At 31.8% G+C, this 134,252-nt stretch overlaps 11 protein-coding genes and 2 pseudogenes across 21 annotated transcripts; 8 read left to right on the top strand and 5 right to left on the bottom strand.

The window, feature by feature from the left end:
* Positions 1-5,689: 5,689 nt before the first annotated feature.
* LOC114381081 (protein ALP1-like) lies at positions 5,690-7,249 on the bottom strand. Its single transcript, XM_028340258.1, has one exon. It carries the CDS (start codon positions 7,200-7,202, stop codon positions 5,913-5,915), a length of 1,290 nt encoding a protein of 429 aa, XP_028196059.1. The 5' UTR covers positions 7,203-7,249; the 3' UTR covers positions 5,690-5,912.
* A 6,432-nt stretch (positions 7,250-13,681) lies between these two features.
* LOC114380971 lies at positions 13,682-16,177 on the top strand. Its single transcript, XM_028340130.1, has 5 exons — positions 13,682-13,899; positions 14,854-15,019; positions 15,124-15,207; positions 15,303-15,506; positions 15,630-16,177. Exons 1-5 carry the CDS (start codon positions 13,825-13,827, stop codon positions 15,722-15,724), a joined length of 624 nt encoding a protein of 207 aa, XP_028195931.1. The 5' UTR covers positions 13,682-13,824; the 3' UTR covers positions 15,725-16,177.
* Positions 16,178-16,527: 350 nt separating this feature from the next.
* Positions 16,528-22,968, bottom strand: LOC114381410 (annotated as a pseudogene). The gene is made up of 7 exons (XR_003660038.1): positions 22,351-22,968; positions 19,997-20,124; positions 19,528-19,823; positions 19,288-19,389; positions 18,345-18,772; positions 17,148-17,826; positions 16,528-17,035 (listed from the first exon to the last, which is right to left on the bottom strand). The product of XR_003660038.1 is annotated as a U-box domain-containing protein 34-like (transcript).
* Positions 22,969-29,674: 6,706 nt separating this feature from the next.
* Positions 29,675-32,641, top strand: LOC114382453 (peroxidase N-like). The gene is made up of 4 exons (XM_028341881.1): positions 29,675-29,988; positions 30,858-31,043; positions 31,259-31,424; positions 31,915-32,641. Exons 1-4 carry the CDS (start codon positions 29,770-29,772, stop codon positions 32,334-32,336), a joined length of 993 nt encoding a protein of 330 aa, XP_028197682.1. The 5' UTR covers positions 29,675-29,769; the 3' UTR covers positions 32,337-32,641.
* A 406-nt stretch (positions 32,642-33,047) lies between these two features.
* Positions 33,048-44,816, top strand: LOC114381704 (eukaryotic initiation factor 4A-15-like). Its single transcript, XM_028340931.1, has 18 exons — positions 33,048-33,404; positions 33,594-33,625; positions 33,716-33,811; positions 34,372-34,448; positions 35,411-35,456; positions 36,910-36,970; positions 37,060-37,113; positions 37,217-37,297; positions 37,953-37,992; positions 38,146-38,258; positions 39,261-39,371; positions 39,856-39,972; positions 40,113-40,196; positions 41,855-41,915; positions 42,330-42,399; positions 42,562-42,668; positions 43,174-43,604; positions 43,934-44,816. The coding sequence occupies exons 1-18, from the start codon at positions 33,198-33,200 to the stop codon at positions 44,567-44,569; spliced, it is 2,424 nt and encodes an 807-aa protein (XP_028196732.1). The 5' UTR covers positions 33,048-33,197; the 3' UTR covers positions 44,570-44,816.
* Positions 44,817-50,059: 5,243 nt separating this feature from the next.
* On the top strand, positions 50,060-58,290 carry LOC114382302 (diacylglycerol O-acyltransferase 1A). 2 transcript variants are annotated; one of them, XM_028341619.1, is made up of 16 exons: positions 50,060-50,436; positions 50,789-50,869; positions 50,998-51,071; positions 51,170-51,245; positions 51,401-51,468; positions 51,863-51,986; positions 52,488-52,586; positions 53,762-53,863; positions 53,999-54,135; positions 54,798-54,879; positions 54,999-55,019; positions 55,341-55,403; positions 55,998-56,045; positions 57,310-57,372; positions 57,663-57,716; positions 57,802-58,290. In XM_028341619.1, exons 1-16 carry the CDS (start codon positions 50,134-50,136, stop codon positions 57,904-57,906), a joined length of 1,500 nt encoding a protein of 499 aa, XP_028197420.1. In that variant the 5' UTR covers positions 50,060-50,133; the 3' UTR covers positions 57,907-58,290. The 2 variants fall into 2 exon arrangements, with proteins under 2 accessions (XP_028197420.1, XP_028197419.1); XM_028341618.1 differs by having other exon boundaries at positions 50,783-50,869.
* Positions 58,291-59,100: 810 nt separating this feature from the next.
* On the top strand, positions 59,101-59,965 carry LOC114380928. Its single transcript, XM_028340059.1, has one exon. The coding sequence runs from the start codon at positions 59,390-59,392 to the stop codon at positions 59,738-59,740; it is 351 nt and encodes a 116-aa protein (XP_028195860.1). The 5' UTR covers positions 59,101-59,389; the 3' UTR covers positions 59,741-59,965.
* A 3,048-nt stretch (positions 59,966-63,013) lies between these two features.
* LOC114382199 (casein kinase 1-like protein 1) lies at positions 63,014-69,174 on the bottom strand. The gene is made up of 14 exons (XM_028341459.1): positions 68,784-69,174; positions 68,658-68,698; positions 67,351-67,420; positions 67,065-67,213; positions 66,849-66,944; positions 66,693-66,763; positions 65,422-65,483; positions 65,246-65,309; positions 65,085-65,169; positions 64,876-65,002; positions 64,645-64,727; positions 64,503-64,566; positions 64,018-64,097; positions 63,014-63,821 (listed from the first exon to the last, which is right to left on the bottom strand). Exons 1-14 carry the CDS (start codon positions 68,857-68,859, stop codon positions 63,525-63,527), a joined length of 1,365 nt encoding a protein of 454 aa, XP_028197260.1. The 5' UTR covers positions 68,860-69,174; the 3' UTR covers positions 63,014-63,524.
* Positions 69,175-77,707: 8,533 nt separating this feature from the next.
* On the bottom strand, positions 77,708-80,046 carry LOC114381961 (heat stress transcription factor A-2-like). Its single transcript, XM_028341188.1, has 3 exons — positions 79,518-80,046; positions 78,146-79,008; positions 77,708-78,060 (listed from the first exon to the last, which is right to left on the bottom strand). The coding sequence occupies exons 1-2, from the start codon at positions 79,914-79,916 to the stop codon at positions 78,181-78,183; spliced, it is 1,227 nt and encodes a 408-aa protein (XP_028196989.1). The 5' UTR covers positions 79,917-80,046; the 3' UTR covers positions 77,708-78,060; positions 78,146-78,180.
* A 7,723-nt stretch (positions 80,047-87,769) lies between these two features.
* LOC114382205 (nucleosome assembly protein 1;3-like) lies at positions 87,770-91,015 on the top strand. The gene is made up of 12 exons (XM_028341468.1): positions 87,770-87,988; positions 88,084-88,127; positions 88,251-88,346; positions 88,650-88,742; positions 88,951-89,032; positions 89,109-89,170; positions 89,268-89,452; positions 89,590-89,767; positions 89,893-89,936; positions 90,094-90,292; positions 90,423-90,437; positions 90,639-91,015. The coding sequence occupies exons 1-12, from the start codon at positions 87,943-87,945 to the stop codon at positions 90,705-90,707; spliced, it is 1,113 nt and encodes a 370-aa protein (XP_028197269.1). The 5' UTR covers positions 87,770-87,942; the 3' UTR covers positions 90,708-91,015.
* A 1,483-nt stretch (positions 91,016-92,498) lies between these two features.
* On the top strand, positions 92,499-100,223 carry LOC114380964 (annotated as a pseudogene).
* Positions 100,224-109,348: 9,125 nt separating this feature from the next.
* Positions 109,349-113,250, bottom strand: LOC114381202 (putative transcription factor bHLH041). The gene is made up of 7 exons (XM_028340399.1): positions 113,061-113,250; positions 112,835-112,954; positions 112,562-112,667; positions 112,451-112,465; positions 111,672-112,358; positions 110,970-111,386; positions 109,349-109,656 (listed from the first exon to the last, which is right to left on the bottom strand). Exons 1-7 carry the CDS (start codon positions 113,174-113,176, stop codon positions 109,570-109,572), a joined length of 1,548 nt encoding a protein of 515 aa, XP_028196200.1. The 5' UTR covers positions 113,177-113,250; the 3' UTR covers positions 109,349-109,569.
* Positions 113,251-123,643: 10,393 nt separating this feature from the next.
* LOC114380912 lies at positions 123,644-133,820 on the top strand. Of its 9 annotated transcripts, none has more exons than XM_028340038.1 (10): positions 123,645-123,809; positions 123,844-123,866; positions 123,992-124,070; positions 124,167-124,285; positions 124,370-124,452; positions 125,140-125,261; positions 125,930-126,091; positions 129,484-129,577; positions 129,889-130,090; positions 130,171-130,728. In XM_028340038.1, the coding sequence occupies exons 3-9, from the start codon at positions 124,055-124,057 to the stop codon at positions 130,088-130,090; spliced, it is 798 nt and encodes a 265-aa protein (XP_028195839.1). In that variant the 5' UTR covers positions 123,645-123,809; positions 123,844-123,866; positions 123,992-124,054; the 3' UTR covers positions 130,171-130,728. The 9 variants fall into 9 exon arrangements, 7 of the variants coding, with proteins under 7 accessions (XP_028195833.1, XP_028195839.1, XP_028195838.1 ...); XM_028340036.1 differs by having other exon boundaries at positions 123,646-123,809; positions 124,155-124,285; XM_028340037.1 differs by having other exon boundaries at positions 123,645-123,866.
* The last annotated feature ends 432 nt before the right edge of the window (positions 133,821-134,252 follow it).

The raw sequence follows: 134,252 nt of genomic DNA, 5'->3' as shown, positions 1-134,252 counted from the left end.
TCTTTTTCTAATCATCTTTATGATTTAAACTTTAATGTTTGTTTTGGATGTCAAGGACCAATGAAATGGTATTTTATTTTAGCTTTTAGTTTTATAAAGCTATGATGTTATATTTATGTAATAATATTCTATGTATTACTATAATTATTTTATTAATATTGATTCGACCGAATCATTAAATCATGAATAAGTGCATTGACTAACTTAATTACCAATTTGATTTTAAAAATATTTATTAAATACTACTATCAAAACTTACATGGAAATTAATATTAAATTATTTCTTTAATATTTTGGAATTTCACATCATATTACTTATTAAAAAATTTAGGATATCACATAAGTCATTCAAATGACAAAAATAATCAATCTTCTTTCGAGTAATTATAAATAACATAGACTAATTTTTTTTTGTATTTTAATGTTTTTAAAAATTAACATCCCAAATGCTTAAAGGACTAAAATAATGATAAGTAAATTTTGTTTTTTTTACCGTAATGGTTATTCCCTTGTTCTCAGTTGGGTTCCTCATCGTGGACAATCACAGCATAACCCTATTCGTTGCTATCGTGAGCGAGATCTCCTTTATCCTCGTTTGCAAGACCACGACAAATATATCATCTCTTAAATGTCGAGCCTTTCATTGGGGATACCAAGGAAGCTTTCCCACCCTACATCGTCTGTTTAATTAAACAATTTTGTCACCATTGTAGAAACGACGAAGACGGTGGAAGGGAGAAAGAGAGTTTAGGAGTTTGTTTAGGGTTTTGAGGATTTGATCTTTGGAGAGTAAGAGGGAGAGTGAAAGGGAGAGGAAGAGTGAGCACGAGACAATAGCTAGAGGGACACATATTCAAATATTAAAAATAGTGAAAAGTTTTTTAAAAAGATATCATCTTAAAATGACAGTCTTTTAAAATGATTTTTGAAAAACCACGATAGAATGATTAATTTTATTTACAAAAATGTCATCGCGTTTTTTCTAAGATGATTTTTTATCAACCGATATTAAATCAGCGTCATAAAAACTCTTTTTTCTAATAGTGGATAAGAAAATTTTGAAAAACTAAATTAGTAGTTTGATGTAGATAAGATTAAAGTATTCAAATTTTCAAATATACTACGGTCCGAAATATTAGTATATTGATAATTTATTATTTAACTGGTTTTAAATTACAAAATAATAGCTTCTAGTAGCAGTACAAACGTAGATATAATTTTATTTTATTAGTATATTTTATTCTTTACAAACAAAGAATCTCCTCTATGGGCGCACTGTAAAAAAAAAATAGAATCTCCTGTATGCGGATAAAAAAAAACTCCCATATCACCAAATTAAAGTTTAAAGTTTAAACTAGTTAATAATGAACAAAATTACATCATTTAAAGCTTCCATATAGGTTCTATGCAGTCTGCATACACGTTGGAAATCGTTTTCATGGCAGGCATTGACACTCATACTCTGATCTGATGCATTATGTTATGGATGCCTCTTTCTTGTATAGGCAAGCAAAGATCATGTACGGCATAATTTAGAAAAGTGCAACCAAAGCAAAGCACCATGAGACACGATCCAGTCAAGACGAAGCACGTGTGTATAAACTGGAATCAAAAAATGAGTCAACGACAACAAATCACAATCCGTACAATTACAAAGTTGCAATTGACATTTTATCACTCAACAGTTAACTAACACTGAAAAGCTTACTATTTCGTTAGCATTCCACTAGCCAACAACTATGGTAACATCATAGATCTTCGGTTTCAACTTTAATGCAGTTCAAACTGACCAAAGGGCCCTCAATATGGACTATTATCAACGAATGTTCAAAAATTATTAATTAATTTTTTTGGTAAAATTAGAAGTACACTCACTGATAATATTGAATAGTATTAAACTTTTTTATATATATTTTTCCACTTTTATTCGTTAACAAATACCTATAAAATAGTATTGATTAACAATCTATATTGTTGACAAAGTACTATAAAGGAAATTATCAAATGAAGATAAATGTTAACTATATTTCATTATTTTTTTTTCATCTCCATACAACATTTTGTACAAAAGAGGAAAGAAATAAAAATGTATAATAAAATGAAATTAAAAAAATATTATAAAAGCATCTAAAATATATTGTACAAATAATTTAATTTGGAAACTAATAGCTTGCCTCACTACAAAAAGGCGAAATGATGACAGATGATTCAAAATTTACCACGTGTGATGGCATGTATCTTTGGTCATGACCCTGTGACAAGGGACAACTTTACAAACTTGTACTTTATCTAGTTATCTTCAAAACTTCCAAATTATATATATACTCCTGCTTTAGCTGAGCTCTACTGAACCCAGTGCTTCAGCTATGAGTTTGAGTATGACACTATGACGATATCTCTGTACACTTGTGTTGATATGTCAACTCGAAAGAAGGGCAAACCTTACTTTACATTATTAATTTGTTGTTTCCTTTAGACGGGAAATGGATTATTTTTTTTTGGTATTGAAGGGAAATGAATCTTTATTACCTTAAATAACCAGTTAAAGATCTATCTGATTTGATGGTGAAATTACTATCATGCATCTTTATTAATTTATTTCCTTAAATGACAGTTGAGGTTGTCATTATCAGTTAATCATCAGCATGGGCCCTAGGCATGGGAGTAATAGTGAAATACAGGAGGAGACTGAACATAAATAAATAAACAATTGCAATACAATTATTATCATCAAGAACCAATTTTCCCAAAAGCTTAAATTATTATTGGATGAATGTTCATGGCTAGTTTTATGTCTAGCACGCACACCACACAAAAGCAGTTTTAGAGTACAGACCCACCTTAAATTATACATAAATTTAAATTTTATTTTAAAATAAACGGTGTCAAAGATTCAATTTTACACTGCTTGATCATTAATTGAATCTATGAATACCACCATATCAAGAACTGCCTCTTCCAAAAAGTAGCTTAAATTATTAGGAAAAGGCTAATGAATGGCTTTAAGTTTAACCCCTACAAAGTGTGAGTTTTACCGATTGATTGCATGTGATGATGTGAAGATTTAGTAATTAGTACAGTATATTAGGAATACAGATAAAGACATTAGGCGCTTGACTAAGTTTTGTTGACATAAATGGTCGAATGATGCCTAGTTTTGGATTATTCAGGGACACAAATTGCAGAGACACATATTGTAAAACGTACAAATAGATATTATGTCAAGCTTCTAATTAGGACTCACAATTGACTTTAGCCTTTATTTTCTCCATTTCAAGCGACAGAAGCTTAACACAAGTTTGGATTTGTCTGGAGCAAAATAAACAGTTATTCAGGAATCATCAAGGGAAGAAATAGCAATAATATGAATCTTGGGTAAAGTATTATGCATGTGACAACTGTTGTTGGCTTTAATTACACCTACCTCTGGCGTTAAGAACAACCTGCGTCACATAAATCTTGGATATGACACTCACCAGTTACCAGGGCTGCAGGTAATTAAGGAAAGATTTATTTTTTTTAAGAAAAAGGAAAGATTTCATGAATAGTAGCATCTTAGGATGAAAAATCATTAATTGTTATAAGTCTTATTTTTTAATGGTTCTGAGAGAATAACTCGGATAATTGTTAGATTAATCCAATGGCTGAGATCCTATTATAGATAGAAAGACTGCTACAGACTACAGGGGTGAGAGGACTCGACTTGATAAGTTTTTAGTCCTTCATTTTTTTTAAAGTTTGATTAAAGTTCTTCAATTTTTTTATTAAGAATTTTAATGTCTAAACTTTTGTTTAACAAATCAAGATTCTTAAATTTTTAGAAATTTCAGTTTTTAATCTTTAAATAAAATTTTAAACTCGATCATTCTTATTATTTATTTAATGAGATTTTAGAAATTAAAAATTATTTTTTTTAATATTAGAAACTAAAACCTTTAATGAAAAAAATTAAGAAACCTTGATCAATCAAATTTTTGCTTAAAAATTAAAAGACCTTGATCAATCACTAAAAAATAAATTTCAAAAAGAGTACTAACTAAAAATTTAGTTAATCCTAACTGATAATAATGTGATGAATGAAAAAAAAAACAAAAATCAACATTCAGGTGTGTGAATAGTATTAATATATTGCAACAAATCAACAACATGTTCTCATAGGATACGGAATAAATACATCTGAAAGAAAAAGAAAGGAACTTTGGAAACATTATTCACGACATAAAATAAGCACTAAAACATGTAGAAGCTACCAACAAAATCTCAGTGAAAAATTACAATGTCTTGCTCGGGATAGAAAGAAAAGAAAAAATGCTGTCATGTCAGGTTCGAACCTGCAACTCCATTCTCCTTCACCACCCTATCCATGTGATTCTCCGTGTCTAAAACCTTTTTTCTCCCGAAGAAAACAAAAGAGAGGGTAGAAGGGAACATCTGAGATATTTTTATTTATTAATTTTACTCCATCATATCGTTCTCTAACGTCATTTTCCGTCACACAGGTGCTCAGTGGTTGTTAACATTTACGAAAGTGCATGCGTGTAGTTTGAACCTGGAACATGTCGAGGCAGAAGGAAACATCTATTAACATAAGAAACCGTGACTTGTATACGTGTCTTCAAAAATCAAAATAGTCTTAACTCTCGAATGTGAAAAGGGTGAAGGTAGTAGTTGGGGGGTGGGGTTGCAGGGTACTGTGAAGCAGAAAAAGAAAAAGAGTAAAATTTTAACGCGAAAACGGACAAATTAACAACTCAGCTGCCACAATTTTTTAAGAGTGGCCATTCATAAACCATTCTGATGAGACCAGCAGCGTTCCAAATGGAAAAATACAACCAAAATGTTTCGCCGTTATTCTCTGTAACCATAATCTTGGGAGCAATACCTACGAGAGGGAAAAATTAGACATGACAAGACATGACTGGACTTTTAGTATACTCGATTTAAATTAGAAAAATAATTTTTTATAAAAAAATTTAATTTTAGAAAAAATATAAATTAATTGTTGAACATTTATTTTTTAATTATTTATATATTAATAAATTTATTATAGTACATATATTTACAAAAATCATTAAAAAAATAATATTAAATTATATAAAAATTCTAAAATAAAATTAACTAATAATAAAAATTTTAGATCTTTTGATTAAATTATACAAAAATTTTAAAAATTTTAAATAGCGAGACAGATTCAGGTTAGGACGGATCTAATAATCTCATGCTGTACCCGTACATTACTATTGGTTATGGAAAAAAATCTAAACTCAAACTCATACTCAATCAATTTGAGTATTATTATAAAATACTAGAATCGAATAAGGAAAAACAAGTTAACTGCTATAAATAGAATATGAGAAATTCTAACCATATATTTTTTAACACATTCATTTAAATTCCTTTTTTTTTATAAAAAATCATAAATTTTTATAAATCTCACTTCTCATTTAATCATTAATCATTGTTTTGCTTAATTTTTATAATTTATAATAAGTTTTAAGGAAAGAGTGTGTTGCTTGTAAGTCTCATAAAAAGAAACATGCCACAGAATCAAAGCTTACATTGATTGAGGAGTTTTTAACGACCATCGCAACTCGAACCCCAGCAAGTTGTTTTGTTTTTCAACAAAAAACAGGAACAACTAAACAGAAAATCTCTGAAACCTTACGGACATGGCCAAAAAGCTTTCTAATTGAGAAAATAAAAAAATAAATATTCATTCATTTCCTTTTTTAGTTGGGCAAATTAAAGATATCTATACAAATTGATACATACCAATACCCATTAACATCAAAATCTTATTATAATGTGACTATAATAATAAAGCCATAGCCAAAAGAATTAATGAGAAACTCTGATACCCCAAGTACAACAACACATGACTATGACCATGGCACAAAATCGAAACTAGAAGTCTACAAAAAATTAGTCCCTGCACGACCATGGTGCAACAAATAGTGCGCTATCTGATCTCTGGCTTGCTCTGCAGCATTAGAGCGAACGTTATTCTCCGCCACCATCTCATCATCGAAGATCTCAAACTTCCAGTGAGGATCCATTTCCTCATCTCTCATCTCACAAATATTATGCAAAACACAGCACGCCCCAAGAAGCACGGGCAAGTCCTCAAGCTTCACTTCGGTCCTCTTCTGCAAGCAGGACCACCTCCCTTTGAGCCTCGCGAAAGCGTCCTTAGCAATGCTCTGAATCTCCCCAACCTTCTGATTAAACGCGTGCTGCGTCCAAGTAAGATTCTGATGCGTGTAAGGAACCAAAACACCGTCCATAAGAGGGTGTCCAGAGTTTCCCACCACCCAAACGTCCTTCAAAGTCCCCATAGTCGCTCTCTGATACAGCGCGCTTTTCTCCAACACTTGATCGTCGGAGAGAGAACCAGGCCAACCGATACAAACATCACTAAAGACACCTTTGGAATCAACCACGCCCTGAACGGTTATAGAGTAACTAGTCTTCTGGTTTCGTTCTGTGTGGTGCTTGTTGAAGTAAGCGTTGACGTTGGACTTGGGTGCAATGATGGGAATGTGAGTGGTGTACATTGAGCCTCCCACGTTGGGGATTCCGGAGAGAGATTCGAATTTTTGGGTGATGTGTTTCATTTCGGCTTCGTTTGGCCAGTGGAGGAACTTGGGCATCAGAACGGTTTTTATGGCGGAGCAGACCTCCAGCACGAGCTTGTGACACGTGGAGATTCCCAAGCCGAAGCGTTTGGAAACCTCGCGGAGGGGGTCGCCGGTGGCGAGGCGCCAAATGCACACCGCCACGCGCTGCCGCACCGGGATCGCCTGGCGGAGCATCGTGTTTTTCTTGGTGACGGCGGAGTCCAGATGCTGGCAGATCATGTCGAAGGTGGCCTTGCTCATGCGGAAGTAGCGCCGGAATTCCTCTTCAGGGAAGTCCGGCTGGTTGCAGCGGTCCCACCAGTCCTTGGAGCGATCCTTGACCCACAGGCGGCGTTGTTGTTGTTGGACCGTGACATTGTGGATGTCTTCAATGGCACGACGAGGTCTCTTGGTTGGGGGGGAGGAGTCGAATTGGAATTGAGTAGGATCCATGAGGGTTTGTTTGTTGTCTAAGTGGATGAGGGAATTGGGGAGGTCGTTGAAAGCGGTGTCGTTTCCACGACGCTTGGGATCCATATCAGGGAAGAAGAAGGAAGAATAGTCTTCGAGGGAGCTGATTTCCATGTGAAATGAAGAAAGGTGTGAAAAGGTTGTGTGAACGCTCAAGAGAAGGAGAGGGGTTCTGCTTTTATATGTGCTGCAATGGGAACGCGATAGCTTTGACCCCCTCGTGCGTGGAAAAGAAAACGTGGCTTTTTCTTCAACGCGTTCCCAAATGAAAAACGTTGGAATTTTTTAGGAAACTTGTCAGAAGTGTCGGATCATCCTTCAAGCCCAAAAGCCAACAGGGATTGGGAAATCAGCTTTTTCTCGCCACAATAATATATTTACCATTAGATTAAATTGTATTTTTCTCATATTATATTTGTTATCTTTCCTTTTTTCTTTTATAAAATATTCTTTAAGTTCATATTAGATTCGACTCTCATCCTTCTTAAACACTTTTTAATTATTTTAAAAAAAATAAACATATGTTTTTCACAATATTTTTAATAAAAATTTATATTTAAAATATTCTCTTTTTTTTCTTAACTTCTTAAAGACATCATTCTCTTTCTGAAAATATTTTAACATTTAAATCCAACTCTTTGTTAGACATGAACCTATCTTATTGATAGGCATGTATTAACACTCTTTATTATTTTTTTTTAGTATCTGTTGAGTCGTTTAATTGTTGATTTTTGTTGGACGTGTTTCAAGTAATGTCTATTGATTAAATATGATTTTTTGTTTCAAATTTTAGTGGTTTGCTCTTGCATTAATGTTTATATCTCCTTAATTTAAAATATTTTTTTTTATAACTAGGTGTTTGATATAATTAATATTTCAATTACAAGTTGCATCTTCTTCAAATGTTAACAACAATAAAATAAGAGTTAAATATTAAAAAAAATTTGTTATTGTCTTAAGAGATGTTCATTCACATGACCAATTATTAATTTGTTTTTAAATATTTAATAAATATTTTAGAACAATTTCTTCTATTCATATATTTCAATTGACGTTAGTTAACTATACTAATAAAATAGAGATAAAAGTAATGTAAAAAAGGGGGAGTATCAATTGCAACAAGAAAAAACATAGAAGGTGTGAACAAAAATATTAGAACAATTTCATCTTTTTATATATTTTAATTGATGTTAGATAAGGACGTTAACAAAAAAGATGAAAGTAATATAAAAAAAAAGAAATATCAAGTATAATTTGAGAAAAATACATGGGATACAAATATAATTTACTCTTGTCTTTAATACCTTCAATAATTTTACTCTCATCGGACTATTTTATTTTTTCATACTACTCTTACCAATTAAGAAAAATATAAAATAGAAGGAGTTATAAAAAATAAAAGTAATAAATTTTACAATAAAATACGGTAAAAATTATTATAAGTCGGTTCTTACTTATTAACTTTACCGTAGTTTGAATGTTTGATTTTTAGGGTCCGGCTAAAAGTGTGAAAATACTATTATTGGCTTAGATTAATGAAATCCTAAAAAAAAATTGGATTATTAAAATAATGTAATTAATGCCATGATGATATTAGTATTAAGAAAATTAAATTAAAAACACTTCACTGTGACGTGATTAATCAAAATATTTACCTATATAATATAAGGGATATAATAATAATTAAATACTTATTTTATTAAATAATTTTCTTATATGGATCAAACAACACGAGCATCACTCAATATACTAAGTTAGAAACTAATCTTATTCATAATACGTACTTGTTATTCACTTAAGGAAACTTTATAAGCAATGAATAATAAATATATCTTTTTTTATTAAATAGATTGTTCTCACATATATAATTATGAACCAAATTTTACATCATTGTATCAATTATTTAGATTATTTTATTAAATAATTAAGAATACTTCATACTGATGTATTTAATGTATCTCAACATTCTCGCTCGCTGAGATCTTTAATAAAATTTTAATTTAAAGGCAAATGTGTACTAATCTTTAAGAATATTGGTTAAAGAATTTAAAATAAAAATAATTTTATTGGGAGACAAAAAAATTACGATGTCCATGATAGTTTTTAGGCTCTCTCATAATTTACAGTAATTTTTTTTCTTTTTAGTTTCTTAATCAATGAAGTAAATATATAATTTGTGAACTCAAATTTTATTTTCCGTGTCCTGAGCATTTGATTCTATTAATTTGTTTTATTTTTTAAAACGAATAAATTGGATGAATTTATTTATTTTTTGGTAAAAATTGAATGAATTTATTGTAAATAAATTGAATAGCCAGTGAATAAATGGATTCATTTGCCACCCATTTTTACCGGCCATTTAGGAACTTACAGGATATTAGGAACTTCGTTTCTTAGGAAACTTCCAGGGTTTGGTTTCCCCCAACCCCGATATATTTCATGCGTATAATAAATGAGTTAATTGAAGGAGACTCCTTTAACCTCAATGGTCTGAACATTAATTGGCCACTGTTATAAAAATGGTATTTCCGATTTCGATTATAAGAAAGAAAAAATACATATTTTATATTTATTAAAAATTAATTAATTTCATTAAATTATATAATTTTCAATTAAAAATGTATTTTTTTAAAACTATCATTCATTTAAACTTAATATCAAACATAAAAAAATTTTGACCTTAATAAATAAAAAATATTTTAAGAATAATTTCATTAAATAAGACATAAGTAATTCAAATTTATTTATATTTAAAACAAAAAATAAGAGAGTTTTGTTGTTTATATTTAAAATGAATTATGTTAATCTCATTTATTAAGCGTGTTTGTTATTAATCTAGATCAATTTTACATATCAAGAAAATCAAACATAAATTTTCTTATTAAATAAATTATTTTTTTTTCTCTCGTGTAAACGCAACAAAAATCTACATCATTGTGTCAATCCTATATAACATAATATATTGAAATTAACTTTTATAATAAATCTTTTTTTATTCACATTATTTATTGAAAAGCCTTTTAGGAAAAAAAGTTTATTTTCTAAATATAATTAATATAAGTAAATTACATTAACCAACTTTCATAATCAACTTAAAATTAATCATCTTTACTTATGTTTAGGTTCGGGCAGTACTAGTTAAATTTTTTTGTGTGTTGTGCTTGATTTAGAAGAGAGAAATGAAGATAAAAATAGGAGAAAAATAATTTGAAAAGAAATAGTGTAGAAATAAAATAATATGTTTTGTTATTGATTTAAGAGAAATATGTAAAAAATAAAGTGAAAATAATTGAATGAACTATTTAAAATATAATATTGTCCTCAACAGTTGCATGATACTTAAAAAAAAAAAATCAAAAGAAGATAATTCATAAGGGTAAAATAGTATATTTATTATTAGAAGACAAAAGTTATCATAATGGAGCCGATCAAATTTAAACTAAACTTTTTTACTTATCTCATGTGTAAACCAACAATTGTTATTTTTCTCTTCTCAATCATATCCCCGTCTTTACTGAACACAACCTTAGTTTTTGGTATATTGGTTATTATAAAGATGCTCAATAAATAGTAAAAAGAAAATTGTTCAATTACTCTAAAACTTTAAAAATTATTCTTAAGTATTTAATGATGGATGAAATAAGGTGAAGTTAAAGTTTTATTTAGATGTTTTTATAATAGAATCAGGAAAAAAAAAAGTATGATTCCATTTCATATCTTTAAAGTTCGAGGAATGGAAATAAGAGATGCACATGAAATGTATTTGAATTTGTCTAATTTTATTTTATTTATTGTCGTTTTAAATTATTCAGATAATAAAATATTATATACAAGTTTAATTTTTGGTAAAAATAATTTTTATCAAATTTTATTTACTATCGATTGAATCTCATCATATATATCATTTCATTTTGGTATTTTTCATATTTTCCATCATTTTAAATATAGCAAAAGGTTGATTAAAACTATCATGTTTAATTATAAATTTATAATTATGTAAATAAGTTGAAAAGCGATAGTTAATAAATTGCTACAGTTATTATGTGATCCGTATAAAAATGAATTAGACAAGTAAATTTCAAGAGTATGTTGTCCAATCATAAAATTATCTCACCATGTCATTTTCTTTCCAAAAGCCAAATATAAATATTAAACTTAAATTTTAAATTAATATATTAAATTTAACTTATATATATAACACTAAAAGATTTATAATAAATGACCATTTATTACCATTTATTATAAAGAGTGACATTTATATAAATTAAATACATGGGGATTTTTAATTTAACGGTAGATTTTAAAATCAAATTATGATTAAAATTATCCAATAGTGTAATAATTAATATAAATTTAAGTCTTATAAAGCTTGACATTTTTAATTAAATAGAATTCTTTAAAAAAATTAAGTCTAACAATAAGTTAGGCCAATCCAGGCCGTTTAGGCTATGTTTGATTTTTCCTTTAGGATGTTGCAAACTCATTTAGAGAGTAAATTAAATTTTTGATAATCTTAAAAAAAATTGTACAGTCAACTTTTTATTAAAACTCAATTTTGTAGAAATAAGAGTTAGATTGTTTTTGCAAATTAAAAATTTGCAGACTTATGTTTAATCTAAACTTAAATATATAGACTTTAAATATTGGCAATACAAAAATCTCATATGAATTACTCGGGGTTCCAACCTAATATTTATTTAGTTGTGAAAACATTTGACTTTGGCAAAACAGCTTACATCAATTGAAGTATTTATAAATGAATAAATCATATTTAACTTTCAGATCTATTTCCTTTTGGTATTATACTAGCCACTAGGAATCAAATTTAACATTCTGTGCATATGTTTCAATCAAAGTTAATGTTCATCGCAACCAAATAGTTTTAAGCATCAACAAAATCAAATTAGAAACGAAAGATAATAATAAAAAATACTAGGTCAACTGCTGTAATTAATATCATGCGTAACACGTGAAGATATCATTATATTTAAAAAACGTACATATAATTTATTCAATTTTTACTCCTAAATCATTAAAAAAAAATGAAACCATATTTCAAATCATTTCCAATTTTAAGCATCTCGTGGAGCCACATGCATTTTTTATTTTTTTTGTATACGTGTGGTTGACCATTATGCCGGGCCTTAAGCTTACTCGTCTTTTTCGTCAACACAAATTTCTATCCTAGCCCTCGGTTGCTTGAGTATTTTCAGGTGTAGGTTATGTTAGATAAAATTAGGTAAAAATTAGTTAGTGGTTCAAAGTTAAAAAATAATTGTTGAAAGTTTAAAAATTAATTTATTAAATTATAAATATTTAATAAAATTAACTGTTTAAATAACTAAAAGTATAAAATGATAGAAAATAATAAAATAATAATTTATTTTAAAAAATAATTAAAAATAAAATAGATATATTTAAGATAAAAATAAAAAATATAAAAAACTAAAAACTAATATTTTAAAAAATGTTACTGATATTTTTTAAAATTAATAAAAAAAAACAACCAAATAAACTTTTTAAATCAATAAAAAAACTAAAAATTAATTAAAATATCTCGATAAATATAACCTTAACATCACATATTGAATATTTTTTAATTATATAAGTGATTAATCATATTAATTAGACATATAAGTAATTAACTAATCGAAAATAATTACAGCATCTCCCGAGAGTTTGGTCAGGGGAGTTTCATTGTTATCATAATTGCAATGCTAGAGCAACTTCTACAACTGTCGTATGATTGGATTCTTAAATTTTGGGTTGTTAAATTTAAGAATCAAACCCTTACATAATTTTGGGTTGCTTTTACAAGCAATAATTATTGCTTGAGAATAAAGTACAAGGAAAATGCAAATAAAATTGTTCACAAGCAATATTTTAAATCCAAAAAAGTTCTCAACAACAAAGTCCCACAAAACACGCCCAACGTCCAAGCTTTATAAACAAAGCAATCAATCAATATAATATCCAAAGAGAGAAAAGAAGAAGTCAGGAAGGGTCGGTTTAAATTTATTTTAATAAAATACGTTTTTTTTAAAATTCTTTTAGTGTGTTTATCTAAATTGTTTTTATTTTAAAAAAATATATTTTTTTTCTTATTTTAAGAAATCATTCTTATATATTTCTTAAAAAAATGTTTATATAAAAAATATTTATTTTAATTTTTTTAAAGTTTAAATAAACTCACCCATTTTTTATTATATAAGTGCTTATATTATAAAGTATTTGAATGCATTTGTACATCAACACTTATAATATATTAGCTTATTTTAAAAAATTATGATTGAAAATAAATTAAAAAATTCAAAAACTATTTAATAATTAAAATTGTTCTATTCGTATGAATGAATTCAAATAATAGCAAAATTGTATAAACTCAAATATATTGTTAAACCCACAATTAATTTTATAATCGGTGCAAAGAATGAAGTCTGTGGAAATACTCCTTGATTCACTGGGAAATCAAGGATCCTGGTCAATGGTAAAAAAAAATATACATACTGCAATTGTATTAAGAAAAACTGAAAATCAATATTCTTGCAAAATGTGAATGCTCTCCATAGTCTATCATATTCACAGATCGGTCTCTATTATGTTGGGATTTTATAATAGTGCGCTGTACCAAATTAGTGGCCAGTGTTTAGTGTTTACTCTGAAATTTGAGGAGCACCAGAAGCTGGTAAGGGTGCTGCGTCCACTCATTATTACTCATTCGGGGTTTCCAAATTAGATGAGTTGTTGTTCTTGCTCTGCCATGGCCTTCCTTCTCAAAGCACCTTCCTTTCTCCCTCCTCTTAACCAAAAGGTGATTTTGCAGCAATCTCTTGTCACTTGTATTCTGGGCTTTTCTGTTTTGCTTACAAGATGCCAAATTGGGTGTCCTATAATAATCACCAGGGATTTTAATTTGTGTTTCTACTGTGGGGGAGGGGGGGCGGTTAGGATTGGTGACTTTGGTGGATGTGTTTGCCAAATTTTTTCTACATGTTGTGCAAACTCATGGTGCTTTATTGCATGGTGCAAAATCCATGCATTTCTAATGCATGAGCTACTCATGTTGTTGGGATGTTTTAATAACTAACTAGGAGTGTAAAAATGTTCAGGAAATAAGTTACTGTGTTATCACTTGTTTCTGATACTGCCCTTCTCTTCCTTACCCTTGATGTTTTGATATGTTTTGTACCACTTGTCCTCTGGTCGTTGGTGGTAAACATGGTCATTGTCCATCGATAAGTGTTATCCACTGAAGGGCTAGGAGGGAGGAAAGTGAATTTTCTTGGGCATTTTGATGCCTTTTCAGATTGTAAAAAAATCATCACTGATTGGGATTTTGGTACCATCTGACTCCTTCTTGCCTCTGATTGTTTTGACATGTTTCTGTCTCTTTAGTGTTTTTTTTTTTTTTTTTTGTGTTGGCAGTAAACATAGTTGTTTTCGTCTTTTTGATTTGAATAACTTGATTTGATACAATTTGGCAAGCTCACAATTTGTATCATGTGATAAATCACAAATGCCTTTGAATCTTATGATACATGGATGAATAGCTATGATTCCACATCACACAATTTAGTAATTAGCAATCCACTATTTTTTATTTTTAACTTTTCTTTCAATTAGCAATTAGCATATGTTGATATTTCTCAATCATATTGGGGAAAAAGAGGATTAATTAATGGATTTTGAAAGTGTGTAACTTCAATTATTTCAAACTGAATTTCCACAATTTCTGACACTTCACCTCAACCCTTTTTTGTTGCAGTTGAATTATATCAGCTTTTCTCCCATAAACCTGCAATCCAAATTTTACCATGCTAGTGTCAGAAATGGGAGATGGAACGTTCCTAGCATGACAATAAAAGCTCAGGCAGCTGTTGAAGGGGATGTACTACTTGACGAAGAATCCATCTGTGTCAATGAAGAAAGTGGTATGCAGTTGGTTATTGTCCATTGTCTGCTTTATTCATGTGTTTCATAGTTGCTTTTGATCCATCATTTTTATTTTGATTTTGATGTTGCTGATATTTTTCAGATTACGGGGTCGTTTGTATGCACCATGTTGGAATTTTATGTGAAAACCTAGAAAGATCACTTGACTTTTATCAAAATGTTCTAGGTATGGCAGCTTGTCAAACTAATATTTTCTGGTACATTGTGTTTAGTGTTTACAATGAAGCAAGTATATGAATAACTAAATTGAATGGAATTTAGGCCTCAAGATAAATGAAGCAAGGCCACATAATAAGCTTCCATACAGGGGTGCTTGGTTGTGGGTAGGCTCTGAGATGATTCATTTGATGGAGCTTCCAAACCCTGACCCTTTAACTGGACGACCTCAACACGGTGGTCGAGATCGTCACACGTGTATTGCAATTCGTGATGTTTCTAAGCTGAAAGCAATCTTTGATAAAGCTGGTACAACTTCTTTCCTTCTTTAAACAACATAACTTGTGGTTCACCATGATTTACAGCATTTTAAATGACGTATGCTCTAGGATCTATTTTATGTTACTTTCTCTTTGGTCTTCTACTTTCTAGGTATCGCTTACACACTTAGTCATTCTGGAAGACCAGCAATCTTTACACGTGATCCCGATGCAAATGCTCTAGAGTTTACACAAGTAGATGATTGATATCTATGGATGTTACCTGCTAGGCCACACCCCTTTGCTGCTATAAGTCACCAGAAGGTAGAAATAAATGTACGAATGATTACATGTATGTAAAGGCTGAAGGGATTGTAACTAGTACACCATAGTAAAGTAGTCTGCTACTCTGCTATGCAGTGGCACTAGCAGCAATAGAATACTGGCTCATCTTATATATAGCACATTTGTAAGGATTAACGGAACGTGAATACTGAGAAATAAGATTGAAAGAAATTAGATTATGGAAAGTGATGTTTTCAGTCAAAGTGCTAGAGGCTCCACGAAGGGAAGCATACAAGTAGGGCGTAAAATTGAAGATATTCAGAAGCCAAGACTTTCATTGTTTGAACGAATGGGATATCGTGTACAATTATTTTTATCTTACTTTTTCCTTTATACACAAGTAATTAGTAATTTAGTATGTTCTATCTGTTCTGATCTCACAAGTGTAAATAACTACCACCCGAGTAACATCATTACATCATAAAGCCTTAAATTTCATTATGAATTACAAAATACCCTCAATGACATTAATTAACTTCGGAACAATTATTGATGTTTAGCTCAGTTAGTTAAATAGGATGTGAATTATTGTAAATTCTTAGGTACTTGTCTTCAATTTCTAGGATCAAAAACGAAAAAATTAACTTTGGCACAAACAAAGCAAATAAAATGTCCATTATATTATGATCGTTAGATTTATAACGTGTCAATACTAATGGAACAATGTTACGATATACATGAATTAGTATTTCATCCGCAAAAAACTTTCATTTTTGTTTAACAAGTTCGTAAGAAAAGTCTGCACGTTGGCACGTTGCTAACATTTCTCTTTGTGCTAAATACAATGGCTAAAGAAAGTTTATATACAACCTTAAATGAAAAAAAAAATTAGGAGCACGCGCTGCTAAATTCTCAAATAGTTATACTTTTCATACAACAATTTCTTACTATACTTTTTACAATATTTTTTTTTTTTTCTCTATCTCTCTCCATCCCATCACCTATCTTACAAACCTTTTGTACAATTCAAATTGTGACTGGTTTTATGCTGCAAGTAAAAGTGGGTTGTGATGAGCAGTAACTAGTAAGATATTCACTGCTTACTAATCAAAAGGTCACTCCAGACTTCCACTCCTGAATGGCTGAACGTAAAGTATGGTTTGGAGTCAGCACAGAATACTGAAGTTTAAGCTTTGTCATGGGTGACACATTGTGTTTGCTGAGCCATGCCTTGATTGCTATGTACTCATAAGTGAACCCATCCGCAGCAATATATGGATCATCCATGATTTCCTGCAGTACTCACAAATCAACCAAGAATTAACAAATAACTGAAAATGATATGCATCACTAAGATATCAAAACACAATAATCAAATGTTCATCAGATAAGTGCAGGTTTATACCTGAAGGATTGGACAATAATACTGGCTTGGCACACTTACACTATTTATTCCCATCCTTGTACTAGAATTTGCCGCATCAGAAAATCTTTCAAGCACTGGAAGAACTTCAGTATCAATTTCTGGTCTATCTCTGCATCTAAGTGCAGAGCATTTAAGGGCTACTTGAGCCAATTCCACTGTCACGATGAGTCCACGTGCATGGCGACCAGTTATCAATTGGAGAGTTATGACTCCAAAAGCATATACATCTGATTTTGGTCTGACAGTGCCAGTTCTCTGATACTCTGGGTCCATGTAATGCAGAGTACCGGCAAGAATTGATTCTCTGTACTCAGTGACATTGTCAGGCACTACTTCTACAAGGAGTTTAGCCAGCCCAATATCTGCAATTTTGCTCACATAATTTCTGTCTAACAAGACATTGCCAGGTTTTATATCTCGATGGACAATAGGCTCTGGCTTTGAATTATGCAAGAATGAGAGCCCACAAGCCATTTCAAAAACTATACAAAATCGAAAAAACCACGGAAGTGGGGGTTTTCCATTTTTTTTTTTTTTTGAGAAGATAGTCTTCTAGACTTCCATTTTCCTTGTATTCATAAACAAGACAACCACTCTCAGGACAGGCTCCAAATAACAATACCATATTAGGATGATGTAGTTGACTAAGAATCTCAACCTGCAACATATGGGAGACTACAGAAACTCAGAAAGGAATGCTTTCTCTTGTTATTGCAGCTTTCAGATATTGAATTGAATTCATTTAATATATTTAAAAGGCACCTAACATTAGGAAGCATTGGAAAATGAGATGCAAGGGAGTAAAGTTTGAAAATTCAATAAACTTTTAAATCAGCAAATTTCATATGAGAACTATTGCAGCACACAAAAAATGAACAAAGAGTAAATCCTAAGGAAGCTTGATCTGTCAAGGATTAGTTTATTAGTAATTTTTTATCAGTCTGCTTTTCCTGCAGTAGAGGTAGTGGGATAGCCAATTTTTAAATTTTCCAAGGCACTTGGATACTTGAGCTTACATTAGTAAGTTTTATAAATCAGTTCATGCTTTAGATTCTTAGATCATTTAAAATATGATATGAAGAACCATACTAGAAGGACACGACAAAGAGTTAGTCTCAGAATCTCACTCTCATATAAACAATTTCAAAGGGAAGAAAATTCAAGCACAAGAAGGACCTCTTTTAGAAACTCATCTTTCTTGTTGATTGCGTCTTGATGCAGAACCTTTACAGCTACTGGTGAGTGATCAAGATTACACTTGTAAACTTTCCCATATCCTCCTTCACCAATTATCAAGTCCTCAGCAAAAAAGTTCGTTGCTAGCTTGATTTCATCCATGGTGTACTTTCTGTATCTCCTGTCATTTGAGAGCAATGTATCCACAATTCTCTGTTTTTCTATTGATTCTTTAAGGACATCAAGTTCAGCCATCTGTCTTTCATATGACTCTTTGGAAAACTTATTTTGGCCTCCTCAAGCTCCTTCATGACTTTTAAATACTTTGTTTTCTCTTCAGCAGGCAACTTTCTCAAAATCTCCTCTCTTTTTAGGGAAGCATTGACTATTTTAGTTTCTTCAAGAGATTCAGAAGAAAGTAAAAGGGCCTGCAAGTAAAAAGGGCTAACTCGTAAAGACATAAATTTCTCTGGTTGGAGCATAATTACTGTGAAGTGCCAAACTCGAAACTAAAGATTTAATTCAAGTCCAATTTGAGCAACTGTGCCACAATGAAGCAGACATGGCTGTGATTTTTAAAAAACTAAATTTTGAATTAAAAAATTGTTGAAATTAAAGAGTGCATAAGCTATATGTTTGAATATAATTGAAACCAATTATTTTTCATTTTGTTGACTTCAAGGCTCTTGATCAGGTTTTAGTCATCCAAAATTTTATGTTTAAAAGTAATTGATAAGCAGCATTATATGCTCGCAGGGAAAATGATTTGCCTTTTCTTTTAACAAATAATTTGAGTTGATACCTTTCATAGGCATTGACTTAGGCATTGAGAACGTGGGGGGAGGGAGGGGGATAAAAAGAAAGTAGCTTAGCTGAATTAGAGATCCAAACATGTATTTCCTTTTACAAACAAAAGAGAACTCAAATATTATCCAACTCTCACCTCGTTTTGAGCTTGAACCAGCTCTCCACAGACCTGTTTATACATGGTGATAGTATTTTGCAACTCCAGCTGCAGCCGTTCCACTTCTTCTTGCATGACTAACTGCATCAGACATATAAGTACACATCATATGAACACCACAGCCATGTTGGAGAATAAAAAGAGTACCGCTTTCACAAGAATTTATTCATATGTGACACCCCCCCAATAATTCCTTTTGACTAAAAAGAAGAAAGTTACCTGTTCACGTTGTGCAGAAGGAATGAAATCAAATTAATGGAGGCTGATAGTTTCAATATCATCTCCGCAGTTTTCTGGATTTTCTTCTTCATTTTTGGTAGTATTTTCAAAAGAATCCCTACGACTAGATGATTGCAGACCAATGTAACTACGCTCTGATATTGATAAAAACCGGAAATTCCTTAGAATTTTAGGTTCAGTCGAGAATGAACTAATTCCAGACATTTCTCTGCCAATGCCAGCACGATTGTCCGCTTTGTTTACTTTAGTGGACACGAAGTTCCTTGGGCTAGTTTCTGTCGGAGGGAAAATAAAAAAACTCAGAAATTATACAACTTCTTCCATAAAGATTTAATTCAAGACCCCTAATTCTATGAAAGCATCATCCAAAACCAATATAAGATGGTCGTGTGTATCAGGGCATAGGTGCAGACATCAAAATCCTGAAATGCAAGATCTTCAATCATACCACAAGAACGGGAAGATGAAAAATCAGCCAACTTGGATATAATTCTATCTCTAGCTACAATATATACAACACAACTGTCAGGAGCACATCTTAGAATGGTAGTTGGTATCCCAGGTCCTTTTAGCTTCCTGGAAGAAGAAAACTGGAATTTAGAAGACAGTAACTAGTAAAGAAGCATTGTTGTAAATTACTTTATGATCCATTCTCTCTTAGATGAACTGTTTGTAAAAAAAACTGAAAATTAATTTCGTTGTACTTCCAATGATAGTTTTCAGTTGAGGTGACAGGTTTAGCATGCAAGTGCCAAACTCCTAATTGGAAAAATCTAATTAGATAAAAGATGCCTACAGAAAGTTAACATCTTTCCGTGGAATTTCAAATTCTCAATTTTAACAAAGATTAAAATTCCGACAGATATTCAATTCCCTTTAAATTATTATCTAAATATTAGATTTAAAATGACAAATATTTAATATTTCATTTAAAATAAATTACTCTATAAAAAATATTCATCTAAACACGAACACAACATAAGAGAATTTAGAGAGAGATAATAACAAACAAGAGATTTGTATTAAGAAATTCAATTTAACTAAAAACAATTTACAATTCTTTTAGATTTAACTAACCTAAGTTATTCAGTGACAAGTATAATACAATTGTCCTAACTAACAAATAAGAGTCTGTCTACTAATTATTGTTAGATTTATTGTTTAATTAAAAAAAGATCGAGTGTTAAGTGAGTGTGCAATATAAATTTTTTTACACAATCATTTAATCATAAATTATTATGTATGATATAATTTTGTTGACTTGTAAAATAATTATCTTAAAATAATTCAAATAATAATTTGTGATTGAATGATACGCTAATACATGAACATTAAACTCATAATGAAAATGTATAAATATAAACATTTAAAACTTTTAATTTAGAAAAAAAAGTAGATTAATTAAAAAATTATTTTGATGAAGGCAAGCAAGTCGTTATTTAAAATTAATTGAAAAAAGTATTGACTAACATCTTTAACAAATATACAGTGTGCTAGATAAGTATTTTCATATAACTTTCGTTTTTTTTTTAAAAAAATTTGTTTGAGATAAACAATTTTTTTAAAATAATTTATAGTGTTTTGCATATGCAACTTCAAGTAGTTAGTGTTTTTTGAGATGTTAGTTTCTAACTTATTTTTATTTTTATTTTATTTTTTTGTCATTCTTAAAATATTTATTAAGTTTATCTTTTATCTTTTTAGTTTACATAATAGAGTTTTTATTTTATTTTTTTGGTTTTTTATATTATACTATTTTTAAATATTATTTATTTTATTATTTTAGGATTGTACTTCAAAATATTGATAATCGATCCACATGACAATACTTATATGGAGTGTTATTAAAAGTACGCAACGATATTATTACGCTAATCAATATAATGAAAGTATGGCCACTATTTAAGCATATAGTATCTGTCAAAAAAAGTTAAGCATATGATATTTTTATTTTATTTTAAACTTAGTTTAAAATATTTAAAAATTAATATAAAATTAATAGTAAAATAAATAAAATAAAAATAATACAATAACTGAAACTAAAAGTGTAATTAAAATAATTAATATTTAAATAAAAATTATAGAAGTTTAAAATTAATTAAAACTAAAACTAAAATTATTTTTATGCATAAAATAATATTAAAATTTATGTAAAAATATCATATAAACATCTTTATTTATGTCATTGTATATTATTATCATTTCAACAAATAATTTTATTAAACACTTATATTTAATTATCAGATTAATAACTTTCAATTATTAAACAACTTTTCAACTTTGAACTATAACTTTAAAATTTTTAACTGATTTTTCTACTACTTTTTTCAAACATAACTATAATGACATTTTCAATTTTCAAAAGAACTAAAATAAGGTTCATTTAATAAATTCTGTACCTTGGGTGTTTTGAAACAAGACATTCTTATGTCTTATATATATATATATATATATATATAAAAAGATATTCTTATGCAAAATGAGTTTTCATTTAAAATTCCTTTAAGTAAATGATTTATTTGAAACCTTATTTAAACAAAGACTTTATTTATAAGCTTAACTACTATGGAACTTACTGACATTATTTTTTTACAATAATTAATTAAAGAGTTATCATCGATTCAAGGTTCAACATATTTGCTAGCCTGGTTTTAAACTTCAATTCCGTACACTTGGCTCATTAGATATATGCGCAGGGGTAAGAAAGAAATTTAGCTGCTTCTGAAGTTCTAATCTTTGACTACATACATACATGCAATATTGTAGATGAATATGTACAGAGCAGAAATTCGAGTCCCATACATTGCAAGTTTTGCATCATCTAGTTTGGGATATCTAATGAGCTGCTGCTGCATGAGATCACCAGTGCCAGCATACAAACAGTCTCCATGGCAATCCTCACAATATATATAAACATCTTCATATAGTTGGCATTAATGAAGAAAAAAATTTAACACATTAACAGTCACATAGGAACAGGTATCCATGATCATTATAATTTGATTCTTTTTCTTTATATTCCTAATATTACCTGTTATTTTATAATTGGCAACTGAAATATGCATATGATGAGTGATGACTTGCACTTGAATATATCATGCAATTGAAGTACTAATATAGAACTTTCAAGTTTATATATATGCTACAGGCAAAAGATCCTAGCTAGTAAGAAATGAAGAGGGGAGGGAATTAAAGGAGGTGGTGACAGATAGAGAGAGAGCACACGGCTTTTGGCGTGAACTTAGATCCATGCTAGGAAAGAGCCAAGTGCTCACTCTCTTCTGTCACCTCCACAAATTAACAAACCTGAAGCATGCATATATAGACGATTCGATCTGTTTGATTCACTTCTTTGTTAATTATCAATCCAATGGCAGAAGAAGATATATTATGTGTTCTTCTTAATTAGACTATATCTTCTGTAAGTAATTTATAGGATTAGGAGGAACTGGTGATGAGAAGGTATCTACCTCCCAATAATGAAATATGCCCGCAAACGAAGATAAATTCTCTTTCATTTCATCTAATGATTCTAATTGGTTATTTTTTATGGCAAACTAATAACCATACAATACATTCAAAAGAAAGATATGGTGCAATGATATACTTTGTAAAGAATGTACTTTGCCACATAGTTGTTGCAAGTAAGCAGCTTTGCCAGCTATTCGATCGGTTGTAGTCAGCTGAGAATAAGTTAATGTACAACAGGTGTCTACTTTGTTTAATTTCTTGATTTTATTTCTAGGTTATTTCATGTAAAAGTAACTGAGAAGTTAGTTAAAAGCTGTAGAACTAATCGATGGCTAAAAGCTGAAAGCTAATAATTGAAAAATTAATTTATTAGATTATAAGTGTTGTATAAAACTAATGGTTGAATTAGTTAAAAAAAAGTGTGAATTAACAGAAAAAAATGAAATCATAATTTATTTAAAAAAAATAACTAGATAATTAGATAGATATATTGAGAATAAAAAATGAAAAAAAATATAAAAATTTAGAAGTTAGTATATTAAAAAATGTTGCTTCAAGTAATGTGTTAAAAAATACTAGAAGTTATTCAAAAAACATGTTTATCAAATAGTCAAACAAATTTTTTAGTCATTAAAAAAAAGTTAAAAATTAGCTGAAATGCCTTACTAAAATAATCTTAATTAATATTTTTTTTATTAGAATTTCATTAAGGCTATGTTAGGTAAAATTAGGTAAAAGATAGAAAGTTAGTTGGCAACTAGAAAATGAAAAATTATCTTATTAAATTAACTATTAAAACAGCCGAAAAGTGTAAAATGACAGAAAAATAATAAAATTGTAATTTATTTAAAAAAGATAACTAGAAAATTGAATAAATATATTGAGGATAAAAAAAAATATAAAAAATTAGAAACTAACATTTTAAAAAAAGCTACTTCAAGTAGCATTTCAAAAAATATTAGAAATAACTAAAAAAACTTGTTTACTGAACTGTTAAACAAGCTTTTCAATTAGTAAAAATTAAAAACTAACTGAAATGTCTTATTAAACATAGTCTAAATATAATGTAGTGTAAAAAGTTTTATAGTCACTCAAATAATGTGGGATGTCACATTATTTAGGAAATTTAACATTTCAATAAATTGAAAATTTTGTATATTATTAAATTTATTAAATAATACTTAATGAAGATAAGCAGTTGACAATACAAGTTGAACCTCTAAGAAAGGATCAAACACATCCTTAAATAGAGGTGATAAATTTTTAAGTGTAATCAAGTCTCATATCAAAGATTAATCTTATAATCAAACAAATAAATCAACTTATAAAGATATTTTAGGATCTCGTGTACCGGAATGGAGAGCTAAATGATCTATCAATGGTAGTTATTTTTTTTTTGTAATAAGTCAATATATCATTAAATGCTAGAATAATTCTTTTTGTACTAGTATTACACATAATTTTTTTTATAAAGAGTCTAGCCAACAATTACCTTCAGCATTTATAGAAAGCAAGTTTTTTTATTATTTATAAAATTTGAAAAACAAGAAAAAATAAAAAACAAGATGATATATTCTTTAAGATAAACACATATTAACTAAAAATTAAAATTAGAATTGGATCACAATCAAAATCCTATATTTTTGCATAGACAAATACATTGAGTTTATGTATGTATAGGGACGTGTCAAGTGTTTGAAGATAAAAAGGGACGTGTGCCAAGTGAGAATATTTTTTATTGTTGAGAAATGAAAACTATGAATATAAATTATTAAATTATATTTGAATGGTGGAGATCGATTAAAAAGTTAGTTAATACTCACATGACACTTAACAAATTATGTGTATTTTTTTTTAATCTTGACCATTTAAAATGTATGACTTCCTTTAAAAAAAATGTATGCTTGTCTTGGAAGCTATTAGAGATTTCCCATTTTATACATGGCCGGTGATTTTTCATATGAAATAAAAGTAAGAATAAATAGTCATTTTTGTTCACGAATATATAGAGTGTTAGTAAATTCGTTCTCGAAATATGAAAATTCAAATTTTAGTACTTGAAGTGAAAAAAATACGATAAATTCACTTTTGCGACAAATTTGTCAAATCCAAAATTTCATTTTATTTAAGAATAAAATATAATTTAATCTCAATCTTTTTCTTTTTTATCGTTGGAAGAATAGCATTACAACAAATACTTAAAAAATAGAAAAAAAAACATAAATTAGAACAAACATAATATTGATTAATAAACATAATTTATGTGTTGCTCTGAAATTTTTATTATAACAACATTAGACAATGACAAAATTAAATTGGGTTTCATTTTTTGCAAGAATTAACTTAATAGTTGTACATTTTTGTTTGAGTCTCATATTTTGGAGTCACGTTAATAATTTGTTGACCAATAGTATCTCGACCCTTACCTATCATAGCATTGTAAATATTAGGCATCTTTCCTGGAAAAAGCTACATCTAGTATTAGACCAATTATTTGGGGCAATACGTCCCAGATTTTTTTTTTCAAGTGCAGAAACCCCAGGACCAGAAGTAGTAAGATTGATTCGCATATAAAAATATATCCAATTTTTTTTTTGAAAAATTTTTGAAATAAAAAAAGAAATTTTCACATTAGAAATTTCAGAACAATAAACAGATTATGTATATTAATCAATATTATGTATATTATTACGTTTGTTCTAACTTATGTTTGCTTCATTATTTTTTAAGTGTTTATTATAATGTTATGCTTGCAATAATAAAAAAGGGGAAAAATGAAGATTAAATTATATTTCATCCTTAAATGAAACGAAATTTGCGATCTGACAAATTAATCCAATGGAAATTTACTAACATTTTGGTCTAATTTACTCAGGAGTCATGTTGGCAATCATTTTTATGACATTTTCATCCCTATGTGTCACGTAGGCTCTTTCATTAACGGTAACAAATAGAAGTTAATTGATGAATGAATTTATCACACTTTTTTCACTTTTGGGAATTAAAATTTGAATTTTCATCTTTCAGGAGTGAAGTTGTTAATGCTCTATCTAGTCAGCGACAAAAATAACTATTTATCCTAAAAATAATATAATCTTTCCTTACCTTCAAATTTTTCTTAAAGGAATGTTGAATATCTCACTATTTGTAGCCTACTTTTTGATAACCATTGTAATCAGGGTATTTAATATATTTGGCAGGCATTAAATCCATATCATTTTTCATAAACTCAGTTTATTTATCAATTGAGTTACACGTTCTAACCTATCTTACTCTATGTTCATTTGTATATTGCATTTTGTGGCCCTATCTTAAGTCATCCAAGCTTATGCTATTGAAGTTTATTTGCAAAGTGCATGTTCTAGAAGATGATAAGCATTTAGGTGAAGATTTATATAATTATTTCACCATTGGCCAATTGTGGAGAGTGGGGCCTGGTGGGTTAAGTTGACCATGTGTATAATTTCTGACATGTGGTTAACATTACAAGCCTTTACACGCTGATGGAAGCTTATTGATAAATAAAGGTTGAGGATATCAATGCTAATTTTACGTGGCCATCCTTATCAAGTAAATTTTAATAAGGAAGGAATAAAGAAGGGGACCGATATCTATCTAGTGAAAACATAATTTATCCTTCAAGTAGGAAAATTAAGCCACTTGAAACTTAGAAAATCAAATGCACAGCATTGTAAGAAAGGGATGTTTTGTTGTGCACATACAAAAAAATCTATATTGGCATAAGTGGCTTATTATGCATAAAGTATATATTCGTTCATCAATTAAACAAACACAACTGAGGCAAGAATCATTAAATGTTATTATTTCATAAGGAAATTTGCACAAACTAATGTGTACAGAGATTTTAGACGTGTCGATCTGCCAATGAGACGTTCCCTGTTGAGTGCTAAACTAACAAATAATTTATTGTACGTGATGCTCAAGGAAGGCCATTCTATTTGCTTAAAAAAAAGGTTTAAAGCAACGATTTAAGTTTACCAAGCACTATTTATTCTACAAATCAAGACCTAGTAATTAAGAATAGCCACTAATTACCCAGGGCTTATGCATGGAGCTGTCAGTTTCGATTCCAATTGCATTTGTCAAATTCAGTGCGTGTTCAAACATGAAAATAACAAAGGACAAGGAAAAATGCCAGAGGTATTTGTCTGTGTAGAGGAATATATGAATTTTTGTCTGTAGCAATTGACAGTTTCCTTATTAATTTATGTTTGAGTTGTCTCAGTGGGGCGAAGGAAATGGCATTTTTGTGTATGTAATGGGTGTTGCTACACACACCATGCAAATTGCTGGTACACCCAGCATAACTTGCATAATTCCTATTTTGTCCTTTCATATAACTGATACAGATTAGGGTTTAAAGGACAATAAAAATAAGATTTTAGATAGAATTTAAAGAACACTAATGATAGGTTGAAAATAAGACTAACAAACATAAATATTAGATAAACTTTTATCATTTTTTTAATTTCTTATCAACCATCTTAATTCTTAAGTGATATTTTATTGAAAAATATATGTTTATTTCATAAGTATATCTCTGGAACTATGAATCATAGTTCTGAAGATACATTTCTAGAATAGATATATATATAATTCTAGAAATACATTTTTAGAAAGCAAAAGGGACGTGCTTCTTTAAGAAACAAGATATAATTGTAGAAAGGGGATAAATGGGTGTACTTAGGGAAAATGGAGGTGTAAATAGGAAGAGCCTAAATAAGAGTTTGAAGGAGTTCTCTTTAAAGTTTTATTTCACACAGACACATTTGTATTTCTCTCACCCTAGCTAAATATAAATTCTCGAGGATGTGAAATCATATTTTTGATAACTTTATGGGACAAACTCGTCCATTTGAGTCCAGATATGGTGTAAACCAGGGCGTGAGAAAAGGGAATACATGCAGTGTCAAATTAATTAAAATTACTTATTGTTATTTGTAGTAAGCCACCCCCCAATCCCATGTGGCGATGGCTTCATTTTTACCAATTATTCCGTTGCAATCTGCTGCTTAGTGCTGGCGGCTGCAATATTGTGCTCAAAATAAATTTTTATATGAGCCCAACCTAAAGGTTCAATATCATCGAATAAACATACTCAATTTGAAAGTGTGGTATGTTGATGAAACTTGTCAAATTTTGAGCAATATTGTAATTAAACTAGGATCCTATTGAAACCAGAGAATAAAGACAACCCAAAGCACTGTCTGTTATAAAGAAATATACGTGCATATCAACTTCGACCTTTTTGATATTGTTAGGAGGACCTTTTTAATATTGTTATTGGTGGATATATATATTGTGGTTTGTAGGATCTAATTAATTCTTCATGGTTACGTGGAGTACTGTCAAACAATAAAAAAGAAAATACAGCAGTTTAGTAACAAAGACTGGTTGAAAAGTTTGGCGTAAAAATGTTATTTTTCAACCATAGCCTTCTGATTATTGTTACAGACAGTTTCAGATACATGCCGATCTCATCCTTTTTGAGGCCATCTGATTCAATTAGGATGAACAATGTCCTGCATTACTTTACAAGCACAAGCACGCCCACTATAATTAAAAAAAAGGTGTCATTAACAAAAAAATGTTAATAATTAGGCAGCTGCATTGATATAGTTTTTGTCTAACAAAAATTTAATTTGTTAAAAAACACAAATTGTATTTGCTATGTTAATCATGTGATGCAATATAATCATATTAATAAATAATTTCATTGTATAAGAAATGGATATATACTATTAAATGTTAATACATTACAAGTAGGATGCACATTCTGGCGTACATTACATAATTATTATATAAAATACATATCCGTTGTAATGGATTTCCTATCTGTCTTAAAAAGCTGTCAATTAATTAACCTGAAGATAGTTGTAGAGAAGTGATCTTCTCCTTCTGTAAGTGGTGGTGTGTCAAATAGGGAGGGAATGGCTAACAGAAAAAGAAAAAAAAATGAACATCATATTGAATATTGATAATAAAGACAAATTTTCAGCATAAAGTTTCTCACATGCACAGCTATGTCTCGAGGAATTAATGAATCTAATCGTCATATCCACAGCCAGTCCATCAAGAAGAACTCTGAATGGACTGTGCTATTAAGTTATCAAAGTAAACTTAGTTAATGGAAGAGGCACCCCATGCATGAGTCCACATATTAATCAAGTTTGGGTTATTAAAATACAGAACGCGTGAAAAACTGGAAAATCTGGCAAGTTGGAGGTTTATATTATATATTTTGGTGCGTCTTAATTCATGAACTCGAAGTTGAAACCTGGCCATTACATAGAATTTGATGACTATTGCATCATGCATGCCAGCGTAACATCACACTAGCATGTGACGTGAGGTTGATAATATACTACTAATTTGAAGGTTGTCATTCTGGATCACTTATGTACATAATTCTAAAGAGAATAGGTGTTTATAAATTTGGAAGATTGATTTAATTATGTATGCAAATCAAATTATAATATTAAACAGCCTAAAGGATATATTAAGCACACAAATGTTGAATTCAGTCAAACACGAGGCCACTGAGCAGCAAATTAAGTCACAAGTGGTGTGGTGTTTTTATGTGAATATATAAATGTGACATCTCTGGTATCATTGTCTATAAATTAAGCATATACGTTTCCACATTCATAGTTGTCTGGCCTCTTTTTATAATTTGCATCCTTCCTTTGGTCTTATAGTTATTAGTTAGACCTTGCACAGTAAATAACAATGAAGCGGCCATTTAGTTCGAGCGGTTATCACTTTTGTCTAATGAATATGTTCCTGTTGCTTTTGGCAGTAAGGTCCCAACTGACAACAGACTTTTATAAATCATCATGTCCTAACGTTTCCAAAATAGTAAGGAGAGAGGTTCAAAAAGCTCTAATGAATGAGATTCGAATGGCTGCTTCTTTGCTTCGCCTTCACTTTCATGATTGTTTTGTGAATGTAAGTTTAATGGTTGTTTTGTTATATGCACACTTCATGATCAGTCAAATTGTTAGGGATATTGTTATCATTCTTATCCTTGTAACCTACAGAAAATGTTAACAACATACTATCTCTGATACACTTTTTAAAACTAAGTCTTTATTATTAACTGATATTGGAAATCCCATAATTTATTGAGTCCGACTTCATATTTAATGAGTCATACTAATGATTTTATAGTTTCTAATCAACTTTAACGAATGATAGAAAATGTGTTGGAGAATATGTTACTAACACATATCTAACCTCAAAGTCCCAAATAATATTGGTAGTAAAGGATTGCAATTTATTCAAAGTTTTAAATTGTAGTCAACAAGTGGTTGCTATATTAAGGGCACATTGCATCAGCTGCATTTGCATGCAATTGTCCACAATATTAAATTTTTATTGGTCTCTGCAATCACGCGCAAACACAATTTGAAACTTTGATTTGTACTAAAAATATTTTATTGGTGCAATTAAAGGGTAGTAAATTGCATGCTTAGATAGATTATGAGTTCTTGTATCAACACAAAGTTGTCAGTAAACTGCACTAAAGAATTTTTTTTTAAAATTATCCAAAGAGAAATTATCGTGTTATATCGAAATACTGTTACTAGGTATTCCATATTTCCCATTAATTATGTGACACAGAATCAATAAGTTAGAGCATAACTCAAGCGATTAAGGTATAGGGTGGGGCAGAGATCTTAAGTTCCACTCTCATATAAAACATGGAGTAGTCACTGAAACTGAAATGCTTATTCTTCCTTCCATCATGGTATAATTATAATCTGATACACCTAATTTTCATTTATATCAATTTGTTTTTGGTCGAACATCATCAGGGTTGTGATGGATCAATACTACTAGATGGTGGTGATGATGGAGAGAAATCTGCTGCTCCTAACCTGAACTCTGCTAGAGGATATGAAGTGGTAGATACAATCAAAAGTTCAGTGGAGAGTGCATGTAGTGGGGTTGTCTCCTGTGCTGATATATTAGCCATCGCTGCCAGAGATTCTGTTTTCCTAGTAATTCTATTCAAATCCCATTATTCTCTATATTAATTTTACTTATTTCGTTTTCAAGTCGAGGAACATGCACGTGAATGAAATATAACTTACCCAAACAAGTTGTAGAAGTGGTTAACTAGATCTGTCATATTTTTTATGTACTTCTTCTTAGACAACCAATTTGGGTTTAGCATAATTACATATATCACTCATAAAGTCACAATGTTTCGTAGAGTGGTGGTCCTTCTTGGAAGGTTCTGCTAGGACGAAGAGATGGAACAGCCTCAAACGGAACACTAGCAAATGAGGCGCTTCCTTCGCCATTTGATCCATTAGATACCATCATTTCAAAGTTTACTAATATGGGCCTTAATCTCACAGATGTTGTTTCTTTATCAGGTAACATATATAGAACTTCACAATCTATTCAAGCTAGCTAGCTCGTAAACAATTAATCAAGAAAATTATATATAGTTTTTTAGGTGTTGTTCTCCAATTAGAGTTGAAGTTTCACCTTAGTAATCTATATAATAAAGGTATGCATTAAAGGATTGTGCAGATTATGAAAGTAAAACTTCAGTTCGGATTGGAGAGCAGCACCCAGAGGGAACTGTATCTAAGTAAAAAGCTTAGATACAGTTTCTCAGGTGTTGCTGGTGTTGTTCTTCAATTAAAATTGAAGTTTCATCTTAGTAATCTGTGTAATGAAGGTATGCATTAAAGATTTACATAGATTGTCAACATGGAACTTCAATACTGATTAGAGAATTACACCAACAACTCTTAAGAAACTGTATCTAAGTTTTTTTCTTAATTTGTTAGCTTAATTGCTTCAATATATATTTATATATATGGTAACTAACATTTACTAATCCAATTATTTGTGAAGGTGCCCATACTATTGGCCGAGCAAGGTGTACACTGTTTGGCAATAGATTATTCAACTTCTCAGGAACAGGTGCACCAGACAGTACTCTAGACACAGACATGCTCTCTGACCTGCAAAGTTTGTGTCCTCAAAATGGAGATGGAAACGTTACAACAGTCCTTGATCGGAATTCCTCGGATCTATTTGACAGTCACTACTTCAAGAACTTGCTCAGTGGAATGGGCCTTCTCAGTTCTGACCAGATTCTATTTTCTAGTGATGAAGCTAATTCAACTACTAAATCTTTAGTCCAGAGCTATAGCAACGATAGTGGACTCTTCTTTGGGGACTTTGCCAACTCTATGATCAAGATGGGGAATATCAATATTAAGACTGGGACTAATGGAGAGATTAGGAAGAACTGCAGAGTGATAAATTCTTAGTAATATGAAATTGGCTTTGCAAGACATTAAATAAGCAGAATATTGGACATCTTCCAGTTATATTAGGTAATTGAGATGGTGGTTGTTATGTTATGTTTCTCGAAATGGAATTTGTAGGTTGAATGTGCTTTTCAGGTCCCACATTGTGGATGTGAGAACCTAACCCAGCAAAAGACAAAATATAAATAGGATAGTCTGAGGTATTTCCCTTGTTGTTCTACGGGGACCAGCTTATTCTATTCAGATTATTGTAATAAATATATATTAAAATGGATAATAACATAAGCCACTAAGATACCTTTGGATTTGGACCTTTCCATAAAAAGAAGATAACTTTGGACCTTTGATAGTGATAGAAAAGAGATAAATAACAGGTGAATGAAAATAGTAAAAAAAGAAATAAAATGAAAATGTTTTGTTTAATGGTGGCAGTTAAATCCGAGGGAGGTGAAAGTAGGGTGAATTAAAATAGGAAAAGGGAAAGAAAACAGGTAAAAAAAAGAGAGATGAAAATAAACGTTTTTGTTTAGTGGTTTGTTTGGTAGCAGTTAAATCCAAGGGAGGTGAGAGAAGGGAATTGAGGATGAATTGGTGAATATTTTCAGTTTGGTAAAAAAGCTCAATTTTTGTGCAATTGGAAACTAAGGACTCAATATCACAATTGCAATAATTAGTAGAGCAAAAGTACAACAGGGATTGGAAATAACAATTGTGATGAGAAATATTCACTTGGAAAATTGTAAAAAGAGGCGGGGTCAACCAGTTTATCCCGGTCGCGGCCCGAATCCAAGGGTCATCATCCTCTTTAAAACGACGTCTTTGACTGCACTTCTTTGCTGAAAAAGCGAGCGGCGAGTAACAATGTGCGGCGACGCCACGAACTGGGACGAAGACGCATACAGAGAAACCGTAGTCAGGGAGAGGGAAATCCAAACCCGAACCGTTTTCCGAACCGCTTGGGCCCCACCCTACACCTCTAACCTCGACACTCTCCTTGTCGCCTCTAGCGACGGTTCCGTCGCATCCTACTCCATCTCTTCCTCCGTCGCCGCCTCTAAGCTCAAAAATGTTCTCATCGTCTCAATTCCTTCTTTCTTTCTTTTTTTTTAGTTCAATTCAAGTGCATACCCAACCAATTTTGTTTGCTTTCAACTATCATTTCACTTCACGCGCCGTTAGCAGTTTATTTCTTTCCAATTTTGATGGTGAAACTAGCTTTTCTTATTTCGTTGTTTTTGCATTTCTTATTTGTTGCAGCCATTCGGTTTTGTCAATGCCGATACAGATGAGTACGTCTGCCTTCACAGAATTTATGCTTAATCAATTATTTATTGGTCTTAGGGCTTAACCGTGTTTCGTGTGCAATGCTACTGGTTTAGGTTATTGGCTGAACCAAATTGCTTCGTTCAAGCGCACGCTGGACCTGCTTACGATGTCAAGTTTTATGGTGACGGCGAAGATGCTCTGTTGCTGAGGTTCAAATTACTACTGAATACTGATACCTCTGTTTGTCTCGTCTTACTGTCTTCTCACGATGTACCGCGTTAGGATACTTTTTCCGCGTGTGTGTAGTTTATGCATGAAGAGGCAGACTCAAATGTAGGGCTATAAGAGCATGATTTGTGCTAGCTGCATGAATGCTTCTATTGTTTCTTATTTTCTACTTAGAAAAATTTCTTTTCAGCCATTTAAATTTTAAAATGAGAACCAAATAACAAGTTCACTATTGAAGATGCTCTTGAAGTTTTTTCCCCCATCATGCCCTCCTAGTCCTATGTTATGCATTTGTGCCTTTTAATGTGTATTTGCATTTACTATCATGGTCTTGAAGGAATTAATTAATTGCATGATGAGCTAGTTGTGAACCTGCTAGATGCTTTATAAGGGTTTTGTTTAGGGAGTTATGTGTTGGCAGACGTTATAGTTCTTTTTAATATAATTCATATGCACGCTGAAATGATTTTTCATGACTAGATGCAAGAATGAAACATATTAACCATTTGGCACAACTCCTGACAGCAGTTTTATCTTGCAGCTGTGGTGATGATGGTCAGATTCGAGGATGGAGATGGAAGGAATTTTCAAGCTCAAATTATTCTGTTTCTTCCCAAGGTGATATTGCTTGTTTGGGAATGATTAATTTTTGGGAAATTATTTATTTTTGCAAAAGCTGGTAAAAATAAGCAAATATTTCCTCAAAATAAACTGAGCCAAACACGCACTACTGTTGAAATCGAATATTAAATTAGCCTGAGCATTAGTGCATCCATTTTTATCTTTTTCGTCTCTGAAGCAACTTTCATCATTGTTTTCTTTGTTTTTCCTCAATTATTTTGTTTCTGAATCTATGAATCTTAGTGTTTTATTTTTACTTGCAAGTGTTTCTTTTTTATATTGAAAGTGCCCCTTGGATTTGTTCCTTTGTAAAGCATGATAAAACTAAATCTGATTGATTTGTTTGATTGCTCTTTTACATATTTTATATCAAAAAACTGCAAAGTGTTAATAAGAATTGAGATTTTTTCCACTTGAAATTTTAGGGTAAAGATGGAATTATGGAAAATACAGAAGAGAGAAACACAACTCAAATGATATTAGAAAAAGCTTTGATGTATATATATGATATAATACACTAATCTATTACTTTATTTTATTTTATTTTTAACATATAGGTTAAGTACTAGTATTGTAAAACTAGTACAAAACACAGATCAATAACACTTCATGATAAGACCCATAAAAGGATATGTCAGTGAGAATCCTAATACTCTAACAGTTCCATCTATCATTTTCATTTTCTTTAAGAATTTAGAATTCTAAATGAGAAACATCAAAATGATTGATGTGATGCGGCAAATTTATGGTTCTGCTAAATTTCTTTGGTTGGCTAAAGCTCAATATGATATTGTTCTTTATCCTCTACAATACCTCTCCCTTATCATGCATTTGATTTGATTGGGAGTTGTGTCATTCCCCTTCAGTCCTTCACTTACTTCTACGCCACTTATTTTCTTATTTTTACTGTTGAATTAATGATTTCTATGTGTTATGTATGTCATCCCTTAATATTTCAGGAAATGATATCAAGCCTGTACTTGATGTGGTGAATCCTCAACACAAGTGAGTTTTTAAAGAATTGATGCTTTTTTTTTTTGCTCAGCAAAAATAATATGATATATTAATTGAGTACCAGGGGTACTAGTAATACATATTACAGTTCAAATTTGGCCCCATAACAATGCATTAGACCAAAGATATGAACTATATATAGAATATTACAGAAATCCTTAGTACTAGAAAATGCTGTAATAATCTATCCTACTCTATTGAGAAGCCCTGCTCTAACATTGGAAGACCAGTAGTTATAGTGAGTGTTGAAATCCTTTTCCAAGTTTGTAAGCCACGTCCATAATGTGAAAAGTGCATCATCTGGGATTCTGTTGGCATTTAGTGAACCATTGGAGAAGATAATGTCATTTCTTTGCTTCCAAATGGTCCAAGTCAGCGCCAACCACCACCATTTCCATCTGGTAGATCTCATTCCCTCTGTCACCCCATGTATGTGTTGGAGGAAATGTTGCCTTGGGTGATTTGGGAAGGCCCCGGACAGATCTACCCAAGACAAGGATTCCCACCATACTGGAATTATCTTGTGACAGTGAAAAAATAAGTGACCTGCGCTTTCCTCCACCTCGCTGCAGAATGGGCAAGTTGCATCTTCAACCTGAATCTGTTGAGTCCGCAAATTTGCTCTAGTTGAAAGTCTATCTCTAATTAGCCTCCACGCAAATATAACAAACTTAGGCGGCAGCTTAAGCTTCCATAGCTCCTTGAATGCTCCATCCTGTTGGTGTTCAGCTATTTCCCCCCTCAACACAAAATAAGCAGATTTTGACGTGTATTCCCCACTCGGATCTGCCTTCCACACCCATTTATCACCTGTGCGGCTGAATTGGGTGACGTGCAACCTCCGATAAGAATGAAACCGCCATCTCTATTTCATTATCAAACAATGGTCTTCTCCACCTAAAATCCCATTCCCACCCCGCATCTTTGAAGGCCCCCATGTGTTGGTAGCATGTCCTCATCACCCATCCATCTATCCTCCCAAAATTTAAACTTGTCCCCACTTCCAACCCTCCATGATGTTGTAGAATTGATGCATGTTTCAGCTTGTTTGCTATAAGCACTGCAGATCTACAGGATGCTTTATGCTTCTTGATTTCACTGTTGTTTGGCTCATGTTTCATGTATATTCTCTGAATATACTATTGTAGATTTCAACATTTGGCATTATTGTCTATTGCACTAAAAAATCATTTAAAATGATTTGGAAATAATCTTGGATATTTAAAATTCTTCTTTATCTGATTTGCTTTTACAATTGTCATAGTTAATCTTTATGGTATTTGCCTGAGTTGGAACCTGTCAGAAAAGATTCTTCTCACAATCAGGGCATGTGTAGAAAATTTGTACCTTATTATAATTTAGCATCGGGCTATCAGCAGTTCCTTTGTACCTCTGTTTTTGGTTCTGATTGTCCTCTATATGTCCACTCACTATTGTCTTTCAGAGGTCCTTGGGGTGCACTTTCACCCGTCCCAGAGAATAATGCTATTGCTGTCAATACTCAGGTTTGCAATTGTTTTTGAGTGTTTGTCACAATAATTTGTTTGTTATTTCAAGATTCAGTTTGTGTCGATATTTTTTTGTTTAATTGTAGGGGGGATCTGTTTTTGCCGCATCTGGTGATTCTTGTGCATATTGTTGGGATGTGGTATGTAATTATGTATTCACGGAAGGTGAATATAATTCTTGGATAACTTGATTTATAACTATATTTGTGTTGATACTGGACTAACTTGTGTTAATGTTTCTAGGAAACTGGTAAAGTGAAAATGGTATTCAAGGGGCACATGGACTATTTGCATTGTATAGTTGCTCGCAACTCATCAAATCAGGTCTTGATTCTTGACCTTATTATCATTTGAACTTGATGATAATTATTAACTGAGAAATAAACCCAAAGGTGGAGAATGGAGTTTGCATCTTGTTTAGACATTGGTCTGAACTTTATTAAATAAAGGGGAGCATTTTACAAGCTTTTACAAGACATAGTGGTCCTAGTGGAGATAATGATATTATTATAAAATAAGGAGAGTGGAGAGATTACCTGGAGTTTTATTATTTAAAATAAATTTATTTGGTTTTTTATTTTTGCACTATATATGATGTCTTTATTAGTCGTAAAGTTATATTTAATACTTTTTGGAACATATACAAGACATAGACAGGGCAATAGTTATATGTACCATATAAAAAGGTATTGAAGGGGGAGATGAGAAAAAGGAGAGATGTATACTGTTGAAGCAACTAGAGATCTTTTCTGCAGAAATAATTTATAGTTTCTACACAAAATGTTAAAATTTTAAACTAGTAATAGAATTTAAAGTTCCATTACTGTTCTTGTGCTAGAGAATATGTGGGTTAGTATTTTAAAATCCTGACTGTTAAAGTATCTTCTCTGTTGCTATTTCTCTTTTGCTTAGTGATCTTGTTGTCGTTCCACATTATTTCTAGGTTTTTAACTGTTGATTCTTTCTGATCAATGTTTAGATCATAACAGGTTCGGAGGATGGGACAACACGAATTTGGGGTATTATTCATTTTTCAGCTCAAGTTACTAAAGTTGAACAAACTACATTAATCATATTACTTTTTTTAATGTAAATTAATTGGTTATTGAAATATATTGGTATAGATTTATTGGGTACTTACGTTTTCTAGGCTTATTTACCATATTTACTAGATTGCAAAAGTGGAAAGTGTACGCAAGTGATTGATCCAGCAAGAGATTTGAAATTAAAGGGATCTGCTTCATGGGTTGGTTGTGTTGCTTTAGATGCAAGTGAGAGCTGGTTGGTAAGAGCATAAATCTTATTTTATAATTTCCTTGCCACTTCCCTTCATGTTTTCGCTTTACACATCCTAATTTGGTAAAAGAAATACAAATGTTCAGACAAAATGTTGATCGCTTCTGGGCATAACTACAGATGCAGTTGATGTGATGTTATGAGAACAGATATTAGACAATGTTTTGTTCTTTGGAAACCAAAATAAATTACGCATGCAATGCCTTGTTATTGATATATGGTTCATTAACTATTAAAACTTGGATAACTGATATTTCTCAGGATTGAGAATAGTGTGCTATAGCACCATGGTGGAGTGGGCCCTGGCCGCAACCGGGGCCTCCATAACGGCACAGTTCAATGTCGTGGCTGTAGTGGCAGGGACAGCGCTGCTATTCTGTTTTACTGAAAATGCTCTCCAAAAACGTGTCACCTATCTCTGCCATTTGACCCTTCTCTTGCTTGTCTCTCCGTCACACCACTTCTGACCATCTCTGGCGGAGTGTGCAGCCCGTTTTGCTGTTTTTTAGCTTCCCTGTTCTGTGACTTTTGCCCTTGTTTCCCCTTTGTTCTGCTGATCTTCCCTAGTTTAGAGTTGCAAATATACATTGTATAATGCAATATAATAGAGACAAATATATAAAATATAATAATTAAATAAAATATACATAAATATGAAAAAAAAATTAGAATAGCAGTCATCCTGCTTTAGTGTTTTTGGGGTCAGCCGCTAACTGGGATTTAAAACATTGTTATATCTAATTATGATTTATTTTCTTGTCCTGTGCAATTATAAGCATTATGTGATAAAGCTATTTTTGCTAATAATTTTTTTATTTCATCTATAAAAAACACATGTTTCTTGCAAGAATAATCTTCACATTTTAAGGTAGTCCTTTCTCTGTAGGCAAACTGGTAAAATGAACACATGCATGGGAAATTATGGTGTATATGTTATTGAATTGTTGGTTGGTTTTATAATAGTTAAGGGACTATTGTCACTTTTATTCAGGCTTGCAGTAGTGGACGTAATATATCACTTTGGAACCTTCCTGCTTCAGAATGCGTATCAAAGATTCCAACTCGTGCTTGTGTACAAGACATGTCATTTGACAATAATCAAGTGAGTCAGTTATCTCTCTATTTTTTCTTCAGTTGTTTCAAATGTCACTAGTAATATTAACTTTCTAATAATATTTGATATTGGTGATATGTATCTGATGGACTGGTATGGTGACACTGTCAAAATTGATTAGGTCATTTGTAATCTTCTAAATGCAAAAATATATGCTCTGGTAAAAAGATGAAGTATCCACTCTGGTAAAAAGAATACAGTGCTTTAGATTCACAGTTCAGCACCTAGGGTCTGTCCTTATATTTTTGTTTGTTAGCTTAGCTCCTAGATTTTTCTGGTGCAAAATTGCCTGCATATTTTTCTCCTTTCAAATGTAAGTAATGCAATTATCATTCAGTATCTATCACATGGAAATTGTTGTTCACTTGTTCTCTTCTGAATATTGAGTGACTCATTTGTTCTTATGATATCAATAGTTCTCACTATAATTTTAGCTCTCATAATTTTTGTTAATTGTTTGTATTTTACTCAGATTTTGACAGTTGGTACAGATCCTCTACTCAATCGCTTTGACATGAATGGCACTATCCTTTCACAAATACAGTGTGCTCCTTCGTCATCTTTTTCTATCTCCTTACATCCTGCAGGGGTATGTTCTGATTCAAAATCATTGCTATTTAGTTGCTTTTAGTACCTTTTGGGTTTAGATCAGCTCAAAGATGCGGATGGACTCCTTGTTGCTCTGCTTTATTTGATATATTGGGGGCATTACCGCGTTATTCATTTCAGGTTATGGCAGTTGGAGGTTATGGATGTCTTGTTGATGTTATCTCACAATTTGGCAGCCACATGTGCACATTTCGTTGCCAGTGTGTCTAAGCGAAGATCTCATATAGTTTGACAATTTTGATACCTCAAGGCCACCCAAAACAATTTCGAAGTCAACGAATGACAAGCTTTGGGATTTAGTACAGAATTGCAAGCTCTTCCAAAATTAAGTTTGAAATTTGATTGAGTGAATTGTGGATATCTTATAATTATGTGAATTGCCTGAAAATAAAAAAGATATTATTTTTTCTAGGACTGTATTTAGGCTTCTAGTGCGAGGTTTTTTAAAAAAAAAATAAAAATGGGAGTGGTGGCTGAAATATTAAAGTAGGAAAAGCTTGGATCACTTCGGAAGTTTTTGCTTCCTGTGTTAAGTGTTAACATCTAAAGCCCTTATGCTGAATGAGCAACACATGGCCTGTCTGTACTCTGGATTCCATTCTTCTCTACATATGCCACTCAGCTTATTTACCAAAATACAAAGACTCCTCAGCTGCATCATTTGTATGTTTCTGAAGTTCATATCGTCAAAATGAGTGTATCATGAAGGTAAAAGTACAATAGTGTTTGATTTGTCTTTCCAAGTAGGAAAAATGCTACTATGTATGAATTCCTAGTGGCAGGAAAAACTTTATAACCTCCAACTGCTTTTTGATTTCTGTGAAAGGTTTTAACTTTAAATTTCTAATTTAACATTCAGCAAATGTTTTCCCAAAGTATTTTTGCAATTGATTCGAACTATAAGTATATAACATTGCTGTTCTAAGGAATTATTTCACTTGGTTTTAGTAATGAGTACAAAATTTCACATTATTATTATTATAGTATTTTGTTTTCTAAAATTATATGAAAGAAAATGTGAAAATAAACAGAAATTAAACGACGGGGCCCTAAGGCCCAAAGGGAAAAATAAACAGAAATTAAACGGGGAGTTTGAACTCCCATAACATCAGCTCGCAGTAGAGAACTAAGAAACAAAGGTTGCTGCTCAAAAATCACCAGATCTCCCTCCATGCTACACGCATACTCAGCTAGCTCATCTGCACAAGAATTAGCCTCCCAATAAACATGATGAATATTGAAATGGGAAAATTTCTGTTTGATAGCTCTTATATTTTGCACTAACCTCCATCCTGAGGCACAACCAATCCTCTCCCCTCTAATAGCATTGACAACTGACAGGGAATCCACTTGAATAATCAGTTTACACACCCTTTATCTTGAGCCATTTGCATGCCCCTCAACACCTCCCACAACTCCGCTATAAACGCATTTGACCTACCAATACGTTTGCTGAAACCACCCAACCATCTGCCATGGCATTCCCTTAACAGCCCTTCACAAGTCCATTGATTTTGCACACTCAGCCAAGGACGAAAAAGAGGCCAACTCCAACCCATTCCAAACAAGAGGGTAGTCAGGTTCTCACAGCTTCTAGAGCACCTTACAAGCATGTTTAAATTTTTTTTATCATGTTCATAGTTCAGAGTGACAAATGCAACAAACTCGTTCACAAACAAGTTTACATAATAATTTTTTTTAATATAATTAAAACTTGTTTCCATTTTTTTATTATAACTTGACAAATCCAGCCAGTGTGTTAAGTTCATAACAAAAAAGAAATCAAAGTTAGGAGTGGGAAAATTAAAGTGTGAGGTGTGAAAATGAAGGCCCATCCGGTGCTGTGTATATGATTGGACCAGAAACCCAATGGAAAGGTAGGATCAAATGTTTCGCGGGAGTTTGACCGTGGGCGTAGACCGGGTACAGAGGGGCAAAATAGGAAGCACAGAAAAGAATAGAGTCTGGTAGTAACCCTGGTTTTTATTTATCTCTTCATACACTCACTTCCCTCTCTAAGTTCGGCACCAGCGAAACGCTCTTCGTTATCTTTTCTCAGACTCCGCGGCGTAGATCCGAGGAGTTCGGGAAATCCTAACTCATCATCTCAACTCAAGGTCCTTCTTCTCTCTCTCTTGTTTTCTCTCACAACACAATACTTTCATGTTTTTCTTTTTCTGTGCGCTGTTTATTGTTCTTAAACTGCGTTTTATTTTGTTGGGTACCATATAGTTTGTGTTTTGCTCTTCGATTTTACAGTTAGAAACCACAATTTTACTCGTGCCGATTTTGTCGATGGATTGCACGGCTTAACAATTTATTATGCTCGTTTTGCAGTCATGGCTGGACTTGCACCTGAGGGATCACAGTTCGATGCTCGTCAATATGATTCTAAAATGAGTGACTTGTAAGATTTTTTGTTTTTGTTTTTATCTTTCTTCTGAGCAATCTGGTTTTATTATTACTGAAACGTTCTTGTTTTGTGTCGAATATGATTGCAACAGGATGATGTTAATGTTATCTGTTAAATTTTAATTAATGGCCTTATCTTCTTTTTTTTCCCTTTCAGACTTTCATCTGATGGACAGGACTTCTTCACATCCTATGACGAGGTTTATGATAGTTTTGACGCTATGGGTTTGCAGGAAAATCTTCTCAGGGGAATTTACGCATATGGTATTTTAAATATTCTTCCTATGGATTGCCATTGGTGTTTCATTGTTTTTTAATGAATAAACCACCAATTTTGTCCTCAAATTATTGAACAGTCTCTAACGCAATAAAATTATTTATTGTTATCCCTGATGTATTGAATATCTATCAGTTTAGTTCCCAAGTTGTATCATTAAAGTTCAGGTACTAATTTGAAGGATTTTTTTTTAATATTTAAGGGACTACTTAGCATGATTTCTAATATTTATGGGACTACTTAGCATGATTTCTAATATTTATGGGACTACGTTGGTTTTTTGCCTTACTTTAAGAACATTTAAGAGAGAAGGTAATACTTTAAGGATCAAATTGGTGGTTTACTCAATCTTGGTATCAACATAACACTAGACAAGGGGTTAGTCTTACTATGCTGTATTATTTTAATAAACCATGGTGTTTTTATTGTCGAGCTACGGTTTCTGCTTTGTGGTATGTTCCAATCCTTAAACTAGAATTAATTGTGCTTTAGGTTTTGAGAAGCCATCTGCCATTCAGCAAAGGGGGATAGTTCCCTTCTGCAAGGGACTTGATGTTATTCAGCAGGCTCAGTCTGGAACTGGGAAGACGGCTACTTTCTGCTCTGGTATTCTGCAGCAACTTGACTATAGCTTGACGCAATGCCAGGCCTTGGTTTTAGCACCAACTCGTGAGCTTGCTCAGCAGATTGAGAAGGTTATGCGAGCACTTGGAGATTATCTAGGTGTGAAGGTTCATGCTTGTGTGGGAGGTACCAGTGTGCGTGAAGACCAACGCATTCTATCTAGCGGTGTTCATGTTGTGGTTGGTACCCCTGGTCGTGTGTTTGATATGCTGCGCAGACAGTCACTTCTGCCAGATCACATCAAGATGTTTGTATTGGATGAGGCTGATGAAATGCTTTCCCGAGGTTTTAAGGATCAGGTACTTTTCACTTTAATTATTACTAAATTTTTTTGTTGTTTTTTACAAGTAATACCTACACTTGTCTACGGATTTTTTTAAATTGATGTGTAAACGTTCGTGTATAAACTCTGTTGTACTTTCTTTATGTTATCATTATAATATTTATATTTTCAACTTGGTTCAGATGCATGTTTCTATTGTCTGAAATTTCTTGTATAGTAGTAACATGTAATAAAATATGAACACAAGTGCCTTTGAATTGAATTTTTTCTGAGCCTATTGGGTTTGTAGTGCTAAAAGAATTGATTTATGTATAAATACTCTAACCTTGGCTTTATTGTTATCAGATCTACGATATATTTCAGCTGCTGCCATCTAAGATTCAAGTGGGAGTTTTCTCTGCTACAATGCCTCCTGAGGCCCTTGAGATCACTAGGAAGTTTATGAACAAACCTGTTAGGATCCTTGTGAAGCGTGATGAGCTCACCTTGGAGGGTATTAAGCAATTTTATGTCAATGTTGAGAGGGAGGATTGGAAGCTGGACACACTCTGCGATCTTTACGAGACATTAGCTATCACTCAGAGTGTCATTTTTGTTAATACCAGAAGGAAAGTTGATTGGTTGACTGACAAGATGAGAAGCCGTGACCACACAGTCTCAGCAACCCACGGAGACATGGACCAGAATACCAGGGACATTATTATGCGTGAATTCCGTTCTGGGTCTTCCCGTGTCTTGATAACCACTGATCTTTTGGCTCGTGGTATTGATGTGCAACAAGTGTCTCTAGTTATAAACTTTGATCTCCCTACACAGCCTGAGAACTATCTCCACCGTATTGGTCGTAGTGGGAGGTTCGGAAGGAAAGGTGTTGCGATCAATTTTGTCACAAAGGATGACGAGAAAATGCTGTTTGACATCCAGAAGTTTTACAACGTGCAAGTTGAGGAGCTGCCTTCAAATGTTGCTGAGCTCCTTTGATCAGATTTTGTCCTCCGTCGTAGTAGATGAAATTAGTTTGCGTTTGGAAACTGTTATGTAATGTTTCTCACTCTAACCTGTCTCCCCCCCCTTTCGTTTCTTTGGTTGTACTTCCGCTCTTAAACTTTGTTTAATAGGCTTAGTAATTTAATTTAAACTGCGAGTTTGTCTGAATATCCAAGTAGTTATTACTTGCTATGTGGAAACCCATTATTATTGCCCCAATTGGTGTATGACTTTCGTTGCACATTTCTAGCGTACGTTTTAATTTTTACATAATCGAAGAATTGCATATTCGATTCTTATGCAACCAACTTGGTTCGGTTGTAATTTGGTCACTAATGGACCTGAATTGGTGCTATAATATGTCTCCTCTGCTCCAACAAATGGCAGCCACATAACACTTCCACATACATACACTGCCCTATCCATGATTAGGACAGGAAATTGCACGAAATTTCCTACCATCCTAGTCATGCTGCCCTTGGAATTTAGGGGACTTAGTTGTGCTTGTTATTAGGATGAGTTAGAGCATTTCCAACCCAGTAACTCACTTGGTGTGCTTAATGGGACCCACATATATATATCACTCACTTTTACTCTTTTCAATACAAATATCTTTAAGCACTTAATTTTCATAATAGAGTAACTTTCTTTGAGTGCTTCTAATGAGGTCCACAAAAAATTATTTTATTAACTTATTTCATATAAGAGTCACTTTCAACGGGTGCTTAAAGAGAAAAGTATCTAATGCGAATGCAATGAAGAGTGTTTATTAGGCACCGTTGGTTGCCGAGTTCAAATGCTTAAAGTTGCTCTTAGGGCTTAGTTTATGGTGATTTTGACCTTGTTTGACTAAATTAGTCCCGGGTTAGTCTGTTAAACCAAACCTTAGTAATTGTATTCACAATTTAGAGAGTAATTAGTAATTTTCTAAATTTAAGTAGGTCAAAGTATAAATTTATAAAAATTTAATTACTAATAATAAATAGAGAGTTTTTATATGCATTTAATATCATAAACAACTTGTCCTCAAATTCAAGAAATTACACATTTTACTTAGAAAAGAATATATAATTTTATCCTTAAAATGCATTACTTTAGTTTTTAAAAGTTTGTGCGTATATAAATTTTTTATATATATACCGCAAATATTTTTTGAGACAATTTTGCTTTAATCTTGTAGGATTACTATTAATGGTAAACATTTGCTTCTAAAATTTAACTTAACTACATATTCATAACTTAATTTTAAAATCATTGATTAAGTTAAAATAATTCTGTCTCATTTGACCAATACACTCCAGTGATTTATTTGTATTTACTTCTGTCTATGAATTTATTAATTTTCATAACAAAATTAATCCTTTTTACGATAAACTCAACTAAGTTTGAGAGTTAAATTTATCATAAAATGGACGAATTCAATAACTAAATTGCCAATCTAGCTAGAGATTAAGAGATAAAGACAAATTTCTCATGAATTAAATAGATTTGAAGACTAAACAATATATATGTAAACTTTTAAGAGTTAAATCAATACAAATTATTTTCGAAGCCCAAAATATATATTTACTTGAAAATATATAATTAAATTAAATATTTTCCCATCCTTCTATAATGTTATAAAATAAAATTGAAGTATATTCATTATTACAATTTTTTTATCCTTAATTACTCTTCAAATGGAGAGAAGTTAAGGGTATGCTTGGAAGAGTATATTCATACTTATCTAATCAAATAACTAGTGAGTATTTTTATAAGTGTTTGAAAGAAATTATGAAAATAATTTATAATACATCCAAAAACGGTTCGATTTATTTCAATAAATTTTATAGAATAACTTGTATAAAAATAGTTTTACTCTTTCTTTTTTGATTATAGGAATAACTAGTACATAATAAGTGTTTATATAATAAATACTTAATTAAGTTATTTATCTAAACTGTCATAAAATTACAGTGGATTTATATTTTTTTTCTATTTATCTTTTCACCCAGTTAAAGTAGCTAGAGACCTTTTGTTAAATGTTTTTTTCTTGGTTAATTCATTCCAAAGTGAGTGGAATCAATTAAGTGTAAATCTCATTTCAGTAATTGTGGTATCACAACTAATGTCATTTCATGTTATTGTGCTTTATTTTTCAACGATTTGGATCAATGCAAATCTGATTTTGTATTATTTCGTCAATTTGAAAATGGTTCTAGTAAAATGAAAAATAGTTATTTATAGCATTGTTTTCTGATTTATGTTCAATGGATGAAGATGCAGACAATAAATATTGCAAGCCAAGAGATTCCCTCCATCACCTTTCTACGCTTCCATTTTTTTTTTTCATTTTTAATAACGAATTAGCTTCTGTCATATGAAAAACAATAATGCTTGGTCTTTGTTCAATTTTGTGTACTCGTTAAATCATCAGTTTTTAGAAAATTTGATTGAATTATCGTCAATTTCCATTTTGGTAGCAGTTATTTCCGTTGCATTATCTTTTTGGCAAAAGCCAAGTTTGAATACACGTAAAGCTTTGTTAGATTTGCGTGAACACGAACAGAAAGAGAAATTCCAAAAAGAAATAGCAAAAGAAAGAATATTGTTAATTTCCATTTTGGTAAGTTTTATTTCCGTGGCTATGATCTGTTGTTAAAAGCTAGTAAGTTTGAAGGAATGTGCTTTGCTAGATTTAGGTGAACATGAGTAGAGAAAAAATGGGCAAAAGAAGTGGTAAAAAAGAAGTTATATTTTACACGATTTGGTTAATGGAATAAACGAATAGAGAAGTAAAACATTTATTTGAAGCTCAAAAAAAAAACTTTGGATAAAGGAAAAGAAAAAAGATGAGAAATTATTGGTTTTTCTCATTTCTTGAATTAAATAAGAGAAAAAATAATAATTTTTCCTTTGTTTCTTTTCCTCATCTAAATACTAAAAGAAAAACTTCATTTCATTTTCTCACTGCACTTAAAGCAATAAAGTGATAATAGCACAGAAAAAGGGATGACAAAATAGCAATAAAAAAAAGCAGCGATTTTTAAAATGTTTACATATATTTTTCAACGAATATTTATAAAAAAAATAAGAAGAGAAATTAATTTTCTCTTATAAGTCCAAATTAGTTTATGTGTAAATTAAAATCATATTAAATTCAAATTATCATTCTAATAAAAAAATTAATAGATACTTCACATCAATAATATAATTTTAAAAAAATTTAAATAAAAATATTTTGTACAAATTAACTTATGTATTATAAACTAATTTAAATAAAAATATTTTGTACAAATTAACTCATGGACCTAAACCGATAACCAAAGAAATGATAAGTTAAAAGATGTAAATTCTGCATAATTTATGCATTCTAAAAGAAATTATTAATAAAATTATTTAATATTATTTTAACATTTTTTAATTATTTATTGATCATTTTTAACAATATATTACTAGTTCAACCATTTAAAAGCCATTTTGATTAATAATATACAAATAAGTTTCATATCATATATTAAAGTACTTTTGAGTAAAGAAATATTCAATATGAATTATGTTGCGTAAACTATTTTTTTAACAAACTTAAGTTTTTAACATAATTTTGATTTAAGCTTAAGTTCATAAACTTTGATCGAAAGATGCACTTTTATTTAGCAAACTTTTGTGTTACGGAAAGTATATCTCCGCTGTTTTAACGTTCGGGCTAAGGTAACTGGTAATGCAAGTGTTAAACTTGATTAAGCATATATAGACGTATCATTATATTTATCAAGCTATATAATTAGCAGTTATTACAATTAAGCTTTAAAAAATTATAAAGTTAAGACCACATGAAAATAAAAAAAATAAAAAGTCAATAAAAAGAAAACAACTCTAATGATTCGAAAACTATTATAGTTTGAAACAGTTGTTATTTATATAATAATTAACTAGATTTATTTCTCTTAAATAAAGTTTTAAATTTAAGTTTTATCAATAAAAAATATAATTAGAAAGAAAAAAATCTATTATAAATAAGTAAATTGGAATTTTCAAAAAAAATAATTATCGATAAAATTAATAAATATTTGATATCAATAATAAAAAATATAGAGTAATTTAATCATGACTTCTAAATTTTGATCGGTTATTGGAGATATGAGTAGAGAAGAGACAACAAGTTTTGCATGGAATGAAACAAAATAAAAGTGACTCGTGTGAGGGAGTGAGAATTGGAAGACGAAGACGTGTCGAAGAACTTACTAGGTCGTGCTCGTACGTGTCAACTTCAACAATATCATTTCACCAAATTGCAAACACAAACACTACACAACATCCTTTATTCTTTCTTTTGTTCTATTTAACACTTTGGATTCACATTAACTTTTAAAATATATTTTTCCTTTTCATTTTATATTTTTTCATCCAAACTCATCCTTATAAAAGGAAAGAAAAAAGAGAAAAAAATGTAAGTATAATAAAATTTAATATTTGATAGAAAGATAAATAAAAAAAATTAAGTGGTAAAAAAAAAATTTTGAATAATAAGATATTTGGGTAATCTAAAATCTCATGCATTTATCATAATTCTCAGTTAGACGGATCATAATGAATTATTTTGTTGCTTAATATGTTGACACTTCTTTGATTATTTCTTTCAATAAAAATCCAAACACTGTTTGGGCATATTATGAAAGATTAGTCCTTTATAAACCCGTCTTAGATTTCCAATCCTCACCACCGCTTTGCTTAATTTATTCGAATCAGATTCCTTTTTATCTTTGCGTATCAACACGACAAAACAAACAACACCCACTATCTTCTTCTTCTTTTTTCCTCTTTCCCTCTTCCTCCCTACTCTCAATAAATTAATAAATATATATTATTATTAGTTAGGCTTCCTTTATCATAGACGATTTCTTTGCATCTAAAATTTTAATTTTTCCAATTACTTTATAAAAAAAAAGTAAATACACTTAATTCAATGTCTTACAAATATAAAATGCATTGAGCACTTATTGCATACAAGAAGTTAGGAGATTTGGAATTATTTTATTATATAATGTGAGTAATAATTATATAAAAAACAATTACCTTATTACTATAATGAAAGGTATCTAACAATTTCCAAATTATCATAAATAAATATTTATTTTATATAACTAAATTTCTTAATAATAAATATATTTTAATATATAAACTAAATTATAATTATTTTTTAGACAAAAAATAATTAGAATTTATAATAAATAAATATCTTTATATATATAATTTATATTTTAAATTTATGAAAATAATTTATATTGTTATATAAGATTAATTTTAGTTATTGGTATTTTTTTTTAATATTGATAATTTTAAATAAAATTATTTAAATAATTATTATAATTAGTAATATATATATATATACTAGCCAGTATTTTAGTAGCATGTACACAGGTAAATTCTATTTTTTTTTTAGGTAAAGGGTAAATTCTAATTTATATGTAGAAATATAAATAGATTATTATTATTAAAGAACAATAGAAATCTGTTGTTTATTTTTTGGTGAAGAGAAGACTGAGTTAGTAAACACGCTCGCTCGGTCTTCTTTTCCAATGGCGATTTCCGATGAGCCTGAAACTGTAGCCACTGCTCTCAACCACTCTTCCCTGCGCCGCCGTCCCACCGCCGCTGGCCTCTTCAATTCGTCCGAGACGACCACCGACAGTTCCGGTGATGACTTGGCCAAGGATTCCGGTTCCGACGACTCCATCAGCAGCGACGCCGCCGCCAATTCGCAACCGCAACAAAAACAAGACACTGATTTCTCCGTCCTCAAATTCGCCTACCGTCCTTCCGTCCCCGCTCACCGCAAAGTGAAGGAAAGTCCGCTCAGCTCCGACACCATTTTCCGTCAGGTTCTAGCCGTTAACTTCTACTTTACAATTATTACAATTCCGTAACTATTTCAAACTCAACCAGAACGGTACCGTTTCGTTCCCGTTCTGCATTAATAAACTACTCAATCTCAATGCATGACTCATGAATGCAAGCGACTCGTAGTCTTTTAGGTGCTTAAAATAGTGTATGCTACTGCTAGTTAGTTAATTTGTGTGTACGGGAAACTAGTTATCAATTTATGATTTGAATTTAATACAATTGAATTGGTGGATCAGGTTTTTGTACCTGCTATTGTGTTTGGTTTATAATTAGGTGTGATGAGTCTGATATGTAATTATATTTCTTTACTAATTATTCAATCAGTTGCAGAGTCACGCGGGCCTCTTCAACCTCTGTATAGTAGTCCTTGTTGCTGTGAATAGCCGACTCATCATTGAGAATTTAATGAAGGTTTTGCCTCTTCCATGTTTAATTGTGCATTCACCTGCAACAATTTTCTGTTCTTTTTATTTATGACCTTGATTTTGACGGTTCGGGTTTTGTTGTCTGCTTTAATGAGTGTTTTATTTGTTCTGCAGTATGGTTGGTTGATCAAATCTGGCTTTTGGTTTAGCTCAAAGTCATTGAGAGACTGGCCCCTCTTCATGTGTTGGTAATGAGTGTAATGAATTCCCTAAAGAATTAACTATGTACTATGTAATTATTCTGAAATGTTGTTCAACAGTATGTGGTTGTGCACTTGGTTTGCAGTCTTTCTCTTGTGGTATTTCCTTTTGCTGCATTTATAGTGGAGAAGTTGGCACAGCAGAAGTGTATACCCGAACCAGTTAAGTGATCAGGCCATATGAGCTTTTATTAGATTTCATTCGTTTTATAACCTAAAATATTTTTGGGATATGGTTAGTTGTGATGTGCTATTCTTAACTGTTCAATCTTTAATATTTGCATACATGAGAATATTATATTACTTTAATATTGCAGGTTGTTGTTGTACTTCATATAATCATTACCTCAGCTTCACTTTTCTATCCAGTTTTAGTAATTCTCAGGTCAGTTAAGTTCTTTTGTATATATTCTGGGGCTGCAGTTGAGGCACCTTTTGTTTTGACATGGGTGGTTACACAATGTGTCCATTTTGAAAGAATTTGGTAATAGAATATGGTTTTAAGTTGATAGTGGTGTTAAGTAACAAACTTTGTCACTATCCTGCACAGGAATTTAAAATTTTTTATTATATTTTAAAATTACTTGAGAAAAAATTTAAAGCAGTTGGGTGAACCTTAGTTTAATGTTTGGTTCTTATCATGTTGGAATTGAATTATGTTGCAAAATATGAAGATGAATGCTGAGGGATGAAATAATTATACAGTTGTGCATTCTTAGTCATTTCATAGATAAGGATATCCCAGAAAGATGATTACTGACTTGTAACATTCTTTGCAGGTGTGATTCTGCTTTTCTATCAGGTGTTACGTTAATGCTATTTGCTTGTGTTGTATGGTTAAAATTGGTGTCTTATGCACATACAAACTATGATATGAGAGCACTTACCAAATCAGTTGAAAAGGTAATAAATACTCTCTGTTTAAATGGAGAGAAAATTTTGAATTTTTTTTTCTTAAAAGTCAACTTTTCTCTCTTCTCTTCAACTAAACAAAAGAAAATCTATCTTTACGTGTTTTTTTCTTTCATCTAATTTTTTCCTTAACCAAACATATTCTTAAATTCTACTTGGCACTTGTAAGTGGGTAGATAACTATCACAAAATATCATCGTCACTTATTTGTATACTTTAAAGATGACCATATGTTGTACAATGTTTGTGATGATTAGTTTTTGAACCTGAACATCCTGCTTGACTTAGCAGTAGCTTATGGATCATGTACTCTTAAAACTTCATTATATGCTGAAGTACAGTTTTATTTCATCTTCATTTGAATTACTTCCATCCTGTGTTCCGCTTTATTGCTTCCTTCTATCTAGATGGTTAGCTCTTCAAACGTGTGAATGTGTGATAGATAAACCATCTGCTTTCCCTCCTTATTCAAACATGTTTCATGTGTTATAGGGAGAAGCTCTGCCCGATACTCTGAACATGGACTATCCTTACAATGTAAGCTTCAAGAGCTTAGCATATTTCCTGGTTGCCCCTACATTATGTTACCAGGTAGCAGTACTTTCAAGTGATTTAGTTAATTTTTGGAAGCAATTTTTTTTAATTGTTGTGGTGTTACCTCATTTAGATTCGCCTATTTTACATTCACTTTTCTAGTCTTAGATTGCTTATAGGCACAACCATGTGGAGTTGCATACTCATATATCTTTGGTGTGGAATATGTCTGAGGTTTTTAGTCAGTGTCTAATTGGACATGCTGTTGGGAACCCAGAAACAGAGTATGAGAAAAGAATGCTTCTTGTACTAATTACAGAATATTGAATGACAACAAAGAAAAGGGGAAAATTTTGCTCAAAGAGTTTCTCCTTTCACAACACAGATGCTTAATTGAATGACTCCCCCCCCCAAAAAAAAAAAAATCTTCCTATATGTTTCTCACTAACCCCCTCTAACTAAGAATCAAACTAATTGCTCTAACCATCCCAACTAATTTCACTGCTAGGAATTAAGTTCCCATCTAACAAGTATAATTGATCCAGAATGTTGAGTTGGCTACATAGTAGGATTTCTCTGAATGACTCTTTAATCATTGTCTTCAATACATTCTATACCTTTCAGCAAATTTCTCCATTTATTATCCTTTCTTTCCTTTCCATCTTCTAATTTTGGCCATTTGACCTCGTTCATCTCACATTCAATACTCCTTTCTATTTTGTAGCATAGAATATTGTGTAATGAAATCTATAGCAGGAATCCCCCAAACCCTTCTCATGCCCCCCCTTTACTTCCTTCGTACAAAATTCCCATTGCAATCTGCTAGTTTCTAGACACAACCTGCTAGTCAATGCACGGTGTAGGAGCCACAATCTGTTAGTCTATGTGTTCCTCAATCTGCATATAATACTTCTTGCTTCTTGCTTTTATATGAAGCTAAGAATAAGATTTTAAGGGAATGAGTATTACATGACTCCCCGGCATAAAATGTAGCATGCATTTCTAATGCTTTGTGAGAATACTGGATTGGCTTTGGCATCTTCAGTGTTTACCTACGTTGCAGAAATTTTGCTTGGGGTTCTTTAAGTAGGTTTCTGCAGTTCATTTGTCTTTGCATTTTCCTGCATAAATGTATCTCCATGTGAATTACATTTGTTATTTTTTTTATTCTGAGAGCAAGGTCTTTCACATTTTTATTTGCATGTATTTTGTTTTATGAACTGCTCTTTTAGCCAAGCTATCCTCGCACACCTTATATTCGAAAGGGTTGGCTGTTTCGCCAACTTGTCAAGCTGATAATATTTACAGGAGTTATGGGATTTATAATAGAACAAGTAAGTAGTTCCTGTTAATAAATTGTGTTCATTTCTACCTTTTTTTCATTTCTTTTTTTATGTACATTTTTTTCTTGAGGTCTATTTCACCAATTCTACTGGTATTCTGACATTATTTTGACTGTAATTTTGCAGTACATTAATCCCATTGTACAAAATTCACAGCATCCTCTCAAGGGAAACCTTCTTTACGCCATCGAGAGAGTTCTGAAGCTTTCTGTTCCAAATTTATATGTGTGGCTCTGCATGTTCTATTGCTTTTTCCACCTTTGGTATTCCATCTCTTGTTTGGTTCAACATGTGTGTATGTGTGTGCATTTTCCTTACAAGATATTAGTATGAAGTTATCTTCACCTGCCATAAATTGAATAATTATAGTTCTAGTTTATTTTGTTTGATGCCTTGACTTTTGTACCCTGGCAATTTTCTGATGATGATGATGTTATAAGTTAGTAATTGATTAATCTTTCAAATCATCCTTGAAGTGATATCCACCTTCCTAAACACCTTAAAATAGTAATTACATCATCAATGGGAAGATCTAGCTGATCTAAAGGTGTGCATGTAGAGACTATTGGTGTCTTGAGTGTACACTTCTAAAGATATAAAATAAACTTTATAGCCTGTTTGGTGTGCCACCAATGATTAATTCAAGTGACACTCTGACGGATATGTGAAAGGATTTGAGAGCCTTATTTTATTGATGGATTTGAATATTTTTCCTTTGGCCAGTGAGGATATATTATTCTTCATTTATGCTCTTTTTTCTCCTCTTTAAGAACTACTCTTAGAAAAAAACTAGATCTTTTTTTGCAAGCATAAATGCTGATCTGCTTGTCTCATTTGTAGATATTAGAAAAGGTTCACCTTTGATTTTTTAAGATTTAGTTAATATTTGAGGAAGCTTATCATTGGAGTGACTGTCGTAATGTAGGTTAAATATATTGGCAGAGCTTCTTCGATTTGGTGATCGTGAATTCTACCAGGATTGGTGGAATGCCAAAACTGTTGAAGATGTAAGTTATTTGTCCTGATATTTTGTCGTTTACTTACAGTATTTTCAGTCTTCATAAAGAGAAATTGTGACTTTTTGTTTTTGTTTCTGTATTTGTGCTGTTGTTGCTGCTTCCATCAGTATTGGAGGATGTGGAATATGGTATGTCTCTTTTTCAGACTTAATTTTGATGATCAAATTGATTTTCTTGTGTTCAGCAAAATGATTTTCAGGTCTCCTGTTGGGATGAAATTCATGTGAACACACGTACATATATTTGATATAACTATCCCTTTAAATGTATAATGAGGGTTGACAACTCTCCAAGACTATTTTAACAAAGGAAGAAAGAGAAGTTACAACTTTTTTCCATCTTACTGACTAAATGGTTTTAAAACTGTCTTTCAGAACATATCATTAATTATTTATCACGTAAAGTTCCAAACCATTAGTATAATCTGAGCGGAATCTTTTACATTGCAGCCTGTTCACAAATGGATGATCCGCCACCTATATTTTCCATGTTTAAGGCACGGTATACCAAAGGTAATCAAGCATCCTTCTGCGTTGCTGAATGAATCCTGAACTTATTTGGTACTGTAAAACATTTTTAGGATTTGTCAGCCTCTGTTTACCATCTCGGGTTGCTACTAAGATCATCACATTTAACATAGTTGAATTAAAATGAACATGTTACTTTTATCCTAATAATCACACTTATGTAAAAACTTATCAATAAACCTATTACATAAGTTTTTTTTCAAAAATTAAGTATTTGCACTAATTGTATGGTTTGATATGTTTGGTGCACTGGGGGAGCTATATGTAGAAAGTTTGCAATTGGTAGACAGTAATTTAGCTTCATCTTCTGTTCTGTCATTTCAGATAAATTACTTTGGAGTGCATAAACATGACTAAAACAAGAATTGCAAAGGAACTCCATTAAAAAAAAAAAATCTTATGTAATCATGTTCAATAGCTTTGTGATTTTTTTCCTTGGTCTTTGCCATCAACAATTTCCTATTAACATATAGTTGTTTCTCATTGGTTAATATTTGGATTGGCTCTTTTTTTGTCAAGCATTATTGGTATTTCAATTTTTAGTTCTAGATAAAATTTTGATTTTTCATCATTGTACAGGCCGTTGCTCTTTTAATTGCCTTCCTGGTTTCTGCTTTATTCCATGAGGTGTGTTGCTCATCTCTCTGTACAGCCTTCTCTCTTCTTTTTTTGGTATTATGTCATTATGGTTGTTCTGCTTGAGTGTTTGTCTGCATCCTACACTGATTGAAGTCAAACTGTATCTTGCAATTAATATATTTTTGGAGTATCCTTTCCTCCTTTTCCTTGGGCTGTTTGGACTTTGCTAGGAGTTAGATAGAAGGGAAGGGAAAATTAGTTACAGATGGTTAGAGTAGTTGATTAGTCAGTTATAGGATTTGGTTAGATATTAATTACGGGGATTAAGAGGAAAGGATCCATTCTATCTAGTTGATTAGTCAGTTATAGGATCCATTCTATCTAGTATCATTTGAGAATTGAGCTTGGCTCTTTTGAAAGGAGAAATCCTTTGTGAGGGGGAAACCCTTGGAGGAGAATTATCTCTTCTTTTTTCTGTTCTAGATGATAAAACTGCTCTTTTATTTCTTTCTTTGCTTTGGGTTCGTAACAGACTGGGAGAGGACTGAAAATTAGATACTAAGTTGTGGCTGATTTGTTAAAAATTGGTATAGGACCCATGCTACTTGTCTTTGAACTATCTACAACCCACTATGGCCCCAGAAACCTTAGGCAGCTAGCTACCAAAATCTGTAGTAACTTGCAGCCTGTCTGTCTGTACCTTGGCAGGTGTAGATGTTACAGCTTCCATATCTTAAATATAGACTGACATAACAATTATGACAAACTGTTATATTTTCTAGTTGCTAGTTCTTGCAATATTAATTTTGGCACCAAAATTTCCCTACATGTACTCAAGGATGCTTACTTTAGCCATGAATAATTTTTTTTTTCACGTGTTGTAATTATATTTTCAATTTATCCTGTCATTTTTTCCTGAAAAAGGTACATACACAGAATAATTTGATAACTTAAGGTGGCGCTTGGTTTGAGTGTTTTGTGTTTTCATTTTCAAAGAAAATAGAAAATAAGAGTGAAAATATGTTTGTCTAAAATTTAGAAAATATTTTCTCTGAAAATATTTCAAAAACAAGCCCAAAACTGAAAACAACCAATAAACTTTTTCAGCCTTTTTCTGAAGTGAAAACACGATGTCACTTTAGAGTACTTTCTTCTCAAAACACGTTTTCTAAATCTTGAAAATCTGAAAATGAAAATAAAAATTATTTTGAGAAAATGAAAACAGAAAATAAACATTCAAACCAAACGCCACCTTAATTGTCATAGACAGTTGTGCAATTTTTCTCACGATATCTCTTTCGTCTGAGTGCAGCTGTGCATTGCTGTTCCTTGCCACATATTCAAGTTGTGGGCTTTCGGTGGAATTATGTTTCAGGTAAAATCAAATTACCGCACTAAACTTTTGTTTTCCCATCTTCTATTATTAAACTAAAGCATTTTAATTCAGAGTAAGAGTAACACGAATTTTCCAAGAAACCAAACTTCTCCCCTCTTCCCTCACGAAGGTGAAGGATTGCCGAGAATTTTTTTTCCTGTTCTTTTATGGCCAAACGATAGAAAGTATTCTCTGGAATAATGAATTTGTGCCATGTTTGCAAGTTGATGATTATGATATCATCCATCTTTTTGGTTCAATTAACATGATAAGGAATGACTTTTTTCTAGGTTCCTTTGGTCTTCATCACTAATTATCTGCAAAATAAATTCAGAAACTCGATGGTACGTCTGCTATTTAAGATCTTATTACTCCATCATCTTGAATTTGATTCATTGGTTTTTTAATTTGTTTTTGTCTTCATGCCAGGTTGGAAATATGATTTTTTGGTTCATATTCAGTATTCTTGGTCAACCTATGTGCGTACTGCTATATTACCATGACTTAATGAATAGGAAAGGCAAACTTGACTGAAGGTGCACGTGGATAAGCTTTTCTGTTTTTGGAGTGTATAATTGATGTCGATATGTTGATCAATATTGTTTTCCACGAGTACTTTCATCTACCATGGCAGTGGCTGCTCTGAAGGATTTCCACCTGATATACCAGGTCGCGAGGCTAATTCATCTTGATCTATGTACTTATCAACTCTCCTCTGGCAATTGTATCGATATATGCAATTTTGAGAGCCATACACTGGCATTGATAACTGCCAAGGAACAGTGTAGCTGTTTTCTGTTAAATGTTAATTAGTAGAGAGCTAGATGTAAATAATTTATGCTCAATATATTTATTTCTGCCTAGTCTTCAAGTTCCACGGATGAATGATGATGTCTTTTTATATAGCTGTTTCTTTCTGCTACAAAACTTACATAACACTTTATAGGTGCTGTTTATGTTGTTTGCTAATTAGAATTGAAGTTTCAATTCGATAATCTTCATAATGAAGGTTAACATTTAAAAATTATGTAAATTATCAAAATAAAACTATAATTCTGATTAAAGAAGACTACAAACAACACTTAAAGAATTGTAAAGTTTTCCCCTATACCCTTAGGATACTTGGAATGTTTAAAAGAGTGCTTTGCAGAAAACTTTAGTAACTGCAAGAACTATGTCCAATTTTCATTGACTAAAAATAGTTTGATAGTTTATGCTTGATCTAAATCTCTCAATCAAAAAGGTGGCACGTGTTGAAGGTTACTATTATCATTTTTCGTTTAAACTTTATACCTTGTTATTGATTACTTTATTAATGATTAATAAATATTTACAATATCGTTAACTGATTAATGACATTTTTAACAATAAAGGTTAGTTATATATAATTAATTAATAATTAACTCTTGAATAGCTAAATTAAATATAACACTGGAACGTGTTTAGTCAATACTTTTTACTAGAACCAACAAGATCTAGTACAATTGGTAAATAATTGAATTTTTGAAGTATGATGACAGACATTCAATTTTAGGATGGTAAAAAAGATTTTATTGGAAGAAACAAAATCTATTTTAATGATATCTATGCTTAGACGGTTGATCTCATAATTTAGATTTTAATGATTTCTATGCTTAGATGGTTGATCTCATAATTTTTTGCTAGCAGGATACCTTACTTTAAGGAGAAAAAAGAAAACTAAAAAAAAGTGAGGTTTGAATGGCAGGTTAAGTGGCAATAAAATGAAGTAGCAGGAGCACCTGATCCAATTAACACAGACGGCGTGCTTATCACGTGACACTAATGACGTGGCACGTTTCAATTGGCACCTTGATCCACGCTCTAACAAAACCAAAGCCCTTTATTTTTAGCACCGACGCGACGCCAAAAAGGCATAGTAGTCAGCGCCCCCCATCAGTACCAGTCGATTAAGAAAACGCGAAAATCATCGCTGAAAAACAAACATGGTCTGCCTCTGTTAGCAGCAAATCTTAGGTTGTTTGTTCCGAACCCAACCATGGAAGAGTTCAGATCCAAATCGTACGGTGACGGAAGGATGCAGATTGAGGCCTACCGTGGAACCAACATGCAAGATCTCCGGTGCTACAGCGCCTCCTACGCCTCTTCGGTGCACCCAACAACAACACAGCAAACCCAGATGGGAAATAACGATGCCAAGTTCAAGAAGGGAAAGTCAACGAATGGGTCCACATCCAAAAGTTGGAGCTTTAGTGACCCTGAGTTGCAGAGGAAAAAGAGGGTCGCTAGTTACAAGGTCTATGCTGTTGAAGGAAAACTCAAAGGCTCTCTCAGGAAGAGTTTCAAGTGGTTCAAGGACAGGTGCAACAGAGTTGTCTATGGCTGGTAGTTATTACAACAACAACAACAACTATGGGTGTTTTATATAATGTAAGAATAATAATTTTATAATTTATTTGGCTTTGTTTATCTATTTGCTGCACTTAGTGTTTCTTTTCTGTGGCTGCTAAAGTACCACATAAAGGGTGTAATATGGAAGAGAAATTGTGATTCTTGTGTTCATTTTGGTCCATGTAAAGAGTGCAATCACCTTGCTTGCTTGCTGTTTTCCTCACTCTTGTTGGTTCTAGGCTGAAATTTTTAATAATTGATTATAATTTTGGACAAAATTAGTGCATGCATGTTCAATACTTTAAGTTATAACTTTCAATAGGTGCCCCCTCATTTTTCATGCTTGATGTGTCGAGTGAATCTCTAATAGTGAATGTGGTTCACTGGTTTTCTCAGTTGGTATTCTTCTTTTTTTTTCCCTCATCGGAAAATTGATGAAAATTTGAATTGATTGAGTAGTCGAGATTCGGGGTCCACAAGGACCTTTTCTGAGTGATAATAGTGATATGGCTCAGGAAGAAACATTTGGATGCTGCATGCTGCTTTTAGAGTTTGTCAAGACTTCTCAAAGAAGGCTTCAGTACAGGGGGGAATTCATCTCTGTTAATTGAAACGATGCATATTAAGGGCAGTAATTGAATTTGTTATAGCATGTTACTAACAACCCTGTAGATCACAGAGAAATTTTGGCAGGTGAATATGATTTGGTATTTAAGTGAGTTTTATGCATGTTAGAGTCTTCCATTACAATTTTTTCAAAAACAATTAATATTCCTTGCCAATTCTTGAATGATTCTTCCATTTTAGCAAAATTGTTTCTTATGTATACTTCTTTCTCTCTTGACAAGTAAATCCTATCTGGGTATCATCATGATTTGCTAAGCAGCTAGTGTATTTAACCAAGTTATAGGACTTACATAATTCTAGATTGCATTACGTATATGGCAAATACTATCATAACTTGCCTTGCGTTAGGACTTTCACCAATGAAACCAACTTATTTAGTCGTTCTGACCAACCTTTAAGGACAGAGATGTGTTAGACTCTATTTTTCAATCTGACATTGGGTAGAAATTCAACATGCACACTGCCAGCATGTTCCTTAACAATCCTCGGCTAAATATTATTCATAGTTAAACAAACGTCTGAGTGACAGAGTCCTCCCTTTGCAAATAGCAGAAGGATTGTTCAGCAACAATCCTTTGATTTGCAGGCTTCCATCGCTAGCTGTCTGTGGTTGTCTTCCTGGGTTTCACATCATGAATGATTCCTCATGCAGTGGCAGTGCCAAGAAGATTCTCGAGTAAGGAGAGTCAGAAGAGTGATGTACTGTGATATTTAGGCAGAACAAGTATTAAATATGTATTTTAGGCCGATAGATAATATCAACAAAATCAGTTTTGAACGGTTGATTATATGGTCGACATTTGCCGACCCCCTATATCTACAAGAGATCACATTCAAGATGTCTGTATTTCTCAAATTCAACCTTTGATTATATCTACAATCCAGTGAGGCCAAGAATAGCGATTCAAAAGTCAGAAGGAAGCAATTAAAGTTTAAGACGGCAATTTACATGTAAAAATAGCCAGATGCTGAAAAAACGTGAGGCTTCCAAAAAGGTATATATATATATATATAGTCCCTTGCTTTTTACCCAAAGTATTAGATTTTAGATCAGATACAATTGGCTACTGTCACTACTGCCAAGGCCAAGAATTCATCATAGATTTGCATCTGACTTACCATTAACGAACCGACTAATGGACAAGTTACCTCAAGTCAATCAACATATACACTATTTTTCGCGAGTAAATCTTCTTAAGAATTCCTAGATAACAGGGTCATACAGATAACATATTCCCATTGCAAATTAATATCAGCTTATTAATTTCGTACGTCAGATTTTAAATCAGATACAATTGCATATATAAACATTGTTGTCAAACTGAGTTAAGGACTTACTTGTCAAACTTCTTTCTAGATAAACTTGGATATATCATATGCTTATGCAAACTCACATAAACCCTCTAGTAAACAAGTTAGTGAGTCTCAAGTATAATTTTTGCCTCCAATTGACAGGACTGTGTTTTATGCCACCACCACTGCGAGAAGCCAACATAAATGTAACATTTTACTCTGGCTTAATTACACAAATTGATCAAACCCTCACCATTTTAAAATTTCTGCGAACCAATCAAAGCTCAATCGTAGCATAAATTTTTGTCAATATCAAACTTCATGTTGTCAACTTGTGATCCTTCCTCTGTCACAAGAGAATGCCTATCAACTCAACATTCATTGTGAACCCAACATCAAAAGAACCCGGTGTTGTCAACTCATCGTCAAGAATCAAGGATATGTGCTAAATAAAGGGCATTGCACAAACAATGATAAAGCATTGCACATACAATGACAATAACTTATCAATTATATCCTTCTAAGTTCTAACATGCTACGATGCGAAATGTAATGTGACCATAGTTTGTAACATTTTAACAATGTAGATGGACCATAATTTCAGAGTAAAATCAAATGATAACCAAATCGTATGTACAAGCATGCAAGTCTATGTGTCTATTATGACTTGTGATAGATTTTTCTTATAACTGAATATTATCATAATTTTTAGGCTTAATATTTTTGTGGTTGTTCTTATTTCTTACAAAATAAAATGTTTTAATTAGTCCATGTCGTTGGATTTTTTTATTTTATTTTGGTCTGTCATTAGTCACCTATCAAGTGTTGACATGACGCCAGAATGGTTCATGTAAAATATAAATAGATTGTTTTTTGTTTTATCCTTTTTTTTCAAAATAGTCCCAATAATTTATTTTTTTTCATTTTGGTCTTTGACATGGTACTGTTGCTATTGACAATCCTACATGACATCCCATGAGTCACAAGCACTTAACGGAAGGTAACGACAAGAATCAAAACAAAAAAAATCCGGCATTACAAAAGACTATTTTGAAACAAAAAAAAAGTTACAACTAGGAAAAACTAAATTATATTTTAAAGGAACTAAAATGTTGATTAAGCCTAATTTTTAAATTCAGTAAACCTTGTTTCCAGGTCTAAGAAAGCATTTGAAAGCTTGAGTTTTCTCAAGCTCGAGTTTGCAATCATGCAAACAAGGATATTGAATTTGCTAAGCAAGTCTTGTTTCATCAACGAGCATATAAAAGGAGTACATGAATTCCAGACATGATGGGTACAGCGGACAATACAATTTATATTTTAATAATGAAAACCTTTTCACAGATCAACATAAAATGCATACGAGTTCATTGTGATAGATCTAATAAAAACTACAGAGATGCATTTAAGCTTTTGAAGGAACCTCACAAATACGAACATTCAAGTTCCTAATACCAAAATATTTGCCAGACAATTACATCGTGTAAACCAAGGGAATCTTATCCAACAAGAGTACAATGGCTAATTACATTTTTGCTGGTATTTGATAGTTTTTGACATTTGCAGTCCACGTGAAACTGTAAACATCTGGTAAACCAATATAATAACTCAGAAAAATGTTATAAAACTTAGGAGTTCCAGCTAGAAGAACCAATTAAAACTGAGCTTTACAGCAAGCACAATCCCTGGTTTGGCTCAAATTATTTCAGCTTCACAGCTTCATCGGTTTGACCAGATGGGTTAACAATACAAAGCCAGAATTTCAAGTTCAGATCCGAATTTTCTCACAGCTCAACTTAGCAACACAAGCAACGTTGGCAGTGCCTATCAACTCACAAATTAATAGGAGAGAAGTTGTGAAATTAATAATGGGTCCTCTCATCATTTTCTAATTGCAAACCTTCCATGCCCCTAAGTGCAGTGTCATAATTTTTCACATGAGAAGCATTTCTCCCTGATGATACAACTCTCTTAGGATCAGAAGATCCAATTGGAGAACTTCTTTGCCCACTCAAAGCTCGATGTGCTGCTCCAGGGCTAGCCTCAGCAGTGCGAGTACGGATATCTGACTCAGCACCAACAAATGCATCACGGCTACTAGAGACAGCAACCCTCCTAGATGATCCACTTGACTGACCCAAGGCATTGGCACTTGATAACTGCATGTTCATAGATGAGGAAATTATTGAGTCAGAAAAAGTAAAGCTAACTTTGATTGCACATACAATATACAGATCAGTAACAATGATCTTATTTTGCAAAAGGAACCACATGTAAACCATGTCCTCTAAAAAACTCAGAACAGCATCCTTAATAACAGTTGGTGATCAATTTTTTTGGCTTTGAGAAACTTACAGTATTTAAAATGGGCCCTGACATTCTGCGCCTCGAGGAATCCACTGAAACCAAAGCAGGAGGTCTACCTTCTTCCCCTCCTGTGAGAGATGGGAAATATAGAAAAACACCAGACAGATCAAAAGCCAATTAGAAACCCTTTAAACTCGAGTAACAAATTCCAAGAGGCATGCTATTGCAAAACCTAAATCACAGGATCATTGAAAAACAAACAGAAAGTAATAATAAAGCAACATTGAAGAAAAGAAGATGGCAAAAAATCAATATTTTCTGTAGAATGAATAAAAAGAATATTGTTTAAATCAAGAAAATATCAAACGAAAGATTGATCATTTCTGACACTACTAGAAAAGCATGGTTACATGAATATAGAGGAAAACATACACTTGACAAATAAATTTACTTAACTACAATGTGATAAAGGAACATGCAGATAAACATATGAGAGGCCTATCACACTCTACAAGAGAACTTGAATTAACTACCTGTATGCCTATCAGCATTAGTAACAGCCGGGGGCATTCCAGAACTGGTTCCAGCACTAGGACCCTAAATAAAACATCAGGAAGTTTCATCAGTTGCAGACAACAAAATAACCCCAAAAGGGGAAATAAGAAAAACACTTACAATGGCCCGTGTTGGAGGAGTGGCTAGCTGTGATTGCTGATACTTCAAAATGGTCCAGTCAAAGACATAATCAAACTGGAATCCTGTTCAAATGCTAACTTGATAAGAAAAGCAAATTCAAAACATGATCCTACATATATTGAAATGCAGAAATATACAAGGAAGTATACAAATGATAAACTTAAGAAGTGGGGAAAAAGGGGCACTTTTTATATGAAAAAAATTGCATACCTTCACGAATAAACAGGTCACGAAATATCCTTTTGAGGTACGCATAATCTGGCTTATCATCAAACCTCAATGATCGGCAGTAATGGAAGTAAGATGCAAATTCTGTTGGATAACCTCGACACAAGGCCTGCAATAAGCAATAAATTCTCAGTGTAATTCATGAAAAAGCACATCTTATATGCATTAGAAAAAACTTATAATTAACTTACTTCAATCGAGGTAGAAACCTTTTTTTCACTGATTTTCTCATACTTCTGTTTCTTCGTTCCCGCTTTAAGACCCTGCCAAGGAAGACTACAAAGAAAAAAGGAAATCAGACAAAGTTTACAGTTGTGGTAGACACTGGAGTAGGGTAGGTTGCAACAATTACCTTCCTCTCAAGAAGTACATCAAAACATAACCAAGAGACTCAAGATCATCTCTTCTGCTTTGTTCTAAGCATCAATCACAGAGAAGTAGAAGCAACATGTATCTATTAGTATTAGATAACAAAATTTAACCATTTATCATACAAATGTTTGTAAAGAATCATGAAATAACACATACCAATGCCAAGGTGAGTGTTCATGCTGGCATACCTTGCAGTTCCAGTCAAATTCTTATTTTCCCTGCAGTATTAATGATTGAATAGATTACACATTACAAATAAATTGATATTCAAACTGCAGCTGTCTACCCTTCTAAAATATTTGCTCAAATATTGGTGATATTAATTTTAACAATCACAATGTAAGCCTAGACACCAGAAACTAGAATAAACAGAAGACAAAATTAGTAAGCATAATTAATACACTTCTCACCACCCCAAATCATCAGGTGAATAAATTGTTTCATAAAAGAATCAAGCAATGATATCAACGCAAAATGAGAAGTCATCTACAGAAAAGAGGGATTCAAGGAGACGGTGTGTGTGTGTGTGTGTAACTTTTTAGGATATGGGGAGGATTTGTATGCAGGAGCAGGATCATAATTGCAGGAATGTATTAGGATAATCTAAGACTAGAACTAAACAAGGTATTCTTTCATTCAACAAGTTTACTATTTAAGTGCTTCCTTCCTCATGGCTTACAATTTTTAGCAGCCAGGCTGGCCCAGTTCTTGTACAGCAGAGACAGGAACCCTCCCAAGAATATATGAATTCATAATTTTAAAGTCAATAGTCTATCTCCTTACATTCTTCTGATTTTCCTTATTTTTTTTTATAATTACTGTTTACAGTCTGTTTGCAGCATTAAACAAAATCAACCAAACAATATCTGGCATTAAGCTAGTTAAACGCCAAATTATTGATAAAACTCGGAGACATTGAAATCAATTCAAATTTAGATAGATTTGTGACAATAAGTTTAAATTCAAACAGCACAGAACTTGTTTTAATCATGCAAGCTAAAACCCTAGAACTTTGGTAATCCCCAATTTAGCTACAGCCAGAAGTTACAAATTCCACCTAGAATACAGTATATGGAATTATAAATAGATAGGCATTTGAAGCCTTCGTTATCTAATGTCCAGAAAAGCAGCAAGTAGCAACAATAGATTACTGGTATATCTACTCTCTGAAAAGGTATGCTACTGCAAATTTTGTTTGATATAAATATTATATTCTCAATAAAGCCATAACTGCATATACCATCCCAAATCAATAAAGCCATTTTCATATGGTAGTTGTTTAATATATAACAACTTGACAAGATACAACTACACCACCAGGTAAATGTAGTTCAAATTAAGTTATGATAATTTTACTATGCCATCAAGGCCTCACAACAGCAATAACCTAGACAAGTATAAATTTAATGCACACCAACTATTTGTACCTGTAAGGAATGTGTTGATGTGTTGAACTATCTCTGTATTTCTTAGCCAAACCAAAATCAATAGCATAAACCTACATGCACATCAGTGCAATAAATACCTCCATATGTAAGAACCTACAAGATATTCAAAATCCACATTTTAACAAGATTAGTCACCTGGTTTGCACGCCTTCCTAATCCCATTAGAAAATTATCCGGTTTGATATCCCGATGCAGAAACGATTTTGAATGAATGAACTCAACACGGTTGATCTGGGTAATTTATAAAAAAAAAAAAAAGTTATTTTAAATTTACATGAAAAAGAAAGGAAAAAGTTTGTGTGTGTAACTGGTTGTGTATACTGAAAGTTTACAAAATTGACCACAGCCTACCATTTGATCAGCAAGCATGAGAACTGTCTTTAGTGATAGCTTTCTACTGCAGAAGTTAAAAAGATCTTCAAGACTCGGTCCAAGCAGATCCATCACTAAAACATTGTAATCTCCCTCCACTCCAAACCATCTGACATTTGGAATTCCAGCTGCCAAAAACAAACTTGGGTTATGGCTAGATATAAATTATAAATGAGATAACTTTACAGGGGAGGCACTACTATGCTCCTTGCAGGGAATGCAAACAAAAGAAGGATAAAACAATTAATATAAGAATGGTCCTTACTTCCTCCCTGGAGAATTCTGTACAACTTGGACTCATACAGCAATTGAGGATGTTTTGTCTTGACATTTTCCTAATTTAAAAAGTAGCAAGGAACAGAAAGTTCAAGTAAATCAGCTCTAGTGCACTTGAAGATATCAAGGATCCAGTGACTACTTAAGAAAAACAAATTCTAAAATTAGCATGAAATATCAGCTTAACGAGTTAAAAAAAAGGTTCCCAAGACATAATGTTAAGCCATATTAGTATGACATTGCTTCCAAATTCAAATCCAATCTCCAATCCAAAACCATCAAAATAATGTATCACAAGTCTTGAATAGGCAGGGAAATGTCAATATTATGCTGAGGAGCGAGGGGATTTTATTGAATAAACAATAAATGTTTCATTCTTGTTTATCCCCCCTCCTCCATTCTTTTGAGCTAACTCCTTTACCAGTATCTATCAAAGAATATGTGAGAACCATCGTTTATTTTTGCACTACATCCAAGCATCTATATAGCAGCTCTAGCTCATTAAACATTGCACTTGATCCACAGAGCATATTACTTATGGGATCCAAGTACAACCTACCCTTTACCATAACTATATCTCTGATTCATATGATAAAATTTCACAGTTTTCTGATGGCTAAAGATTCCCTATCACAACCCAACTTTTATTCACAATATCACTCAGAGCATGTTTGGCAATCAGTTGCAAGATTACGTTTGAGGCAAAAGTAATTTTACCAATGGATCAGGACCCTAGCTTCTGCGTTCGTTTTACATTTAACCATTGGATTTTCCAATTACTTTTATCCGTTGGAATTGAATTGGAACGCTCGTCACAGCATTTCCAACTGCAAACCATACATGCACTTACAGCCTAGTGTCTCTTTAAAGCTTTAAAATGCAAAGAATCGTTTCTATACGTCAAATGCCTTTCACAGGCACTCTCTTAAGAGGGAACTTCATCACCTTCCAAGAAATAAGACGCAGGAATAAGCTCAGAAATGATACTAGACATCTAGAATACAAACATACACCAATGCCATTAAGAATTCTCGATAAAACTACAACTCCGACCCGAATTTCACAACCCCTTGCAGATAATTCAAAGCATGAACCAAATCCACAGGAAACCATCTTTCCCAAAAACCAATTTCAAAATTCAGATTAATTCATAACATAAATTAACACGCATAAACAAAAATGACAATTTACCCTCCATTTCAGACTCCAAAGACCCAAAAAAGGCAAAAAAAAATAATCAGAAAAAAATGCTAAAATTTGAAAAAATCCGAAACCCAATTGGTGAAGAAGACTCACAAGCTTAATTGCAACCTCTTCATTTGTCTGAATATTAGTGCCTGCACGAGAAACAACAAAACTCATCAAAACATAGCCAAATTACGAAAAAGATAGCAAAAATCAGCGCGAGAAAAAGAAAAGAACCTAAATAGATCTCCCCAAAGGAGCCACTTCCGATCTTCCGACCCAGGCGAAACTTATTCCCAACGCGAGGTTCCATTCAAAACAACAAACTTTGGAACCCTAAGCGAGACACAACCCACCCACCCCTAATCTTCAAAAAGGGAAAATACTAAGTGCCATACATGGCAGCCACCCTGAACCAGAATTCACGAAGGAAGAAGAGATCGATCTACGCTAGGGTGAGGAATTTGGGGTAATTGCGATTTGTGTTAATGGGGCATGATTGTAGGGTTAGGTTAGAAGAAAGAGAGAATTTGGAAGAAAAAAAGAAAGAAAGCGTAAGAGTGATGGGATTTGGATATGATACGGTGCGGTGTGGTGCGGTGTTTGTGTTTCTCTCTCTGTCTTGCAACCGTCGGTTATTTTTTGTTTGTCCACGCGTGTTGTTTACGCGTGGCGCAATTCCTTCCTCGCTGTAGCTGGTGGGACCCACTGTCACGTGAGTTATCCATCATCCGCTATCATTGGCCGTAATACACACGTGATCCGATTGCGCGTAAGTAATTACTCTTTAATAATACTCAATCATTTTCCTCTTGTCCATTCACCATTTGGAGTTTTGGAACAAAATATGAATTCCGGATTTGGAGGCAGATTTTCTAAGTAACTTTTCACAGAAAAAAAAATAGTCCCTTTTTTTTTTAGAAATAATGTTATTACTTTCATGATACTTTAAACAGTTTTTATGTGTCATTTTGACTACGTAGCAAAAGAATTGTTGCCTACAATGAAAAAAAAAAGAGTCTAAGTTTGAATAATAATAAAAAATCTATGAATAAGTATGGGTGATTTGTGAACTTTATTTGATACAAATTTTAAATTTTTTTGACATGGAGAAAATTTGCTTAAATTGTTTATAAATTAAAAAAAAAAAAAGCATAGTGCGTTGTAACGAAACATATTAAGCAACTTTGATGAGCATTATATATGCTTAAAGATACTTCTTAAAAATTGGTTGTCATCGCCCTTCTTGGCTCGTCTAAACATACAACTTGTGATGCAATCATTACTTAAATTTATAATAGTTGCCAATGCGGCAATGCCTCTATGGTAATCCCATTGCAAACTGATACTATTGGACAGCGATATTACCATCAAACAATTATTTTTGTACTACACCTTAAGATGGGGTGAAATAAAAAATAAAAAAAAAGTGTTAGTGTGATTATCAATATGAAAAAATATATTAAAAAAAGATAGGAAAACTATGAAATTAAGATATAGAACAATTAAAGTGGTTATGTTATTAGATTAAATGTTTCACTCCGAGCATTTCTACTTTGAAGTGAAATTTAATATATTTTGGAATTGATTTTACAATCTTATGTGTAGGGAAAAACATAGACAGATTAAGTCATCAGTTGTAATGTAATGTTTAATTGTATTTTTAGAATTTATTCATTAGATAAACTTTATAAAATAAATTATTTCATTAAAATAGTTGTGTAAGGTAATAAATGAAATTAAGTAGAAGCCTCGTCTCATTAAGAAAAGTTAACTATATGAATATTTCAAAAAAATTAACACTATATATCTTAACAGGATGATGGGTTTTATTTCTAAAAAAATTATTTTAAAATATTACCATAACTAGCACATCATTCGTCCAAGATTGAATTATTTTATAGGATGCGACACTTCGAATAAATTAATTTTATATCAAGATAAAATAAATGAATGAATAAAAGTTGTAAAAATTAGGTTCCCGGTTAGCAATCAAATCCTAAATTATGTGATCACGGATAAGTATATGTTTCTTGAAAATAAGAAAAAAAATAATATATATATATATATATATATATATATATATATATATATATAAATGTGTTAGAAATGTCTTACGTACATAAATTTCTTGTTTCTTGTAAAAATATTTCCATATGATGTAAATAAAATAATTGACAACACTAGTTAATAAGAACACGTGATTCAATAACAAAATGCACTTTCATTACATAATCAAGGGCATTCATATATCACCTACAATTAGCCTTTTTTTTAAGTTTATTTTTTAAAAATACATCAAACTATCTTGGATAACTCTAGGGGTCACAGAAAGTTGACCGATTCACGTTTTTTTTTTATTTTAAAAAAAGTCAAAGACAAAGATCAAATTAACTTAAATATTAAGTCATGAGATATTCAATTTGACTAGTTGGAATGGTTCATGTCATGCAACTGAAAAATATGTTTTTCCTATACCGTGAGTTTATAATATATTAATTATACGTGTTTATCGACCTTATTATTAATTATATGACATTAAAAGTACAAGCAAGGTATCAAACAATATTTTTCACATAATTAGGCTCATCATCCATAGTTAGTTGAGATTTCTGGTATTGAGAGCTAAACAGTTGTAGGTGGCTCGTATTAATGCATTGGCCAATTTAATGCACACCCAAACAAAATTATTTTAAACATTTTTTTAAACTTTCTTAAATATCTTCAAAAAATATTGATTCGTATCTCACAATTAAGTGAGTTTGAATTTTGCTACTAATGTGAAAAATCTTATTAATATACCTTTGTAATAATTATTTAAGATTTTTGGATCTAACTCACCCAAACTTTTAATCAACAAAAAAAAACTTAAAATATTATTTATTTCTGGCAAAAAAATAAAAAAAACATTGTCTTGTAACTCATGTAAAACAACTATAAATTAAAAGTCATATCTATATGCTCACATGTAACCCAACATGACTTGTTATAAAAACAACTTACATTTTCAAGTATGATTTTGTTATTTATTTTTGCCATAAATATATTTTTTCCTTCCCTTTATCCTCTTCCTCTTCTGCTTTGTCCTTTAAATTTGGTCCATTTTCTTTTTTATCCTGCCAAATTGAAAATTATTTTTTTAATCCTTACAATTAAAAGAATTGAAATCCCCTAGTTTTGTGGACAGTTTTTTTAACCCAACACGCGTAGGCCGAAACACTAAGTGGTGTGAAGTTGGACCAGTTCGGTATTCTCACTTTCCGTGTAAGTTCCAATGGGACTTTCCCTTGGCTAATATACTGTTAAAAATTGTAAGAAAAAAACGAAAAGAGAAAATAAATAAGCTAAAGACAAAATATGAGATTATTATGTTTTATAATCTGTACTCAGCTTACAGTTTTAAAAAATGAATATTTCTGCCTTCCCGAAAAAGAAAGAGGCAGAACAATAATGAAGGGTCCAATTTGCCTTGAAATCCAAATTCCTGAAAAAGAATGAAATAAAAGTGTGTTTGGACGAGGGAATTTAAAATTTTGAAAAATTTTAAATTTCTCAAAATTTTAAATTCTTCAATTGAAATTCTTTTATTTTCAAAATTATGTTGGGATAAAAAAATTAAAATTATGAGGGTGAAAAAAAATGAATGAAAAAAGAAAAGATATAATTGATGGGCTAGTTATACATGTTTTTCTACGCTCACGCCCGACGATATTCCACGAGCTCAGACGGTATTTCTTGAAGAAAACTATAAGAAGAGACTTTCAAGTTCTCAACTTTTAGAAGGAAATTGAAATTTTAAATTTGTAATTATTTAAAATTCTGTTTTAAAATTTCAAAAATTTTAAATTCTTCACAAAAAACATCCAAACAATGAATTATAGATTACAAAAATTCAAATTCTCTGATAAATTATTTTTCTCAATTAAAATTTTCTATCCAAACACACTTTAAATGAATTTTAAATTTAAACAATAAAAAAAAAGTCCTCTGATCTCATCATTTACTAGTTGCCACCCCCAATAAGTGCCCCTCTACTTTGACCATAGTAATTTTTGTCAACCTTAGTCCTAATTCCCTACTATACTATGCATCTTTAACTTACAGCTGGAATTGGGTTTCTTGGACTGGGCAAGCCCATGTAAGCAAGCCTGGGGGGCATCCTCACTTTTGGACTGGGCCTGGGTGAAGGAATTGGGCCATAGCTGCTCAAGCGTGCAGAAGTGGGCCTTGGAAACAAATTGACCTGCTCCAACGCTCTCGACTGCAAGTGTCCAGCATAGTCACGGACACTCCCAATACGAGGTCCAGCCCCAGTGAACCACTTGCAAGGCAACCTCTTAGACAGGTTAAATGTTGCTGCATCATCCTTTTTGTGCATGTTGCTATCATTGGCATTGATTGCACTTGCTGGGCCTGTGTGAGAATTTAGAGTAGGGTCCATATTTTGTTGTGATTCATTAGTGGCAGTAAATGAATTAGTCCCAATAAGTGATGGAGTATCATCATCTATAGCACATCTCTGCATGTAACAACCAAATTCATACAACCATTATTAGGTGTTTATATATATAATTTGCTTCAATAAGTTGTGTAATTTTGGAGAGGGCCAAACACTTAACTTTACATTGGTGAGGTCTACACTGTGCTCCTCAAGAAAGCTTATAAATTCTTTGAAGTTCTCTTCCGTGGGGTGGTAGTGACCACTATATGGCCAAATATATAGCCTGCATTATTGTGCATGTAACAAAATTTAATAATCATAATAATGACTTTGGTTATGATGATGTTGTGACATGAAGTGTTGTTAAATGTTCCGTACCTGAAGGGCACCTTGATGGGCCAGTAATCTACCAGCTGCTGCTGTGGTTGCACCGCCAGAAAGAAAGCTTGAGTGTTGAAACGTACCCTTTTGTTTTCGCCCCACATACAAGGTCCTTGTGGTGCTAAGAACAAATATCCATTTGGATTTCTCATCAGTGTCCACTAGCCTACCGTCCTTTTTGTAAACTAGCTAGCTTTCCATATTCAACTATTACTTCATATTCTTCCCTCTGTTTCTGCAATGGTAACAATTAAGAGAGATAAACAATATTATTAAGCGTTTATGTGAAACCGAACGTGGGATTGTTCTGAGATAGATAACTTACCGGTCCAAGATATTTAATGCATTGGCTTAATTTGTAGAGTGCTCCTTGGACATTTCTTAAGATTTATTTCTTTGCTATCCCCAACATCCAACCTAAGTATCTCCTTACATTTTAACGTGAATTGCTCTCTTGCTCAACATGATCCTTCTAATTGTAGATGCGTTGATGAATTTCACAGACCACCTAAATGTCACTTCTAGCTCATATACTCTTATATACTATATGTCACTTCCTAGGTACATACATTCTCTCTCTATATATACCATCTAATTATTGTTACTTTGCTGATTTTTGAATTGGGCATTGAAGTTTTTATGTGGCCATCTATGAGAAACTGAGAATGTTCTCCATGCCACCCCCTAGCCTTGATGACCACAGTGCGCGCTCCCCCGTTGTTCAGCTGTAGATGCGCCTCTAATCGTCATTTTGTTAGTCTCCTAGACCCATATGTTTGAGCAAAACAAATATCTTAGCAAAATATCTTAAAATAAACAAAAAACAACAATTTATTTTAATATACACTAAATGAATGAGAATTTGACTCAATAAATAAAAAGGTATATATTAGTATTTTTTTGTAAGAAACACGTTGATAGCCTTCATTTATATCCTTAATTAGTACTACTATTTTAGTAAACGGGTGTATTGTGTTTCATTTATGATGGTCAACGAACTCACTGTCTGGGGTAACAGTCAGCTGAGATCCCACCCTCATAACCCGTTATATCAAAATGATTATAATCACAACTCACAAATAGTTGACAGAATAGTTGATGAAAAAAGAGATAAGAGGCACGAGAGCTATGACTATAAATTTTACATTATATATTTACATTATCTTATTATAATTAAGCAAAGGGTTCACGTATGCATGGATCATACTATTTTTTAATTTATTTTCTTCAAACGTGTAGATACACACGATACATCCTAACATTTGAGAAGAATAATTGATAGTGCCAGTTTGTATAATAATAGAATCAAAGGAATATATATATATATATATATATATATATATATATATATATATATATATATATATATAAGTAATTTACTATCGATCGAAGATCATCAGTACCCATATTTTGCTTGTTCTTTAAGAAATCAACTTGCTTACTTCAAGAGAAAATTCTTCGTTTCTTTCTGTCTATGTTGGTTTTAGAAGCTTACCATATTCAAATGTTAGACCAGAAAACAGCAAGTGAACAAGTCCTAAAAATATTATAAACTCCAATAATGAAAACTGTGACAGTTGGCCCTCTTTTTAACTATTAGCCGCGCCTCAAAATCAGACGTCAAAATCTCTTATACAGCTAGCAGTTAGTGATCACCACGTACTTGATTTTACGACTAAGTAACATTTTAATGTCCATGCAAGTTATAATTGCACCATAGAAAATTCGATAATGTTGTTAAGACGAAACACAAACTCAATGGTGTACGTTTCTATTTTGAAGGATTGCTGTTCATTTTTCCTTTGTTTATAGTAAAGAATATTTCAGAAGACTTTTTTTTAAGAACCAAAATGGCAAGCATCGACTCACATGTGAAAGCTACTGGGATAATTTAGAGTAGATAGGACATAAACGACACTCACGTGATAAGAAGGAAGCTAATATGTTCTCGTTACTAACACCATCTTTAGTGTTAAATCTTAAATTAAAATCTTAGATCATATTTAAGTGGATCTCACATGTCACATAGAATTGAAAATTTCTTAAAATTTATCTCATTTTTTCTTCTAGTGGTAGATCATATTTTAAAATCTTAATAATTTTTAATAAGTTTCACATGGACCTACTTTTAATTTTTTTTCTCTCCTAATACACATCTATTTTCTTTCTTTTTCTTCTCCCAAAGTTCACTTCCTTTTTCTTTTTCTTTTTTCTTTCTTCTCCTCCCTCTCTGGTGACCTTTCTTCTTTTCCTCTCCTTCACCTTTCCTTCTTCCTTCTCCTTCCTCCCTCCACTTCACGCTACCCCCTCCTCCGGCCATGACCTCCTTCCCCCTTTCCCTCTACCACGAATGCAACCTCCCTCTGCAACAAAGGTATTTTTTTTTATTTTTCTCTTTTGTTCTTCCATTTTCATGCTTTTTTTTCTTTCATTGTTTTTTTGTTGTTTCCACAAGTTGATTGTTAGTTTGTTGGTTCTATTGGTAATTTTTAATTTTTTTAAACATTATGCAAAGATCTTTAGGATCCTTCTACAAAAACTCATTCTCTATCCTAGAGATCATTACACTATCTTTATTGTAAGATCTTTCCAAGACCATATCTTGAATACAAGATTTTTGTTCAAGATGTGATATTAAAAATGTTCTAAGTGAACCAATGGAAACTGCACTACGTAACAACATCACATTACAATATACATTATTAATGGGCCAATGGCCTATCATGGTGCAATAACCTAACCTACTCGGGCAACAGATGTAAATAGACTCCGACAACGGACCAGAAAATGAAACAAGTTTTTGTATGTTCTTTAGTTAGATGGTAAGTGCTTTATGCACCCATTTTTACTCGGTGCATCCCCAAAACTTTTAATATCGCCATCTTACCCTTATCCCCTCTCCCACCTTTTTCTACTCTCCATCTTCCTCTTCACCGCATCACACCATCTCGTGGTGGCGGCAGGTCTAAGCCTGAGGCCGACGTAGTGTGGGAGCTTGGTGAAAGTCCAATGGGGTGCGACGTGGGAGAAGTTAGAGGAAGGGAGATGCACGATGGCAAAGGAATCAAAGAGGTGACCATCGTGAAATGAAAGCAAAAATCAAATTCGAGAATCATAATTTCAAATTGAAAAATATGAAATACATTTGTATTACTCAATTCGTAATATATTTGTATGTATTGTGGATCAATTTCTATAATACATACAAATGCGTTACATATTAAGTAATTTAGAATATATTTGTCTTTGAAACTTTAATAAATTTAATAAACAAAAATAATGAAGTTCAAAATTTTATTAAAAACTAAAAATCTTGAACAATTCAAATTAAGACTACAAATTTAACAAAAAAAAGTCGAGGGACTTGACAATCAAATTTTTGTTCAGACATTAAAAATTGAATTTTAAAAAGGTTTAAAACTAAAAAACTTACTTAACCCTGAAAAAATGTTATCTTATGTTATCTTTTTAATGCTTATTTCTTCCTCTCTCTTTTTTAACATTCATACAAAGTGTTGGTGTCGACTTTTGACAAACTTTCTAATTCTGTTTTAATATGCTATTCAATAAAGTATTATTCTTTAATAAAAAATTTACATATAATTTATATTTATAATTTTTTAGTGAATATTTTTAAAATTACCCCTTGTCGTAAATCTTTACTATAAAATTTATATTTAATGCTTTACTGTACATCTATCATCTCTTTTCAAATCATTATTATCCTTTTGAATAAAAAAAACTTTGTCAACGACGACTTCGTTGCATCTTAACTCACTGCAATCAAGTCCTACCTAAAGAGAATACAAGTGGTGAATCTCAGAACGCACAATGTTTGCAATGTGTGAAGTTACTAGTGAAAAATCCAAACTGTGTTGATCTAATTAATAATGATAATCTATTATATTATTAATTATATACAGGAAATTATCCACCAAACTCTTGGATGTTAAATGTTAGGGAGCGGAATTAAAACGTAAGCTATGTTAGTTTATTCCATACTGAGCCAGAATAGTTAAGACAAAGAAAGTTGCAATGGAGTGTTCGGTTTGTGTTGCTTTACGATGAGAATGCTGGTTTCTGATCTCTGACTCGGGCCATTTGTATGGCACACTAATGCTCCTCTAATAACTGACTTGGGCAATTCAGGAATTAAGTTGATACGAACTCATGCAATATGGAGAACTATCATAAGAATTTGTTAATATCTTATGTTAAGAATTCTTCGGAATGTGCCTGTCAATTAAATCTAGTGTTTATACTAAAGAAAGAAGTGATTTTATTTCTGACTGATAAAAAAAAGTGATTTGATTTCACGGGAAAGACAAAGGGAAGCAGGGAACTGAAAAGCATTTTCTGTATTACAAATTTACAGCTTAATTACATAGTTAATTACTACATCACAAGAGGCTTAGCTATGACTATATATGCTGATATAGGACTTGAGATCCTAAGTTAACAAAAGGATCACAAAGAGGAGAGGGCTATATATACAACATAAGAACAATTTGGACCCGGCCAAAAACACAAACATGAAAAGTCTCGCACTCTCGCCTGATCATATAAAAAGCTGGGGCGAGCATCTACGTCCTACACTTTCAAAGCTGGTAAGTGGTAATTGAAGAGCCTTATAATATTAAGCTCTTCATCTTGTGTTGCAGCAGAGCATCTACACAAACACACACATGCAACCTGCACACAATTTCAAATGCAACAATAAGGGCCACCAGATTATTCAAAACTATTGAGATTTATAAAGTTGGAGAGGAACATTTACCAATTGCAAGGCACTATTCCACTAGTGAGATTAATTCAACTGGTTTGTTCCACCAATCCACTTGCAGATCCAACAGACCAATCTGTTGGCTTAGTAATCAAATCCTCTAATTCGAGATAGATATTTGAGTCATTCACATCTAGTTCTTCATCAACTATAGAATTTTCTCTCATTAGTTTTTCTGACATAACATGATAGGCAGAAGAAGATGCATCTTGCGCACTTGCTCTAGAAATACCATGAGCCCTTAACCCTTGCAAAGAGCTGCATAATTCATCTTCCAAAGGAGATGGAGTTGGGTGCTCCATCCTACCAGTGTTCACAGTTTCAGACAGAAGTCCATTGAGTTCAGATTGCAATGTAGCAAATTGTTTATGACCTTGTTGGTGTCTATGATCAAAATCAGGTGTTGTTTCCATGGTCTTGGGGAAGGGTACATGGCACGGGGTTCCCATCAATCTAGGCCTCTTAACCATTTCATTACCATCAATCTCTCTTTTTCGCCTAATCTTATGGACTAACTGCTCAACAAACGCAGGCCTTCTAGCCATTCTGGTGAGGAAATACATCATCTGATACTGTTTTACCTCTGCACACCGAATTCTCTCCTGAACATTTGTGAGCTGAACATGCGAATTCTCCTGCTGCTGCCTCAGCTTCAGAATCTCCACCTTCAAAATGTTCTGGTCCTTCTTCAGCTTCTCCACTTCAGAATCCACACATGGCTTCATCATATTGAATGCTCCCTGATGCAGCTTGTTGTACTTACACCTCCTCCTTATGTTCTTCAGCAAATGCTTCTTCCCTCCTTGGAATCCTTCATTCGCAAACTCCCAACGGTCCGAATCAACCTTCCTAAAGCCCTGTACCCACAGAACAGAAAACATCATTGCCATCACAATAATTATATTGTATAAATTCAGATGAATACAATCCCTCAATCACTTCTCATGGGATCTTTTCATTATGCATACAATTAGACCAAAAAATAAAATATTATTAGATCACAAGATTATACGTTACAAATATTATGAAGATCTAATCAGAACCTTTACATTTTAATCCCTACATATAGGAACTACTCCTTCTTAACTTATTTTAGCTCCTTTTCATACATTTTTAATTTGTTTTAGTCCCTTCAATTTTAGAAGGCATGGATTAAAAGTATACATGTAGAAACTAAGATGGATAGTTTTTAAAAATGTAAAAATTGTGCAAGGATAGAGACTAAATAAGTAAGTAAAGAGGTAATTAGGGCTAATTTGATGTATTAGTATAAGTATAATTTTCCAGAAAGAAGAGGACATAGAAAATTTAGAGAAAATTAATGAGACATAGAAGAAAAGCTAAGGAAGTGGAAAATTTGACTGACATAGGTGTTGAGCTGGCGAACGAAGCTGGAGAAATTACTGTGCTTGAAGTACTTAGGGAGAAGTGATTTGGAGAATTCGTGAGAGTCCCAAACGATGAAACTGTCGCGAGTTTGGCTCCACGACACAATGGGGTCGGTGTGAGGGTCCTCCACCATTTCGAACGTCTTCTTCAGGAACGGTGGGGGACCCACCTCGTGCAACCCTTCCATCGGTTTCGGCGACGACGACCCGTTAACGGCGCCGTCATCTATCTCTTCTTTAACTACGTGAGTCGTCATCGTAACTTCTTCCGTCGTCACTCCCGAGTCCTTGCTTTCGCTCAAAACGTCGTCGTGGGGATCTCCTTCGCTGTCTTGGAACAACTCTGCTTTCACTCTTGTTACTTCTTCTTCTCCCATGGTGCTGTGCTGCTTTTTATTTATTCACCGCTTTTAACTTTCTGTGCAAATGTTGAATAGTTGCCACTTGCGAGTGTGAGAAACAGAGAAAGTGTTTGTTTCCTTCACACGGATCTTCTATGTTTTTGCATTTATAGACGATAATAAACATTTTAAATGAATACACGACATGAGAGAGGAGAGTGGCGTATCTTTGAGACTGTCCATTTCAGGAAACTCCGTTCGACAGCCACGTTTTCACGCCTCTTACTTTCTTTTTCTTGCCACTTGTACGGATATAATCAAGCTAAGGTACAAATCTATTTTTGGAACATCAATTCACCTTATCCCTTTACTATTTCTTGAATAAAACATAAACAATACTACATCAACGAAAAGAATTATTAATTAAGCAAGAAAATGTTGGAGTATATTTTAAAGAGAGAAAAGTTAATTATAAAAAAGACAAGAAGAAAGCCACTTTAGTTAATTGGCAAATTATTATTATTAATAACATATGTGCTGAATTGTTTAGGCAATTGAGATAGTTTAAGATTGAAATATATATATTTTAAGTTTGAAATTTAAAATATTATAGCATACATAATGTTATTAACTTAATATAATATATATATATACACGGAATTGGTATGGATGGACTCAGCAGATATGCAACATCCACATGCCACGCGTCCAAAAGACTGAAATAAAAGTGGCCTTTGTCAAAACTAATGGTTCAAAAAAAGTTCATGTTATCGGACCAATAGTATGGTGAGCCGAAACTTTTTAGCCTATCCTTACTCTCACTTGAAAACAAAATTAAGTCAATTTAAGAATATATTTTCAGGCGTATGGTATTCTTGAGAATGTAATTTTTGGAAATCCAATATTATACCTTAAAACAAACTTTCCTTTAATGAATTGAATGTTACAAATATATAACTCGTTAACTGGTTTTTCTTTTAATTTTAAATGTCTAGTTTAATAAATAAATTTAACTTGAAATAATAAATTAAATTTTTTAAAAAATAAGCCGATACTTTTGGATTAACTGATATTCAAACTGAGTTAAATTGAACTAGAATTTTATTAAATTTAACTTTTTAACATAACAAACGAAACATAACCTTGACATAAATTTTTATAGTAAACTTTAGTCTTTTAAATTAACTATCTTGGTGTATAACTTAATTAGTAACACTAAAAATTCTTAGTTATTTTTCAATGATGTACTATTTTGAAAAAAACAAACACAAGTCCTCAACATAAATAAAGCATGTGTTGTGAGTTGTGAAGCAGTAATGTTGGGGAAAAAAGAAATACCAAAGGGTGGCAGACAGATAAACTCGTTGCAGAAAAGACTTAACGGTTACGGTCCATGTGGTTCGGTTACTGCGCCATCGTTGTCGGTGATCACTTGCATGCATGACAAGTGTAGCGGTCCGTTTCTCTCGGTTGAATGTTGTAACAGCTTTATCAAGTTGTACTACATTGATTCATTGAAATGTAAAATAACATTTTTAAATAATAGTTATTTTTTATAATAAAAAAATTGGAATATAAATAGCTAGAGAGAAAGAATTGAATGCATGTTAAAAAGTGTATGGAATTGGTATTGGCTTATGGGTTAGCATTTCTCTTTTTGACTTTGTAATAAAATTTTGAAATATATATCTCTAGTAAACTTGATCTTTTGAGCTTGTTATCTCTCTTATAAATGTATTTATCAAATTTGTGTTTCGGGATATTATATGTTAGTTTGTGTCGAAGCAAAATGGGTTAACATTTATTGCCTTCAAAAGGATTTTTTTTCATCAAATTAGACATCCTTTCTCATCTCTTTCAATTTTAATGCGAACTTTTTATCAAACTATATACCCTATCTCTTATAAATTTCAAAATACACATCTTTCTATTTTAATGTCTCAATTGCACTATTTTGTTAAGACAATGAGAATTGGAGTTATCAAATCTCGACTTTTATCCCATTAAAGTGCTACAATTGAGACATTAAAATTACAAGATAATAAAAAAAAATCCCATCGTTGAAGCATTAAAACTTGTATTTTGGAATTTAATAGAAGAGATGATGTGTAGTTTGATAAATAAAAAATCCCTTAAAAACCATAATCCATATTTATTATGAGGTATAGCACCGCTTATAAGAAGGATAAGGAAACGGCTTCTCACCTCAAAAATTGTGGCTACGGGCTTAACACCTCATTTTTAATCACAGGCAATAGAAAATTGATATTAAAAAAATGTTTTTCATTTATTAGCTTTAATTTCATTCCTTCAAATAAGGGAAATGATATAATTAGTTTTCTTCCATAAATATTTTATCTTATAAAGATATATTAAATAAAAAATGTAATTTCTCTTATTGTATTTTATTAAAAAAAATAAAAATACGAGACGAACAAAACTAAATCATACTTAAAAAAAAGTACTAATCCAAAAAATTTATAAATATATTTTCTTTGTATTTTTAATATATACTTTCGATGTATTTTGTAAATTACATTATGTAAAATAGATTTTAAATGGATTAGTATTTATATATTTTAAAATATATTTATAAATTATATTATACAAAATATATTAATTAATTTTTTTAGTTATTAGTAATTATTAAAATCCTTCGAAAATAAAATATATATTATATAATTAGTATTTGGTCACAGTTATTATCAACTCTAAATGCGAATAATTTATTGTTGAACGATTCTAATAATTTTATTAATAATGAAAAAATATTAATATGTTTTATATATTTTTTATTATATTTTATATAATATAATTTATAAATACATATTATATGTATTTTAAAATGAATATATAAATATATTTTAAAATATATAAATACTAATCTATTTAATTAATATAATATACATTAAAAATATATTTAAAAAATGAGAGATCAAATTATACTAGTATAACTTTTATAACTATTATATCATTTTTATAATTTTATATATAATATGATTTTTATTATTTAATTATTAAATTATATTTATATGTTACCAAGATTATTTGTCTTAAATTTTATCAAAATTAAACAGCAACAAAAAAATAATCAAATAATTTATATTTTAAAATATTTATATCATGCTAATTTTAATTTATATGAATGAAGTAATAAATAATTTTTTTATTAATATAGAATTTTGCATGTGTAATTTATGTGAAAGAGACTTTTAATTCAACTATAAATTTTAAGATATTATCCAATTAAAACTTATAAAATAATATCATAATTTTCAAAATTACTAATGTAATTTCATCCCTCCTCAATATGAAATATATTATGTAAGTAGTATTTGGCCACAATTGTTATCAACTCTAGATACAAATAATTTATTGTTGAACGAGTTTAATAATTTGACTAATTACAAATAGAATTTTATTTATACATTATATATTTTATTTAATATAATTCACAAAACATATTTTAAAAATTACATTAAAAACATATTTCAATAATCTATTCAAAATGCATAGAAAATATATTAATGAAATTTCTGGATTAGTTAATTTGCTACATATTTTGTTTTATTTACATAAATAAATAAAAGATAACTACAGGAAATATAGGTGCGATGTGTGTCCGTATTTTTATTTGTATTTTTTTATACTAAAATTGAAGTATTTTTAGAATTTATTTCATAAAGCATTGGCGTGAATATACTAATATTAGTTTAATATGATTTTTGTATATTGTATGCGTGCCAATAGTATAGTGGTATAAATTAAAGAAGTGTAGTTACTATATACACAAACATAAAAAAAAAAATAAAAAATGTTAGAAATAACTTGTTAGTGTTGTGCCCACCATGTGTTTATTCCATTTTTACTATGCTAAAATTATATTTCTTTTGTGTTGCTTATGTGTGTTCGTATTTTTATTTTGTTATTACATTTTTTTTACATTAAAATTATTTTTTTTTTCAATTTATATCTCCATGAATTGACGGGTATAACAATAAAATAGAAAACTTTAATCATATACACATGAAAAAAAGTAGAAATATTACGTACATAAAAGTAAAAGTAAAAATATTATTTATGGGTAATACTTTGATGATTAGTAATTATAAAGTTTTTTTAATTGAAAAACTAAATGATGCATATATTTCAGGATGATCTTTAGTTTTCCTAATTGATAATCATAAATTAAAAATAAGTGGATTCCTCCTCATCTTTTATAAGATAAAAAATTTATCAAAGAAATTAACTATATTATTTTGTTGTTGGAAGGAATCAAATTAAAACTAATAAATGAATAATATTTTTTTATATTTGATCACTTGTCGACTTTTTATTAATTGTGTGTAAGAATGAAATAAAAACCCAGGGAAAGCTCGGCGCCCACCGCACCAAAAGAAAAAATCAAGGGCAAAACCAACGGAATGAAATAAAAACGGTGGTTGCAGGCACATGCAACGACGTCAGAGCCATGTCGTTTCAAGGGATTAATAATATTAACGGGATAGGTTTGATATCTATAATAATTGCATGGACTATTAAAGTGATACGCATACAAGTTTTGAGTCCTGACTTTTTGGCATCAAGACAGAATGCGATAAAATGAGATAATTGGTATAATGAATGTGATCCCATTGTGACCCAAAATAGACATTACCACTAGCTATGAATCTACGATTAAGCTTGACTAGACTCTACAGTGGATCCATGTGTGCGTTCACTTTTCTTTTCTTTTTTTCTACCCATATTTGTATCAGTATTGATCAGGTTCCGCAAACTGATCGAGGTGTATTACCAATCGGTCATGAAATAAGACTAGTTAGTATGTGTGAAATTTTGAAGCTTTTGAATTTCTTATGGCCACGTAATTGGTTCAACATGAATAAAGTGGGACATATATAGCTATCGTGTAAGGCGCGAGGGCACTGTGTTTAAATGTTGAGGTTGATTTTGCATTGTGGTATTGAAAGATGGTTGTGCAAATGTCAAAATCCTTCTAACATACAAGACCCACCTAGGAGAGAAGAATGAGCAAAGCGTCGACCTTTCGTTGCAAAACATATTTCATATAGTTGAGTTATATAAGTAAATAAAAAGATATAGTTATGAAAATAAGACAAACAGAATAGTTAAATTAAAACATATATCAAAATATGTTAGTTAATTGTGTAATTATAGACGAAATATATAAGATTGTTAGTTTTTATATTAATTGTTTCTAAAAATATATTTAAGATAATTACAATCAGTTCACAGTAAAAGTTGTATTATTAATGTATCAAAAGTAAAGTTTAAATTTAAAGCCTACTAACTAGAGATGAAAATAAGACAAAATACATCAAAAACCTATGATATAACTTACATCAAACTCAAGTTAAACCAAACTTATTTGCTATGGGGATCTGCTGAGTCTTAGCAGCAAAATGCCGTGGAGTAAATTGTGGATGGATGCTTCCATACCCATGTTCATTTTAACGTAGTCATTGATACTAGGAATCTTGTTAGGACTAGGTCCACTGTATCTTTTTCTCATGTATTTCGAGAAGTCAATAATGTGGTAGATGTGTTAGCTAAGCATGGTCTTACCATTCTGGTGGACATGAGGCTATTTGATGTCCAGCCAAGTTTTCTTTCCTTGTATTTGTTAATAAGATTCTGCTGGTATTTGTTTTAATAGGTTTGGTTGAAGGGGATGTTCTTTTTGCCCCCTTTTGCGCATACAAAAAACAAACTTATTTGCTATATAAGTTAGATAAAGCTTTTGTTTTATTTTTATAAAAAAACTCTATTTAATTTAGAAAAACATAAGATTTTGCGTCAATTTTTTTAAACCAATCAAGACAAAATACTTAAATAAATGAAACTAAGAAAATTATGATAACATTATCATTGTTGCATTGAAATTTTATCCTAATATTTTGATATTATATACTATATATTTATTAGGATATTTAAAATCTTATTTAGAGATATATGGTTGTAATCTTATTCCATACACATTATTATACATTAACAAGTCATTTATCGGAGTGGTATTAAATTCGATTTTTTTAAGTAAAGTTTTATATTCAAAATTTGTGAATAAAAAGTGTGATTGAGAGGTGAAAATCCCACCAAACCTAGTAAGTTAAATTTTTATATGAAAATTAGTCATCAACAAAGTTGATAAATACTCCGTATCAATAATAATATGATAAAAAAAATTCAATTTATTGTACAATAGTACTTTTGGGACAAATTGATTTCTTTAAGAAGATGATGTTGAAATTTTCTATTCCAATAATTAATGTGACTAATATTATAAAATAATTATATTAGTTATTTATCATTAGTAAATTTTATTTTATGTAGTCAAATTAAGTGAGTACGTTAAACTATTAAATAAGATGATATGAACTTAAACGAGCAGATGTCACTGTTGACCTAATAGGGAATAATGATAAATCTATTAGGTTGACACGCTATAAGAAACCTATGGTCCCCAATATACTAAATTGTCACACATAGTTTGTTTTCTTCTCATCTGAAAAGTAGGTTCCATTGAAGAATAAAGAAGCTCAGGTTAAGAAAAAACCATAATTCCATTGTTTGTGATGAACAGACAACTATAGAGATCTTACAACAAATGTCAAAGAACGCCTAAATTAGGAACCAACTATGGATTTACATATTTTATCTAATCCTTAACAATCAAACATGTTGTAGATCTTATGGCTTTTGGTGAATTGCTCTAGATCATAAACCTGTGAATTTTTAGATTACGCATAAAGAATAAAGATTAAAAATATTTCAATAAGTGGTATCAGAGCATGTTACATACATGACAAAAAAAATTGGGTGAATCGGTGATGTTATAATAAATTTGATATAGCATGATAACATTATTTACGAATGAGACAATGATAAAGGATATGATATTTGCTTACCATGATTAATAATTTTTATATAATTTAAGTATAATCCTTAGGCCCAATACGGATTGTCAATCCGTAAGCCGCAGGAATTGAACCCGTGATTTTTACGTTATTAGCACAACGCTCTAATCAATTGAGCTAATAGACCAATTATGTTATAAAATAATTAATGTCGCTATATATAACACTCAAATTTCTAATGTATATTTAATGCACATGTAAATTTATATAATAAATTTTGTGATAATTAATTTTTATCTAATAATTAGTTTGTTTACATATATAAATTGTAAATAAAAATTATAGGTTTAATAAAAATTTACATATGTAAAAAAATATCAAATTTATTTAATTATCAATTGTTGTAATAAACATCTAAATACACCATTTAATTAAATACCATATTTGCTTAATTTTCAGTCATTATAATAAATATCCAAATATATCATTCAATTAAATATCAAATTTGTTTAACTATTAATTACTGTAATAAATATTTAAATACAACATTCAATCCGCATGGTCATATGGATTGACAATCCGTATGAACTATACAAATTATCAATTCGTATGTTGTGAATTTTTTTTTAATACACACCTCTTTTTTTTCGGCGACAAAAAATCACCAAAGTTTATTATATATTCGTAAAAAGCACACGTACACCACCGGTGACAAGAAACACTTACAAAAGGACGTTAACAGAAGCAAGTTACACTAAGGAGTGCGGTTTTATGAAAAAAAAAAAGCGCTGCAAAATTAAAAAAAACTAATCTGATACCCATAAGGACAGTTTTGGTATTTTGGAAAACTGCTGGGTGTACCAACAAAAATGCTGGGTGCCCCAAGCAGTTCCCAATAAATAAATAAGACATTTTCTTTAATTTTTCGGGTCCGGATTGTAATGCTGGGCTTTTTGAAGCAGACTAAGGGGTTGGACCCCCATAAAGTATTTTCATGGACCAGTTTCGTCGAATGATACAAAAGAGTAAAGGAAGCCCTAGGCTTCAAGTTGTGCAAAGGAGGAAGAGGAAAAAGAGGATTGGAGGGTCGCCACGTTTAGCAACAACCAAACCCTCTCTACTCTTTCTTCTTCTCTTCGCTAGGGTTTTAGCTTCTTCCTCTTCACTTCGTTCTTCTGGCCTCTACAATGAGCAACGACAAGGACACCTTCAACGTCGCTGATCTCACTTCCGGTACTCTACTCATTTTCCTTTTCTCGTTTTCTCTCTCTTATATGTTTTGCTTCGCGCGTCTGGGATTTTATTGAGATTTTGATTCCTTGCTGAAGCTCTCAACGAGGACAATAGAGCAGACCTTGTCAATGCTCTCAAGGTTAGTATTCACTTTTCCTTTATTGTTTATCTGTGAAGTTGAGATTGAGATTTGAATTTCTCAATTTTTACAAGTTAATTTAGCCGTTTGCATTGTTTATGTATTTTTTTTAATTGTGTGCAGAGCAAGATACAGAGTTTGGCTGGACAGCATTCTGATATTCTAGAGTCTCTGTCGCCCAATGTCAGGAAGCGTGTGGAGGTTCTTAGAGAGATCCAGGTATTATTATCTGCAGCATTAACCTAGGTTGTTTGGATTTCTTGTTCCTGTTTGTTTGATGTTAATTCTAGTTCTTTTGTTTCAAATCGGTCGGGATTAATAGATGTGAAGTTTTGTGAGTTCTAGTTATTGTTTTAAATTTGTCAGGATTAGTAGATGTGAAGTGTTGTGTTGTAGCCTTGCATGTAAGTTTTTATGTTGATTGATTGCATATGCGTCAAGGTAGCATTTTTATGTTTTGGAGCTTCCACCATGTCGGTATGTGCTTGTTTTTAAGATTATTTTTTTTCCCTAACCCTGCAGGGTCAACATGATGAATTAGAGGCAAAATTTTTTGAGGAGAGAGCAGCTCTTGAGGCCAAATACCAAAAATTGTATCAACCACTTTACACAAAGGTAAAGCTAGCTAGTTTCATTTTAAATTTTAATGTCATAAGCTCTATGTATGATGTGTAGTATAATTCAGTTTCATAATCTGCATCTTCAACCATGCAATTTTCTTTTAATGGATTTTAGAATTTGCAGATCGTGATTCTGAACTCTATTGGGACCATGAATGTAATAATTAATATCTTTATTCCGACATTGTTATTACTGAATGCAGCGGTATGAAATAGTAAATGGTGCTACGGAAGTTGAAGAAGGGGCAGTGAAAGAAACAACACCAGATGGTGAGGAGGATCAAGGTAATAATTACAAATACATGATCTGTTAACAGTGTTTCAATTCTATAATACTTGACACAAGAATTTGCTTGTGTAGAGAAAGGAGTGCCTGCATTTTGGCTTACTGCCATGAAAAACAATGAAGTGTTGGCTGAGGAGGTTAGTCTGTTGGGTTCAATAGTTAATTTTTATAACATACATTTTGCTACAAATTTTCATGTTTAGTAGTCTTATTGTGTTTCCTTATGAAATATAGATTTCAGAGCGTGATGAAGGTGCTCTTAAGTATCTCAAAGATATCAAGTGGAGCAGGATAGAAAACCCGAAAGGATTCAAACTTGAGTTTTTCTTTGACACCAACCCTTATTTTATCAATTCTGTCTTGACAAAAACATATCATATGATTGATGAGGATGAACCAATATTGGAGAAAGCAATTGGGTAAGCTTTATTGTTGTTGTTATTATTATTATAAATGTAACCTTACCACCCTTAACTTACTATCATGTCAGAAGGGTTGGCGTATCCTTGAATAAAAATTGTTTGCTAATTTTATTTTATTTTTTTATAACTTTCAGGACTGAAATTCAATGGCACCCAGGAAAATGCCTGACACAGAAGATTCTTAAGAAAAAGCCTAAGAAGGGTTCAAAGAATGCTAAACCAATTACCAAAACTGAAAATTGTGAAAGCTTCTTCAATTTCTTCAACCCACCGCAAGTTCCTGAAGATGATGAAGACATTGATGAAGATGCGGTATTGATATTGATTTTAGATTAAACAGATTAGAAATAAAAATCAGTAAATTTTAATTTTTTATACTGCTGCTATTTGCAGAACTTTTTTTTTTTCTGCTTTGATTGATTCATTTTTTTAAACAGGCTGAGGAACTTCAGAATCAGATGGAACAAGATTATGACATAGGGTGAGCTTAATTGCCTTTTACCTATGTTAGTTGTTGCATGTATTAAGTTTCGAACATGTTACACATTTCTTGCTTAAGTGTAATTGTTAACTTTCATTGCTAACCATGCATCTTTGGTATTTTGTAATCTTGATTTTTGAATCTTGATCTCGTTTAGGTCAACAATAAGAGACAAGATTATTCCCCATGCTGTATCATGGTTTACTGGGGAGGCCATTCAGGGGGATGAGTTTGGAGATCTGGAGGATGACGAGGATGATGAAGATATTGAAGAGGATGATGATGAAGAGGAGGAGGAAGATGAAGATGACGATGATGACGAAGATGATGAGGAAGAAAGCAAGACTAAAAAGAAGGTATAACTGTTAATTGCTTTAAAGTGCTAATGCACATGGTTTGTTTTCTATTGAGGTTTGAATCTTGATGGGTTTTCTCTTTTTTTGGGATCCCTCTGTTGGTGTCAATTTATCTGTAATGTTGCTGCAGTCATCAGCACCTAAGGTACGAAATTTTGATTTCACAATTCATGATTAAGTGAAGTAGTGTATGTTACTGAAACACAGGATTTTTATGATTGTCATTTTTCCCCTGGATATTATTTTTTCCTTTGTTTTGGCTTAATGATGTTAGTTGAGTTATAGATTTTCATTCCCCTTCCCCCACTGACCCTGAAATTTTCATGTTTATTGTGTAAATCTTCAGAAGAGTGGAAGAGCACAGCTTGGTGATGGCCAGCAGGGTGAGCGACCTCCAGAGTGCAAGCAGCAGTAGATGCAGAAGGTCATTTATGTAGTTGTCTAGTTTTGTTGGTGTTCGAGAATGTTTGATGTGAAAGTGGGTTTCATGTTTTAATGCTTCTTAAGTTGATTTTCCTCACTATATCTTGGTAGTTCGAATTTGTTGAGAGTCCCTTCTCTTATTTTGCGCCTGGTAGAGAGAATGTGGTTATAGGTAGAGATGCTGTGATTTGTTTATGTTGGAATTTGTACTGCCGTGTCAGGTATACTTGAAATATAGTTCGTGCTTTCAACTAGTAATTTTTGCTGTTTTAAAGAACTCGATCTACATTGTTTTACGTATTTGAAGGGAAGCCTCTGTAAAGGTTTATATAGTTTAATATTGTTAATGCTAACAAACAATAACAGATTTTCACGCCGATTTTCTTTTGCTAATATGGAAACAAATTGGATTATTTGTTCTACAAGTTTAAATGTTCTACAATATTTATACACAATGTATATTATGAGTGGAACTTGTTACATTTTTGTTATCAGTGGGAGTTTCAAAGCAAAAAAGACTATTTCCCAACGTTTTCATTTTTGGTTAAAATTTATTAAAATAATGATTAAAACAAATTATATAAGAAGTTAATTTTAAAATAACAATAAATGGCAATAATAAGAATTTTATTGGATGTCTTCGAGGGGACTCAGGGTCTGGTTGTTTAAACTTGTGTTGAAACGAGTGTCTTTCTAACAAGTAGTTTACGTTTTTTTAGTGTGTTTATTTAAATTTTATTTTACAAAAAATTAATTTTCTATAAAAAATATTTTATTGTTGATGAAAAATATATAATATATTCTTTTATAAATGATTTTATAATTATATTAAATTTCAAATAGTCCATGATTAAAGCTAAAATTTAAGTACATGTTAACATTAAAAAAAAAACATACACATGTTTTAAATTTATACACGTTTACCTACGTCAATGTTATAACTTGGATAGAAAATAAATCATAAAATTCAAATAATTTTGTATTCGTATTTAGTATTTTTGAAAACAACAACCTTTCAATTAAAAAATAACAAATTAATCCTCCTTAATTTTAATATAGTTTTATTTGATATACACTAAATATCTTTTGATCTATTAGTGTACCTTTGAAAGTTTCAAAAACTTGGGGATTTTCTCGTAGAGGAATGGCCTATTTTATAGTGACAACTCCCTTAATTCTTCATTCACACAATTCGATGACATATTGGATTACTGAGAGAGTCAATGAGATGAAAAATGAAGAAATGGAAAATGAGAAAATATTATAGGAAAGAGAATATGTAGTTAAGAACTTTTTGTAAAGAGACTTGGATGTATCTGAAAACATGTGAGAAGATATAGCGTATTTATAGAAGAAAAATGAACTGTTAGAAAAGGTATAAAACTATAACAACGTCCCAACATGTCATAAATGTTAAAGGGTTGGAGGTGTTGTGAAAGAGGAAGGGAGTAAAATAGTGGTTTGTTGGTGTATGAATTGTGGTAGTGCGCCAATAAGAACCCCCTTACACAAATATGATACATGAGTAGACAGACAGGAAGTTGAAAAGCCCAGTACCACACTACTGCAGTCTCTCCAGAGAGGACAATGATGTGACAATGATGTCTTTTGAAAGGACACAACTGCAACTTGAAAGGAAACAAGAGAGAAATAGGTGATATAACCGTTTTTAAACTGCATTCCGAGTGAGATCGTAATCAATTTCAGAAACTATGTTTCTGATTGATATGGCGATTCAGCATTGCATATCATATATAACAAAACATAGACGTGTTAAGTAGCTTAGGCGCTTTCCCTTCCATGTGGTTTTCCAATGGTAATTAGTTATTCATGAACTTCATTTATATGGAATGTGAAAAGTTTATTGTGCTGTAAAAAAGAAGAATTGCCCTTCAGTAAGAAGGATTTCTGAGCATGTCCAAGTCCTCTGTTCTCTGCCTCAGCACTAACACTAACACTAACGACCCTCTCTGATTGGTGGAATGCAAAAGGTAGGGAAATCAAACAAAACCCTAAAAACAGAAAAGGAAACCTTGTGATGTGACTCATTTTCACTTCATGACATGCCGTCTCATTCAATTTTCCTTCTTCATTTTTTCTTCTTCTTAGAACCCCCCAAAGGCAAACCTGCTTCTATGGCGAGACTGCTTCGGGATACTTTCCTTCTCACACGCCCCCCATTTATCCCCAAGGTTCCTACGCGCCTTTTTTCTTCGCTATCAGTGATCACATGATTTTGTTTATGCACTGTGATCACTTATTTATGATCATATTTTTGTCACCAAACACATGTTACCGTTCTCTCTTTTCTTCTTCTGTTTTATGCACTATTCTTATTTGATGAATTCTAGTGCACTTCTCTGTCACATCTTAGTTTCTTATTTGTTTATTTTTAAATTAATACATGTTCTCCTGGGAACCCAAGTCACAGGAACATTTGTCCTTTAACTAAAGAGAGGGCAAAGGGAAAAAACAATGGCCATTTTCTCAGTCATGGTCATGGATATGCATGTAACCATTTCCCTCACCCTTTGCATTGCATCTTCTTCCTATGTTAGTTTCTGGTACCCATATTGGTGCATGTTCTTGCTTTCATTTGCAGGGTTTTAAACTAGGAATAATTGGCACTTCTCAGATTTTGAGCTTTTCGTCTAAAGGTTTATTGCAGTTTCTCTTGCTTTCCTCCCTTCCCTTTTAATTTATATTTAAATATTGTGCACACCGATCAACATGCAAAAGAGATTATCACATGCTTTTGAAAATTTTAAAATATTAACTGTCATTGCATGGGAAGTGTTGAAACCAAGTCTACTCTATTGGGGTACTTCTGTAATTTACATTGGAAAGAATTTATAATAATCATGAGGAGTGGTTTGGCTTGGTTAGTGCAGTTAAGCTCATGGTGGATGATGCTGGATAAGGGAATTTTTTAAGTTCTTAATAATTTGGACATCTGAGGTGACGTATTCATGTGTTGAACCAACCAGAACGAAAATTTATAGTTGTTTATTTCATGATTTTTGTGTATTTGAATACTAGTAAGCACAAACGAATTAGGAGTCTCTGTTTTTTCGTTGTGCAACATTTATCTCATTTTCCCCTTTTTGTTAGGCTTCCTACTGTGACTAGGGTGCAAATGTACTATAGGATGGATGAGTAACTGGTGTTTGAGGAGGGTTGCATGAGAAGTAGCAGGACAGTATGGAAAAATCTACATGGGACAGCTGTGTAACCTTGTGCCATGTGGCGGGGTGGGAAGGGAATCAAGAAGGGGATTGATTAGATGGTTAAGTAGAAAAAGGAGGATTAAAAAGAGGGAAGAGAGATGGAAGAAAGAAGCGAGCTTGGAAAGAGTGGGAGAGAACTAGGACTCAAGAATGGCGTGAGTATTTGTATTTTCTTGTTTGGAGAGAGTTCGTACCAGTTTCTGTACACGTCTATCTCTGCCATTCATTTCATACTGACAAAATGAGCAGATTTTTAATAAATAATGTAGTTTCAAATCATTCTCCTCTAGTTTCTTATCATCTCTGAAGTTTTGTTGAAGTTTGAACTTGACAACATTTTTCATTTCTACATACCTAAAGGTAGAAGGCGCTCTAAATCTGATGGAAGTGACTCAGGTGAAGAGAACATGTCTAAGAAAGAGTTGGCCCTTCAACAAGCTCTTGATCAGATCACTTCCGCATTTGGAAATGGATCCATCATGTGGCTTGGTCGTTCTGTCTCACCAAAAAGTTTACCTGTTGTGTCTACTGGTTCTTTTGCTCTTGATGTAGCACTAGTAATTGGTGGTCTTCCGTAGGTATCCTTAGATCCTTGCATGAAGAAGTTTCTTGCTCATTTGTTTCATGTAAATAAGCTCTGAACTTTTTTTAATACATCTAACTGTTTGTTGGTGACAAATTGCTATTTTTCTCGAATTTGTGTCGATAGGGACATGTTGTGGAAATATATGGTCCAGAGGCTTCTGTAAAAACAACTCTTGCTTTACATGTGATTGCAGAGGCACAGAAGCAAGGAGGTTATCTTCATATAATGCTCTTACAATGATATTGTAATCACTATTGCTTTTGGTTGTGTTGGATTTAGGATTAGGATTCTAACTTCTGTAGATGTGATCATGACCTTGTCATAATTCTGGTTGCCAGAGATTCACAGATGATTTAATCTCCCCGTCCCTGTTCTTTATGTTTTGGTAGTGGTAATAATGTGATTTTTTCTTAATGTCTAACTTAGCTTCTTAGAATACCCTTTGGCTAATATTTTTTGGAAGTGGCAAATTGGTGGTTTGATTCTATGCCTGGTTTCGCATTGTCTATAATCCCTGCTTTACCAACATTTTTTGGGTGCTAGCACTTTCCGAGTTGTAAACCTAAATTGTGTTATGTTCTGCTTTCACTTTTTTTATCCTTTTAAACAAGAAGGAAGAGGTATACTGTGCCTGATTTAAATTCTACAAGATAAGCGTCTTGGGGACTTGGGGGTTGCGTTACGCTTTCAGATGTGTTTCTTCCATTAGTTCAACTTTAATTTTAATAATTTAATAGTGAAAATGGGCAGGCCTGTATATTTAGTTCTATGATTTATTTTTTAAGAATTTTGCAGTTGGTTTATTCAGACAATGATACGATTGTTTCATACAGGCTATTGTGTCTTTGTTGATGCTGAGCATGCCCTTGATAAGAAACTTGCAGAGTCTATTGGTGTGAATACAACGAACTTGCTTCTCTCCCAACCTGATTGTGGTGAACAAGCACTAAGTCTTGTGGATACCTTAATCCGTAGTGGTTCAGTTGATGTAATTGTTGTTGATAGTGTAAGTATGAAGCTCTTTTTTCATTTGTTTCTGTTTATACTTTCCCTGCTTTCATTGTAACCCGTTAATGACTATATGTTAAGTGGTAAGTCAGTCTACTAATATCTTGATGTATAGGATTCATTAAACCAGTGTATCAGGTGGCATGCTTTGATCATCTAATAACTTATTGTAGGAAAGCAATTTTAGCCAATCATTGTTGAATTAGACCTAGTCATTATAAACTACTCATCCTATAAAAGTTATTTATTGGTGTAAGAAGTATTTTAATTTAATTTATGCGTGTAATCCCCATACCTAAATCTTGTTTTTTAATGATGTTATCACCTGGAGATATTTATGGTGTCCTCTGGTTAACTTATTGGTAAATGTATTAATTTTATTAGAAGTATTAAAAATTAAAATGAAAGTCCAAGTATTGAATCCATAAGGATTTTGATTTTAAGTGATGCAAGTCCAATTATTAAGAAATGAGAAAAAATAGAAAAAGAAAAGATAAGAAATTGGAAGTGCGAAATTTGGAGTAAGGCAAAGAAAAAAATAAACAATAATTTAAATACAAAACATGAAGTCAAAATGTGATAATTTTGGGGTCTAGCATGTCAAAACTACTTATAATCTAATTTAAGATACTCTATCTTTGGTTTCCTGTGTACGAAGAGTCTAGTTTATTTATCTTTTTTTCCCAATTTTTTTTTGCAAAAATGAAAATAACAAACCGCACTAAGATAAAAGATGTAGAAATTATTGAGCAAAACAAATGTCAATCTATTTCTAACAATGAATTTATTTAGATACCTTTTTCTAGCTTTTTAGAAAATAACCATTTTTCAATGCATTGCCCTTTAAACATTGGATGATCATACCATAATAGCATAAAAACACAGAGAAGAATAATAAAAACAAAATTGCATTAAATAGATAATAGATAAAATTACATTACAAAGAGTTTGACATCCAGGCTCTCAACAAAAGGGGTTTTAGCCTTTCATATTCACGAGAGACTTTACACTTCAGGGGCTAATATAGATGGAAGAAAGGGTTGGATGACTAGAAGAAAGAAAGAGGGAAATGACTAAAGAAGGAGAGTTTTTCCTAAGGGATAGGCTGAGACTCAGTGTCTTTTCCTTCTGCTTTCTACTCCTTTTATAGACTCCAAATAACTTATTTTTCACGCTAACTTTGCGCTTAGTGCGGGCTGTCACGCTAAGCGCGCCTTTGGGCTTCGTCGTGGGCTTTTTGCGCGCTAAGTCTGGAGTGCACGCTAAGTTTGGACTTGCTCACTAAGCCTGGAGTGCGTGCTAAGCCTGAACTGGCCCGCTAAGCCTGGAGTTGTCCAATTCTTTCAACTTTTCTTCAAGGTTTTTTTTTTTTTTTTTCAGTTTTTGCATCAGTTTTCATTAAAACACTTCAAATCTTCTTCTGTTGACTTCTGCTAATAAAAAATTGCAAAGATATTAATTTCTTCGTTATTTCATTAAAAACAATAATAAAGTGAAGAAATTACAATTATTATTAACTAAAATTGACTATCAAATTAATTTAGATTTCACAGTTATCACCTTTATTATGCATAAACTAGTGTGCTTGATTATAACATAACTTCTAGAGAGGATGAGAATGAGATAGGTAATGTGGGAGTGGAACATTGTTCTGGAAAGGGTGCATTTCTTAGCATGGACTTAGGGGTCAAACTTTAGAAGATCTTTAATAAAATTGTAATTTGTTTTTTGCATGTTGTCCTCTTTAACTCTCTTTTGTAGACTTGTTGAGTTTGATATGATTGAAAAGAATAAGTAAATTTTTAGTGTTCCTCTTTGAACTTACTCTGTATTTCTCCCTTATGTTTTTCAGTTTTTTCTTCCATATCGATTATACTATGTAATTCAAATCTTGTTTCATTAGTTTAAATACATGTCTATTAACTTTTTGCAGTCTTTCATGATAGGTGGCTGCTCTTGTTCCTAAAGGTGAGCTTGATGGTGAAATGGGCCATGCTCATATGGCAATGCAGGCTAGGTTGATGAGCCAGGCTCTTCGAAAATTGAGCCATGCCTTGTCACCTTCTCAATGTATATTAATTTTTATAAACCAGGTATCAGCTAAAGTTGTTAACAGCAATGTTGTCAATTTTACTTTGGTCAGATTATGAATATCATTCAATTTGAACCTGCACAAGTTGGTCTGTATGGGAAACTTTTGTTTGGGTTGGTCTATCCTCTAATTATTTGATCCTTGGTATATCACTATATTCTTGACTTATGTGGAGCAAAGTTCCACTATCATAAATCATATATTCTACTTTTGTTGGCACTATTAAACTTTTTTTCATACCCCCTCTGACTTTTTTCTGCTGCTGTCCTCTGCTTAATGTAATTGTTTAGATTCAATTCATTGTCTTTCTTTTTAATGCATGTAAAAGCTGCATGCATGCAAAATTTAGGGTATAACTTTATGTGTAAATCTTAGATACTAAAAGCTATTAATTGCTGAAACTTCATTAGTCTATTTTTTCTTTTAGATTACAAAAAAATTATAAATATTAAGGAACAACGTAGTTGGGGTTCATTGCTGTGGTAAATATCAGAGCCATAAGTGCTAAACTTAGAAGATGGAATGGAATGAGTTGATGTACTTTTGCTTTCCAAATTATCTGAATTGTTTGAAAATACTAATTATGTACTCGCCATGCATTGGTCAGCCATGTACCAGTGAACCTATTTTGTAAACTTATGGATGAGTGGAGCTTGCTCTACCAGGCCCAGATTTGACAATGTGTTTTTGGTATAATTTTTTGATCCTAAAGAATGTTAAATAAATGACTTGGATAATATTATCTTTTACTGTTTGTATATTCTGTAAGAATATATTATCTTTTCTGTGTGTTTATATATATCTATTTTCTTTTGGGGGAAGTACTTTTATTAAATTACCTGAGGGATGTGTGTCTTCTATTAACAAGAATTCTTTTGTATGTTTCTTCAGGTGAGGTCAAATATTTCAACTTTTGGGGGATTTAGTGGGCCTACTGAGTTACTTGTGGTGGTAATACATTGAAATTCTATGCTTCAGTGCGGCTAAATATCAAGAGAATAGGGTTTGTCAAGAAGGGTGAAGAGGCAATCATAATTCTTTTTCTGCCATGCTTCCTTCTATAGTATTCACATACTGTTCAAATGTTTTTTTTTTTTTGAAATAGCAAATATGCAAACTCAGTTTGATGGAATCAGCGATGTTCTGTTCTTTTTCTGAAGTAGGCTTTCTTTTTTAATCTATGTTCCAAATTGCTTTCATTTGGTTGATATGCTTTGGACACGAGTGTTGTGGATGCTAAGCTTTTGAACTCTGATATTCTTTAGGTAGTTAAACAAATAGGAAGTAAGAGCTATAACCTCGAATAAACATATTGCAATCTTGGTAATATACTAGCAGTTCTGACCCATTCATTATAAAAAAAAATGGAGAATATAAATTAAATGTAGTTGTTTGTTTTTTTATGGTTCAAATTCTTTTGTCTTTCGTGGTCGATGTATTCCTTATCCTGCAGTAAAGTAGCTGTTGGTGCTTAGTATGGAGTATACATTGTAAAAGAGAAAATATATTAGCATTAGTCATTTGAGACCAATCTAGTAAATTTTGGGGAAGGCCTTTGTCATCAATTCAGTGTTTTTGGAAAAACTGATTGCTTCACACATACTAGTTTGATTGTTCAAGAAATTGTCCAATGTAAAATACTAAATGCAATGATTATCTTTTAGTACTTTAACCATCCATGCAGTCCCTAGTTTTGGATTGTGGATATCTATTATTAGTTAAGCAAACCATTTTTCTTGTTTGTTCTTTGGATTATTGATATAACGATGTCCTGTATAGAAGCTTCAAGCTAGAGCTTTTCACTCTGTCGTGGATACGACTTTTTTTCTTCTTGCACATAATCTTTTATAAGTTATTGTTTGTGCAATATTTTGGGGATCTTAAGATTGCATTGAATTCATTAGGTCTAATTTCTGGTATGAATATTTATTCTTTATAGATTTTTATTGGTACAGATTTTAGGAAGTCAGGTTCTTGTCAAGGTTGTGAAGAACAAGCTTGTCCCTCCATTTAAAATTGCCGAGTTTGAGCTTCAATTTGGCAAGGGTATAAGCAAAGAAACAGAGATTATAGATTTGAGCGTAAAAAACAAACTCATCTCAAAGGCTGGTGCAATGTTTTACTATAATGAACAGAGTTTCCGTGGTAAGGATGCCCTAAAGAATTTTCTGGCTGAGAATCAAAGTGCATTAGAAGAACTTGAAATGAAACTCAGGGAGAAGCTTCTTAATGCTGAGACAGAGAAGATGTGGGATGTAATTAATGGAGATGTTAGAGAAGCAATTGCAACAGTTGATTCTACTGACGAAGAAGCTGCAGCAATAGTTGAAGCATGATTTTGTGGATGAACATAAAGTATGGATCACGCTATTTTCCCTGCCTCAATCTGGACCGTGATTCATATATGTCGTAGTTTGATGAGTTGGCCCCAAAATTGTCCATTCAAACGAAGGTCCAATGTTGAAGTTATTATACTACCTGTAAATTGTAATTTTCTGTCATTTTATATAGGCCTAGTCGTATGGCACATGTAAATTGAGAATGGAATGGACTAACTGCATAGGAAGCTAAATGGGATATCAAATTCCCGAACCAAATCATGTGACTTCACATTTATTTAATGAACAGAGAGGGCAAATAGATGCAAATAACATTAAAATCAATAAGAATAAGAAAGGGATATAGCAAGTCAAGAACCTGATCTAAAAGCTTGACAAAACAGCATGTAAACAACACCCCTAAACCCTTAAAAACATGAAAACTTTTACAAACTTTTTTTTTTGGTTCCTCATGCGTTTGGTCTTGATGTATGTTTGTGATGAAACCTCTTACAAAGAAAAATCAAAATAGAAAAAAAAGAAGCAAAATCGAAGAAGAGAAAATGAAAAAGTTTAGGATATGCGGAGAGAATAGAACATGCATTATTTTTTTTTCAAAACCACTGAGAATGAAAACTTTTGGATGGTGCTTTTGTTTTTGCGTAAAAAATATTCTTGTCACAGTTGTAGTGCCTATTCAGTTCTCAAATATTTTAAGATAAATTAGAGAATTAAAATTTCATGAGTTGTTGCAAAAAAAAAACCCAATGCATTAACTATTAATAATTAAAACAAAACTTATTTTTTGTGCATTAATTGTAAGCATTTGAACTTTCTTTATATATATAAAAATATTCATCTCATGTAAGAATGACACTAATCTCATCTAGTCATTGACACTCGATTTCTAAGCACTTTAGGCCTTTAGGTATGGATTTGTTTGTCAAGAAGATTTTTAATACAAGAGATCTCTATGTTCATGAATGTGTCTTCTCTTCACTCATATGGTGTTTAACTTTTTTATTTCTACTCGACGTGAGACTTCATTTCACACTTATATTCCAACATATATATAAAAAGACATTGGAGACAAGCTGTTTATTTTTATTTTTAATTTTCATGCTAGCTTTCGTTTTCGAATCAATATTAAAAAATAATAAGAATGAAAAATGAAAAGGTCGTCTTATTTAAAATTCCAACCAATTATGAAATCCTCTATCTCTCACTTCACACTTCAGAATGTACCGTTTCTCGTAGAGAGAGGTATTTTCACATCTTCTTATTAGGTTGGGGGAGAAAAAATGTTCCCATTTTTTAGGATATTATTAGAATATAAAATATTCTTTGTAATATTCCTTGTCTATTATATTTTTAGTAATAGCTTTATGTGAATTAAATAGCATTGATTCTGTAGAATCAAGAATTAAATAGCATTGATTCTGTAGAATCAAATTGATTCAAAACTATTGTATATATACACACTTGAGACTATGAAATAAACAAGCCAAATATTCTCTATTATTGTTATTCATTATGGTATCAGTAAGTTTGGTACTGATCTCTCATTCCAAACCTAATCTCTAGCGCCGCCCTCATTCTCGTTACTGAATCCCAAAAACTCTTGAATCAAATTCAACTTTCCTCATCCATGGCTGGCTCGAATCCTCCCTCTCCACCATCTTCTGTTACACATCCTGCACTCACAGTCCCCAACATTACCAATTTTATCAAAATTAAGTTAGATATAGAAAAGAGTCAGTACAACACTTGGTCAGAATTGTTCAAAATCCATGCAAGAGCCTACCAAGTTATTGATCACATTATTCCCTCCTCTGCTGATGATACACGTGATATATCTCTCCAACAAACAGACCCCAAGCTTTGGTCACGCCTTGATGCTGTTGTTCTCCAATGGATCTACGGAACTATTTCCGATGATTTGCTGAACACAATCATTGAACGTGACACGACGGCAGAAATGGCGTGGAACCGCTTGTTTGAAATCTTCTTTGATAATAAGCATTCCAGAGCACTCTATCTCGAACAAGAATTTTCGCGAGTGCAGATGGAACAATTCCCTAATGCTTCATCACACTGTCAACATTTGAAAACACTATCTGATCAATTGTCAAATGTTGGTGCGCCAGTATCAAATGAAAGATTGGTGTTGCAACTTATTTCTGGACTAACAGATGCATATGCCACCGTCGGATCACAGATTCGACATGGAGAAACTCTCCCGCCCTTCTACAAAGCCCGTTCAATGATTGTTTTAGAGGAAACAGCAAAGGCGAAAAAGGCTGCAACCGTTACAGACAATTCTGCGTTTCTCGCTTCTCAAGATGTCAGCACTGTTAATAATTCTTCTCAACAGAATTATAACAATACACCAAACAGCACCAATCATGGAGGTCGTGGCAGCGACAATACAGCCTCTAACCGCGGTCGTGGTAGCAACCGTGGTGGCCGTGGTAATCGTGGTAGGGGTCGCAACGGAGGTCGCAATAATCGGTCACAATATTACCAATATCCGCAACAACAACAGTGGGCTGTTCCACCTTGGGCTGCACCGTGGCAACCATGGGCCACGCCACCATGTCCGTACCCAACTACGCCAAATTGGCAACATCAGTCCACTCCTCGCCAGCAAGGAATTCTTGGACCAAAGCCTCCACAAGCTCATATGGCAGCCACATCAGCAAATAATGCTCAACCATCATATGCATCAACCGACATTCAAGCTGCGATGCATACTCTTTCTATGGCTCCTCCTGATGATCAGTGGTACATGGATACCGGGGCCACCTCTCACATGACTGCAAATGGAGGTAATCTCACTTCTTATTCCAATATGAGCAATAATATTATCGTTGGTAGTGGTCATAATATTCCAGTTATTGGTCGAGGAAATGCATTAATCCCAAATTCTCACCACCCCTTAACCCTACATAATGTCTTACATGCACCTCAGTTAATTAAAAATCTTGTTTCTGTAAGAAAATTTACCATTGACAATGATATTTCTGTTGAATTTGATCCATTTGGTTTTTCTGTGAAGGATTTTCAGACAGGGATTATTTTAATGAGATGTGATAGCTCAGGCGATCTATATCCACTCACCTCAAGACCAACCACTACCTACCCATCCAATTTTGTCGCTTTATCCAAAGAATTATGGCACAATCGTTTAGGACATCCAGGCATTCCAGTTTTTAATTCTCTACAAAGAAACAATTTTATTTTATGTAATAAGCTTCCAAAGCATTTTTTTTGTCATTCCTGTCCTCTTGGAAAACACACAAAATTACCTTTTTATGAATCTTCTTCTTATACTATGATGCCTTTTGATATTGTTCACAGTGATATTTGGACGTCCCCTGTGCTCAGCTCAGGTGGACATCGTTATTATGCTTTGTTCCTAGATGACTTCACGAATTTTTTGTGGACTTTTCCAATTGCAAATAAATCTCAAGTCCATTCCATCTTTATTCAGTTCCGTGCTCATATTAAAACACAATTTGAAAGAGAAATCAAATGTTTTCAATGTGATAATGGAAAAGAATATGACAATGCACATTTTCATAAATTTTGTGAACTAAATGGAATGATGTTTCGATTCTCTTGTCCATACACCTCACCCCAAAATGGAAAAGCCGAAAGAAAAATTCGCACCATCAATAATATCATTCGCACCCTCCTGGCCCATGCTTCTCTCCCATCTCATTTTTGGCATCATGCACTACAGATGGCTACTTACCTCCTCAACATACTCCCTAACAAAAAGCTTGCCCTACAAACCCCTACTAAAATTCTCTACCAAAAAGATCCGTCATATTCTCACCTTAAAGTTTTTGGTTGTCTCTGTTACCCTCTTATTCCCTCTGTAACTAGAAATAAATTACAGCCTCGCTCAACTCCATGCGTCTTTTTAGGTTATCCTTCAAATCACCGAGGTTATAAATGTTATGAGTTGTCGAGTCGTAAAATTATTCTTTGTAGGCATGTTATTTTTGATGAAAATACGTTTCCGTTTTCTGCCTTGAATGCTCCTCCAACCTCTAGTTATGATTTTTTGGATACAAGCGACACACCATTTCTTAACACCGACCCAACCTCTTCACCCCTCATGACACCAACGCCTAACCAACATTCCCCTCATCCAAATACTACCCCATTACCAACACCTATCTCATTACCCAATCGCACTACTACGACCCCCACCTCCCAACATATGCCATCATCAACCTCTGTCCCTTCCTCCACACAAACTACCGAACCAATCAGCTCATCATCACCATCACCCCCTTCCCCTCAAATGACCACTAGAGCACAACATGGCATTTTTAAGCCTCGCAAACTTTTCAATCTCCACGCATCAGCTTCACACTCAATTTCTCCCTTGCCTACCAATCCCATTAATGCATTACAAGATCCTAATTGGAAAATGGCCATGACCGACGAATATAATGCTCTTATTGAAAATAAGACGTGGGACTTAGTGCCCCGTCCAACTGATGCTAATGTTATCCGAAGTTTGTGGATTTTCAGGCATAAAAAGAAAGCTGATGGTTCATTTGAAAGGTACAAGGCTCGGCTAGTAGGTAATGGTTCGAATCAACAGACTGGTGTCGATTGCGGAGAAACCTTTAGTCCCGTAGTTAAACCAGCAACTATTCGAACGGTTCTCAGTATTGCTCTTTCCAAATCATGGGGTCTTCATCAGTTGGATGTCAAAAATGCTTTCCTACATGGTAATCTCAATGAAACCGTGTACATGTACCAACCTGCTGGCTTCCGCGATCCGCAATACCCTGATTATGTATGCTTGTTGAAGAAGTCTCTCTATGGTCTTAAACAAGCACCTCGTGCTTGGTACCAACGCTTCACTGATTTTGTTGCTACCTTGGGCTTTTCTCATAGTATATGTGATAACTCATTATTCACCTACCACAATGGCAATGACACGGCCTACATCCTTCTTTATGTAGATGATATCATTCTCACTGCATCCTCTGACACTCTACGCCAATCTATCATGTCTAAACTGAGTTCCGAATTTGCTATGAAAGATTTGGGTCCTCTTAGTTATTTTCTAGGTATCTCAGTTACCAGGCATTCCAGTGGTATGTTTCTCTCTCAACATAAATATGCTGAAGAAATCATTGAGAGAGCTTCCATGTCCTCCTGCAAACCGGTTTCAACTCCAGTGGATACAAAAGCAAAACTCAGTGGAACCTCTGGCAACCCATATCATGATCCATCTGAATATAGAAGTCTTGCTGGTGCTTTGCAATACCTTACTTTCACAAGACCTGATATTTCTTATGCCGTTCAGCAAGTATGTCTTTTCATGCATGATCCAAGAACACAACACATGACTGCCTTGAAGCGAATCATTCGATACATCAAAGGCACCATCACTCACGGTTTACATCTCTCTCCCTCCTCAGTTGACAAACTCACCACATATACTGATGCTGACTGGGGGGGATGTCCGGACACCCGCAGGTCCACGTCCGGTTATTGTGTTTATCTTGGAGATAATTTAGTTTCATGGTCTGCCAAACGTCAACCAACTCTTTCTCGTTCTAGTGCAGAGGCAGAGTATCGTGGTGTTGCTAACGTTGTCTCTGAATCCTGTTGGCTTCGAAATTTACTCTTAGAACTTCAGTGTCCTATTGCGAAAGCCACACTAGTATATTGTGACAATGTTAGTGCTGTCTACTTATCAGGAAATCCCATTCAACACCAACGCACTAAACACATTGAAATGGATATTCATTTTGTGCGTGAAAAGGTTGCTCGTGGCCAGATACGCGTTCTACATGTTCCTTCACGCTACCAAATAGCTGACATTTTCACAAAGGGCCTTCCGCTGCAGCTATTCAGCGCCTTTAGAGATAGTCTCAACATTCGTCCTCCTCCCGTTTCGACTACGGGGGTGTATTAGAATATAAAATATTCTTTGTAATATTCCTTGTCTATTATATTTTTAGTAATAGCTTTATGTGAATTAAATAGCATTGATTCTGTAGAATCAAATTGATTCAAAACTATTGTATATATACACACTTGAGACTATGAAATAAACAAGCCAAATATTCTCTATTATTGTTATTCATTAGATATTTCGGGAAATAAATATCTAGTGGATTGGAGAACGAATCAAATAAGATGATTCTATTTCTTATTCTTAATGTTTTCGATCTCGCTTTTGTAGGAATAAGTCATAGAGATTGAGAAAAATAGATCATTCACCACCAATGATGAAAAATTCCTTGAAAAATTAAAGATTAGTAATTATTTCAAAAATTAAAAAAAGAAATTTTTTGGTCTTATACATACACAAGAAAAAATCAAAAAAGAAAGAAGAATTTAGTCTCTTTCTTTTATGACTTAGGAGCCGTGCTCCTAGATGAAAATCTCATGCACCATTTTGAATGAGAGAAAGAAATGAAAATTTTTCTTTTCGAAAGTTCCTCCTGTTCAATTTCATTTTTTGAGAGGTGACTAGACTATTATAATCAAGTCAAAGGAACCACAAGGGAAAATCCCTCTCTCCTGTTCACTTCATAGTGTAAATGCCATTACGTTGACTATATCCAATAATGCTTACATGCAAAGGATTGTCTTTTATATATGCCTATGATTATTATGAATGTCATCGACTATTCTTGCTAAGAAATGTCACTCATAAACTTTATAATTGTACGATGCGCGGCATGCTAAAAATTTAAAGTTCTGATTCATATTTTATTCGTAAGTTGAATATTAAAGATTTTGGATGAGTAAAACCTTAGAATAGTCAAAATGAACTATATGAATACTCTTATAAATAAAAAAGAGTTTAATATTGACAATGTAAGATACTATAATTTTTTTATCCTAATAATATATAATCATTTTTCTCAATAAAAAATAAGAATGCAATGTGATGAACTCAAAAAATATTTGGCAAGAAAGTCTGGGGTAGAGAAAAATGTCCAAAATTTGAATGGAAGACAAGATAAAAGAAAAATAAACTTTTGTAGGAAAATCATTTTTCTCTATTTGTTTTCTTTCAAAATTTGTCTTTAACAACATAAAATTGTATCACCATTTATATGTTTTTAATTTTTTTTCACTCACTTAAACACACTATAAATGGAATTTTTGACACCAATAATATAAATAAAATATATATTTACCAAAATGACACAAACTAACTATTATTTACATGTATGATATAAATTACTATTCATACGTGAGAAATCAATTCTCTCCTAACCAATTTCTCACCTCTCTTTTATTTATTTTTATTCAATTTTATGTTGTATTATTTTTGTTGTGTAGTGTCAGTCAAGTTGCCACTAAATACATATTTAATAATTACAAACACATTTTTACTCAATTTAGCGTTGATTAAATTGACGCTTAACTTTTCACTATATAATTATATTTTATTGTAAACTTTGTAAATATAATATACTCTTCATTTTGTATTTATATTTTATAATCTAAACAAAAAATTGAAATAAAAATTAACAAAGTACATATGAATAAAAGTACTTATGTTTTTAAAAGTATTTTTTAATGAAATAAGCAGTTTTTTTTAATAATCCAATATAGGTATTTTATGTCGGTTGAGCTGACATTAAACTCTTTGATGCATAATATTACTTTGATATCAAACAGCTCTATCATATTTAAGAATCTAGTCATTAAACATGTATTTAGCGTCAGCTTGACCAACATTAAATAAAAAAATAACATGATGTGAAATCAATTCTTTAGGAACCAATCTTACAACATAAAAAATGAAAAATAAATAAAAGAAAGGTGAAAAATCGGTTTGGGGAACCAATTTTTCACCTATGAACAGTAATATGTATCATGGATGTAAATAATAGTTGACTTGTATTAATTGGGTAAATATATATTTTATTTATATTATTGGGGTAAAAAATTCACCATAAATATCCTATAAAAAGGTGTTAAAGTTACAACTTGTAATGAAGTTCATAAAAAAAACAAATGAATTCTATAACAGATTGAGTCTTTAACACCTTTAATTATTATGATTGATATTTCTAACAAAAAGTAATAAATTAACCTTTGTTGATAAAAAATTAATGCATATAACATAATAAGAATCAAAAGAAATCTTTGCTAAAAAAATATATGGAGGTAATATTATTACATTTTATTGTGTTGACTATGATATTGGTACAAAATAATCTTCACTTGAGCACACAAGATGAATATTTTTGTTTTAACATAATTTATTTTATACTCAAGGATTAGATAGGATTTGAACCCTGAATCATTTTGTTAAGGAACAAAAAATGAAAATTTTCATTTTTTTAAATAAACAATCCATTTATTCATAAAGAATTGGTAGAACTAAATCGAACCGAATGATTATAAGTAACCATTCTTTTAATCTAGAATTAGACATTCATTTAAAAATATGAGATTCATAATTATTATTAGTTACTTTACTAAAATTTTCAATAATAATATTTTTGAAATAATCAAATAGATATCTATTTGATAAATTGATCGAAATTTATTATATTATTATTAATTATTAATCCCTATTATCACATTTGACAACATTTGTTGGTTGTAATATTATTACATAAATTAGAAGAAATTTATGTAAGGTAAAAAAAAACAAGAATTTTAAGTGTAAATTAAATGTAAAATTATTAAACTTGAATGTAATTTATTCTAAAAGTAAGTTCATGTGAAGAAGTTTCACTATGAATCCCATCATTGGGTAGTCTCGATCCTTTTCTTAAATGAATCCTTAAAATTATAGAATTAAATTGAGTCCATAGTAAAATTTGTTCTTTTAGTCTTAGACACTCAGACTAACACGGGTTGATATTAATAATAATAACTTATATTTTTTAATTAAATAATTTAAAGTTTAAATATTGATTTTGAGTATGAAATAAATCATATAAAAAAATATATTTACTTTGTATGCGTGGTAAGTATTTCATGTGAATGCCCTGGTAAGAAAGAAAAAGAGATTATGACCTCAACCTTCTTTCTCTATGATTGGGTGTAGATATTTTAAAGAAGAAAATAAAAGTAAATAAATAAGTAAAAGGAAAACCAAACTTAAAATATTTTTTTTCCTTTAAAAAATTAAATTTGGATGAAATTGATTATTTAAAAATAATTTTAAATTTTTTTAGATGTTTTATTCCAAAATAAAATAATATAATAATATGGAACTCGTTATAAACTTTTTAGTCCAATATAAAAACTATCCAAAATTATTTTAATTTAAAGTTAAAAACAATTCTTTAATATGAAATTAAACATATGAACATTTACATAAAATCTCATATTTTATCTTGATTTTTACTTATTCAACAATCAACATGAATTCAATCACCTCTTGTCAAGAAAAAGAAAAAAAAAGAAGCATGAATTAATTACCCATTAATACTTTGACTTCTAAACTTGAGTCAGAGCTGGTGTCCTCCCTCCTCCGTACCCATTTTCGACAAAGAAAAATCGATAACTTAAAACTTACAATTAATAATCCTCAAAATATTCTCTCTATCAAGTGGTAGATTAATCATGAACATGAACACAAACACGAACAGCTGGCGTGGATATATAGATTATTGGTCCAGTGGTTTCCACTGTATTGTGTCAGCAACCACTCTTCTAACTGCTTCCTCCAAGGCATGCTCGTCCCATTCATTGCCCTGCAATGAAAAGCAAACAAACACAGAGACGATTATTCTTCCTTCATCTTCAGTCAAAACAGTTAAAGCGTTCACCTTTAATTTTTGGGTTGTTGTCTTTTGAATAATTGGCCATGTCTTCTATGGGTACCCTCAAGGAAAAAGTGATGCTGATTGATGGCAACATTATCTCTATATAATTAGGTTCAACTCTTTATTTATTTACAGTTTTATATTTTTTAATAATTTTTTTATCAGCAAATAAAATCCATTATTGGAAAAGAGTATAAGGGTATAAGGGTACTCAATCCATAACAAAAACAGAACCACAATTAAATTCTGTATACTTCTCCCCAAAAAGGAAACCTCCCCAACTACACAATGCCATTATTGGAATACGAATCTATACAACCTGTAACCTCCCTTCCCATAACAGATATATCTTGAATTTATTCAAATACTTTTAAAAATTTAGTTTAATAGTATGTTTTGTCGAAGGAATTTTCTTAAAATATGGAAAACCATACTAGAGTTTTTTTTTTTTAATGCGGTTGTGGTGTTTGGGGGAGGGAAGGAATTTAGAGTCTTGGTACCAGCAAATTATATTAGAAATTAGTTAATACAGAGACCAAATCAAACCACATCCTTTACAATTGGACCTTCTGAGCGTCTTCTTTCAGCTGTTGAACCATAATTATATCATATGAATGCTTGATATCGATTTTTTCATCTCAATATAATAAAGGGGAAAATATCTTCGATACTGCTATATTATAAAGCTGATACTTCTTCTAGATTTAATTGAGATCGATTAACTCTGTCGTGATGATAGTACAGACTAGGTGTCATTGTCATGGTTAAACCAGCTGTGCAAATCACTGTCAAAAAGTGTATTGATTAAGAGATGAAAGTATAAAAAATGTGAGTTAATTTTCACTAGTTTTCTTATTTTTCACGCTCAATATTTCCACTGTATTCCCCATCTTATCCTACTCAACTCTAAACATTTACTGGAACAAGGTTAATCAGAGTTGAAGTACTTTTGGTTTAACCAAAGCAAGTGTTTGATACCAGTGTGATCAAATTTGTACACTTACACTAAATAGTTTTTTTTAAGTATAAATTTAACCAATTAAACGCGTTAATTAAAATTTCGTATACAATAAATTAAGTTTATAAAATTTATACAAATTAAAGCTTATCGTTACTTCATTGCAATTTTTATTTTAATGGATAATATATAATTTAAAATATAAGCACATGGTGGTTACTAGCTAGATAACAAGTAACCCTACACACGTAAAAATAATGTTTTAACATGAACTACTACATACCTCAATAATCCTCAGTCTGAAGGTTAATTGGTTAATGGTTGTCCCTCCTATAATATGGTTGTTTGCGTACATGGAAACCAAGTTTACGTTCTGAACCCTTTCTAAGAATTCCAATAGCCGAATCAATACATCAACTCGAGAACTTTCTCCTCTCAGTGTCACTTGCACGTCCACCATTCGCTCTTCTGATAATGAACTCGATTCCAACACGGCCGAAACAAGAACATTCAATCTTTCATTTGAGGAGCTACTGCTAGGTTTAGCTTTGTTTTCTTTAGTACTAGTAGCTGACACTGTAGTTTCTTTTGCTGATAAAACTGCCATCAGCTGCTGATTTCTCAAGTTAATCTTTTCAATTTCATCCATCAATGATCTCATTGTATCCTTTGCTGTTGTAAGGATCGTCCCTTTGGCTTTCTAATTAAACCATCCAAAGTTCACACCTCTTAATCGGGTTCAACCAAAAAAACAAATATATGATTTTTTTTTGTATAATTGCAGTGGTGGTCTTCAGCACAAGGTGGACGACCACCTAGGATTTCATATTTAGAGGACACCAATTTTTTTTATTTAGTTTACATTATTTTTTTGTTTGTTTGTAATAATAATACGTATGATTCATGATTTTATGAAAAAGCTATAAGCATTGAATTGCTGAATTATAAGAAAAATGTTGAAATGATGTTTGATATATATATATACCTTAGTTCCTGGAGGAAGAAGAGCTCTAAGTGCCTGAAAACTCTCATTGAGTTTTTCGCGCCTTCTTCGCTCTGTTATCATATGATGCTGCTGGTGTTGGGTACTAATGGGACGGGATGCAGGTTGACTAACGAGTTCTCTCATTCTCATCAAATTTAAGTTTGTAAAGAATGCAAATGATCTATTCTGTGGGCTTTGCCTGCGAAAATTGGATCCCATGTAGGGTGTTATATTAGGGTTCATTGTATCTGGTCTATATGTATTGAAAGCGGTGGCTCCTGGATGTACTATTGAAGTATAATTAGGCAAAATTTGGCGGGGTTGATGCTGCTGAGAAGTTGAAGAAGAAGAAGAAAGTGGAGACATAACACTCATAAGTGCTCTTACTATTGCTTCATGTTCACCATCTGGTGTGGGAAAATAACTTGGAATGACAGGAGCTAAATCTATTTCTTGGATGCTTTGTTGTTGGTGTGTTTGTGTGGGAAGGGTTTGAGGAAAATGGAACTGGGAAGTACCCGGAATACTACTGAGTAATAGTGATGATGAACATTGATCAGGGCTACCCGTGGATAATGACATGAAGCAAAATGATGATGAAGGTAGTATAGTTTTCTTAATTACTTGAGAAATGTTGGAGAACCCAAGCTCAATTTCTCCGTTTTTGCACCCCATGAAAACAGCAATCTGCGATAAAGAGCAAATACAGATTAATTATGATTTAGGACGGGATTACTGATTAAAGGTTTCCAGCTTTTTTTTCCACCATGAAACTATACCTCAATCCTTGCTTCCTGTAAAAACATAAATAACAAGTTACTTTAGACAAAAATTAATTCCTTTCATCATTATTTTTGTTTTTTAGACATCATTATTTTCAAATTGATTACTTGAAAGAATTGTGTTTGTATTTCTGTCGAAGTCAGTCTTAGAAGATCCAATAGTTGCAGCTCAATGTAGGGAAGCTGATTCCTGAAAGCGACTCCAGGTACACATCTAAAAAAACAAAAAGAAAAGTAAAACCAATTATAGGAAAGAAAGATGATGAATAAGACAACATTTACACGCTGAAGTACGGTACCGAACTTTAAATGTAAACGTACCAATCATGTTAATTTAAATAAAAAATAATAATTAGAGAACAAGTAGGCTATTAGCCTTACTCGTGATTGACATCAAACGTTAAAGCCCGATATTGGTGAAAAAGCCTTTCAGCTACACTCCCTAAATAAGAGCTTGGTTGGTTGTTCGTTACATCGCAGTAACCATCAAAGAAGAACAAACTACCAAGAAATATTAAAAACAAGACTGAAATCAGAAATCGATCAGAAATAAACTATCAAATGACGTGTTAATTACTTAGTAGTCTTAAGTATATATATTATATACTTTGATAAATTGGAGTCATATTGCCACAGACAAACGTAAGTGCAGCCAAAAGATTGCACCAGAGAGCGAAAAAAATCAGCTCTGGCGGCTTTAGGGAGGGTGAAGACGCCATCCATGGGGTGCAATGGAAAAATATTGCTAAGGCTTTTGCATGATATTGGTGAATGAGAGCAGGGTGTGTGTATAATATTGTGTCATATCTTAATCAATTGATTGGTTACATTGACATAAGGTAACGTACTCCTATATATACGTTCATGAGAGATGGTGTGTGATGGCTATAGCTTGGATTCATATACATTGCAAAAGACAGAATGCAATTTTTTAAAGCCGTCATATATAGTTGATAATTTTGTATGTGAAGGGAAAGGAACGTTCAGATCAAAGAGCTAGGGTGTGATCATGTTTATTGAGAAAAGTCTGGCCCTAGAAAAAATGTATATGTGTGAAACCCAACCCACAAGGAAAGAGACGTTAACGTTGGCAATGAATTAATTCAATTGCATGTGTGAAACCCATCCCATAAGGAAAGACACGTTGGCAATGAATGAATTCAATTGCATGTCCCTCTTGCTTAAGACAGCTGAGAGAATTGTCTTTTAATAGCAACGGACTCGTTCAAACTTACTAATAGTAACTAGAAGAAGCATTGACTCTATACAGTATAATTAGAGAAATGATCATGTACATTTCAATTTTTTTTATATAGGCAAACAGATCAAAGGAAGTTGAAGAAAAGAAAAGTATATATGATAAAGGATGTGATGTAATAAAAAAATTAAGGTAAAAATAGATGGAAATGTATGAATATCATTATTGTTAAAATAAAGAAAAAAGAAATCGTACTTACACAATTTATTTATACAACAAAGAAAGAGTTAATGAAAAAAAATCAAGTTTGATATAAAATAGTTAATGTAATATATTGAGAGAAATATTAAAAAATAATATTATTCATACAATAAAATTTTACATCTATTTTTTCTTTTTAATTATCTTTCTATCATACAATACATATTTTATTAGAAATTTCGATTCTCTATGCGATCTATATTTAATTATTTTATTAGAAATTTTTACTTCCATTTTTCCTTTTTTTCACAACAAGAAAATATGGAAATGACGTTCAAAATGTAGTGTTAACTCTGAACCAACGTTAATAGTGTTGGTGAAGCCGACACAAGATATATTTTTAAATTATTTTAAAACCAACAATTAGTATCGGTCAAAATCGACGCTAACTTGAAATTTAGCATTGTTGTTGTGTTGGTCAGAGAACTCTCTTAGTGTAATTCAGATAATTTGAGAATTTGGGTCTTAGAGGAATGCAAGTTTGGTTTCTTAATGCCTCTCAATTCGCAGGTTTTGAATGTGATTTAAGCGATAACAGATACAATTTTATCCGAGAAATGTAAATTTAAGATATGTTTATAGATCACCACATCACTGTATAATAGGTGTTCGCTAAAAGCTTCATAATGGTCATACTTCCCATTGTTCATTTAGCTTTCATGAGATTGAGACTTATAAATAGAAGGCAAAGTCAAACAATTTCATTTGTTGAATCATAATTTTGTCCTTGTACTTCAATTTTTGTGCCTGTTTGCTAGAAATTGGGAAGAATATGGTGTTTGAGTTGGAGAAGGGTAAATTTGCTAGCTCAAGTGTGATTACTTTGTGGTGGTCTAAAATTGCCAATAAATGTTAATCAAGTTTTAGGGGTTTAAAACTGTTATAGATTATATTTCAAAATCGCCACAAAATATAAATGTTACAAGCCACTAATGGAATTAGTGAGGTGGGACATAATTCACCGATTTCTTATAGTTAAATCAGACTCATTGACTTGAAAATATAAATTAAGACTAAGTTTGATCTGAAAGCATATGGACCAAATACATATTTTTCTCCTAAAAAGTAATTAAGTTAATTAGTTAACACATAGTAGCTAGGCTAAATAGTTTAGTCTTAATAGTTGATTCATCTTATAATCCAAGTTGGTTAAGTAAAAAAATGAGTTTTTTTTTTTTTTTTTATAATTTAAGGCCTATAACCAGCTTTAATCCATAGAGTTTTATGTGGGCCTTTGAGTGTTGAAGACATTTTTGGTGTTGATTCATGTGGATCGGGGCTAAATAGAGTTTGATGAACCATTTGAACAAACCTAATTACATATGTATGTTCAACTCACAATGCCCACGTCGAGTAAATCTGTGTAAACATTATTGAGTAAATCATCACTCTAGTCTCTAAAAGTGTCTAGTGTTGTCACATTAGTTTCTATAATTAAGAAAAATCCAAAATAAGTTCCTAAAAGTGTATAATTCATCAGTTCAAAATTTAAAAATTGTACAACTTAAAGTGATAATATTATGTTTATATGTGATTTTTAGAGACTTAAATAAAACCACTAAAAATTTTGGAGGCTTGTTCAAAATTTTCTTAATTTTAAAGACTAATTAATATAACATCACATTATATTTCCAGTAAGTGAACAAAATAGTAGTTTGCTCAAACTTTATTCTTAAATTCATATAAAAATTTGATTTTAGAGGAAGAAATAGAAAGAATGGAAAAGCACCGAGTAAAGTTCATGGTTGAAAAGATTTGAAAATTGGTCAACTGGTCAAGGAAGGAAGGCACGCTGTTTCTTTCCTGACACTTACGTTGCAAGTCTTCATCTAATTAAAGTCTAATTACCAAAATACTTAGCAAAGTCAAATTACTCTAAAATTCCAGGCTATGCAATGGAAACCAACCCACTTTCTTTTAGAACTGTATGAACTTTGTTCGATTTTCCACTATAATAGAAATTAAGGGAATTCATTTGGTGTGTATAGGGAATATATATGTGTGGACCTAAGACAAACATGAATTGGAGTACGTTATATGGTTGCGACTTAATTGGGACGGCGGGATGCCTAGGGTGCAAGTAATTCGTGCCAAGTTTACGCAGTGTTCTCACGATGCATGCATCCAAAGCGTGCAAGGGATATCCAGAATTTTGAATAATTTACGCAAAAAAAAGTTATGTATGAACAGTAAATTTTTCATATCTTACAAAAAATATTTCTCTTTTTAATTTTTTAATTAATGCATTAAAGGCACTAGCTAGATTAGCATTTGCCTAATTTAATTTGGAGAATCATCACCTGATGGAAATCATGGAACCCTCTGAATGTGTTTAAATGCGCTCCCATTTGGAAATTGGAAGCTACCTGATGAGTGATGACTTTCCCCAACCTGTAGATATATATCATACGCACCTGTCATTGGAAATTCCAAACTATAGGTTAGGGTCAAAGAAAAACCAATGTCAAACTTTCCAGGAAGCTAGGTCAAGTACTAGATCTGTTTATTCATTGTGTTTTAATAAGTGCACCATTGGACACCTTAAGAAATATCTAGATCCCTAAAATAATTAGTTATCCACCTTTGAATAAACTTTAGTGACAAAAGAGAATGATTTTGGATTTTAGAGGAACTAAAATATTTTCTAAAACAGATACCAAAATCAAAATTAACTTGTTTTACCATAAATAAAATCAATGATTTTACATTTTAGAAGGAAGAAAAACAGATAAATTTTTTATAAAGACCAAAATCAAAACATGCACAATTTATAAAAACTAAAAATATATTTAAGTTAAAACTAAATGATAATAAATAAAATATTATTTTTACATGTTATCTTTAAATAATAACATCTTGTCATGTGACTAGTGTGTCAAACTATAGTTCATATAATTGTCAAATTGTTACTTAATAATTTAAATTAACCAGAGAGACTAATTAACAATATTTTTTATGGAGACTATGATAGATCAAAAAGGACTAAAAGCAAAAAAAACTAACATAAAATAAAGACGAAAGATCTATTTTAATCATTATAAACTTACATAAATATACATAACATATGTTTTTGTTCCTTTAAAATATTTCAAAATGTTAATTTTAGTCCTATAAATGATTTCGTACTTTTTAATTTTTACTTCCATCAAAAGTGACATGATTTTAATCCTTCATAAGAAACTAAAAACACATGTTTGTTGGTAAATATAAGAACTAAAAGCATATTAAATTTTTTTAGGAACAAAAATCAATATTACAAAATATTTTGAAGGATTGAAAAATATTTTATCCTAAAAATATACATTTTCATTTGCACTATAAATAAATAAAATATCATGTAAAAATAAAAAACAAAATAGCATGCATCAATTGTAACAATAAACAAATGTTAGAAATTAAAAAAAAAACTTAATTATCATAATATATTAACCTTAAAATAGGTAGTAACAACTAAGACCATATCATCTTAATTAAACTTATCATTTATGATTTGTTAATTATAAATATAATTATTCGGGCCAACCACTTGTTAAACCCATTAGGATTGAGTTAGGTATGATTTGAGCTAATAAAAAGGTGGTCCAAATCAAATCAAAATAAATTGAAACTTAAATACGTATTTGTCTTTTTATCAGAATAATTATCGTCCAATATCATTTTGCATAAAAAATAATAATTAAATAAAAGAGAATAATAAGTTTATAAAATTAATATTATATTATATTATCATTAATAATTTATTTATAAAATTTGTAGTTTATATTAATATTATTAAAAATATAAGTAGAAAAAATAATTAATGTTAAAATTAAAAATTAAAATAATAATTATTTTAAGATAAATTTTTATTATAGGATAATTATAACGAGAGGATGAAAATTCAACTTAACTCAATCTATACATTGAACTTATCAGACCTACCCATTAAACTTGACGCATTTTGACACTGAAACGCGCGTGTTCTCAATGGGAAAAAGAGGAATTCTCCCTTGTTCTCAAAAATGATATACCGGACATGAGGAACTTTCAAAAACAGTCTATTTGTCTTTTATATTGGTTTGAACTTCTTGACAATGAAGTATGAAAAAAATTAGTTATGTATGAATGTAATAGAATAAAATAATTTTATAATGTTATTTAATTACAAATTATTATATATAATAAGTTTATTAATTTTTATAAAATGTTTTACACCAATATTTCATCACCGTTAATCTCTCATCAAGTATTGCTACTGCCATGGGACATATATATTAGAGATGGACTGCTGACGTGGACTATTGTTATTGCTCCACTTGGCACTGTATTACGCCAGTTCTTGGAAGGCACCCTCGTCCCAATCACTGCCCTGCAAAGCATTTCATTTACCTTTTGTCACATTTTTATTAGTCTTAGAATTATTGGGCGTGCCTAGCTATTTTTTCTCCATGGGTAGGGAACCCTGAAGAAAAAAAGGGATGTTGATTTATTACAATATCTATATCTGGTTATGTGATACCTAGCCTGTTCTCATCTTTTATATATATTTTTGCTTAGTAAGATGAAAAGAATAAATCAATTAATTTATAATATAATAGCAGTATCATTTTAAAAATAAAACTGGACAATGCAGTTACAGTATAGTTATTTAGACTCTCAGTACCAAGAAATTATATTAAAAATTTACTAACTCAGGACAAGAGTAAAGTTATTTAGAGGGAATGTCTAAATATCAGTGTGTTTAATGGATCATGCAGGGATGCTTAAGTAACCCTATACACAAAGCAAATATTACTTGCGATTAGGTGCTTCATGAACTGTTGTTTTGGGGTACGAACCTCAATAATCCTCAGCCTGAAGGCTAATTGATTAATGGTTGTCCCTCCTGTAATATGGTTATTTGCACCCATGGAAATCAAGTTTACGTTCTGAACCCCTTCTAAGAATTCCAAATTAATAACCGAATCAATACATCAACTTGAGAACTTTCTTCTCTAACCGTCACTTGCAAGTCCACCATTTAATTTGTTCTTCTGATGAACTTGATTCCGATACATGCGAAACCCCAACATTCAATCTTTAATTTGAGGACCTAGCTTTAGCTAGCGTTGCTTTCTTCAGTACTAGCTAGTATACTAGCTGTAGCTTCTTAATTTGGCTGACAAAACTTTCATCAACTGCTGATTTCTCATGTTAAGCTTTTCAACTTGTAAGAATCCCCGCTTTGTTTTTCTAAACCACCCAAGTTCAAACCGAGTCATTTATTTCGAATTAAAACAAAAAAAAAGTCATATACTAATGAAAAAATGTTAATTGTTAGTATTATATAAATACATTAATTTTCTATATTAAAAAATTATGATCATAATGTGTCATACTGTCATACAAGAGCTTAAACGAATCAAGTTCTTAAAGCTTAAACTTGACTTGTAAAAAAAATTAATTACTCAAATTTGATTCATTTAATTATTTTATCAAGCCTAAATAAAAGCTTGAGCTTGGTTTGTTAAAAAAACTTAAACTTAAACTAACTCATTTATAGGGTGAATTTGTTTAAACTTAAAATAAGTAATTTTTAAGAAATAAATAGAAATAAAATTATTTTTTTTAAGTACGAACAATTTAGTCAAACACACTAAAGAAAATAAAAAATTACTTATTTTATTAAAATAAGTATTTATTTCAAAAAATAAATTTAAATAAATTATATCATAACTTAATCATTTTTGCTTTATGAAATTATTCTTTAACTTTATCAATATAACATTTAATATTTACTTTATACTACATAATTATTTACTTGCTAATAGAAAAATGTGCTTTAACATATGATATGTGGAATTAAAAAATTTAGACTATTGCATTTTCATAATTTAGTAAATAAAAATAAAACATAACTTATTGACTGTTACAAAACAAAGAATATACTAAACTTTAATGTTGAAACAACATGTATCAAAGTTTTATGCAAATATACAACATTACCAATATATATTGACAGTTGACAGTTATTCACCAGTTCTTAATGTTGATCTTTTAAAACTTAAATTCAATATATTTAAATAACCAAGTTTAATTTTAAGTTTAAATTTATTTATTTAATTAAATAAACGAGCTTGAACGAGTTATTAACCAATCAAATCCGTATAATTCACGAATAACTTAACTTGTTTACTCCCTATTTTCATAGTAGTATATTATTAATATTATGCTACAGTTAGACAAGAAATACAGCAACAGATGTATAAACTTAACTCCTACCGGCCGGTTAGCCATAAGACATTTGTTTTTGTAATAAAATAATAACAACACGTATCAAAAAGCTATGAGCATTGCATTGCTAATTAAATTACAAGAGAAGTGCTGAAATGTAGTTTGATATATATGTACCTTAGTTCCCGGAGGAAGAAGTGCTCGAAGTGCCTGAAAATTTTCATTGAGTTTTCCTCGCCTTCTCTCTGATATCGTATGATAATGCTGAGTACTAATAATCGGACGGGTTGCTTGATTGCTTTCTCTCATTCTCGTCAAATTTAAGTTTCTAAAGAATCCAAATGATCTACTGTGCAGGCTTTGTGTGTGAAAATTGAACCCCAACATATGGGGTGTTATGTTTGGGTTTATATCTGGTCTATATGATCTCTTGGAAGCTGTATCTTCTGGATGTGTTATTGAAGCATAATTGGGAAAATTTTGGTGGGGTTGATGATGCTGAGGAGTTGAAGAAGAAGGTGTAAATAGAACACGCGGAGAAATGCTTCTACTATTTGCTTCATGATCACCCTCTGGTGTGAAGAAATTGCTTGGAATGCTATTTTGTTCGTGTGGGAAGGGTTTCAGGAAAGTGGGACTGGAAGTGCCCGGAATACTGAGTCATAGTGAAGATGAACATTGAACAGTTGTTGGTTGTGAATGTATATAGAAATCTTCAGGAAATAAATTTTTAAGTGCTGCTGAATGTCAACCAGTAGTTAGTTTATGAGAAGTCAAATTCAAACAAGACTGATGAAATAGAGTTACATAATTAATTAATTAATAACATGATCCATGCATGATAGTAGTTTGCTTAATCAATTACTTGAGACATGTTCGAGAAACCAAGCTCAATTTCTCCTTTTTTGCACCCCATGAAAACAGCAATCTGCCAAAAAGAGCAACTGCTAAAACATATTGAGTTTTTTTTTTCTTTCTCAGATTCATTATAATTTTAGAAAACGACTATTAAACGTTTCCAGTTTTTTTCCACCATGAACCTACCTCAATCCTTGCTTCCTGTAAAAACTTGCATAAAAATATTATAATTAGTTACATTAGCCAACGTTTCCTTCATAAATATAGACATAGCTTTACTTTTCATCAGTAAACTAATTATTATTATTGTTATTATTTATTTATAAAGTTATATATAACCTGAAAGGATTGTGTCTGTATTTCTGTGGATGTCAATCTCATGAGATCCATTTGCTAGCTGCAGCTCCATGTAGGGAGGGTGGTTCCTAAAAGCGACTCTAGGAAAACAGCTAAAAAAAAAAGGTAAAATCAATTATTTAGAATGAAGAAGAAGACAACATTTATTTTCTGAAGTACCGAAAACTTAAATACAATTATGCAAACGATATATCGAATCATGTTAATTTAGGTACATAACAAAATTAGACAACAGGAAAGCTATATATAGCCTTACTCATGATTGACATCAAACGTTAAAGCCCGATATTGGAGAAAAAACCTTTCAGCTACACTCCCTAAATAAGAGCTTGGTTGGTTGTTCGTTACATCGTAGTAACCATCTAAGAAGAAAAAACTATAAGAAAAAAGAAGAAAAAAAAGGCGTTGACTGAAGTGTAAGTGCAAGCAAGCCTCAGAAATCAGAAATAAACTATATATATTATCAAATGATGTGTGTTAATTAATTAGGGGTCTTAAATTATAAATATATTATATATTTTGATAAATTGGAGACAAGATTACATCAATGAGCGGAGAAAATCAGCTCTGGCGGCTTCAGGGAGGGCAAAGGCTTTTGCATGATATTGGTGAATGAGATGAGGGTGTTTGTATCTGTATAAATCTTAGTCAATCACTCAATTGTACTTGGTAATTGCATAACGTAACCTACGACTCCTATATATAGGATTTGGGACCACGGTGTACGAGGTACGTGGCATTGGCTTCCTTGAAGTGCATATATCAGGATGTTTGCACTAAATATATAGTAGTAAGGTTATCACGAGTAAGGTTAAACTAGTGAGTAAGGAAGAAGGAAAAGAAAAAAAAAAATCAGAAGTTCAAATTTTTCTCTAATAAAAATTTATAATTAATATTTGTCTAATAAGAAAAATTGCATTTATCAATTATATCTAACGGTTTTCGTGACTTATATATAAATTTGAAATTTGATTTGATTCATCATAAACTCTTTTTATTACTTGCTTCATTTAATTCAATGAATATAATTATATCAGATTGAGAGTTAATTATATAAGATTCATGATAAAAGAAATAATGAAAAAAATATAGTAAATTTGAATTTCTCTACTCATGGACAAAAATTAATATTTACCAAAATTGTGAAAGTGAGTTGCACCGGATCGGAATGCAATGAAAGTTTTGAGCGTATGTATTTGTTACGTATCAATCGTTATTACTTAAAGTTTTTAAAAATCATGTAGGACCTACAAGCTTTAACTTTCATCTCAATGTGAGATGAAAAGAGCAAATAGATAAAAAAAAAAAAAGACCATACTATGCAGTAGAACGAGAAGAGAGACAACATCATCAATCACACACTTTTAACACTAGCGTACTTGATTATGCACAAATGCATTATCAATCATCTCTTTCAAATTACTTTCTTTTTCATTTTTTATTACCTACCAAATGACTTTAGTTTAATTTTTCTCTCTCTCTTTTATCTCAATCAAAATCTAATTTAAGGAGAATATATTAGATTAAGATTTTAAAAGATTTTTTTATAAATTTTTTTGTGATATTTAATTAGGATTTTTAAATGATGTAAATAAGTTTTGTAATATTTTATTAAAAATTTTAATTTTTTTAAAATCTGGTGCTATTCAATAAAAAATTCTTATAATTTATAATTTTTTTTCATATTTAAAAATATACAAATTTTGATTAATTATTTTTAAGAAGGATTTTGATAGACTTTATTAGTATAAAATATATATTAAACAATCTCACAAAAATCAATGAAATTTTGTTAGACTTTTTTTTATTGGGTTATTAAACTTTTTTTTTATTATTACATATTTTTTTTCTCTTTAATATTTTTCAAGATGTAATTTTTATGACTTCATGTAATGTTTTTGAGACTTTATCATTAATTTCATCATCTACATAATTAAATAATTCTCATATCAATCTAGCATCATCCAAATAACTCAATAACTCTTTCTGACAGTTCTTATAATTTTGAATGTTTTAAAAAATTCATTTAAATTCTTTCAAATCCTTTAAATTCTAATGATATAAATTTATTAAAATTCAAATTATCATAAAAATCTTATAAAAAATATAATAAATCATAATATTTCTATATAGTTTTTAATATTCATCAATTTTTTTATACTAAAATAACCTGTTGTGATATATATTTATTAAAATTCAAATTATCATAAAAATCTTATAAAAATATAATAAATCATAATATTTCTATACAATTTTTAATACTCACCAGTTTTTTTATCCTAAAATTACCTTTTATAATCCTAATACTCCCTTTCATTCAGTTTCGTTTCTTTTCATCCTTCACCCTTTCATCTCTTCTCATCTAACTCTACCAAATACACCATTATGACCTTTAGGACAAAATTGCACGGAATCGGATCCAATCCGTTAAGTAATTAATTGGCATATTATCGCTCCTAAATCCTAATCCGACGCTGAGTGAGATACAAGGAACAGACAAGACAAGGAGTGAGTGAGGACCGAGGAACACACAAAGACAAGACAAAGGTAAATGGATCGTGTTCAAGTGCATATGCATCTCATCGGCCAGAATGGACACCCTTTTGCAAAATGCTTCTTCACTTTTCTTCAATTCATCACTTTCTACTACGCCTAAAATTTCCCGTTACCAGGTTCGCTTTTCCATCCCTCCCAATCACAAACCCAGAACCAGAAGAAGGGCCTTCACCTTGAACATGGCACACACCCCAGGTGATATATGTTGTCTTTTTCATTGCAAAAATTGAATCTTTGGCAAATTTCAACGAAAAGAAACTGATACAGTTTATGTGTTAGTTACCCTTTTAGCTGTTGAGCAACACAAAGTGATAATACCCAACAAGCACGGTGAAAAACTAGTGGGTATATTACATGAATCTGGAAGCAGGGAGATTGTAATCTTGTGCCACGGTTTTCGCTCCTCAAAAGTTAGTGTCTCTAATATATTATGCTTTTATATATAAATTCCTTTTATCCAATGAGTTTCATCGCTTTAGTTTTCTAATGTTCAGGAATCCAATTCCTTAGTGAATCTTGCTGCTGCTTTGGAAAATGCCAGAATGAGTTCTTTCCGCTTTGACTTTGCTGGAAATGGGTGAGTTTAGTAGTAGTACAAAGCAAAACCATAAATCCTAAAGATGTTGTTATTGTGTATACTTCTTCGTCTTTGAAAGATGCAAGTGGCTTGTTACTGTAAATGTTTGTAAAGTATTAGCATTATGTTACCAGTGATGAGATAAAAAGAGATGTGGCCTTGTTAAGGTTTGGATTGTTTGAAAGATATATCTAATAAAAATATCAATATTTAAAAACATTAAGTTTGGGTTTCAATTGAAAAAAAAAAGGAATGTACAAAATTGGATTAGATGTATAGTTCGTAAGGGAAATTTGCTGCTACCTTTTAAGAGCTAGAGCTTGGAACAACCTAAGTTGGTATCAAACCAAAGCTGCTTGACAACAGCTCATGCACAGTAAACTAGGAGATTACCAATTTAATATGGGATGGATATGAGTTTGCCAATAAAGAGATTTATTGGTATACTAATAACAAATATGATAGGACAGCTAATATCACTGCCTGGAGGATTAAGCAGTCTTGAATACACTTTAAGCATGTATGTTTCTGGTCCTTTGGCCACATGCAGCGATAGGTTGTAAATTCGGTGGTAGTTTCTCCATTTGCACTGTGTTATGCATACTAAAATTTCTGCCATCTGGTCTTGATCATGGTCTTGCTTCACTCTATGTTGTCCTTAGTTTAGCTGTTGGATTTTCCTTCTAGGGAAAGTGATGGCTCATTTCAGTATGGTTACTATTGGAGGGAGGCAGAAGATTTGCGTGCTGTAATTCAACATTTTCATGAATCAAACCGTGGAGTTAGTGCCATTGTCGGGCACAGTAAAGGTATTTTAACTTATTCTCCTCATTCGGCATTCACAAGTGTTTTTTCCAAAAAGAAAAGGTTGAGGAAAGATAAGTCAGATAGCATTTAGGATGTAAGTGCTGATTTAATAATCATTTGTCAATTATGCCCCTTTATATAACTGATAATGTTATGAGATTGTTCTTGCCATTTAATTTCCTACTGGCTTGGCTTTAAAGATAGAAACCATGAATGATGCAGTAAGAAGAGTGTTATGTTATTTCTGACATAGAACCAGGATCTACGCACAGTTAGTTGGTACTTAATAACTGACTGAATCTTCTTAGGCAATATATTGAAAATTGAAATAGAAAGAAACCTTAGCTTATATTTCTGGGCTGCTTGGCGAAAACCTGTTACAGCGGAACTTGATGAGTATCTTTCATTTTAATATATTGATGAGAAATAGGATTATAGAAATGTAGGTCTTGTGGGTTATATTTCTTAAACTAGGTATTTTATAGGAATAGGTAAAAATGATGAAAATTCCTACACTCCTACTCTCTATTGATGGTCATTATCTTTTTATTTATACCCAGCGAGACCTAACTTATTAGTGCAGCTTTGACCAATACATCTTCTCAAATTGTTTCTCTGAATTTGCATGCATAATTGAACTATTATTAGTTGTTGCTGTCCCTTGATGCAGGAGGTGGCGTGGTGCTTCTTTATGCTTCTAAATATCATGACATTAAAACAGTTGTCAACCTATCTGGACGCTATGATCTGAAAGTAGGAATCGAAGAACGCCTTGGAAAAGATCATATTGAAAGAATTAGGAAGGATGGTTTCATAGATGTGACGAGGTCAGGTAACCTGTTATTTAATGACACAAGTTTCAATGCCTATTAGTGTTAGAGCATGTTATAAGAGATAGTTTGAACAAATTCAGTGTCTATCAATTACTTGTTTTCCTACTTTGAACTTATTGTATAAGTGTATTTGCTGAAATTAGCAAGTCCAGAACAAGGGTTTGTTTTGCTTTTTGTTGGACAAGTGGTCTCAATAACTTAAGAGGGGGTGGATTAAGTTTAAAAAATTTCCTAATTAATCAAGTTTTAATTTTTCTTTTAAATCTATATGTTCAGAATATTGAAGATGAAGATTAAGATGCAAACTATTTCAACAATATTCTTCAAGTATGCAAGATAAAAATATGCGAGATAAGATAACCAAGATAGGGAAGAGAGAAATGCAAACTCGTTTTATTCTGGTTCGGCCACTTTCCGTGCCTACATCCAATCCTTAAGCTACCCACTTGAGATTTTCTACTAACTTTATAAAACTCTTTAAACTTTTGAACAATCTTGAGATTCCTCTCTCTTGTGTTCAGGATTCTTCTCATAAGTCAAGAGACAAACAATCTCTTGATTACAACAATGCTTTTTAGAAAGTACAATTTTTTTTTCTCTTTTCAGAGTTAATGATACAAGTTGAAGATCTTAGAAGAATACTTAATTGATTTGCAAGTGTATGACCAATAATTTGTTTTTGAGAGAATATGTCATTTAGGTTTTGCTGGAAAATTCTAAAGATTTTCGTAGAAAAGTCACATATTTATAGACCTTTGGTAGCTTTTCAAAAACTTTTGAAGAAATGTGATTTTTCAAAATATTTTTCAAAAATTCTCTCACTGGTAATCGATTACAGCTTCTTGATAATCGATTACACAATTATGTTTTGAAGGGTCATGACTCTTCAAAGTTAACTTCAAGTTTTGTCATTAGTAATCAATTATATACAAGTGGTAATCGATCACAGCATTTAAAATTCAAATTTCAAATTCCTTTTAGAAAAAGTCTATATGTAATCTGTCTTGATAATCGATTACCAGTGCAAAAACACTTATTTTTGTGTTGGTAAAACATCTTTTAAAGCTTTATATAATCATTTGAAAAATCAAACTGAGGCCAAATCTTATTAACCAATGTGAGATTCTTTTAACAAACTAACTAAGTATTTATCTAACTCTTGATCTTAGTTTCTTGATCTTGAATTAAAGTTTGAAGCAATCTTGGTCTTTGACATCATCAAAACCTGTATACATACATTCACATTCTCCCCCTTTTTGATGATGACAACCATCTGAAAGGAGTAAAGAAAATATCTCTGTGCGGCACGTTCACTCCCCTTTAATTTTGCAATGATTGCTTGGTAGAAAAATGAATGTATGTATAAAAAAACAAGGTTGCACCATATCAAATAAGGAGCATAAAATCAATACATAATAGAAATAATAATAGAAAAAACATCCACATATCAGAATAAACAAGTACGAAGCAAAGGTAGAAAGTCTGAAATATGAATAAGACAAATAACTTAAATGAATAAGACAAATAATGTTATATAGGATAGTACTAGAGAAGCTCTATGGATCAGTAGTAGGGTCAAAGCATCGACAGGTAAATCTTATATCATCCTCAAGCCATGTGATACGGGTATCCATAGCATCAAATCGGTTACCAACAAAAGCCCGAACCCTGAAGCTCACTTAGAACATCTTGCAGCAAGGAAGAAGAGGAATTCCTTTGTGGTGGTGGAGAGGGTGTGCGTTCATTAGGAGTCGGTGGAAGATCTTGTTTCCGCACCCGTTGACCATCTATGTCTTTTCGATATCCAAAAGATGCAACAACAGCGGCCCCAATAGCAAAAGAGCATTTAACTTTAACAAAAGACTCATCATCTAGAGGAATGTTAAAGTCTTGGAGAAAAAGAGTGACAAGTTGGGGATAAGGAAGATGTGCATTTGCACGTAATGCCTTATGCATACGGTAGCAGACAAGATGAGCCCAGTCAATTTGACGACCAGTTTGAAGAGCTTACAACAGAATCAAATCCTTCTTAGAGGCATGAGCAAGATTTGTGGAACGAGGAAGCAAGACACGACACAAAATGTAGTGCATGATATGACACTCAAAAGTAAATGAGCCAGCAAGCAAACAGTCCGTCATATCAGCATTTTCATTGCAAACAATTTTACACGGGCATCATGACTAGAATAAATATGTTTTCAGTCATCAACCATGGTGCCCTCAAAAGATACACCTTGACGATGAGTCTTTTGTTTTGAAGGGTCATGACTTTTCAAAGTTAACTTCTGAGTTTCGTCACTCATAATTGATTACAGACAAGTGGTAATCGATCACAACATTTAAAATTCAAATTTCAAAATCCTTTTAAATTTTTTTTTTATGCAATGTGTCTCTGGTAATCGATTAGCAGTGAGAGAATTTTTGAAAAATATTTTGAAAAGTCACATCTCTTAAAAAGTTTTTGAAAAGCCACCAAGGGCCTATAAATATATGACTTGTTTACGAAAATATTTAGAGTTTTGCATCAGAACCTAAGTGACATATTCTCTCAAAAACAAATCATTGGTCAAACATTTGCAAATAAATTAAGTATTCTTCTAAGATCTTCAACTTGTATCATCATCTCTAAAAAGAGAGAAAACCTTCTGTATGTTCTAAGAAACATTGTTGTAATCAAGAGATTGTTTGTCTCTTGACTTATGAGAATCCTGAACACAAGGGAGAGGAATCCCAAAGTTGTTCAGAAGTTGTAAAGAGTTTTATAAAGTTAGTGGAAGATCTCAAGTGAGTTACTTGAGGACTGAATGTAGGCACGAGAAGTGGCCAAACCAGGATAAAACGAGTTTGCATTTCTCTCTTCCCTATCTTAGTTATTTTATCTCGCATATTTTTATCTTGCATATTTGAAGAATATTGTTGAAATAGTTTGCACTTCATCTTCAATAGTCCGAACATATAGATTTGAAAATGGAATTAGAACTTAATTAATTGGGAAAATTTTTAAACTTAATTCACCTTCCCTTTAAGTTATTGAGGCCACTTGTCCAAAAAGAGCCATACACTATAATTTTGAATTGGTATTATTCTGTACTAAACACAAAGTTCTTGCTGCAATACTTTTATTCGGCTGCATTTCATTCTCTTAAATTGATAATGTAACAAACCCAAAAAGAATTGAGGAAAAGGAAAGAGGAAAAATGAAAAATCTAGGCAAAGCAAGAATTATCAACATTTGCCTTTAATACTTGAACTCTTCAAGATTGATTGACAGCCATCATAGGACATCTGCCTGATGACATGGAATTCTGTTTTTGTTGTCTAACATAGACCCTCTTATATTTAGTTATTTTAATATATGACCATTTGGGGTTGGGGACATTTACTGCTGCAGGAAATTTTGAGTACCGTGTGACTTTGGAAAGTTTGATGGATCGCTTAGATACAAATATGCATGAAGCTTGTCTTCAGATTGATAAAGAATGCAGGTGACGGAAATTCTTTTGTCTGGTCCCTTTTGATTGATCCTTTTGCATCTTTTAGATGGTAAAGCATGTGTATAGAAATTACAGAGTTTCTGTAAAAAAGTTTTATAATGCAGAGGCAATAAAACATTGGATAAATTTTTGTATGGCATTGTATGGCATTGAATTTAAGAACATATGATTTAAAACTTGAAAGTGCAAACAGAGTAGTTATTTGGATTTTGGAGTGGAGGGAGTTTATACTAAGCTATGAATTTTCCATGATGCACAGTCAGCACAAAAGTGTTAATCTCAAATTGCATCATGTATGACAGGGTCCTAACAGTTCATGGTTCTTTGGACAAAGTTGTCCCCACTGATGATGCATATGAGTTCGCCAAGATTATACCAAATCACAAGTTACATATCATAGAAGGAGCTGATCATTCATTCACTAATCATCAAGATGAATTAGCCTCGGTTGTTGTGAACTTCATAAAGGAAACCTTGCACCAGGATAGGAGTACTGCTAACTAGGTATTTGTCTTGCCTAGCAGCATTTGAACCTTTTTTTTTTTTGCTGGACATCCATTTTTCTAATGATATAATTGTGGTAGATCTTGCAGTTTCAAGCCAGTTGAATTCCTACTGATGACAATTATTTTTTCTTGTCATGGATGAACCTGCCTTTGATGTTCTACAACATATTTGAGCTCTTCTAGTTTTTGCCTATTAAATTAGTGAATCTTGCATCATGGTGAAAATAACGGCGAAAGCAGTATCTGCGAGTGTTATTTACCTCTGATCAGATGCATGTACAAAGTTACTTTGACATTATCAATTTATGAATGCAAACAGTTATCTCATGGTACCACCCTGTGGCCAGGGCAAAAGCCTTAGAGGGGTTATATAACTACAAATGATCATATATAACGGTCATCCTAGTTATGTGTGTGCTAAGTTCCACATCTCATATTCGTTGTGGGTAAATGTTATGACATGGAAACTTCCTAGTTTTTACACTATCTTCTATTAGTATAATTTATTTCATTTTATTTTTTACATGTATTTCTCTCACATTCGAAAGGTGTGTGGAGTGGGGACATCTTGTATTATTACCGAAGGAAAAAAAAAATCTCATGCTAGGAACTTCCTAGTTTTTGTTTTTTGCTGAATGTAGGAACTTCCTAGTTGTCGCCACTGTTTGTGATTTTTTTTAAATAAAATAAATGAATAATGAAAGCATTTGTAAAAGTAGTTGCTAAGTTATTCATGGTGTGAGGTTTTAATACAATGCTAGAGTAATACGTTAAATTAATTCATGAAATTTCCACATCATCCTAGTAATATTATGCTAGAATAAATTCTAGCCAATTTAATTATCAATATTAGATGAAAATGTTTAAAACACACCGATGGTTTAAAAGTATTTTAGATGGTCATTGAATCATGAAATGTCATATAATTAAAAACTATCAACTTCTGTAAGAATTATTTTAAAAGTTATAGTTAAGGTGATTTTTATATGGTAACTTTTTTTCTACATTTTTATGATTATTTTTTTTTACATTGACATTGCATCAAAATTTAACTTTAATAAAAAAGAAATTAGTCCTGGACTTTCATGACTATCATTCAATCTAATCTTTAAATTTGACATCATCAATCAATTTAGTTTTTAATATTACCAAATCAATTAATTTAGTTTTTGAAGCTCAAAGAGTTGATCAAGTAGAATAAAATAGGATCTCACATTTAACATATAGATTCTTGAGTATGCTTTCATCTTTTTGAAGTAAAATAAATGTAAGTTTTTCTATGTATTTTTTTTAACTCAGAAAGTTTTCTTTGCCTTAAATTTGACATTATCTCCTATTTCTCTTATTAAAGTGATAAGTGGTTATAATTTTAGAGACATTTAATTATTTTTTTCTTCCTATAATGATATTAATGAAAACATCAACTTGATAAGAGAATATGTTTAATATTTTTTTTGTCTATATCATGTTTATTTTCCACTAAGGAAGTGTTTGGTGAGAGAAAAATTATTTTATACAAGAGAAACATAATTTTCGGAAAAACTGATTCTTGAGAATCATAAATCATAATTTCTAAAAATACGTCAAATATGTTTGATTTGTTTTAATATGTTTTTAGAAAATTAAAAATTTATTTAAAATATGTAACTAATTTTTTTTCTCCTTTTAGAAAAAATGAGCTAAAATTTATTAATGTTCGAGAATCATAATTTTTTGATAATTATTTTTTTTATTAATTACATATCATGAGAATTATATTTTTTTTTTGTTTTAAGATTCTTGAAAAAGTAACCGTCTATCACTAAATCGGGGCTAGAGGTGAGGAATTTGGGTGTCGGATTAGTGGTTGGATATTTCGATTTAGGTTTACACATATCAAAAGAAACAAAAAACTATTGCACGAAAGTATGTGTTCATATTTTACTGGATATAAATTAAATAAAAAGTTGTAAAATACAATCAGACGAACATAGCGTGTTGGCATTGCAATATACAGTTTTTGTCGAATACCTACAACACTGAGTCGTTATCTCGGACTGTGCAGCATTTTCCATAATACTATAATTTTTTAAGAATTTGGATAATTCTAATTCTATGATGGTATGATATGATTACTGTCTTGACGGGTCCGGTCGGAACTTTACCTCATCAGGTTTTTGAATCCAGGAAGCATTCACAACCAATCTTTTCTGATTTTTCTCGCAAATCGGTTCGCATTTCCAGAAAAACCCTGAGCTTGAAGATGGCCCAAGCTGCTCAAAACCCTAGTGAGTTAATTTTCATTAGGTCCCAAAGGTTTCAATACTCAACAGCTTCCATTTAGTTCATTTTGGAGCTACTGATTTAATTCACTGAAGGAAAAAAAATAATCTAGAAATGGTTTGTGTGTGCAATTTACCAAGTTTCTGTAAAAAAATTTAAAACCAAGGATAATTTTTTTAAAGAATTTGATTTCCTTTCCTTTTAATTAAAGATCGTGTGGGATTTGCAATTAAATACACATTTTGAACCATTATTTTAAGCTAATGGCTGTAAATAAATGTTTTTATTTCTCACAATAACCAAAAGTTCTTATCTGATACGTTATATAAGGGATGTATCTAGTGAAGAATTCATTTTCATATGAAAGCAAGAAGAGCAAATCTGAGTCGTACCACTGTATATGAATGATTAACAGTTTTTTAAAATTGCATAATCACTTAGTCTGTGTGTATATAAGACTGATAAATCCAAAATGTTATACATTTTAAGACTTTCAAGTTTATTCTAGGGAAAATTTATTAAAGAAAATTATTTAACTAGTTTTTCTACTTTACATTTGTTGGAAAGTATGTAAATAATCATCATCATGCATGCATATAAGTGCTAGTCTCAAATCACATAATGGATGTCAGGGTCCTCACAGTTCATGGTTCTTCAGACCCAGTTATCCCTGTTGGAGATGCATCTGAGTTTGCCAAGATTATACCAAACCACAAGCTAATTATCATATAGGGAGCTGATCATTCATACACCAATCATCAAGATGAATTAGCCTCTGTTGTTGTGAACCGCATAAAGGAAGCCCTGCTCCAGGATAAGGGTACATCCAGCTAGGTATCTATCCTTGCTAGTGGCATCTGAACTTCAATCTTTTTTGTTTGGCATCCATTTTTCTAACGATGTGTAATTGTGGTAGACCTTGCAGTTACGAACCAATAGAAACTGCAACAGGTGACAAAATTTCAGTTATGGATGAACCTGCCTATGATGTTCTACAGCATGTTTGAGCTCTTCTAGTTTTTGCTTATAAAATTAGTGAATATTGCATCATGGTGAAAATAATGGCAAGAGAAATACCTGTGAGTGTTATTTGCCTTTGATCAGATGTACAATGTCATTTTGACATAATCAATTATGACAAATGCAATATGCAAACAGTTATCTCACGGTAGCATATGGTAGCCTTAATGGGGCTTAGTCCCACATTTGAAGGATCTGGGGACACCTCACACTATTATAAAATAAGTATAAGAAAACCTTATGGTTTACTTATTAGTCGCCACCTGTTTGAACCTCTTAAAAATGATGAAAATGTTTGTAAGATTGATTTCTAGATTGAGGGTGGCGTGAGGATCCCATCATACTCTCAAAGCATGTGCCATGAGTCCATGCTTGTTCAATTCATTGTCCTTTATTCTGTGACACCAAAACATACAAATAGAAATATGAATGCAAATTGGCAGTGATCTATTGTCATAGTAATAATAGGGTCGTTGTATTTATACCGAATGAGTAGTAGTATGAGCGTTGATATTTATCTAAATATGAGATAAATATTAAGGTTAAGATTTTAGTCTAGTTGTTTCTGAATTAAAATTCATTTTAAAGTTAAAAGTTAGAATAAGAGGGATTTTTTTTTTAAATCGAAGTTGCTTGAAAATTTTAAGTAAAGCTCCTTTTAAATTAAAATTCTATTTCATTGTTTTGTGTTGATTAGTTCAAAATGAGTGAAAATAATATTAACATATACAACTTATTAAAAAGCTTGATTTCCATAAATCTTTTTTATTTCAAATAGCTTAAGTTTTGATTTAAAGGAGAATCAAAATAAAAAATGAGTTAAACGATTTTTGCTTTGTCATTTGGTATATTAGGGTAAAGGTTAAAATATGTTTATA

Source organism: Glycine soja, chromosome 13 (assembly GCF_004193775.1).
Source record: "Glycine soja cultivar W05 chromosome 13, ASM419377v2, whole genome shotgun sequence".
Taxonomy (NCBI): Eukaryota; Viridiplantae; Streptophyta; class Magnoliopsida; order Fabales; family Fabaceae; genus Glycine; species Glycine soja.
The sequence above is the reverse complement of the archived record's forward strand: the minus strand, read 5'-3'. Positions and strand labels throughout refer to the sequence as shown.

Coding starts and splice junctions, on each gene's coding strand:
- LOC114381081 (XM_028340258.1), bottom strand. CDS start 7,202: ATGGAAATCAGCTCCCTCGAAGACTATTCTTCCTTCTTCTTCCCTGAT.
- LOC114380971 (XM_028340130.1), top strand. CDS start 13,825: ATGAGTTGTTGTTCTTGCTCTGCCATGGCCTTCCTTCTCAAAGCACCT. Junction 13,900..14,853: donor TCCCTCCTCTTAACCAAAAG/GTGATTTTGCAG, acceptor TTTTTGTTGCAG/TTGAATTATATCAGCTTTTC. Junction 15,208..15,302: donor CTTTTATCAAAATGTTCTAG/GTATGGCAGCTT, acceptor AATGGAATTTAG/GCCTCAAGATAAATGAAGCA.
- LOC114382453 (XM_028341881.1), top strand. CDS start 29,770: ATGAAGCGGCCATTTAGTTCGAGCGGTTATCACTTTTGTCTAATGAAT. Junction 29,989..30,857: donor TTCATGATTGTTTTGTGAAT/GTAAGTTTAATG, acceptor GAACATCATCAG/GGTTGTGATGGATCAATACT. Junction 31,425..31,914: donor AGATGTTGTTTCTTTATCAG/GTAACATATATA, acceptor TTATTTGTGAAG/GTGCCCATACTATTGGCCGA.
- LOC114381704 (XM_028340931.1), top strand. CDS start 33,198: ATGTGCGGCGACGCCACGAACTGGGACGAAGACGCATACAGAGAAACC. Junction 37,298..37,952: donor CTCGCAACTCATCAAATCAG/GTCTTGATTCTT, acceptor ATCAATGTTTAG/ATCATAACAGGTTCGGAGGA. Junction 40,197..41,854: donor GCACATTTCGTTGCCAGTGT/GTCTAAGCGAAG, acceptor TGATTGGACCAG/AAACCCAATGGAAAGGTAGG.
- LOC114382302 (XM_028341618.1), top strand. CDS start 50,134: ATGGCGATTTCCGATGAGCCTGAAACTGTAGCCACTGCTCTCAACCAC. Junction 52,587..53,761: donor CCCCTACATTATGTTACCAG/GTAGCAGTACTT, acceptor CTGCTCTTTTAG/CCAAGCTATCCTCGCACACC. Junction 55,404..55,997: donor TAAGGCACGGTATACCAAAG/GTAATCAAGCAT, acceptor ATCATTGTACAG/GCCGTTGCTCTTTTAATTGC.
- LOC114380928 (XM_028340059.1), top strand. CDS start 59,390: ATGGAAGAGTTCAGATCCAAATCGTACGGTGACGGAAGGATGCAGATT.
- LOC114382199 (XM_028341459.1), bottom strand. CDS start 68,859: ATGGAACCTCGCGTTGGGAATAAGTTTCGCCTGGGTCGGAAGATCGGA. Junction 65,484..66,692: donor CATCAACACATTCCTTACAG/GTACAAATAGTT, acceptor TTAATACTGCAG/GGAAAATAAGAATTTGACTG. Junction 65,310..65,421: donor GAACACTCACCTTGGCATTG/GTATGTGTTATT, acceptor ATTGATGCTTAG/AACAAAGCAGAAGAGATGAT.
- LOC114381961 (XM_028341188.1), bottom strand. CDS start 79,916: ATGGGAGAAGAAGAAGTAACAAGAGTGAAAGCAGAGTTGTTCCAAGAC. Junction 79,009..79,517: donor TTCGCCAGCTCAACACCTAT/GTCAGTCAAATT, acceptor CTGTGGGTACAG/GGCTTTAGGAAGGTTGATTC.
- LOC114382205 (XM_028341468.1), top strand. CDS start 87,943: ATGAGCAACGACAAGGACACCTTCAACGTCGCTGATCTCACTTCCG. Junction 87,989..88,083: donor CGTCGCTGATCTCACTTCCG/GTACTCTACTCA, acceptor TCCTTGCTGAAG/CTCTCAACGAGGACAATAGA. Junction 88,128..88,250: donor ACCTTGTCAATGCTCTCAAG/GTTAGTATTCAC, acceptor AATTGTGTGCAG/AGCAAGATACAGAGTTTGGC.
- LOC114381202 (XM_028340399.1), bottom strand. CDS start 113,176: ATGGATGGCGTCTTCACCCTCCCTAAAGCCGCCAGAGCTGATTTTTTT. Junction 112,668..112,834: donor ACGTTTGATGTCAATCACGA/GTAAGGCTAATA, acceptor TTGTTTTTTTAG/ATGTGTACCTGGAGTCGCTT. Junction 109,657..110,969: donor TCAGACTGAGGATTATTGAG/GTATGTAGTAGT, acceptor TTTTCATTGCAG/GGCAATGAATGGGACGAGCA.
- LOC114380912 (XM_028340032.1), top strand. CDS start 123,911: ATGGACACCCTTTTGCAAAATGCTTCTTCACTTTTCTTCAATTCATCA. Junction 124,071..124,154: donor GAACATGGCACACACCCCAG/GTGATATATGTT, acceptor TTTATGTGTTAG/TTACCCTTTTAGCTGTTGAG. Junction 125,262..125,929: donor CATTGTCGGGCACAGTAAAG/GTATTTTAACTT, acceptor CCCTTGATGCAG/GAGGTGGCGTGGTGCTTCTT.